The sequence below is a fragment of the Xiphophorus maculatus genome, chromosome 12, assembly GCF_002775205.1.
Source record: "Xiphophorus maculatus strain JP 163 A chromosome 12, X_maculatus-5.0-male, whole genome shotgun sequence".
Taxonomy (NCBI): domain Eukaryota; kingdom Metazoa; phylum Chordata; class Actinopteri; order Cyprinodontiformes; family Poeciliidae; genus Xiphophorus; species Xiphophorus maculatus.
Genome location: NC_036454.1, coordinates 1,985,499 through 2,106,953, shown reverse-complemented (window position 1 = coordinate 2,106,953; position 121,455 = coordinate 1,985,499). Strand labels below are relative to the sequence as shown.

The window sequence follows — 121,455 nt, the reverse complement described above, 5'->3', positions numbered from 1 at the left end:
GGATGTGAGTGTGAATGCTGAGGTTGCATTTTGCCAGTATAAAATGGCAAAATCATTTTATTTAATGACTTAAATAAAACCAGCTTGTGAAAATTTGAATCAGGAAAATGCTTAGAAATAAACAGTAGCATGAAACGGTGTTTAAATGTGAGTACAGCAGTTACTGCAGTCTGTTTTCATGCTGCCATAGAGCTACTGTTGGAATCTACATGCATAAAATCCAGCATAACTACCTTCATTTATTGATCTGGAAATGATTAGAAGTTTAGCATTGCTATTTTAATTTAACTGAGTTGTGTTTATTTGACACTTAGCCGTCATCAGTGAGTCATTAGGACGGACCCTGAGCTTACTGAGATTAGCAAGATTACTTCCAGATAATATATTAGGAAGTAATACTAATATATTCGGTTAAACAGCATTCAAGACAAAGGGGATAGCTAAGTATAGTTTTCTTTACTCACTTGTGTGTATTTATTTGCCTAATTAACCGCTACAGGGTTTGACTTGACTATCAGTAAGTCATTATGGCAAAAAAATGGGATGTTTACTACCGGTTACCTTTGTGCTGACTAACATGGTTCCTGTCCATCAATTTCATTCAACTGGACATGAGGTGGGCTGCAGTCCATGATCCATTTCTTACATTAATCCAGACTCCTTTTTGGTTTGGGAAATGTAATAAATTGTATTCCGCCCTCTGTATGTTCTGGGTAACGACTGTCGGGATTGCATATTACCCACTGGCAACTTGGACCGTCATTATCTATTATTTCCCTCATAATCTCTCTTACTGCAGCTTGTTTGCAATGATAGATACTTTCAATATTGTCAGAGTATTGTACTTGGAATGCTGATTGATCAGTTGCTGACAAAGGCCCTGGAATGATTGGGGGAGGATTGCTCTACATCAGCATGGGGGCGGAGCTGGCGTCATGTCAAACACTGCTGACTAATATACGCTCATATGTGTGTGTGTGTGTGTGTGTGTGTGTGTGTGTGTGTGTGTGTGTGTGTGTGTGTGTGTGTGTGATTTTCTGTGATTTTTTTCCACAACTGTAGGACCACTAGAAAGTGTGGACCCCACAAAACAGTAAGCTACTTTCAGGCCTGTAAAAATCGTCAATCCTTCTTTAATATCAGGCGGCTATTTAATGTGTTGTATACTTCTGCCCCGCCCAGTCACAACTGTAATGAAATTTTAATCTCGCTGGACGCTGAGAAAGCGTTTGACCGGGTGGAATGGAACTATCTATTTAAGACCTTGGTGATGTTTAACTTCGGTCCTAAATTTGTTTCATGGGTGAAGTTGATATATACCTTGCCAATGGCAGCAGTACGCACTAACAGTAATCTATCCAGTTATTTTGAATTGAAACGTGGGACGAGGCAGGGATGCCCACTCTCGCCACTTTTATTCGCAATTGCAATTGAACCACTTGCAGTGGCTTTGCGAAACAGCCCCAAAATTAAAGGTATTAATCGGTTTGGCACTGAACATAAAGTAAAGTTTGGTAACTTTTTATTGTTCTTTAGAAATGAGAAAATTATGCCTTCTCCATAAATTACTTAATGCCCTTCAATTCATCAGATTTAATTTTAGCTACACAAATTTTTATCACCACTTTTATTTTGTTTTCTTCCCACATATATTTTCATGGCAGCAACGTTCCTCCCCAAGATGTTTTATGTATGGCAAGAAGCAGTGACTTGTGGCCCAATCGGCTTGCCATACACCGGTTTATTTCAGGAAAGAGCATCTTGGTGATTTTTATGATTGCATATATATCTTTTGTCATAACTTTCAGGAATGAGCTGTGAAAGGACTTCCTGAATCTGTCAGCTGGCGCTTCCTGTTGCCAGCAGCTTATTCCTGTTCTAACTTCTCTAATCCAGCCCTGGTTCCTCTATTGGCCTCTTTGTGTTTGAATGAACTGAACAAAACCAACTAATTCATCGTGTTTACAAATAAACAAACAAACAGATTAATAAAGTCAGATTATACATTTTAATTCGCTCTAAAGTTTCCCAAACAGTAAATATGAATCTTTTAAAGGACTCAAATTATCAGCAGTGACTGCAGAGTCTCTACAGCTTCAGGCTTCTCTGTAATGTGATTGGAGGAGATTGAACCAATCACATCGCTCTCAGTCAGAAAGGGGCGGAGCCTTTCAAAGAAACAAGAAGTTCCACCAACATCTTCCCAGAAGCCCAGAGCATCACAGAGACGGAGAGCGGCGCTGGAGCTCAGTAGGTAACCGGTGGCCTTCCTCCTCCTCCTCTTCCTCCTGCTGCTGCTCGCTCTGTACTCTGATCATGAGCTTAATACTTTGACTAGGACAGCAGGATGGAGGGAGTGAGCGAGGATGACCTCTGCTGGCTGCAGCTGGATGACTTCAGGATGCTGCTGATTAAAACCATCGACCCGTCCAGAATCACTCCTTACCTCCGCCAGTGCCAGGTACTCTTCCTCCTCCTCCTCTTCCTCCTGACCAGCTCTGGGCTCCTCACGGTCCTCGGTTCTGATTGGACGTTGTTCTGGTTCCTGGCAGGTGATCAGCGCTGAGGATGAGGAGCAGCTCTTCAACGACCCCGCCCTGGTCATCCGCCGGAGGAAAGTCGGTACGTTCTCACAGTCCAGATCCAGTAAGACCAGAACCTGAACCAGAACCTGAGTCAGAACCTTTCACACACAGCTGCAGCTACAGTTATCATAGTGATCAATTAATCTATTGATCTGATTATTAATCAGTCGAATCAGAATCTTGGTGGATTCTGCAGATTCTTTTATTTGTGATTATTTAATGGAGGAGTTTTGAACAGATTTACAGAAACGGTTTTTTTTTTTATCTTAAACGATGGAAAATGTAGATTTGTTTCGTTCAGGTTTAATTCCTGCTCTGTTCTTTGTATAACTAATAATCGATTACTAATTTAGTTGACTATTTGCCAGTAATCGATTAATCATGGTTCATCGTTTGGACTTTTAAAGATTTAGTTCAGACATTAACTGGGTGAAAAGATGTTTCACCTTATTGATCAGTGATTATATGTTTCATCATAAAATCTAATCTGCTTTTCAGTCATTAAGTAAAAATCTGTTAAATTTAATGAAATGTTTGTTTTGCTCATATTTCTGATTGGCTGTCAGTTAAATTTAGAACATGAAGTGGAAACATGTCTGTCAAGAAAAAGACAGAAAGAACCGGAGAACCTGCAGCAGAACCCCTGAAACCAGACAGCATGAGGCAGATTATGCTGAGCAGCAGGAATAATCTGTGGGATTATTCATGGAGGGGAACAGTTTGGGTTTTACGATGGTCCTGTGAGTTCAGTCATAGTGAAGCATCACATCAGGTGATCATGAATGTGGAAGTTGTTGGAATATAATTTACCGATCTGATGTAGCGCAGCTTCCTGCTTCCTGCTTCACTTCTTTTCTTTGCCTCTTGTATCAAACAGAAACTCATCCAGAGTTTCAGGATCCGGTTTGTTTCTTCTTCTTGTGCGTTACAGTGACAGAGAGCTGGCCTGAAGAAACGGGACTTTTCTCATTCAGACAAACTACCAGACTCTGGTTCAGCCACTGCAGTTACTTAATGCATGTTGCTAATTTATTCATATTAAATTGTATTCTGGAACTTGGTTCATCTTAACTAATGAAGTTTCATTAATTAATGTTGCGGTGGATATTTGTGACCCTGGAAATAATCTGTTCAGGAACATTACAAATTAGAGACGCACCAACATGAAAATGTGGGCCGATATCGAACCGATATTTACCGATATTATATTTATTATTTTGCTAAACTTTTGCCACAATGTAAAAAGGACGACATGTACAGTTAAACATCCCATAATCCTTTGCTGCTTCACTTTAACTGTCATATGACCTAAAAACTAAAACTACAGAACCAAACTAAAACTACAGAACAGAACTAAAACTACAGAACCAAACTAAAACTACAGAACCGAACTAAAACTACAGAACTGAACTAAAACTACAGAACTGAACTAAAACTACAGAACTGAACTAAAACTACAGAACCGAACTAAAACTACAGGACGGAACTAAAACTACAGAACCGAACTAAAACTACAGAACTGAACTAAAACTACACAACCGAACTAAAACTACAGAACTGAACTAAAACTACAGGACTGAACTAAAACTACAGAACCGAACTAAAACTACAGAACTGAACTAAAACTACACAACCAAACTAAAACTACAGGACGGAACTAAAACTACAGGACTGAACTAAAACTACAGAACCGAACTAAAACTACAGAACTGAACTAAAACTACACAACCGAACTAAAACTACAGAACTGAACTAAAACTACAGAACTGAACTAAAACTACAGAACCGAACTAAAACTACAGAACCGAACTGAAACTACAGAACCGAACTAAAACTACAGAACTGAACTAAAACTACAGAACTAAACTAAAACTACAGAACTGAACTAAAACTACAGAACTGAACTAAAACTACAGAACCGAACTAAAACTACAGAACTGAACTAAAACTACAGAACTGTACTAAAACTACAGAACTGAACTAAAACTACAGAACTGAACTAAAACTACCTTCTCCAGCAGGAAGCTGATGTCGTTTAAACTGCTGTGTTCAGATGAAAATCATTTTTAGATTGAAAGATGAATTCATAGAAAACTGTTAATAGAAAACATTCGACTGTAAACATCTATAAACTCTGGATCTGTGATTCAGGCAGAAATTTATATTTTATACTTTGATTCATCAAAATGTTTTAATTTGTAAATTTGGGTCTGACTGGTCTGACTGGTGTGTTCCCAGTAGCTCTGACTGGTCTGACTGGTGTGTGCAGGAGCGCTGCTGGACATGCTGCAGCGGACCGGGATGAAGGGGTACACGGCGTTCCTGGAGAGCCTGGAGCTGGACTACCCGCAGCTGTACAGCCGGATCACGGGGAAGGAGCCCAACAAGACCTTCAGCATCCTGATCGGTCGGTCCGGTTCCTGAGCCGGCCCGTTCGGACCCGCCCGCTCTGACGCCTTCTGTTCTGTTGGTCCAGACACGGCGGGAGAATCGGGCCTGACCCAGTTCCTGATGTCGGAGCTGAGCCGCCTGCAGAGGGTGCTGCAGGACGAGCGGAGGCGGCGCCAGGAGGCCTGCTCCGTGGCCCAGGAACAGGTTGGCATGGCGACCGCTGGCCCGCGGCCAGGTGAGTGCGTGTGTGGCTGAACCAGGTGTGTGCGGTGCAGGAGGCGTGGTCCCGGCAGCAGAAGCTGAAGGAGCGGGAGCTGAAGAAGCTGACTGAGCGCGTGCAGAAGCTGCGTGAGGAGCGCGAGCAGCTGACCGAGGAGCTGAAGAAGCTCCGCCTCCACAACTACAACCTGATGGCCGACGTCACCAGCCTGACGCAGGACAAGAGCAACGCCCTGCTGGCCAACAGGGACCTGCAGATAGAGGTCGGCTGACCCCCGACCCTCTGACCCTGGAGCCCTGGCGCCCGCTGACCTCTGACCTCTGTGTGCAGGTGGAGCGTCTGAAGCACACGGTGCTGCGGGCGGAGAGCGAGACGCGGCTGCTGAAACGGAGGACCGTGAGGCCGCTGCAGCAGGTACCGACCCGCCGCTGCAGCAGGTACCGACCCGCCGCTGCAGTACGGGAAACCAGGAGGGCCAAAACTCACAGCTTCATCAGCCGGACCGGTTCGGTTCTGGGAAAAGTCTGGTTCTGATGGAAGGAAACTTTCATTTTTCCTCCCAGCAATCAGAGAAACTCTGGATGTTTAAATCCTGAATGTTTTCAGAAAACCCAAAGAGATCTGTTTGACCCGGATCCGTTTGTTTGACCCGGATCCGTTTGTTTGACCCGGATCCGTCTGTCTGACCCGGATCCGTCTGTCTGACCCGGTTCGGTCGTCTCTGCATCTCCAGACGATTCTTGCCGTTTTCTGCTTCCACACCAAACAGGAAGTTGGGTCATGTGACTCACTTCCTGTTTGCGCTAAAATCATTTCTAATTTTCCACCAAATGTTCTCAGTTACATTTTTATGGTGAAATAAGGAAGTTCAGTCTGCAGTACGCTAACCATACGATCCACCTCTGAACCTGTTACTTTGACTGGACCAGCCGCAGCTGGACTCCGTCCTTCACCATAGAAGAAGACAATGAAGAACGAGGCTGAACTGAGCATCACCTGTCCTCAGGTGATGCTCAGTTCCTGCGGCTCCTGGGTCAGAATGAGGCAGTTTAGAAATATTTCACTCATAAATATTAAAATGTTCATAATTCCCCGGCGGGTTGTGAACTCCTCCAGTTTCAGCTCTTCTTCTGCCTCCAACTCGTTTCCTCCTGACTTCGCTCCGTCCAGCGTCCCATGATGCTGCCGCCACCGTGTTGGGCCACAGTGTGATGCGTTCAGGGTCAGAGTTCACAGACAGCAGAAAACATGTGATCAGGTGTCCTCCATGATGGTTTGATGACATCACTGTGTTTCTGTTTTCATTTTGCTGATTTTCCCCTCAAGCTGCAGCTCAGATTAACATGCGAGTCGATCTTCCAGAGCAGAATCCTGACTCCGCCCTCTGACGCCTTTCTTCAACTCAACGACCAGGAGGAGCAGCAGGAGGCGCCGCCTCCGGGGAAGCAGCAGGAGGAGCTGCAGGAGGAGAAGAAGCCGGACAGGAGGGAGGAGCTGAAGGATGGCCAGCGGCTCGGCCGCGCGTCTCCGCAGATGAACCTCCTGACCACCGTGTTCAGGCTGAGGAGGGAGCTGCACAAGGCCGAGGAGCAGAGGGCAAAGGTGAGAGGAGGAGGACCGGACCGAAGCGGACTGGACTGGACTGGATTGCACTGGACTGGACTGGACTGGACCGGGCCGGAGCGGACTGGACTGGACTGGACTGGACTGGACTGGACTGGACCGGGCCGGAGCGGACTGGACTGGAGTGGACTGGACTGGACTGGACTGGACCGGGCCGGAGCGGAGCGGACTGGACTGGACTGGACTGGACCGGGCCGGAGCGGACTGGACTGGACTGGATTGCACTGGACTGGACTGGACTGGACCGGGCCGGAGCGGACTGGACTGGAGTGGACTGGACTGGACTGGACCGGGCCGGAGCGGAGCGGACTGGACTGGACTGGACTGGACTGGACCGGGCCGGAGCGGACTGGACTGGACTGGATTGCACTGGACTGGACTGGACTGGACCGGGCCGGAGCGGACTGGACTGGACTGGACTGGACTGGACCGGGCCGGAGCGGACTGGACTGGAGTGGACTGGACTGGACTGGACTGGACCGGGCCGGAGCGGACTGGACTGGACTGGACTGGACTGGACTGGACCGGGCCGGGCCGGAGCGGACTGGACTGGAGTGGACTGGACTGGACTGGACTGGACCGGGCTGGAGCGGACTGGATTGCACTGGACTGGACTGGACCGGACCGGGCTGCACCAGGCCAGGTTGTTTCTGCAGGCAGCGATGTGTTCAGGGACATGAGCTGCTGCAGGAAGGGTCAGCTTTGATGCATTCAGGTTCATCGTTACTTTAACTTTCATGCGTTTCATTTAATTTCCTTCATATTAAATCTGTTCAGTTTAGGACTGAAGCGATTATTTAAATCATTATTGACTAATTATCAATCGATTAATCGCTAACTGATACAGATTCTTTTTATATATTAAATTTTGTATTTAAGATAATAATTAGTTTAAAAAGCTGTTTAGCTTCAGCTTCTGTAAAGACGGAGAAACGTCTCCTGTCCTGATGCGATTAGTAAAGTAAAGACTTGCTGTGGATCAGAAGCTGGGAAACGTCTGATGCATTCAGGGAAGCTTTGGTGATGCGTTCAGGTGCATTTGTCTCCAGGATTAATCCTAAAATGTTTCATGTTCATGAACAACGAGGTGTTGTTCATGGTGCATTCATGGACACATGCAAGTTCAGTTTTTTCCAGCTGTGATGCATTCAGGGCCCAGACAGAAGCGTGTGTTTGTTTCAGAGTGTGGAGGAGAAGGAGGAGCTGAGCCTCCGCTGCGCTCAGCTGAAAGGAGACGCCAAGATGTACCGGCAGCAGAGCAAGCAGACGGTCCGGCAGCTGGAGGAGGTGATCCGAGAGAGGGACAAGGTGAGGAGGAGGAGGAGGAGGGGAGGACGAAGAGCAGGTCGGTGATGTCACTGACTGTGGGTGGTGTCCAGGCTCTGGTGGCGCAGGCGCAGCAGCAGGAGGAGGCGCGGCTCCACCTGCAGGAGAAGGACCGGTACAGGGAGCGCGTCCGGCAGCTGGCCGAGAAAACAGACAAGCTGGAGCTGCTCCTGCTGAGGTCACAGGGGGAGGAGCTCCAGCTGAGGACACGCCTCCGCAAGATGACCTTCAACTCCCAGCAGGTGGGTGGGGGCAGGTTGATGATGTAATGGTGATGTAACGATGACGTAATGACGGCGCTTCCTTCAACAGTTTGAGAGGAACTTGAGCAGCGAAGAAGACGGGGCGAGCGAGAGCGCCGCTAAAGGTCAGAAACTTTTAACGATGTTTCGTTTTGTCTGAAGACAGAAATATGATGTCACACCTCCAGGTTCAGATGGTCACATGATCACGTTGAGACGCCATCATGGCCGTCAAACATCGATGATTTTTGACGGTCATCGATGATCGTTCATTCCTGCGTCGGCTGGCAGGGCCGGCCCAAGGCATAAGCAAACTAAGCAGCCGCTTAGGCCCCCAGGGCCACTAGGGGGCCCCTCAGTGGAGCTGATTTTTAAATTTTTTTATTTAGTAATAATTTCTGTCTTTATAATATTAAAAACACACAATTTCACTATAAAGTGTTTTGTTTTTACAATAATATATATTTGATAATCTATGTAGAAATCATTATTTTATTGATAAAAAGAAAAACATAAATTGCTCTTGGGGCCCCTGGTGGCCGCGGTAGGTACCGCACGCTGTGCAGAGCATCCAAAGGTCAGAAGGTCAGAAGTTAAGTTAACAAAACTATGTCTCAGAAAAGGACTGAACCTCCAGGGAGGGAGAAAAGAAAGAGGAAGAATAGAAAAAGCCAAGATAAAGGTTTGTTTTAATGAGCCTTGCTAATGTAATGTAAAGTAAAAGGTTAGTAAAGCTGCTAACTTGATAGCGACCCGGACCGGACCGGACCGGTCCAGTTCAACAGCCAAACATTTATGCTGGAGTCTTTGTGTGAAACTGAGTTTAACTTTAAATGAGTTGATTCTCACGGTGGCTCTGGATATTTCTGAGCTATTTTGGCTTCAAACCGTGTTAATAAAGTTTAATAAGAATAATTCAAACTTGTCAATGTTTGACATTGTTAGCTAAATGTTTGTCCTTCAGGCTACAAGCTGCTACATGATGAGCTGCTCTATGTTGTTTGCTGCTGAGCAAAATCATTTAGTGGCTAAAAACATTATTTTTACATCAACTTCTAAGTTATGAGAAACTTCTGTTAAAATCATTTGCAGGCTCAGAATCAGACCGGTACCGGTACCGGTCCACTTTCTCAGGGGAGAAAAACTCACCTGGTATAAATTACATTTTAGATATTGGAGTAACGCTTAAAATAAATTAATTTAATCAAAGAACGTCATGAATATGTGTAGAGCTGCACCGATTGCAGTTTTCTGGCCGATCCCTGGTTACCGATCTTTAAAAGCCTGACCTGCTGATTTTGGCTGATATGAATTTATTTTGTCTGAAATGTTGCTAAATGTAGCAAGAAAGTCTCTGAGTTGGTAACAGTGAATATTATTGACTGTAAACGTTCAGACCTGGTGGGTCGGTCAGTCAAACGTCTCACTGCAGAGCAGAAGAGGACAGAGATGATTTATAAACCTTTGCTGATGAAGTTAAGATCAGCTTCACATGTAAGTATCAGCTGATCACGATGCCCCAAAATGAAGGAAATTGTCTCCCAGAAATCAACTGGTGGATAAATCAGTTGGTCAATAAATGAATCTTATTAAACATGTTTATAATGTAAACAGCTAGAGATGCAATAAGTTTATAGCAGCTGTGTGAATGACCTAATGATCGGACTGCTGACTGCAGCCGGTCCACTTTGTTAGCAGAACCAGAGGGACCCAAAACCACATTTGGCTCGGGGCCCCATGGAGGATTGGACCGGCCCTGGTTCTGGTTTCTCCTGGTTCAAGTCGAGCAAACTGACCAGCAGCATCATCATCATCTCACCTGGTCAGATGATAAACTGTGTTATTTAGAACCAGCTGGCCTGCAGACCGACCAGCGAGGAATTACAGTTTATGATTTTCCACAAAATACCAATAAAAATGTTGGTTAAAAACTTTTGGGTGAAAATTGAAGAGTTGTTGTCAAGGAGGAGCAGAAAGGGGGCGCTGTCCCTTTAAGGCTACCCTTTATGCTAGAGCGGCGGGGGGGTTAAAGGAGGATGATGTGAAAGGCAGCCCGGTCCATTCCGCTGTTCTGACTGTCCGGTTCTGGTTCTGGTGGTCCAGGCAGCAGCGAGGAGGTTCCCAGCGGGACGTCGGGGGAGAACGAGGAACCGGCCGCTCCGCCGCAGGAACACGGCCCTCCAGCAGGGGGCCCCAGGGAGTCGGACCACAGGCCCAACAATGTTGCATCATGGGTAACGTTGCTGTAACACCAGAACCGGATCGCGGTGGAAACGGACCGGGTCTCAGCCGAACTCTTGCCTCCTCTGTGCAGGACGAGCAGCCGGACGGCGGATTCTTCACGCTAAGTCGGCCCAACTTCAGGTGAGCGGCGCCTTGTTCTCCACGCTCACCCGACCCGCAGAACCTGACGCCTGGTTTTCGGTTTCCATGACAACAGGAAGCGAGCCCTGAGGTCAAAGTTCCCCAGCGGAGAGTCGGTGGCCTGTAACGTGGGGGACAGCACCGGCAGCGAGTCGGACTGAGGTCGGTCCACTGGTTCTGACCCAGCAGCAGACTCAGTTCTGATGAGGATCCGGTTCGGTTCTGACGACGTTTCACCAAAACAAACTTCTGTTTCCTGATCTGATCTTTTACAACTTCTGAAACATTTTCTGTTTCTCTTCAGATAAATAAATGTTTTATTTCTGAGAAACTGAACCGGTTTATTTAAATATTGGACCCGACCTCCAGACCAGAACCTTCAGGTTCTCACCTGGTTTGCAGTTCGTTTAGCTTCTGTCTTAATAAAACTAAATCAGTTAGAAAAACAAGCAGCTGTTTTGCAGATAAACGTAAATTGATCTTTAAGGCAGCCATCTTTGTTTTTTGTGCTAATTGTGACATTTTGTGTAAATTTGTCCTGACTGTCTCAGTGCTGCCCTCTGGGCTGAACGGTGGTACTGCAGGTGGGTTTCTGTTGGTTCCAGCGGTCCAGCTGGGTTCATGTCTACATCACTCAGGCCCGGTTCAGGTGTAAAACCGTCTCACTCAAACACGCCCCCTGGTGGCGGGTCAGGAGGTAGAATAGCGAGTATTGATCGATAGGAATAACAATAAACTTTATTTAAAAAGAGACAATGTGAAGCTCAAACAGATTAAAGCAGCTAATTCTCTCCTGCAGTCTGACGTTCCCTGAGTTACTCATGTGGTTCATCAGCAGGTTTCCTCATAAAAGTCTCCAATAACGCAGAAAAACTCTAAATATGGCAACAAAGTCCATAAGTCCAGTCATCCTCACGTGGCCACGCCCCTCTGTGTCTATTGACTCCGCCCACTTTGGTGGAATTGGTCTAAATGTGTCAGGGGGCGGGGCTAAGCAGGCAGGTTAGTTACACTTTGAAGACTCAGATGTGAAGGTCTGAACCTACAGAACCAGAACCAACCACTGCAACATCAAATGGTTTATTACATCAACTCGACGCCATGGCAACCAAACCAGCTGCCGGTGTGAGGGTTCAGAGGATCGTCGTCCACCTGCTGGATGGAAACGGTAACTACAGGAGCTCAGCAGCCAATCAGCTGCTGCGGCTCAGCGCTGCCTCATCTGGGTCTGTCTCAGAGCGAAGACCTGCTGGGCCCAGTAGGAGGTCCAGTTCTGCTGCTCGCTCAGCTGGTTCCGTCTGTCAGCTTCAGAACGCGACACCTCCAAGTGGATCAGCTGCTCAAACCCCTGGCACACACGCACACACACACCCCGTCAGTCAGTGCTTACTGTGTGTGTGTGTGTGTGTGTGTGTGTGTGTGTGTGTGTGTGTGTGTGTGTGTGTGTGTGGCCACCTTTAACGCAGCGTCTCTGCGCTCAATGACCGCTTCATGTTTCTGGCTGCTCTTCGCTGTACTGATGGGTGCTGTTGTCATGGTAACAGGAGATTTTGCTGACTCACTCGTCATTGGGAACAGGTGAGTGATACCTGGCCATGTCCTTAAACACACACATGAGCCCAGAGTTTACCGGGGAACGCCGTTCTGTCTGAATTATCAGGAGCGTCGCTTTACCAGCTTTTGATCGGCTCCTGAACATCTTCTGCCTCCGGGGATTCAGCTTCAGGCGGCTTCAATGGATCCGTTTCTGCAAGAACAGATCCATCAAAAACCCGACAAAACCAATAAAACCCTCTGTCAGCACACAGGACAACATGTGAGTGGACTGGTTCCAGGTGAGTGGACTGGTTCCAGGTGAACAGACTGGTTCCAGGTGAACAGACTGGTTCCAGGTGAATGGACTGGTTCCAGGTGAACAGACTGGTTCCAGGTGAATGGACTGGTTCCAGGTGAACAGACTGGTTCCAGGTGAACAGACTGGTTCCAGGTGAATGGACTGGTTCCAGGTGAACGGACTGGTTCCAGGTGAGTGGACTGGTTCCAGGTGAGTGGGGGTTACCTGCGACCGGCAGCACCTCGTCCAGCAGGTGCAGCAGCTTCTCCGTCAGAGATGCCAGCAACGTCACAAACTGCTCGGCTCTCTCTCTCACACACTCCTGCATCACACACACAGTGAGCGTTGGGCTGCAGGTGTGGCAGCCTCCCTGGCTCCGCCCCCTCCTACCTGCAGCTCCAGGTGTGACCTGAGGATGGCGTCGTGCAGCTGCTGCTGCCGGCGCTCCTCCCTGCTCTCCAGCGTCTGCAGCTCGTCCTCCTTGAGGGACACCCGCAGCCGGCCCAGGTTGGACATCTGAGGACGGAGAGCAGCTTCAGGGTCCGTCCAGGTGGACCAGAGACTCTGACCGTCTCACCTTCTGCTCCTTGCCGGCCGCCAGCTCCTCCTCCAGCCTCTTCCTGAACACGCCCACCTCCTCTGTAAGCCACGCCCCCTGCTGGCCTACATGGTGGCTGATCAGGACCTCAGGCAGGGAGTCCAGCAGCTCCCTGAACACGGACAGCTGCTTCACCACCTCTGGGACAGGAGGACAGGAGGACAGGTGAGACGTGAACAGGTAGGGTCCAACAGTGAGCAAACATCGTACCATCTTTGCTCGAAATCAGGAACTTCTTGGCCTGCTCCTGGTATCCCACCAGCCTCTTCTGTATGCCCTCAACCCATATGTCGGCCGACTCGGGCACCAGGCTGAAGGTGGAGACGCGCTTGGTGCTGTAGAAAACCTGAAGGGGAGAACACACAGGTCACGGGCCAGATCGGACCGAGCAGCAGGTTCTGAGGTTCTGACCGTTACCCTGGCAGCTTCCAGCACGGTGTCGTTGGACCACCACAAGATGGTGTTCAGCGCCATGGCGAAGGACCTGGGAGAAGAGGAGCAACACGGAGACAATGAATCGGAGCCGGGTTTAACTCTACCGGTCCGTTCTGGACGAGTTGGGTCTGAAAAATGACTGCAGGCGGCGCTGTTGAGCTCTGGACAGTTAAAAATGTGGCTGAAGCTTTTCCAGAAACGTTACCTGGAGCTACAACCACAGCAGCTGAATCCGACCCAAATCCGACTGGTTGACCCTAAAAACATCCCATCAGTTATCAGTGGTCATCAGCGTCCTCCGTCTGCTGACCGTCTGCTGACCGTCTGCTGACCGTCTGCCGACTATTTACTGACCGTCTGCTGACCGTCTGCTGACCGTCTGCCGACTATTTACTGACCGTCTGCTGACCGTCTACTGACCGTCTGCTGACCGTCTGCTGACCGTCTGCCGACTATTTACTGACCGTCTGCTGACCGTCTGCACAACCAGGCAGCCATCTTTACTGCTGTAGAGCTCTTAGCTCTCTGAGGTTAGCGTGACGGTTAATGACTGAATTCTGGGAGGAGCCTGAACTCAACAGGATTTTTTCTTCTCTTATTCAGTGAAACTGGGATGAAAACGTTCCAGAACCTCTGACCCGGTGGGACGGGATGGGAAATATTCAGACTTACTGTGAGCTCAGCTCCGGTTCCGGTTTGGTTCCAAAAATCTGATACTTCCTCTTGGTCCTCATGTCGGTGATGGCTTCTGATTTGTTGGGCCTGGAGCTCCTCCTCAGACTGAGACACACACAGCAGAACCAAACAGAACCTGAAGACCAGAACCGCCTGGGTGGCTGGTTCTGTTTACACAGTAATATTATAAAACCAAATGGGTCGGTAATTATAGTGACTTCAGTTTTCTGAATCTGGAAGAAACAAATCTTTCTGCTTTACAATTTATAAAAATTATAATTTCAGTTTAAAGAATGAATGATCAGCTCCGTTCTAAAAGTCTTTTAGTCTGAGAGCTTCGTCATTAGAGAGCAAATATAAAGTTCTTATTGTGGAAAAATATTTGCTAAATCCAGAAAACAGGAGAAAATGTTGTGAAGCAAAGACGTCGGTCCTGAAGACAATCCATAGACCGACGGCCTGACGGTTCACACATTCAAACTAAATATGATCCAGTTTTTCTTCTTCACAGTAATTTTATGTGGCTTTACTCACAAATATTAAATCTATACAAGTTGAGATAAAAAGAATTTTTACTATCAATTGTTTGGTTTTAATTAAAAACCATGAACTCTTCTGGCATTTCCATATAATTATACATATTTCATAAGAATTGCTTTCTGTGCTGCAGGACTTTTTGTTTTTCTGAAAAGGTTGATATTAAAACATGTTGGGATGTTTAGGAAATATTTATCCTGGAATGAAATATTCATAAACTGTAAATAAATATTTTGACTAATTGCTGTAAAAAATTTAAAAATAATTTATTTATATATGTATTTATTTTGTCTGCTTGTATGTTTGTGTTTATTTATCAATTATTATGATTTAAAACAGAATAAATAGTGACGGACGGGCCGGTCTCTGGTTCCATCAGAACCCGGGGTTCTGCTGGGGGCCCGTTGGGTCGGTGGGTGCCTACCTCTGTTTGCGGGTCGAGTTGGTGCTCCTCTGGTGCACGACGGAGCTCTGCTCTGCACACAGAAACCGTTTTACTGCCCATGAAACTCCTGAGCTGCTCAGCGTCTCACCAGAGACCTGATCCTAGACGCTCCAGCAGGGGGCGCCGTTTGCTGCTCACCTTCTACCGTTTTTGATTTCTGTTCCTGGACGAAGCAGAACCTGCCGGGTTCAGGAGGAGAAGAACCATGACGTGTGTGAAGCTGCGCAGGCGGAGCTGCAGCTGCTCTACAAACCTGACGGTTGTTTCCTCACGCAGCTCCGTGGCGGACCGGCAGCGCCGCAGGCCGGCGCCTCGGACCTTGGTTCTGGACAGAGCAAAACTGTCCCGCAGCACCGAGTCCTGAACACACACACACACACACACACACACACTTGACCAAGCGCTCTGCCCTAAAGGACGGATCTAATTCAGGCAGACTGCCAGGTTTTCCTGTTCACACTCCTGCAGCAGCAAGACTTTGACTAGACCACTCAGAAAGATTTCATAAAGTCAGTCTGAGGTTTGGGTCAGTCAGAATTCATGGTTCCGTTAATCACTGTAAAGAGTCCCAGAGCATCACACCCCCACCACCGTGCTTGACAGCTGTTGGTTTTATTCCAGATGAAACTTGTCATGAAGTGTTGATGGACCAGAGACAGAGACAGAGGCGGCCGCCGAATCTGAAGATTTCATGAACGAATATGGAAAACAGACGTACAAAAATCAAAGAGAGCCACGGAAAAAAACAAAAATCAAAAAAACCTGCAAGGGCGACACGAGGAAGAGACGGGAGGATCCGGGCAATAATGACTGAAAAAGAGAAGCTTAAACACTGAGGAGGCTGAATGATGAACAAAAGACCTGGGCTGATGAGCTAACGGCTAGCAGGTGAGAGGAGAGGCAGCAACTTCCTGTTACTGTTATAAGATAAACAGGAAGTGCTCCTCTTCACCAGGGCTGCCCAATCCAAGGCACGTTTTGTATTTTTCTTTTTATTTATATTACTAAAACTATTTCATTGTTTTATTTTTATCTATTATAAATAAACTAACAAACAGAAGCATAAACTGAGCCTAACATTTTAATAAAATAAGCAAAGCAGTCAGATTTCTGCAGATTCTGTAAATGATTGTAGATTTAAAACATAAAAAGGTTTTGTTCATTAAAAACAACAAACCATATCCTCTGTTTTATCATCTTTTTCCAGATTTTTGTGTATTTTCAGTTATCTGGATTTGGTTCCGTTTATTAAATGCTTGTGCCTCGTCTGCATTTCAGTGAAAGTTTCTGAGTTTTTGTTCTCCTTTACTATTAAAATAAATTGAATTCAAAGCAAAAACCTGGATGAATACTTTGTGCTGCTTTTTCCATTTTACGATTTAAAATTATGAATTTTTTCAAAGGCCTGGTTTCAGAATAAACTGGATTCTAACACCGGATCCGTTTCCACCAGCTGAACCGACGAACCAGATTTAGGACATTCAGAGATCCCACAAAAACTCAAGGGCCACAAATCTGTTCTTTTAATTCTAGATCATTTTCTTTCCCACAGAAGAATAAAACTATAAATCCTCTTCTTTCTATATTCTCTGTTTTTTGTTGCTTAAATTCAAAGACAGAGAGATAATATAGGCAGTCTAGAAAAATTACAACATATTTTCTAAATTAGATATTTATCTAAACATATAGATAATATAAGACAATATGTGACATTTGTGTCTCTTTTTGCCTCTTCAGCTGAAGTTACCTTCTTATAACCCAAGTAGCTGCAGCGCGACTTTATCTCCTCCTTCACCGACCAGAACGACCTGCAGATCTGATCCGGCGACGCCTGGAGAGAGACGGGAGGCAGAATCAACCAGAACCAGCAGCAGGTCTCCCCCATGTTTGAGCCGTAAAGGCAGGTGCTCAGGGCGCCAGGAGTCTCAGGGCGCCAGGAGTCTCAGGGCGCCGTAGTAAAGACCAAGAAAAAATGGATATTTTAACATTTTTTTAACTAATAGGTAATAAAATAATTCCCTAACAACCAAAATTCTGCACTAATTTAGCTGACAGCAGAAAATGCACAGCTTGAGGAGCCGCGCTCTGCTGATGAGTCCAAAAACATCAGGAAACATCAGGAAACATCAGAAAACATCAGAAAACATCAGGAAACATTAGAAAACATCAGGAAACATCAGGAAGCATCAGGGCCAAACTGTCTGGTTCCAAAAGACAAACCACAGAGAAGAGGTGGAGCAAGAAAACTAATGTGATGAAACTGCATGTTGGTTTGGCTGCAGACTGCAGGTAGCAGCTAAGCTAACTAGCCAAACACAGAGCTAATCCTGCTGCATCACGCAGGCCTGAACCTCAGGACTCTGGTCAATGTGTCACGTTTTGTTAGCATTAGCTTCTAACTGTTCCAAAATATTAAAAATATGAAAAAAATTAAATATTCTGAATTTTAAAAAATCACTTGAGCTGAAAAGAACCAGAAAACTAGAAGCTTTTCTTTTCAAACAGAAAATGTTTAAAATCCTTTTAATTTATGATGAATAACCAAAACAAACAGAAACAAAATTGGACTATTTTATTTGCTTGTCTTTTTTTTTCTTGGCCTATTCTTTACTTTTAACTCGACTATTTTGGCCCATGAGACAAAAAGTTTGGACACCCAAAAGTTAAAGCTTTTAAACTGAAATACTGTGAATATCATAGAAACTCCAAGGTTATGATCCAATCTGTTTCCTTTATATCTACAAAAACAGGCCAACAGTGGATCACAGCAGCAGCCAAACACTGTGGGCCCCGGGGCAGGGGCGGAGCTTCATGGGGGTCTGGGAGGGCCCCGGGCCCCCAGGGGTCAGCCGTACCTGGAGGTTGGTCGTCATCTCCCTCAGCTCCTGCAGCCGGCCGCTGAGCCCAGACTGCTGCAGGTTGCTGCTGGCCGCCTGCAGGACGTAAAGACGGTTAGAGGTGGACGGACGGACACCAGGTGACAGGGACAGACGGGGGACAGAGGACAGAGGTCAGGGGACAGAGGACAGCCACCTCGGCCTTGATCTGGATCTGTGTCCTGCTGATGATCTTCTGGACCTCCTCAGTGAACATCACCTCCGCCTGCAGGGAGGAGAACTTGTCGTCCAGCGGAGCCAGCACCTTGCGGAGCTGCAGAGGGACGGAGACGGTTGGACGTGTGAGGACCGGCTGCAGGGGACACGGACTCCCTCAGGACATGGACTCACCTGCAGCAGACTCTTGGACTCAAACACCTCCAGATCAGAGAAGATGGAGTCCTCAGTGGAACTGAGCCGCTTGATTTCCTCCTTCATCTTCTTCTGAAACACCTTCACCTCCTGGGGAGCGTAGTCTCCTCCTTCTTTGAACGTCCTGCAGGAGGAAGAGGAGGAGGATGAAGGTCTGTGCTCCTCCTGCTGCCTGAGCTGAAGCTGAAGCTGAAGCTACCTGAAGGACTTCTGCAGCTCTGCCGCTTTCTTCCTGGCCTCCTCCAGGAGGCCGCGGATCATCCGCTTGAAGTTGGTCTGGCACCGCAGGGTGTCCTCGGCGTGCCGGTCCAGTTGCTCCTGCAGGGCGGCGCCAAAGACCTCCAGACTGACACACACAGGGCAGATCAGAGCCTCCAGCTGCAGGCCGGCGGCGGACGGCGGGTCAGGGCTTACCGTTTCCTGAACGGCACCAGGAGGACGATCTGGTGGTCTCTCTGTATGGAGGTCTGCAGCTCCTGGAGCGTCGTCTTATGGGAGGTCAAAAGGTCAAACAGCTCCAGGTTCTTCTTATGGATGGAGACCTGGAGATCGTGGAGCTCTCTCCTGCAGGAGGTCAGGATGTTCGAGACGTCCTCAGAGAAAGTGTCTACAAGCTGCCGGTGGAGCTGCAGCTCAACTACACACACACACACACACACACACACACACACACACACACACACACACACACACACACAGTTGAAGTCAACGTATGTAGCATCTAGGGTTGCCACCCGTCCCGTATTGAACCGATGCTTAACTGTCCTAAAGAAACGCCTATCAAACACATCAACACTAAACAATAATGACCAAAATAAAACACAGGAAATATTAAGGTCAGCTAAATTCTGATGGCGGGAGCTAAAGGACCCCAAAACGCTACGGACCGCGCTGAACGTCACGGTTGCCTAGAGACGGACACTACGCAGCCCGGCGAGCTGCTATCAACCCGATTCTTTTTAAAACGTCCTCGACCCGATTCTCTGTCCTTAGAACAGACTGCTGCAGGTTGCTGCAGGTTGCTGCAGGTTGCTGCCGGTTGCTACAGGTTGCTGCAGGTTGCTGCAGGTTGCTGCAGGTTGCTGCCGGTTGCTGCAGGTTGCTGCAGGTTGCTACAGGTTGCTGCAGGTTGCTGCAGGTTGCTGCAGGTTGCTACAGGTTGCTGCAGGTTGCTGCAGGTTGCTGCAGCGCTAGACTCTAACTGCTTTTAAAAACACAGACGTGAGGAAAGAGGCTCAATAATGTCAGGGAGGATAAATAAAGGCCTTTAGAAAATGTCGGTGGCGCCGTGTGCTGCTGTATGACTGGATCAGGAGGGGAACCGCAGACCCGTCAGAACCTACAGAACCTACAGAACCTACAGAACCTACAGAACCAGACATCAGCGTCTCTTCATCCTCAATCATCTCCTGAGGTTGACATGGTAACAACATTTAACTAGGATTCGATTTCTTATTGTGCTTTTAGTCGACTGTTATGGTTTGATTATTTGCTTATTGAATAATAATATCAGCCAAAATAAACGGCCTTTTAAAGAACAAATCATACTAATAGAAACAATAAACGAAATATTTTCTCCTCTAAAAAGGTTCATTAGATCTTTCTGTATGTTTTATTTAGAAATATTGATATATTTTATGAATTCATTGTTCAGTGGTCATTTAATGTTCACTGTTATTTTATTAATGTTGTTTATCAGTTTGGATAATCTGACTTCCTACCAGTAAAAAAAAATCATGCTAACCAAAAATGCTCCAGCCACAGAGCTGCAGCCCAGGGGCGGATCTAGACGGGGGCCGAGGGGGAACCACCGAAATTACACTAAATAAATGTCTTGTGTTAATACTCAGGCGTGAATTATTCTAACCTTCATAATTTTACTTTAACATTGAATTAAACATTATACTGCTGAACTTTTATCTGCTGGATCTGCAGCCTGGATCTCTGGCTGATTATTATCTGAAATGATGAAATATTTTCTCTGTTTTTGTCTCATTCTTTAACTGTTGCCATAAACAAACAGAATATCCTAGAAATTGTTCTAGAACCAGCCTCCAAATCTAACAGCTTATTTCTATAGATATTCTGATGATAATCTTTAATATACCAGGAAGTTCCCATAACTTTGACACTTTTGGAGGTCAGAGGTCACATTATTAGATCAGGTGTTCTGATCAGTTACTCAGTACTTCAGTAGTTTACCAAATACTTTTTACACTTAATTCAACTTGTTTAAGGTGAGCTACTCTGATTGGAGGACAATTTTGGAATAACACACAGTTAAGGTTAATTATAGTTAATTATAGTTAATTAGGGTCAATTTAAAGTGCAGAAATTTGTTTTTCAGTTAATTTGGACTATTATTACCTTATTGATTATTATGTTAATGTTACTCAGAATGTTGGTGTAAGCCACCCAGTGTGCGCGCGCGTGCGTGCGTGCGTGCATGCGTACGTGCGTGCGTGTGTGTGTGTGTGTGTGTGTGTGTGTGTGTGTGTGTGTGTGTGTGTGTGTGTTACCGAGCCGAGGCTCGTATATTTGGGTCCGGACGTATTCTGGTGTCAGCGAGAGTTCGTGCTCCAATCGAACCACTTCCTTCTTTTCCGTCACCATGGCAACAGCCGAGCCGAGAAGGTCTTTGAAGCTCTGCTCGATGTGGTCCAGAACCAGAATCCGGGTCCTGGACGATCAGACAGACAGGGTGAGACGGCTTGTCCCTGTGAGGACGTGAGTGGACAGACGGACGTCCACCTGGTCAGGGTGTGGCTGAGGAGCTCCACAGGAAACACGCTCAGGTGTGTTTCCTGAATGAAGTCAGGCAGGTCGGGGGCGGGGCATCTGAAGGCGGGGCCGGTGTAGACCACACCCCCTGACGATGTAAAGTTGGTGGTGCTGCTGTTGTACAGTTGGCTCAGCGAGGACGCTGCCTGCACACACACACACACACACACACACACACACACACACAGCTTACAGGTGCGTCAGAGTCGCTGATGTCACTGAGCTGAGCAGCCAATCAGCTTCACCTCGCTCAGGAACCTGAGGGTGCTGAAGGAGTAACCGGCTTCTCTGCTGATCAACTCGCTTCTCGGGTGGAACATCTCTGAGTGGGAGGACGATTCTGGAAAGACGGAGACAAGGTGAGGCAGGAACGGACCAGTCAAAGTCTGAGTCGGCCCAGTCAGACCGACCCTGGTCCAATCCGGTTCTGATGGACGACACCGAGACGTTGGGCAAGTCCGCTAGACTCTGAGGAGGAAAAGGCCATGAGAGCAGGTCAGTGAGAAAAACCGACCTAGATGTCGCCTGTGCGTTTCCGTGGTTACCGGTCTGTGTCGATGGCTGAGTCTGAAGAAGGAGCTGACGGCGTTACTGTAGGCGTACAGCTCCTCCATGAGGACGGCAGGGAGCTGGTCCAGGAGGTCGCACTGCTGGGTCAGAGACGGCCTGCAGCTGGACGGGACAGAGACGGTCAGACACCTGGACGTCCTCACCGGACTGCAGCTGCCGTCCCACCCGTCAAACCCGTCCCACCCGTCAAACCCGTCCCACCTGTCCCGGATGTCCTTCAGCTGCTCCAGAACTTGGTCCAGACACAAGTCCAGAACCTCCTGTCTGCTCTCCTGACGCAGCGCCGCCAACACGGCGTCCACAGGCCCCATCATCCTCTGGGAAACAGCAAAGCATCATGGGAGGATGCCCACCACCCCTCCCCCTCACAGGTCAAGGGTCAGAGGTCAGAGGACTCACCTCCACCAGCAGCTGCTGCGTCTGCTTCACCAGCTGTCCCTGTGCCTCCAGCTCTTCTTCTCTCCTCTTCACTCGGCGGCAGTGCGTCTCCCATAGCAACGCTACGGCGCGCATCACCTCAGACACCCACCTGCTGACCCCGAGGACATGGCGGTCCACGCTGTCACGGCACTCCTGAGGACAGGGGACAGCTAGAGGACAGGTGGACAGACATGGGGACAGACAGAGGGAAGTTTGTGTGACCAACGTCTAAACCAGCCAATCGCTCTTCGTCGTCTCTCTGTTGTTGTCCAATCAGAGGGAGGAGCCGAGAGGACGCGATGTCCTCCACCTGCTGGTCAGACAGCTGCAGCGTCGACAGCGCCTCCTGCAGGAAGACGGCTGTAACTGACAGCAGGAACTTCTGGAAGGTTCTGTTGGAGTTCTGGTTCTGGTCGGTCAGATCTCACCTGGGAGCGCTGCGCCTCGGCCCGGTAACGCTGCCAGGTATCTTCATAAAACCTCTGCAGCTGCTCTCGCATGTCGGCATGGAGACCAGCTGGAGACAGAGGACATGAGGACAGACATGAGGACAGGAGGACGGACATGAGGACAGGAGGACGGACGTGAGGACAGACGTGAGGACAGGAGGACGGACATGAGGACAGGAGGACGGACATGAGGACAGACGTGAGGACAGGAGGACGGACGTGAGGACAGACGTGAGGACGGACCCTGGACGTGTCCCCAACCCACCAATCTGCTGGTTGACGGCCGTCAGCTCGTTGAACCAATTAGAAGCCAGAGCTACGGAGCAGGTGGGCGGGACCAGAGAGCTGGAACATGGAGGGAAGGAAGGTGATTGGTGGAGAGAGCAGGGGGCGGAGCCTGTGCTGAGAGACAGGAAGCAGCTTGGTACCAGATCTTGTAGATGACCTCGGAGCGCTGCTGGACCAGAACCTCTTGGTTCTGTTTCATCTGATCCGAGAACAGGTTCCGCTCCCCTTCCCTGCTGCTGCACACGGTTCTGGAACACAGATGGGCTGAACCAGAACCAAAGGCAGAACCAGGAGTACAACTGGTTCTGACCAAATCTGCTTCAGATCAGAACCAGAATCAGGACAACAATTAGTTCTGACCGCAGCGGGAACAGAACCCAGACCGGTTCTGACCAGTGGATCTTCTTATCATCTGTTAATAAAACCCAGTTAAAGCTCTGCAGCAGCTGGTTCTGATCGTCTCTGGACCCACCGGACTTTCGGACCTCCCCCTACCTCAGCTCCTCCAGCATCTCCTCCACCCGGCCTGTCCTCCAGTGGTCCAGACTCTCCTCCCAGTGCAGACGGAGAACCAACTCCTGCTGGAGGATCTGGTCCTGCAGCAGCAGAACCAGCCGGGCCGAGCTGCGCCGGTTGGCCAGCAGAGACTGGTTCAACATCTGGAGGAGGAAGAGGAGGAGTGTGATGATGAAGTCAGAGGGGACGTGTGGGGACATGCGGACGTTACCATGGCCTTGGCGTGGATCAGTCGGTGGACATCGGGTGGAGACAGGAAGCCGATCTGCTCCAGGCGGAGGAGCTGCTTCTTCAGAATCTTTGTGATCTGCAGACGGATTAGAAGAAGAAGAAGATTTTTTTTTTTTTGATTTTTAACAAAACATTTATTATACAATAATCTAACAATACATTACATAATCAGGTCAAGGATACTAAAAAACACAATAAATAGTTACAATAACAGCTGGTTATATTTTAGTTTCTCCCTGATTAGAAATGGTGGACAACACATAGTTAAAACCCCACAGATCTAAAAACCCTTTAAATCCCCGGTGGCTCTGTGGAAACAAAACTCCAACCTCAACCTTGATGTTAACCTTCCACAGAGCGCCACGTCGGGTCCAGGTCCAGCCTGCATTTTGTCCCGTCCAGTCAAATAAATAGCCATCTTGGCTTCGGCTATTAAAAAATTTAAAAGCCGGGATTTAAAACTAGTGGATCGGCTGTAATGTACACCATTGATAAAAACAGAATTGGTAAAAACCAGGATAAAAGGGCTAAAAATGCTAAAAATGCTCGTTAAAAGATTTAAAAAGCCAGTTAACCGTACACAATCTATAAAAACATGAAAAACACTCTTGGACAAACTACAAAATGGACACTTGTTTAAAACCCCAGGACTGATGACCGATAGAAACGATGGCGCCGTGAAGAACCCGCCACTGTAAATCACCGGTCCGTGTTTTTATCGGAGGTTTGTACCGAGTCCTCCACTGAGGTTTCTGACCTTTGAGTCTGTCGCTCCACACACTGATGTTTCTTTTGTTCAGGATTTTAACACAATATTTGTACAGCATTTTTGGCCCCGTTTTGCACAAGTCCAGTCCTTCGTCCGGACTTTGAAGTAGAGGACCACCGTCCTCTCCGAAATCCGGAATTATAAACAGGTCCGGGAATGGGTCAGTCGGATCGGGCAGGCAGTCTCTTGTGATGTGCAGCTGCAGGAGCCGCCTCTCCCCAGCCGCCATCTGTACCTTCACCCGGTCCAGGAAGCGCTGAGTTAGCCTGGCGGACCGGATCCCCAGCAGTGAGCCGACTCCCTGAATGTTCTTAAAATCCGGTCCAGCCACTCGCACCAACTGACCCAGGGTCACCGTACCGGACCTGATCAGCGCCTCAGCAAGTCCTGGTGTGGCGCCGTCACGGACATCTAGTCTCGCTCCGTACACTAGCGGTTCTTCTAAAAGCCAAAGCAGAGAAATTTGCGTCCTTGATCTGTGCTGTTTAAAAAGAGCACACGATTTAAAAACGCTTTGATAAAACTGAGGTAACCCTTTTAACTTTAAAAGACTAAAATCGGTTAAAAACAGAGCAGCATCCAGCCCCAGACAGTTAACACGCCTGAGGATGCAGCTGGCCACATCTTTCCATACAGGAGATCCTGTCAGGAACTTCTGGAGGAACTGTAATCTAAAAGTAGCTGTTCTACTGGCCAGGTGGACAAGACCCTGGCCCCCCTCCTCTCTCGATAATAACAAAACAGACTGTGGCACCCAGTGTAGACCGTTCCAGAAGAAGTTGACCATCTCTGATTGGACCTTTGCCAGTAGGCCAGATGGTGGGTCTAACACAGCAGGTTTGTGCCACAGTTGCGAAGCAACAAGGTTGTTTAAAACCAACACTCTACCTCGGTAGGACATCTGTGAGTGCAGCCACTTCCATTTTGATACCTTGTTTTGTATTTTTTGTTCAATGTTTTCCCAGTTCTTACACACAGTAGTTTTATTGCCTAAAAACAAACCCAAATACTTAAAACCATCTTTCTTCCAGAAAAGACCCTGAGGGAGAACTGGGACTCCGTCAGGCCACCCGCCGACAGCCAGGGCTTCCCCCAGTTCACCCTCGCAGCGGACAAAGTGGAAAACTTTTCCGTGATCTCAGTTAAAATACTGACATCTCGCTGATCTTTAATAAAAACAACAACATCGTCAGCAAAGGCAGATAAAACCACATTGTTTTTAAAACCAGGTAAAACCAGACCATAAACACTCGAGCGTATTTTCTGGAGGAGGGGTTCCAGGGAGAGTGCGTAGAGCATCCCCGAGAGCGCGCAGCCCTGTCGAACGCCTCTACACACCCTAAAAGGAGCACACATGCTGCCGTTGATCTTCAGCACACTCTCAATATCACTGTACAGAACCTGCATCTTGGCAATAAGACCCTCGCTGAACCCGAACCTCCTCATGGTTTCCCAGAGGAAGCCATGTTCAACGCGGTCGAATGCCTTTTCTTGATTTAGTGAAATCAAGCCAGTCTGCAGACCCAATGAACCAGAGACCTCCAAAACGTCCCGAATGAGGTAGATGTTATCTACCATGGACCTGCTGGGGACGCAATATGTCTGATCCCAGTGGATGACCTGCTCCATAGCTTTCCCCAGCCTCGTGGCCAGAGCCTTGGAGAAGATCTTGTAGTCGGTGCAGAGGAGGGATACGGGGCGCCAGTTCTTCATGTCCTGCAGATTTCCCTTCTTGGGCAGCAAAGTGATAACTGCCCTACGGCAGGACAAAGGGAGTGAACCAGTAAGCAGACTCTCATTGTGGACATCAAGCAGGTCTTGGGCCAGAAGATCCCAGTAGGCCTTGTAAAACTCCACCGTGAGCCCGTCAATGCCTGGGGACTTCTGGCCCTGCATGCTGAGGAGGGCTGTGTGGAGTTCTTGAAGCCCCAGGGGGCGCTCCAGGTCAGTGTTGGTCTCCTCGGAGACCTGAGGCAGTTCACTGCAGAACTCCTCGAACAGTTCCTCGTTCTCTTTGTATTCGCTGTGGAACAGAGAACGGTAAAACTCCACAGCCCTCCTCCTGATCTGCCCTGGTTCACTCAGTTGCTGCCCCGTGTCCGACAGCAGAGAGTGGATCTGCTTCCTCTGCCCGTGTTTCCTCTCCAAGCTGAAGAAAAAGCCAGAGGGAGCATCCATCTCCGTGATGTTCTGGATCCGGGACCTGACCAATGCGCCTTGGACTTTATTCTCCAGCAGGTTTGCTAAAACTAGCCTTTTAGATTTGAGAGCTTCAATGTACTCTCGATTTCCTGTGGATTCACTAAGTCGTTCTAACTCCACGATGTTCATCTCCAGATCCCTGATAGATCCGGTAATGTCACGGGTGACATTAAGGGTGTGCTGCTGACTCAGCAGTTTTATCTGAACTTTGCCATGGTCCCACCACTGTCTCAGACAAGTAAAATTGGACTTTCTCTGTCTAAAACCAGTCCAAAAATAACCTAAAATCTCCTTAAAACCCTGATCATAAGTTAAAGCTGAGTTAAAATGCCAGTAAGCGCTTCTAGGTAAAATGTTTCTGATAAAAACACCTAAAAGCAACGAGTGATCGGTAAAAGCCACCGGTAAAATCTGGCATGTTTTAAACACATTAAAATGATGTTTAAAACAATAAAAACGATCAAGTCGAGCTAAAGAGATTCGGTTTTCCTTAATGTGGGACCATGTGTGCTGCCTGGAGCCTGTTCATCCTCCTCCATACGTCCACCAGGCCGTGAGACGAGACCAGCTGCCGCAGAGCATGCTGGGCTGCTGGATGTGGCTCTGCATGATTACGACCTAAAAACTCGTTTTCTGTACAATTAAAATCCCCGCCTATAAAAACATAATCCTCAGACCCACAATCACCCAACCTTTCCCCAATTTGTTCAAAAAAACGCTTTTTCTCTGCATTGGTGGTCGGAGCATAAATATTAATAAAAACCAGACTAAAATGATCAAACTTTGTTTTGACTAAAAGACACCTCCCCTGAACGACATGTTCCACTTCTATTGAGTTTGGGGTGAAAGCTTTGGAGAACAGGAAGCCCACCCTGCACTCTGGGAGGCACCGTGGCTTAAAACGACCCCCCCCCCCCTCCACTCTCTGCCCCAGTCTGTTTCAATGAAATCATCACTGTGAGTTTCCTGTAAATAAATAACATCGATTCTCTTTTGGTTCAGTGTTTGATAAATTAAAGCACGTTTCTCAGCCTCCCTCGCCCCGTTAAGATTCAAAGATGCTATTTTAAAAGAATCCATGTTGAGTAAGAAGCTAAAACCAACACACCAAAAAACTATAAAAATAATAATAATAAAATGTTACTGCATCATTTTGATCAGAGTTGTTTCCTGACTCTGGACATTATTTTCTTCAACCTAAAACTTCCTGATCTGATAACCTGATGCTTCTTTGTTCCTAATGTGATGCCTTGCTGAGAAATAAAAACATCTTTCGATTTTTATTCCTCTAAAACCTTTAGTTTGTTCTAAAAAGGTTCTAAAAGATTCTGCAGGATACTTTGGTTCTTTAAGACCAGATTGTGACACAGACGCTTCACTGGTATCAGAGAACCAGCTCTCAGCGTCGCTGCCGTCTGATACCTCCTTCCTCTCAGTAACCAGCTTGCTGACCTGCTTGCTGACCTGCACAGCAGCCACCACATTTTTTCTCTTACTGCGCCTCTTTATCGGGGCAGGAGCTTCCAGCTCCATCTCCTCCTCTGCCTCACCTGTCTCTCTCTCCACTCCAGCTCCAAAAACCGACTCCACACTGTTCTTTCTTTCTTTCTGTCCACCTACCTCCACGTCTCCTTTCCCTCCCAGATCTCCACACACTAACTGCTCCTCACTGCCCTTCACCTCCTCCTGCTCTCCCTGCACACCGTCTCTCTCTCCCTCTACACTTTCACCATCACCACCATTCACCCCATCACCACACACCACCGTGCACCCCTCCGTTCCCACACACACACTCATCCCACTGTCCACCACTGACACCTCAACAATACCGTCTGCTGGTTCTTCTGCAGCAGGTTCCTCCGCTGCCCTATCCTCACCAGGTGAGGCTCCTCCTGCTCAGCAGCAGCCCGCTGCAGCCGGGTCGGCCCTGTTAGGACACATTTTTATGATGTGGCCCTCCTGACCACAACCAAAACACCTCATATTAGAAGACGTTGCAAACAGAACATAATCATCAATCCTCACATGAAACCGTAAATTGAGCTCCTCATCTTTACGGTTTAAAATCATAAACAGTTGTCTCCTATGAGACACAACGTGTTTCAGCAAAGGTGATTTGCACCCCGTCAGAACTTTTTTAAGTGGTGACACCACCTTACCGTGCCTTGACAGTTTTATCAAAAACTCATCGCTGATAAACGGTGGCACGTTAGACAAAGTTACTTTTGTCGCCGGGAGTGTTAGCGGCGACACCTGCCAAAACAAATCCCCTATGGAAACGCCCTCCTCCACCAACTGTTGAGCCTGTTCAACTTTCTCTACAAACACCACCGCTCCATTCATCCGTGCTGCCGACCTAATATTCCCGTGCCCAATCACCTCACCCACAGTCAAACAAACTTCCTCCACGCTGCACGGAGAACCAGCACCCACCTTGATGCCGTTCTTCCGTGTCAGCGTGGAGAAAGACCCACCACCAACACCCACCATGGCGTCCTCAGACGCCGGCCTGACGGCCACAACTGAACCCACAAAACCCCTTAAAACGTGACGAAAACTAAACACGAAATTACAGATAAACAAGTAACACAAACACCCAGTGAAAAACAGTAAGAAAAAACAAAGATAGAAAAGATTCAATCTCTCGCTCTTCTTCCGCTCTTCCGCAAACACCCTCCTCTCACACGAAGAAGAAGAAGAAGAAGAATCTTCCATCAGCACCAAACCACCACCTGATGGTCTGACTGAATGTCCAGTCAGCAACATCCTGTCTGGTTTCAGGCCAACATTCCTGTTGGTGGAGGTGGAGGCGCTCCACCCAGAAGGTTCCAGCTGCAGCTGCACAAACTACAAAACACGACCCATAGACCGGGCCGAGGACATGGACCGGGTCGAGGACATGGACCGGGCCGAGGACATGGACAGGGGGACGTAGAGCGGTTGGTGTCAGATTGGTACCATGGTGGTTCAGAGGATGTTTTTATTTGTTTCATTTATTAATTATAAATTCATTATTCTATTTTCTGCTTGTTTATCTGTTTTATTGAATCTCCATTGATTAATTGTCACCATGTTTTATCTTTTTAATGTTTCCTCCCCTGCACAAGCAGCGGCTGCAGCCGGGTATCGTTGGCTCCCCCTTGTGGAGGAGACCTCACCTGCAGGTCACACAGGAACTGATCACCTGAAACCATGAACTCTGACCTCCAGGCTCCTGCCGTCGTCACAGGTCTTCAGCTTCTGCTGCATCTCTGAAACCCGGCTCTTCTTCTGCCTCATCTCCCCATCCGCCTCCTCCCAGAGGCTGCGCAGGCCCTGACACACACACACACACACACACGCACACACACACACACACACACACACGCACACGCACACACACACACACATTACCAATAATGATCCAAGCTTTTCCTGATCCAAACATCTGAACCTGCTGAGATTAATCAGCTTCTCTACACAAGAAGTCAGATGATGGACAATGGACCAGTGGTGGACCAGTGGTGGACCAGTGATGGACCAGTGGATCAGTGATGGACCAGTGGTGGACCAGTGGACCAGTGATGGACCAGTGATGGACCAGTGATGGACCAGTGGTGGACCAGTGGACCAGTGGTGGACCAGTGGACCAGTGGTGGACCAGTGATGGACCAGTGATGGACCAGTGGTGGACCAGTGGACCCAGTCTGGTCCCAGTCTAATGCCTCTGACGTGTCATTTGGCTGTTTGACCAGCAGGGGACACCAGGTTCCTGTGAGACAGGCTGCAGTGGGACATGTCCTGGAGGACAGGAGTCCTTCAGTGTGGCTCAGTGTTCACACCTGCAGACTGACTGGCTGCTGTCCAATCCTGTCCTTCAGGATGTCCAATCTGAGGTCCACCTCCTCCAGAGAGGACACCAGCTGCTCACAGATGGACCTCACCTCCAGTTCACACACCTGGCAGAGAGACGCCATCAGTTCCCCCATCATTTATGCCATCCAGCCACCTGGTTGTCATGGTGATGACGCAGCTACCTGGGACAGGTGGTGCAGCTCCGCCTCCTGCTGCCTCAGAGCTTCATCATGCTTCTTCATCCTCCTCTTCATCAGTTTGTCAATGATCCCGAAGCTGGACCCGTCGATGACTGAGGATCAGAACCGTGATCAGAAACTAATCAAACTCCAGAAGTCCTGCTGATAATATTCATTTTTCAGTTTTTAATCTAAAACTGTGAACAGAAATGAGTCAAAAATACTGAAAGCTGAAAGAATCGATCAGAAATCTGACCCTCCGTTTGGTTTCTCTTTCTTCCTCACGTCCTTTAATCTCTGAACAATAACTAGAAAACTTCTGAAGAAATTTAAAGGGGCCTGTCAAAGTGTGCCCGTCGGTTGGACCCAGCATTCTGATGCTAAAAATTAGCATCAATGCTAAAGTAAGCTATACTGTGGTCAATAGCGTGTGGAGAGTCTCACACGTTGACTAACATGGATTTACTCCACTCAGTATGCAAATGTTGTTGCATAAGCTAAAATTAGCCAAAATGCTAATGTTAGCCTAAACGTTGTCAGCAGCATGTGGGGCATCACTAGCTTGTTGTCTTAGCTTGACTTGCTCCATTCAGTGGGCTAAACAAAAGCAATAAATACAAAAGTAGCTAAAATGCTTATTTTAGGGAAAATGCTAATGCTAATGCTAATGCACTGTCCTGCTCCACAAGGCAGTGCATTGGTGGGATGTAGTGCCCTGCTAATGTTAGCTCAGATGCTACTTTTAGTGCGTGGGTTGTCGCTAGCGTGTTGATGCTACCAGAGAATGTCTTCTATCACAAGCCTGGAGTCTTTGTTCATTTGGCAGTTTAATATGTAGAAAGTAGGTAAGTAATGATGAGGCTTTTACTTTGAAATTTTCAGTAAACTTCATGCTAGAAAGCCACAATAATCTCATGTGCAACAGTGGCTGCGCTGGATTATTGCAGCCCAGAAACCAGAAGCAAGTCAGAAATCCTCTCCGTCTCTCACTGCACTTTTCTTCACTTACTCTCTGAGTTTCGTCAGTTGGACATTTTGCTGATTTTCTCTAATTACGTCGCCATTTTTATTCCAATAATACCCCGGATGCCGAGATGGAGCAGCATTAATGGTGACGGAAGACAAATGAAGAAATGAAGAGGAAGATCAGATCCTCCCTGCGGCGCTATGACGGCCCAAAGATGAAAGCAAAGCAGATTTATGTCATTCATAAATATCAAACCATCAACTGCTGGTACCGACCCAGACGGTCAGGAAGCCGGATGACGTCAGCGGAGCCATCGACAACATCAGACCTCTGCTGCCACCTGCTGGTGGAAGAAAGCAGGTGAGTTACACCTGGACACGTTTGTCTTGAGTGGGTGGGGGGGGTGGGGGGGGGGGTGGGGGGGGCGTGTGTGTGTGTGTGTGTGTGTGTGTGCGTGTGTGTGTGTGTGTGTGCGTGTGTGTGTGTGTGTGTGTGTGTGTGTGTGTGTGTGTGTGTGCGTGTGTGTGTGTGTGTGTGTGTGTGTGTGTGTGTGTGTGTGTGTGTCCACCTGCTGCTCTCAGGTGTCTTGCTGTACACCGGGGACAGACTGCCGGTCCTCTGGACCCTCCGTCCTGCCAGCAGGGATCTGGACAGCTGCGCCTGGACCAGGACACAGCGGGTGACTTCAGCAGCTCAGGTGGGACAGAAATGTCCTCCTGGAGCACAACTGAGACATCGGAGGGATCCGAACGGACCGGTTCTGGCCCAGACTCGGTTCGACCCACCTGTGCGTCGAACAGCTGCCGGTAAACCTTCCCGCCGGGAATCGCTCGGTTCCCACTCATCCTGCCGCCGGGTCCGGAGCCTCCAGCCGGGTCAGGGTCCCCGGACAGTCGGAGGAAGAAGATCCGGGGAAAAGAGGCTGCTGGGCGTCGGTGTCGGTTCGTTTCTCTGGTTCTTGAATCTGTTTCTCTGTCCGTCGGTCCGGTTCTGTTTAACGGCTCTTTGTGGTTTACTGTCACTATGGCAACGCGGGACGTTCACGGACCCATGAAGGAGTCGTTTATTTTGGCTTCAAATATAATTATCGGCTATTTTAAACCTTCAAACGTCAACCTGAATATTTCATGCTCAGATCTGCAGCAACAGGCTGAGACCGTCATATACAAATAAATCACTGAAATCGATCATTTTTTACAGTGGTGTCCAAACAATACCAAACTGAAACTATTCAAGGAGGCCACAATATTATTATTAAAAATAATTTTTACTTTGAGTATTAATTGCAGACACGATCCTACTTTTTGATTTTACCAGCTTGTTAAACAATAAACTGAACAATATTGTTTATGAAATAAGCAAAGCAGCCATATTTCTGAAGCCAGGTGGAAATCAGATTTAAAACAAACAGTCTCTTGCAGGTTTGTCAGACAAAATAAAAAATCATCTTTATCTGGATTTTTTGTGTCTTTTTAGCAACAAGAACAGGAATTTTCTCACACTTGCTTTGATCTGCTAGGTTTATGAATCGTGCATTTAGGAAAAGCCACTGGATGTTTTTGTTGTTAGATTAAAAGGAAAAACATGAACGAAGACTTTGTGTTGCATCTTAAGGTTTTAATGATCTTTTTGAATCAGATTGTTTTTAAATGAGGATTTGCATCAACTAGAAAACCAAATTTATTCTGGTCTTAAACCCAGATGAAGGGCCGCCCAAATTGTTCTGAGGGCCGCAAATGGCCCCCAAGCCACGCTTTGGACACCCTGCTGTCATGTTCTGCGTTTTTCTGTGTATTTATTTATTGTTTTCTGTGTCCTGGAGTCTCTTCGTTGTCCTGTCCTGTCCATGCGTGTGGCCTGTTGCTGCCTGTGCTGAGTCTTCCGCTCAACTGTGCTGCCAGGTTTTTTGGACTTTGTTGGACTGGGTTGTTTCTGGACATTATTCATTAAAATCATTCATTTATCGCATTCCTGGGTCTACAACGTTTGCCTCACCACCACCTACACCGCACTTCATGACACCTGCTTTATTGCAAATAAACAATAAATATATGAATGTGATTTATATCACATATATAAATCACACTTTTTATGACACTAGATCCAATTGAAGCACTGCTGAATGTTTCAGTGTTGACATTTTGTTAATTATTTATGTATATTTATTTATTGATGCATAAACATATTACTGTTTTCTTATAGCTGGATTAAAATAAGACATGAGGGCTGAATGGTTCGGCTTAATGTACAACTTTAATTATTGAAACATTTAAAACAGAATATTTCTGACTGATAAAATATGTGTTTTTTGCTTAATTATTTAATTTTATATTTTATTTCTCCTGCTCAGGGATCTTTTGTCAACATCAGATTAAATGTCTGATGTTCAGAATCAGTTCCTCTTTCAGACAGCAGGGGGCGACAGCAAGATTGAACTTATGACCAACGTTCCTGCATTTCACATGTATTTAGATTTTTTTATGAAATAAATACTGCCATAAATGTAGCATTTAAAACTATATAAATACTGTGGACTCGTGGCTCTGCTGGAGGTTTTCCTGTTTGACCCGGAAACATTTCAGAACCAACAAAAGTTCTGGCTTCAGATTTTTTTATTGATTTTATTGATAATTGAGAAAATTAAAACCTGTACTTTTCTTATTTGATCTGATGATCAGCGAGTTGGTTCAGTTTGGTTTAGGAAATATCATTCAATATCATTCAATATCATTCAATATCATTCAATATCATTCAATATTATTCAATATCATTCAAGCTGCTTTTTCTCTGGGAAAAATGAAATTAAATCAGAAATCGAGCCGTTTTTCATCGACATCAACTCTGATGATCTGAGTTATCACGACATTTAATTTAATGTTGGGATAAATGAAACATTTTTGAATTTGGGTTAAAATAACAAAGCTTGTATATAAACAAGAGGTCTCACTCTCACTCAATTCAAATGACAGAATGGGTCAACTGTTTTATTACAGGTAAATGTTTTCTGACTGGAAAATTCTTTGTTTTTTTCCGAATGTATAAAATTTAAAGGTGCTGGTTGTTATGAAATGTTATGAAATGTTATGAAATGAGCCTGGTGATGTTTCAGAACATGAAATATAATTTAAGAGATGAATGTAAGTTTGTTGCAGCAAAGGCTAAAATAAGCGTTGAATCAGACGCTGCCTGTTCGCAGCATTCAGCTGTGGAATAATGTCAGACATTAAATTATAGAATTCATCATTTGTTCTTAAAATGATTATTCACAATATATTTTCAATACTTACACAACTGAATGTTTAGGACAAAGGTTTCAAAAAATATTTTTCTTGTTATTTTATCTTTTTTAACATCACAGGTCATTTGTTAAAGGCTCAAATTTAGAGTTAGACATATCAGCATAAAGCTTATTGATCAGTTATTGATTGTTCCTGGGCCATCACACACACACAGGTTTGTATTTATATCTGTATCGGGGTTTTATTTTGGCAGTGCTGATGCATCCTCTCTGAATTAATAACTCAGTAATTCAGATTCTTCAGTTGTTTCTCCACAAATTTATTGTTTTTTCTGTTATGCTGCTCGTTGGTGGTTACCATAGCAACCGCTAACTGTTGCCGTCTGTGACTGAGGCATCAGCCGTTTTCTTTTCAAGTATTTTAACAAATATTTTAGACAAATTTGATAAAATACAATGTTTCACAAGTAATTCTGTTTTTAATTATTAATGTCCATTTCTCCATTTTAGCTGTTTAACTGCTGCCAGTTTATTCTGTTTGATTTAAAGCCTGGAGGCAGACGCTGGCTGAAGTTAACCACCAACCTGATTTCCTGTTTGTCAGAATAAATACAGGGAACCTGAAGGCGTCGTGGCGAGGCGTTCAATGAACGCGGCGCAGCGGATCAGTCTGCCAACATCAGCAGTTTAAACTTTATACAGATTTTAGTTAAACAAGAAATGAGGATCAATTGAAATGTAAAAATATTTTGATGAAAAATTTACTACTGAGACTCTAATACCAGGCTGGTAGTTAAGAAATAAATGTGGAAAATGTGATTTATAAATATGTAAAAATATTTGGTTTCCGTCTTTAATTTGAGCTGATAATGTTTTCTGTCTTCGTGTCGTTATAATAAACCTTCATTTCAGAATGACAAGTTTTATTCTCTTAAAGGCTGAAAGTGAAAAAAGTCCTGATTTAGTCCAAAAATTAAACATTTTCAGATTTTTTTTAAATCATAAATTTAAACTGAAATCTTGGACAAAAAACTGAAAATGTTAAAAACAGAGAAACTTTAATATTTTAAATAATTTTGGTTCAATAATTTTATCTTATTTTTCTGTCTCCATCAACCCGACCTGATGAGGAAACCAGCAGGTGAGCTTAGTGTGGCGTTGCCATGGCGATACCTGAAGCTGACCAGGAAGTCAGAGAGAGAAAATCCACAACCTGGAGTTTATTGATCTAAACATCAACAGCAAAAGGCAGGAGGAGACAACTGGACCAGAACCAGAACCAGAACCGGACCAGGTTCTGTTTGCTCCTTTAGTTCTCAGGAAGGACAAACAGAAACAGAATAAATATGAAAGAAGAGCAGAAAAGATTTTCTTATATTTAACAATCCTAATTATTCATTGTTCTAATTTCTCCTCTGATCAAAATAAAACATGAAACTCAAGCTGCAGTTGACCTCTGACCTTTTAGCTTCATTTTTAAAGCAAACCTGCAGCTTGGACTTAATTTGATCAGAAACCAGAAATAAAAGTTCAAGATTCAAGATTTCAGCTTCAGAGTTCAACGTTACGAAAATAATCTGAGTTATGACGAGAAAAACGTTTCTGGTGGTTCTGCTTCGCTCGACGCATCATCATCATCATCATCATCATCATCATCATCGCCGGAGAGCAGACAGGAAACAGAAAAACAAGAAGTTGTTCCCATTTCATGCACGACTTTCGTCCTTTTACAAACAAACAGTTTTAAAACTTATTTCAAAATCCCCTGGAAGCGAAGCTGTAAGAGGCGGTTACCACGGTAACGCCACAGGTTCAGCTTCTGTACCTGGTTTTCCTCCAGAACAGAAACAAACATCAGAAAAGGGAAAAATATCTCGACTTCCTGCGAGTCCAAACAAACGTTTCGTCCTGAAGTGATTCCAGAGGTTTTGGTGCTTTTCTTCTTTTCTCCCTGATTTCTCTCCAGAACCAGAACCAGACCAGGTCGGGTTTCATTCCGGACCGCTGGGTGGCGCTGGAGAGCCCAGCCGCGCTGAAACCAAACAGGAAGTGGGACGGGATGAGCTCTGACGCGTTCACAGTGTTCAGGAAAGTTCTGGACGAGCCGTCCAACGGCCGACATCATGGCTTCTGCTGACTGATGAGGCAGGGGTCAAGGGTCACGGGTCAGAACCAGGGTTTGGAGGTCGGGAACACATGGACCCGCAGGGTGGTCAGCCATTTATTGCTGGATAAGTTTTGTTTTAGGTCTGGGAGATAATCGATCGGGCCGTTTGGGCTCCATGGCGACGCAGCTGAAACGATTCCTCCAACCACAGAACCGCCATTATTAAAATTCCTCGGGGTAAATTATCTGCCTCCAAGTTTCGTTATGTTTCGTTATTTAGCGCTCTCACTTCCTCTGAGTTGTTGCTAAGTGCTAATGCTAGCAGCATAACGTCCCATTTATAAGTTTGTTCTGGGATTTCATTGGTTTATGATAATATCCGGGGTTTTATCGTTTCGTGGAGGACCAATAAGCATCCTGGAATTAACTGGAGTCCGGTAGCCGTTAGCCTGGTGGCGGTGAAGAGCGCGGCAGGTGCATTCATACAGGTGAGAGGAAACACTGAACACTGCCGTCGCTAACACAGAAGCTATAAATGAGTTCATCCATTAAACTCACTGAAGATGAACCTAAAAACTGAACTATGGTCTTTGTGAGGCTGCTGGTTTATTACTAAATTAAATATAATTTCATATTTTAGGATACTTTTGTCCAGGTTAACTTAAAAATTGAGTTATTATTGTTACGGTTTAATTATCTAAACTACAGAAAAGTATCAGTAGTGATGCGTAAATATGACAAATTGGGCCGATATCTGATATTAATACTGTTGTTATGGTAGAATTTACCAAAGCTTATCAAATTTTTATTGGATTAACCGATTAATGGTAAGAATAATCGATAGAATACTGGATGGCTAATAATCGCCAGCCGCAGCGCAGATGATGTCACAACGCCCAGGGCGGCCATCTTGCTTGACCAGTGTGTTGATTTGGGCCTTGAGCCCAAATATCAGAGATATTGATTATTGGGTTTTAATTGGTTCCCATATGATCCCAGCAGAGGAGACCGGTTCTGATCGACAGGAAGTGGGCCTGAGCGAGGCCATAATGGGTCAGAGGTCACGGTGAGCTGTAGCCGGGGCAGGCCAGCGTGACACTGTGTTGGGGTCGGAGGTCAGAGGTCACCGGCGCTGCGGGCTGAAGACGGGGAAGGCCAGCGTGACGTTGAGCGAGTCGTTGTGCTGGACCAGCGATGTGTGCTGGTAGTGCAGAACCAGCTCCTTCAGCGACCCGTACAGGTTGTACGGCTCGGCGAACCCGAAGCCGGTGCCGGTCTTGTTGATGACGCAGTGCTTGACCTCGCCGTCCACCCTGAGGGGGGAGAAAGAGGGACAGGTGAGGGAGGGACCCCGAAGCCCACAGGTGGGTGAGCGGGTGGGGGCGGGGCTTACACCACGGAGCAGGCGTAGCAGCCCGGCTTGCTGCTGTCCCGGACCAGGAAGGTTCCGTCCCGCTTGCCGCGCAGCAGGCCCTCGGCCTGCAGCCGGTTCATGTTCCCCAGACGCCACAGCCGCTCGTCGTGGTGAGGAAGGTCCTCCTCATCCTCCACCGTGCTGTACTCACTGCGGACAGCGACATCAATATTTCTGTTGCTACGGGCAACAACCAATCTGGCTAACAGCTGCTCAGCTTCTGAACTCCTAGAGGAACTGTTTGACCTTTGACCTTCAGTTTCAATGTGGTTTTTAAAGACATTTCTGTCAACTTTCAGCAATTTCTGAAGGTTGACAGAAATGTCTTTAAGGCTAAAACCTTGTAGTTAACGTCCCACCAGGTGGTCCATCTGTTTTAGTCTAACTCTTGGTCTGATTCTTCTTCTCTGGCCTAAAAAGAGTCAAAGTGTCCCCAATGGTCGGGTCGGGTCAGAACTCACTCCTCGGTGGTCTCGTTCTTCAGGTCCAGCCACTCGTTCAGCTTCCTCTGCCGGACTCCTTTCTGGGTCAGCCACCTGGAACAAACACACGGCTGTTAGAGCCCACTTCCTGCCCACCGCCAGCGCTTCCTGTCTGGGGGCGGGGCTTACATCAGGTACTGGTCCCGGGTCTTGCGAAGCTGGATCAGGTCCGGTTTGATGCTGTTCATCTTCTTGTCGATCTCCCGGTTGTCGGCCGCCTGCTTCTTCAGGTCCACCTCCAGGTGGCGCTTGCTGTCCACGATTTCGCTGATCCGAGACTTCAGCTTGTCGTAGTTCTCCATGATCCTTCAGAGAGAACCCAACTGGGTCAGAACCAACCGGGCCAAAACCCAACCGGGTCAGAACCAACCGGGTCAGAACCCAACCGAGCCAAAACCCAACCGGGTCAGAACCCAACCGAGCCAAAATCCAACTGGGTCAGAACCAACCGGGTCAGAACCAACCGGGTCAGAACCAACCAAGCCAGAACCCAACCGGGTCTGAACCCAACTGGGCCTGAACCAACCGGGTCAGAACCAACCTGGCCAAAACCCAACCAGGTGGGAACCCAAGTGAGCCAAAACCCAACCGGGTCAGAACCAACCGGGTCAGAACCACAGATGTTATTATCTGTACCCGATACTGAAAGAAATTCTACATGGGTTATTGGTGACAGTGGCCCTGATCCATAGGGACTGATCTATTCATTCTAGTTCTATGCTTTATGCTCTGAGTGCATGACAAAATAAAAGCCCCAAATCTTCACAATTATGTTTTTTCTTCTTTTTCATGTTAAAACAACATAAATCATATTTGTGCACTTATACTAAACATCCTCAAAGCTTGAAATGAATCTAAATATCATAAAACATGAAATGTATTTTATTTTGAAAACCCAACACCATCAGTTCCTTCCTGTCCAGCTGACGTGGAGGGAAACGCTGCAGCTGATCATCATACTGGGCTTTACTGGCTGTTTACACGCTTTTATTTTGGTACAATAAGTTTCACGTTAGAAACGTAAGACTAACTTGACTCTGGTGTTGGGATGAAGATGGTATGGAGATGAAAACATTCACCGTAAAAAGACCGGCCACCGCAAAGAGACCGGTCACCGCAAAGAGACCGGCCAGCGCAAAGAGACCGGCCAGCGCAAAGAGACCGGCCAGCGCAAAGAGACCGGCCAGCGCAAAGAGACCGGCCAGCGCAAAGAGACCGGCGGACAGAAAACAATGGACTACCTATAAGATACAATGGCAGGAATATTTTTCAGGTTCTGAGCTGCAGGTTTAGAACCGAATCGTTCAAACTGAATTCATCAGCAGGTCTGTTCTTCCAGCTGATTCTGTAGCCATGGCAACCCAGCCTCCAGTCTGTGTGTGCTGCAGATGGTTGCCGTGGTAACAGCCCACCTCTGGATCTCCTTGTCGTTGCCCTCGCGGCGGAACTTGTCGATGTACTCCTTGCTGAAGCGCTCCTGCGTCTGGCACTGCTCCTCGAAGATCTTGATGGTCTCGTTGAAGGCCTCGATGGCGGTGCGCTTCATCTGGATCTCCTGCGGGGGCAGAGGGGTTAAACGCCGCCCTCAGCGCCGCCTGCGCGGCGTCTCGCCGGCCGTACCTGCGACGTTCTGGTGTACTCCTCGTACAGCCGGTCGTACTCGCGGTTCTTCTCCTGGTACTGCAGGTGGTACTCATGCAGCTTCTTGCCTACGGCCTCCACGCTGTCCTCCTTCACCACCTGGTCCTGAGGGGCGACACGGCCGGCCGATCAGAGGGGCCGCGGCGCCGTGGGCCGCAGGGCGGGCGGAGACACCTACCTGCTGGTGCTTGGACACCGGGTAGAGCAGCTTGACGTCCAGCTTGGGGTTGTACTGGGCCAGAGACTCGTGGCGGTAGTGGTTGATGAGCTCCACCACCGAGCTAAAGGTCAGCGGGTCAGAGAAGCCGTACTTCCCCTCCCGATGGAAGATCTTGATCAGCTTGTTGTTGCCTCCCTTCCTGCAGGCAGAACCAGAATGTTTACTGTCCCAGCAGCAGCTGATCGGGTTTCCGGTGACGAAATCAGCTCAGAAAAACTCCAGAAAGTAAACGACAACCAGGATTTATTAAACGTTGCTTCAAACTGGGAGGAAATGAGTTCAGCTCAGTTATAATAAACTTCTGGGAAATTATTCTGACTCTTTGGTTCTGAAGATGCTTTTGAAAGAATCTTTAAAAAAAGGAAGTTGATTAGAATCTAAAATGAAGTTTTTTCATATTTCAGCACATTTTGTGCTGATGGGAAGAAAAACAAGAAAACGTTCTCGGGTTTTCATGAGTCGTTTTTGGCAGATAAACTGAACGGGTTTATCTGAAACCACCTCAGTGCTGCCCTCTTTGGGTGGAACAGTGGCTACTGCAGCTTCATTTTCCAATTGGTTGTTTATTTGCATAAAGTCTATTTTCAAAAAGTCACTATATTTGTTATTAATCTTTTTTCTTTAGTAGCTTTTTTTAAAAAGAAAAAAAACTATACTCAATTTTTTTTGCCAGTTGCTTTATAAAACAATTAAAGTTAAAAAATTGTTGTAAATTGCTTTTATTTATTTATTTAGAAAAATTCAACCATCTACTAAGCACCCCCTATACTTGGCCCCGCCCATCAGATTGTCCTGGCTCCGCCCCCTTCAGTGTGGGGGCGGGGCTAAATTACATACAGTTCTAAAATAACTCCTGATCTGTTTCCATCAGAAAATAACCTGAAACTGGACTGGTTGGCTAGCAGCCCATAAAATAACGTCTGACTGAAGTTGGTGTCAGTCAGACGTTGGGGTAACAGTCGGTATTATGGGTATGGGGGGGGGGGGGGGGTAATAAGGGATAATGGGAGTAACGGGGGGTAATAGGGGTAACGGGGCATTACCTGAGGGTCAGGGTGTAATCTCCGTGCATCTTGGTGGAGGCGTCCCGCACCAGGAAGGTGCCGTCGGCTGTGTCTCTCAGCTTCTCGTTCACCTCCTCCCTGCACACGGACAGACAGTCAGTCAGTCACTCTGGCGTCTCTGCAGACCCCCTCCCTCTCAGAGGACAGGTGTGTCTCACCTGGAGATGTCCCCCCAGTACCACTCGGCGTCCTGCAGGGAGATGCTGTTGTTGAAGCTGCTGGAGGGAGCAGCAATGGAGGCCTTCACCGGTTTGGGAGGCAGAGCTGCAGCAGAAGGAGAAGAAAAATGATGAGAATGATGGAAGAAGCTAACAGCGCGTCGCAGCGTCTGCTGTTAATCTCAGACCTGCTGGGAGTTCCACCGCCTGCAGCTCAAAACATTATCAGGTTTGTTCGTGGAAATCAGAAAAGGCAGCTTTTGCTTTCTGTTCAGTTTTCTGCTGACGAGCGATCAGAGATAAAACCTCAGATCATGTGGCAGGAAGTTGAACATGCAGATAAAACTCGTCTTCAGGATTTTTTACTCAGCACTTTGTGCCAAGAACTTTAGAACAACTCATTCTGAAACAGAAATATTCCATTTGCTCTAAAAACAACCAGCGGAAACTCACCATCTGATGTTCCGACCCGCTGGATCACTAAAAACTGCTTTACTTTGACTGGTCCACACAGAACAGAACGGGAATCAAATGTTTTATTCAACCAGGTTGTTGGTTACAGACAGGAAGTGAAGCTCAGATCTCTACAGAAGTTATTCTGAGTAGTAACCATGGTAACCAGCTGATAAATCGTCTCCTCTGGACATTAAGAAGATCTGAGCTCTGATTGGTGGAGAAAGCCAGAGACATTTCCTCCTTCCTGAAGCCTTAGTAACCATGGTAACATCCAGTTCTCACGCCAATTCTGAGCAAACTGTAAAATGTTGCAAAGTCGCATTTCTACCTAGTCTGGAGCAAATCAACCAGGAAACAGAGCGTGATGTCATCAGCAGAGCGTGATGTCGTTAGATGTTGACATGAGGCCAGTTTTCTGAAGTCGGTTTGATGCCGAGTGGACAGCTAACTGGATGCTAACTGGACAGCTAGCTGGACGCTAACTGGATGCTAACTGGATGCTAACTGGACAGCTAGCTGGATGCTAATTGGATGCTAGCTGGACGCTAGTCGTCCTGCTCTGTTCATCAACAAACCGTCGCTTTGAGATGTAAAACATAAAAATATTCCGGCTTCAGTTACTGTAACATTTCTGCTTAATGGTGATAAATTCACCAACATTAAAAATAATCTGACATTTTCCACCAGAATCAGATTTCGTGGTCAAGTTTGAGGAAGTGAGACAGGAAGTGAGAGAGGAAGTGGCCGTCTTAAGGCTTTTTTATGGAGTAACAGTGAAAAGTTTGATTCTTTCTTTAAGCTGTAAAAACCAGATGAAATGTTTATTTGGGGAATCCTGATCAAACGATGACATCAGCCAAACGAGCCGGTAACCATGACGACAGCAGATCGGATGCTGCGTCACCGGGTCTGGAGCCAGCAGAACCCATCAGAGCGCCCTCCGCAGGCCCTACCTGGTCTCTGCATGTTAATGTAGCACAGGATCTGGTCTCGGCCCAGCAGCGGTTCCGACCGGGTTCTGCCCCGCTGCTCCCGCTCCATGATGGCTCTCGGGTGAAACGATTCAGCTCTAACACCCGGATGTCATCCCCTCCAGGTTCTGGTTCTGGTTCTGGTTCCGGCAGCAGGGTGAGCGGCTGAGCTGCAGGTCAGAACCAGACAGCATCTCTCCGTTCATCGGCGCTGAAGCTTCCCCTCCGTCCGCCTGCCTCCATCTCTGCCTCTGTTCAAAGATCGGCACAGCAGCTTGGAGATGTGTGACATCACCGCCGGCCTCGGCCAATCACACGCAGGCAGGGATATCACCACGGCAACGCCCCCCCTTCTCCTCCGCAGCATCATCTGTCACCGCGGGGATGGATGATGTCATCGATTCAGCTGCTGGTCTGACCGACTCAACGGGGGACGAGCAGAACCCTCACACACACACACAGTATCACACACACACACAGTATCTCACACACACACAGTATCTCACACACACACACACAGTATCTCACACACACACACAGTATCTCACACACACACACACAGTATCTCACACACACACACAGTATCTCACACACACACACAGTATCTCACACACACACACAGTAACACACACACAGTATCTCACACACACACACAGTATCTCACACACACACACACAGTATCTCACACACACACACAGTATCTCACACACACACACAGTATCTCACACACACACCCACACACACGCAGTGACACACACACAGTATCACACACACACACACAGTATCACACACACACACCCACACACACGCAGTAACACACACACACAGTATCACACACACAGTAACACACACACACGCAGTATCACACACACACAGTAACACACACACACAGTAACACACACACACACGCACGCAGTAACACACACACACACCCACGCAGTGACACACACACAGTAACACACACACACAGTAACACACACACACGCAGTAACACACACACACACCCACACACACGCAGTAACACACACACACAGTATCACACACACACAGTAACACACACACACACGCACGCAGTAACACACACACACACCCCCACACACACGCAGTAACACACACACACAGTATCACACGCACACAGTAACACACACACACACGCAGTATCACACACACACACACCCCAACACACACACACAGTAACACACTGAGGTTCCAGAACCTGAAGCGGTCCGGCTGATCTGGACCGAACCAGAAGCAGAGAGACCAATAGGTGGCGCTGCAACAGGAAGTGAACTCCACCCTGACCCTGCCGCTTCCTGTCCCCAGATGAGGAACTGAACTGTGGCGGTAGGAAGCCATCAGAGCGCCCCCTACAGGCCCTACCTACCGACTGCATTGATTATTCGGTAATGCTCCAGTTAACAATTATTTACTAAATTAGTTGATAATAATTGATTCATTACAATTAATAATTTGAGCCCTAATTTATTACATTAAATCTGATTTCCATGTAATCAGAATTAATTATTGTTCTCTGGATTAAACTGGATTATTTTAGATATTATCTGGAGGATTAAATATTAATACAGCAGAAAACAGATGATCATCAGTTTAATGGATGTTTGTGTAACGGCGCCGTGCTGCCAAGCTTCAGAACCAGAACCTTCCCGAGAGTCCAGTCCCTGAGTCCCCTAACCTGAAGCAGCTCCAGACTTCAGCCTTTAACAAAGTTTAAACCAAACATCCAGAGAAGAAGAAGTTCAGCGGCCATGTTTGTGTCTGAGCTGCAGTACCGCTGGCTGCAGCCAGGGGGCGACGCCTCACAGATTACCTGCTTAACTTTGTTTATGAAATTAGAAAGAGAAAAAGATGCTGAATAAAGATTATAGTGATTAGTGTGAGCCGGACCAGAACCAGAACCAGGATCAGGCAGAGTTACCTGGTGCTGCTTGGGTCATGTTGAGTTCGCTGGTGATCAGAACCTCCAGAACCTGAACGAGAGGATCCAGAGAGGAGTCGGACCTGGACAGAACAACAGAGACCCGGTGAGACCCGGCGGTACCGTTAGGACCTGCTGGAAGGTTCTGGGTTCTGGTACCGACCCAGCGGGCTGCCTGAACAAAAGCGGGCTGAAGTTCTCGGCCAGAACCCGCGGGCTCAGCTGGTTCCTGGAGCCGTGCAGACAGAGCCGGGCCAGGTGCCGGACCACGCTGAGCAGGGTCAGCCCGAACTGGGCCGGGCAGGCCGGCGAGCTCGCCACGCCCCGCAGAACCTGGGCGCACTCCTCCGGGTCCCGGACCTCTGCGGACAGAACCAGGGACATTAAAACGGGTCGGAACGTTTCACCAGCGCCTGACTGACAGGAGCGCCAGCTGGCCCGGTTCTGGTTCTGCTGACCTTGGACGGCATGGCTCATGTCGGCCTGCAGCGAGGCGGGCAGGACCGGACCAGGCAGGTCCTGCAGGAACCGGACCACCCCGTCACACAGCGACGGCACGTCCAGCTGCTCCGGCTCTGAAAACAAACGCACCTCAGTCAGACGGAACCGAGCAGACCGCAGACGGGCCGCAGGACGGGCTCTGGTTCCTCACCGGTGTCGGCCAGCTGCCGGGTGTCCAGAACCCCTCCACTCATGCTGTGGTACAGAACCGGGCTGTCAGAACCTGCAGAGACACACAACATCAATTTGATGACCGGATGCTGAAAGGTCCAGTAGAGACTGGGTTCTGTTGGTTCTGAACAGTTCCACAGAGAGACCTTGTCCAGCGGAGCAGCAGAACCGGGTCAGGTTGGACACGGAGCGGCTTGGGCCTACCTTTGGTCTCTATGAGCTCCATCAGTCTGCTGAGGAGCGGCGGCGCTGTGTCTGGAGGTCCGAACTGGTCCGGCAGGTCCGGCAGAACCAAACCTGAGCAACAAACACAAAGAGTCAAACATGGAGGTTCTGGAACCCAATTGAGAGGTGCCGTCTGGTCCAAAAGGTTCTAACAGAGAACTTCTGGACAAACAGAGCCAGGTTCTGGTTCTGACGGCTCGGTTCTGGACCCAGATCTCTGACTTTCAGGCAGCAGATGCTAGTAAAGATGAGCTAATAGAACCGAAGCTGCTCTGCTGATGATGAGCCGTTAGGATTCTGATCAGTACTGTGTTGGTTTTTAGCTAATGCTAATGCCTTAGCATAGCTAACGCTAATGCCTTAGCGTTAGCTATGCTAGCTGTTCAGTTAGCGATGTCCAGCACTGTTGGGATGTCCTGAAAGTGAAAAGTTTCTGACAAGTGAAACAGAAACGAACTGAATAACGAGGTTGTGGGGATGAAACCATTTTGCTGCTGAACCGAGCAGGAAGGAACCAAACGGATCCTGAATGAGCTGCTGGTGCTGGGAGATATGAGGCCACGGAGGCTGGTGAGCCCAGACCCAGCCCGGTTCTGATGGAGGAAGCTGCTGCAGGCCCAGCTGACGAAGCTCTCCTCGTCTCCATGGAAACAAAATGCAGCTGCTGGTCATTGAAAGGCAGAAAGCTAAAAACCTGCAACAGGTTTGTTTCTGAGAGGAAACCAGAGGAAGAAGACTCTGTGAAAACAGGCAGGTAATGACAGTAAACACACACACACACACACCCTCACACACACACAACACACACACACACCCTCACACACACACACACACCCTCACCCTCACACAACACACACACACACACACACAACCTCACACAACACACACACACACACCCTCACACACACACACACACACACACACACACACACACAACACACACACACCCTCACACCCTCACACAACACACACACACACACACACCCTCACACACACACCCTCACACAACACACACACACACACACACCCTCACACAACACACACACACCCTCACACACACACACACACACACACACACACACACACACCCTCACACAACACACACACACCCTCACACAACACACACACACACACACACACCCTCACACAACACACACACACCCTCACACACACACACACACACCCTCACACAACACACACACACCCTCACACACACACACACACACACACACCCTCACACACACACACACACCCTCACACAACACACACACACACCCTCACACACACACCCTCACACAACACACACACACCCTCACACACACACACACACACACACACCCTCACACAACACACACACACCCTCACACAACACACACACACACACACACTTCCTGTGCTGCGCTGATGGCAGCAGAACGCAGTCGAGTTGTGTTTAGTCAGCAACAGCAGCTGGGACGGTCCGGGTCGCTGCAGAAGGTCCGATTGGACCGGGCCTCACAGAGAACCAGAACCTGGGAACTGGACTCACCCTCCGACTCCGAGTCGGTCCTCATGGAGGCGGCGGACGGCGGTCTGGGTGGGCGGGGCTTCGGAGTGGGCGGGGACATCCTCTTCCTGCCGACGAACTCCACGTACGTTCCTGGGAAGTCGCCTTTCTCCTGCCAGAACCAGAACCAGACAGGGGCTGACTGAGCGGTTCCGACCCGAAACCCATTTTGCTGCTAATTTATGGAACAAACAGATATGAGCTCAGCAACAGAGACACTGATGGATTTCATCATAAATTTCCCATCAGGTGGTTTTAGGAGCAGAAATGAAGCTGGTGAGAAGAAGCAGCTGGATGTGTTTAAACCTGACAATAATCAATAAATCAATTAATCACATAATCAATGAAAACAAGCTCAATCATTTCCATTCGGATTAATTATCGTTTTTCTCTTTTGAGAAAACAGGACGATAAAAGTCTGGAGTTTTGGTCCTGGAGTTTTACAAACTTCATAATTCATTTCATTTGTTTATTTTTGATGATTTTAAATGTCTTAATGTTCCAGAGTTAAATGTTCATTAGAATTAAAAAGTATTTTCTTCCATTATATTACTGGAAAACCACAAGATTTCAATTCATCACCCAGTGAAGTTTATTATCGTGTGTCAGATTTACTGGCGTACCGGAAACGATCAAACACAAAGGTTCCCGCTGGAACTGTTGAACAGAAAAAGAAAAATCTGATTAACTATTAAAATGCGTTAAAGTCCCAGTCTGACTAAAAACTAATAAAAAATGTGTAATTTTCTAGATTTTATGACTGACAGATTTCTGTCTTTTCACCAGAATAAATAAAGTTATGCAGAAATCTGTGGGGTATGAATAGTTATGAGCTGCATTAATGTTAGTAATTTATCGTCACGGCAACGTGAGAGTCCAGTAAATCCCAAAGGACTGATTGGACCAATAACTTGTTAGCTTTACTGACGTCGTCTCAGACTGAACACCGATGACATCACCTCAAAGGTTAAAGGTCACAGACGGAGAACCCGGCCCTCCCCGGCCCTGGCAGAGATGTGGCGGGTCAGAACCGGTACCTGCGTGGTCTCATTGAAGCCCGGCAGCCAGCCGATCTCAGACGGCCGCTCCTCGTCTCCGCTGCCGCAGCCCAGCGCCAGCAGCGCCCCCCTGCTGACCAGCAGCATGTCCCCCACGCGCAGGTCGATGTCCTCATCCCGCTCCTTCTTGTAGTCGTACAGCGCTCGGTACTGGAAGCCCTCGGAGCTCATCCCGGCGCCGGTCCAATATGGCTTCACAGCTCGTAGCAAAAATCAACTCTGGATAGAAAACGGTAGAAAAATACGTTCTTGCGACGTCCTGAGAGCTTCTAGAGGCAAGAAGAGAGTAAAGATGGCGTCTCCAGCTGCGCGCGCGTCTCTCCGCTCTCCATGTCATCCCTCCTGCTGCACCCACCGCCGCGCCGTCACACACGCAGCTTCCTGCTGCATCAGCTGGAGGCCGGCCGCGGTCACACGACACATCTGAGGGGGACACGGCTCCACCTGGAGGGCTGGAGGACAAACTGCACGTTACAGGCTGCTGCAGGTTAAAGGTTAAAGGTTACAGACTGCTGCAGGTCACAGGTTAAAGGTTACAGGATACAGGTAGCTGCAAGTTAAAGGTTACAGGTTATAGGTCAAAGGTTACAGGCTGCGTCAGTCATCCAATCAGAGCCCTCTCAGATTCAGCAGGCTAATCACTTCCTGTTTGTGTTTTTTGCTGCTGCAGCCTCTGCGTTTCCTCAGGACGTCGTTTAGTTGCTCAACTCTTTGAACGCATCAATTATGATTCATGACGACCTGCTGAGGTTCCTCCAGAACCTCTAAATGCATCTCTGACGCAAAACACCTGAAGAAGACGACAGGAAGACGACGACAGGAAGACGATGACAGGAAGACCTGCCCCCGTCTGACTGGAGCCGGGATGTTAAAGTTTCAGCTGTTTTCAGCCTGAAACGGTTCAGCAGATTCTCAACAGTGAAAAAATATCAATATAAACATGTAAACTCACAACTTTCTCAAATTTTATACATGGAAAGAAATAAAAGTTATTTTTCTGTTATTAAAAGCCAGATTGTGGCAGATATCAGGAAACTGAGTGGGTTTCATATTTTCCAGTTATTTTATTAATAATTCACGGCCGTCATTGGTTGAGTCATCACAGCGTCGCTGATAGAAAACATGTAGAAATATGTGAATCACTGAGTTTAGAGGAAGTTATTTTATTTAGGGGAAACATCTGTGGGGTTTGAATTTACTCCTACAGTTAAAAACATCGACTCGACTGTTGGATCAAAACATTTTCATGAAACTTTTATTCCTTTAATCAGGCAAACCCCGTTGAGATCTAGATCTCATTTTCAAGAGGGACCTGAAACAAACTTCACTCCCCATCGGGGAATCGAACCCCGGTCTCCCGCGTGACAGGCGGGGATACTCACCACTGTACTAACGAGAAGATTACTGATCAAATTTTAAATATTTAGATGTTTTTTGAAGCTTTCCAGCTGAAAAAAAACGTTTAGGTTCTAAAATACCAAATTCAGAAAAATAAAACTTTTTATGACTCAAATAAAATCACCCAGAAAATTATTTCTTTCTTTTTAAATCTAAAAATAAATGTTCATTTTAATCGCTTACTTTTAAAATAAAACATGAATATTTTATATTAAAATTATTATAGTAATTACAGGTTTTTCCAGATGTATTCGTGTTTTCAGGCGGCAGGAGGAAACAGGCTGACCTCTGACCTCTGACTTGTATATTTTCAGGAACTAGAATGTTTTATTTAAGCCATTTAAACATTTTATTAATTATTATCATGTAATAAATTTCGAAAATAAAATGAACAGCAGGAAAAAAAACACTGAAATTTATGTGAATATTTCTAGTTTATGATTTATTTGGTTTGTAGATTTTAACAGCTGCATCCTGAACATTTCTGAGTTAATACAATATTTATTTATATAACTTTGCTGTACTGATGTAACTGCCATAAAATATGTTATCACTGCTTACAGTATGTTGAAGTAATCTTTCATTTTTGTCATTTTTCCTTTAAGCCTTTGAAAGTAAACAGAGCAATCCGTCTCTCTTCACCTTATTGGAGAAAAAAATGAATTTTAATCAACTCTCAACCAAAATCAGGTTTTTATATTTCAGCTGATTTTGATCAACTTGATTCAAAATGCCATGTTTGTGTGTTTAAATAGATAAAGATAATTAAATCTTTTTAATTAGCAAGTAGTTTTAATTACTGGCAACTCAAATATTTTGTCATTAATATTTATATGGTAATGAATAGATGAACATGTAACTTATCTGTTGCAAATAACTTTGCACAAAAAAAATGCACATTTTAGGGATGGGAAATATACTTACACAGAATAAAAATACAATAAATGATCTCATTTTGTCTCCAACAACAATTACAATAATAATAATAATAATAAACACTGTTTCAAAAATACATTAACATTTGTTTTGATGGTGTGTAAAAAGACATTTTGAAAAATATTTAAGCATATTTCTAAAACGATCTTCCGATGAGCTTATGTGTATTTTAGGTTATTAAATATGCGACTTAACGGACCAAAACATACATTTATAGGGGAGTTCAGAAAAATGCGTAAGATTAATTGTTTATAAAGCAACAAATATCTAACTCAAAATATTTCTAACTGATAAAATATTTAGTTTGTAACGAATCTGCGGTGATGAACAGAAAATGAACCCACCGTCTCTAAAGGCACATTTCGGCTTTTTAAAGTCCTTCACCTAATAAGTTGAAGTTTCTGTTTTTCTGCAGGCCGCCGTGATGTTAACTGTTTTTAAAAGCTAAAGCTGCTCTATGATGCAGCAGAACCAGGACAGAACCAGGAACCCGACCAGAACCGCTCCAGGAAACAGGAAACCAGCAGCTAACCGTGCTAGTTGAGGGAAAACAGCTCTCACCTTGTTGGTTCTTTAACTTTTTCACCAACCGAACCGTCCAGCAGACCGAACTCCGAACACCATGATGGATACCGCCTCCACAGGTTCTCCAGAACCGAAAGAATCCGTTAATTTAGCGAAAACCCTCAGGATGGAGACGCTGGCAGACCGTGTCCGTTCAGCTTGTCGACAGCAGACTGGCATCAAGTTCGTCGCTACGCACACTCACTTCCGGAATAGACTGTCAAAATAAAAGCAGCCAAATAGACCACGTCGTCAAATCCTTTAAAAATATTTGTTTCTGGTACGAAACTTGCCGTGTAGCAGATGAAAAGTATAATTATATCACAGATTTTTCATGAAACTTTATTTTTGCTCTTAGACATTTGAGCAGAACCAAACGAGTCCGCCGAGACCTTCAGAATAAAAGCTGTCAGAGGATGTCAAGAAACTTAGCATCACGATCAAACTGGGTTTTAAGTTGAAATATTACCAGTCATAATTACACACACACACACACACACACACACACACACATATATATATATATTCTACTGTTAATCCAGCATGCGCTGCGATGAGACGTTACAAAGACCAGAATTTAGCTGGTCACGGGGGCTGGGCACTGACGTCACATCCGCTAACCTAGATATTAAAGCAGCGTGCAGAGCTGTCAGACAAAGGCGGAGTGGGGGGTTGCTGTGTTCACTGAGCCTAGGCTTTCCACAGCCGCTGCGTGGGCGTGATTTGTGTCAGGAAAACTGGGAGACTCCTGCATCACGTGACTGCTGCTGCGGATTTTCCAGAACAAACTGTCTGCACATCATGCGGGGCTGTGCGTGCAGCTTCCGCCACCGCAGAGGCTGTTTATGGAAAAACAAGCTGCGGAGTCAAAAATGCAACCGTTAAGAACAGTTTATTAATAAATGCAGAAGAAATCATAAGATTCAAACCACATGTCAACTCAACTCATTAATAGTAAACAGATTCTCTAAAAACATTTAAATATTTATACAGGAGGAAACAAAGACCGCCTGAAGTTTCTGAGATGAAACTGCTTATTTATTTAAATAAAACTGATCAGAGTTCAGGGATTTATTCAGCAGAAACATCGATTCATCCAGGTAAAATTCATGGATCCATAAAAATCTCCACCTTCCCCCCAGTCAGTGCCGGTCCGGTTCACACTCCTTCATCTCTGGTTCTGCTTCAAACTCCAGCACAACTCACTGAACCCGACCATGTAAAGGCAATAACCAATAACCAACAGCAATAATCTGGGTTATTGATCCGGTCATGGAGAGAAAAAACGGGGCTTTCTTCATTTTAGCCACATCATTCATTCATCTATAAATGTCACAGTGAGTCACTTCCTCTTCTAAATATGTAGCCTGGTAACTAAACATGTAGCACATTTAGCTTGCTAACTAATAATCAGTTAGCAAGCTAAATATACTTCTACATGTTTAGCTAACAAGTTAACCATTTATGCTGCAGGCTAAATGTTTATCTTGCTACTTAAATATGTATTATGAAGGCGTGGCATCACAAATGAATGAATGAAGAAAATGAGTCCCTATTTTTCCTTGCATGCCAGGCTAAACAAGGCTAATCAAGCCAAATTATCCCCGCTAGTTGTTTCCTGTGGTTCTGTCCAGCCGGACCCGGCCTACATGCTGAAGATGTTCCCCAGCCGGTGGACGGCCAGGTGGATCCGACCCGCCAGCCGCAGCTCGTCCTTCAGGTGGCGCCCCACCTGCTCACAGTGCAGGACGTCACAGAACACCCAGATCTCCGCCCGCTCCCGCTGGATGTTGGCGTTGCAGGTCGGCAACCCGGCGCGGCGGACGGAGCGGCTCAGGCGGCGCCACGCCTGGAGGGACAGACAGACAGACGGAGGAAGACGAGGCTCATCATCATCATCATCAGTTTCAGAAAATGTTTCCTGGTGACGATCACTGCAGGGAAACACGGACGGGTCGGATCAAGACTGGTTTTTATTTTATTACCTAAAACCATCGCCCAGGAAGCAGACCTCAGTGATCACCTGACGCAGCAAAGGTCAAAGGTGATGTAACCGTAAACAGAGACGGAAAACGCTGAGTGGACGGAAATCTGATCAAAATGATGAACTCAGCGGAAAAAACTGATACAGATCCAGAATCCCAGCAGAAACGAACCGGCCAGAGTTCTGGTTCTGGTCTGCTGGGTCAGAGTTCTGGTTCTGATCTGCTGGGTCAGAGTTCTGGTTCTGGTTCTGGGCTGCTGGGTCAGAGTTCTGGTTCTGATCTGCTGGGTCTCATTTATGATCAGGCAGAGTGGAGGACACCAAAGCAGAAGGGGTTCAAAATAAAATCTCTCTTTTCTTTTTATTCCAAATTCAGATTCAAATTTCCAGATTAATTTTTTTCGTAACAAAATTACTATTAAAAACGTATCTTAAAAAAATTGACTTATTTTAATAATTCTTTGTGTGAGTTGACCTGAAATTAACAGAAGCTGTAAAAATCATTTATCAAACCAGATGTTGGTTCATGTCGCCTAAACGAACCCAAGGAGTGAGATGGTGAAAAACATCCAGATTTTACAAAAATTAAATCTTCAAAAAGAGAAAAGTGGACAGATTAACGGCCCAGCCGCAGTGGGAGGAGCCTAACCGTCCCTGATGTCAGCTGTCCCACCTGGACAGGAAGAATCCAGGTGATCAGAACATCTGGAGGGTTTGTGTGTTTCCCTCTAACTGAACAAACAGGAAGTAGGTCCAGTGGAAGCTCCGCCCCCTGCAGCCACTCACCTCGTCCAGGTTGCTGCAGTTCTGCTGGGTGATGACCCACTTGGCGCGCTGGCGCAGGTGGAGCCGGTGGAGGGACACCAGGCGACGGAGACGTGAGGACAGAGACATGCGGCTCTGCAGCTGGACTCCGCTCTGCCTGGAGACGCTCCAGGACCTCCGGACCGCCGGGACCTCTCTTTCCGTCCCTGAACCGGTTCCGGGTGCCACGAGTTGGACACGGCAGGGAGCGTCCTGCGTCCTGTCCGTAGTCCCAGGCTGGTTCTCTGTGGGGACGCCCCCTGCCGGGCTGATGTGGGGCGGCGGTTTGGCCGGTCTGATGGCCCGGCAGTGGGCGGCACCGCAGGGGAACCAGGGTCTGAAAGCGGGCGGCGGCCGGAGGGCCAGCGGCTCCAGCAGCCTCTGGGTCTGCTGCAGCAGGGTGGAGAGGCGGAGCGCCGAGCCGGGCCGGTAGTGCAGAACCACACGGTCCATCCAGAGGGACCGGGTCACAGGACGGACTGGACGGTGGTCCTCTTCCTCCTCTTCCTCATGACGGCTCAGACAGAGCCAGGCTGAGGAAACACACCGCCGCTTTTAGTTCACACATAAAACACTAAGCTAGAGGCGGGCATTGTCACATCGTTTATCACAATAAATTTAGTAGTATATTAAAATTTTGATTTAATGATGTTCGAAACACCCAAACTGACCGTTTGTTACTTTAATCATTTACTGTTTACTCAGTAAAAATATCAATAAATGTTTATTCATTTGAAAATGTGATTAAACTTTGAGCAGCTTAATGACACTGATCGAACTTCTCTGTGTCATAAAGAAGCGTATTACAAATAGTTATTCAATCAATTCAAAATATTTTATTGATCCCAAAGGAAATTTAAATGTGTTTTTCCAGAGCAGTACCTGTGGGAGTGTGAGCACCGTGTCAAACAACTACCCAGAAATAGTAGTTTTTTCATCACTTTTATCATTATCAAATTATTACCGTCAAACATCGTGATAAAACTTTAAGTCCATTTGATTTACTATGAACTCGACTTTTAAAAAAAGAAGATTTACAAAATATTTTAGCTTCTATTTTATTCTTATTCTGGAGGGTCAGTTTGCTGCTGATGCAGAAATAAAAGCTAAAGGCTAAACGGGCAGCATAGCATCACACTTGTGTTAAAAGTCCTCCACCTTGTGGCCGAGGTGGGTAATGTCAGGGTATATATCGACAGTCAATATTTCAAAAATAAAGCTGCATGAGAAAGGTCTTGTAGCACAGATAATCTAAAACGTAGGTGTTCACGAAAAAAACTGGGATATTTTTGTGAATATAGTGGATTAAAAAAGGAAGAAAAAACAACAATAAACTAGAACTAAACACACAGCAGATGATCCTTTCTAGTCTCTGTGGTTACAGCGGCTAAAGTACCAGGAGCTAACTTTAATGGATTCCCATAACTCAATATTTCTAATGTTGGAGTAGAACTGATTTTCAGCTGGAAACATTAATAATAAATGTAAACAGTTGTAAAAACAGCAACTCTGAAAGCTAATGTTTATAGCTTGTTTAGCCGTTAGCTTGCTAACAGATTATTATTGGCTCAGGAACAACTTTCATACGAGCTAAAAACAGTAAACATGAAGCTAAGCTGCTACAGAAACAGAGCAGACATCTTTTATTTTCATACACACCAGATCAACTTGGACTCTAGACACGAACAACCGACGCCTTCATGAAAGTTGACGTTGCTTCATGGGAAATCTCGCGAGTTTTCCGTATTCCAGCAGCTTCACCGGAAATCTGCTTATCTCAACGGGGCCGCCATGTTGGGAAAGGCAAAAGAGGTAGGTAAATAACCTACGAAAACAGGTTCAGGGGTCCCCAAAGTCGGTCTTCGAGGGCCGGCATCCTGCACGTTTTAGTTCTTTCCCTGGTGGTAAAAAAAACAACCTTTTCAGCAGGTCAGTGATCTTCTTAGGCCTCTAACGAGCCATCATTTGATCCAGGTGTGTTAAACCAGGGAGAGACTAAAACACAGGCATTTTATTAGTTTAACTTTCAATAAAATTCTTTTAAATATGCTTACTCTTTTCCAAGTATGCTATTTTTAGTAGGTGTAGTATTTGTAACTTATTTTATAAAATCTCTTACTATTCGTTTTATTTAAAATAAAAAACCCATTAATGTTACCTTTGTTTCACTTTGCTGCTGGTACACCTGTTGTCTCCACTGACAGACCATCTGGACTCTGTAATCCAGTTTGGCTCTAAAAACATGGCAGCAGTTTGTGGAAGCGGCTCAGATATAGCAGCCATGTCCGCTCTGGTTGGTGTTCAGTTAACATTAAAGTTCCAACAATCAGCTACGCCTCTTACCAGTGCCAGTGAAAATGCTCCCAACACAACCAGTTACTAATTCTAGACCAGCGGTCCCCAACCTTTTGGTCGCGCGCAGCACTCCGATGCTGTTTTGTTACTCATTCTGCTGCATGTTGGCTGAATTTTGACGCGCAAGACATTTAGGATTTTCAAAATAAAAGATCTGGAAGTAGTTCATTATTTCTTGCGCGGCCCGGTACCAATTGGTCCGCGGAACGGTGGTTGGGGACCACTGTTGTAGACTGTAGGACAGCGCCGCCCTGGTGGCAGCAGGTTGGTTCTGATTTGTTCTCGTTCTGGTTGAAGCGTTGCCGTTTGGATATTTATTCCCTCTGGTTCTGGATGCTGTGCAGCTGGAAGGATACAGCAAGTCTTCAGTCAGAGGAATCACTGCATCACTGACTGCTACTGGAGGTTTTTCCTTAGTTCAATGCTGAGAACAGTTGAGCTCCATGAAGCAGAATCTGTAGTTTGTAGCAACCGCAGGGCAGCGGGAGCAGAAGAGACGGAGGCTGCAGTAGTTTGTCAATAGGACATTTTATTTCATACGTCTGTTGTCTTACAGTAATATAGTTGCTGAGATGACCACCGGCTGCAGCCTGGACACCTAAAACTGACAGCTGGACTACTTGAAGCAAACTTTTTTGTTCCTATATCTTTAAATCTTAAAATGTTGCAAAAGAAAAAAAGCACATTTGCCATCAGATGTGTGGTGACGTCATGTCGGGTTATAGAGAGGTGTAAAAAAGAAGAAGAAAAGAAACCTGCGATGTTGTAAAAGGATCTGAATATGGCACATTTGGTCCACGACGGTCGTTTTATTATCTTGTTTTGCTCAGACATGTAAGAAAGGAAAAGGAAAAACTAAAATAGATGATAGTTTAGGTGTTTTTCTCCCCAGAAGCACAGCATTAATGACAGCATAACGACAACACGGCTGCAGAGGAGGTCGCTTCTCTGTGAGCTTAAAATTTATCAGCCAATCAGGATCTTCCTGGTACAGAAACATCATCATCATCATCAGAAATATTAATAACTTCTTTCCATCCAAAATGAGAAGGGGTGGGGGTGAGAAAGGGGTGTGTGTGTGGGGGCGGGGCTGTTCGTGGATGACGGACAGGAAGGGGCGGGACATTCACAGGAAGTAGTCAGGAGTGCGTCTGGTCACGTGAGGCTCACCGCGGCGAGGGGCGGGGTCAAACTGCAGGCTGAGGACGAAAACATTCAGTTACGATCAGCTGACAGGAAGTCAGGTGAAACAAAACTAAAACATTCAGTTCATTAAAATATGCAAAAAATAAAGTTAAAAACCCTGAAAATTTATTAGAATAAAAATAAAATAATCATAAAAATTTCTGTCTCAGAGGTGAAATGACTGAATATTAGGCCTGCAGTTGATTATTTTAGTAATTGATTATTGGGATATGATCAATTTTTTGGATAAAAATAATTGGCACATTAAATAATCTTATTTTATACATTAGAAATTCATTAGAATGCAGATAAATAATAGTTTCAGTGATGAATAAGTGAACTTCCTGCAGCTCTTCACTCGGTCGACTCACAAAGAGTATTTGAGGGTGTCGTCCAGTTCCATGATGGCCGCCTGGTTGCCACAGCGATAGCAGTAGTTGGGAGCACTGAAGATGGTCACCACGTTCTTGTCGTGGCCCCAGTTGTAGCCCTGATGGACGGAGACAGAGCAGAGTCAGACCCTGAACGCATCGTTCTCAGCTCTAACGCTCAGATCTCTGATGTTCTGGACGTTTCACTTCCACTCCATGATTTAATCCGACCAAACAAAACGTAACGTCGTTCACAGAACATCTGCTTAACAATATTAAGTAGTGTGGTTGCCATGGTGGCCCATTACCTCCATGACCAGCTGATGGGCGCGGGACACCAGCGTGAGGCCGTTGGCGTGGTTGAACGTCTCTGAGATGTCCTGACCGAAGGTGTAGCCGGCGCCGCGGGGGGAGATGCCCCACCCGCCACGGTCGTCCGGGTCGGACCACAGCAGGTCGCACATGGGGCCCTGAGGGACACCAACAGTTACAGGGGGCAGACAGGAGGCAGGGGGGGGCAAACAGGGGGCACGCGTACCTCATGTGGGACCTCCTGCAGGCGGTCCAGGGCTCGTATGTGGTCCAGAGTGTCAATGGACGGAGACAGGCCTCCATGGAGACAGAAGATCTGGAACAGTCAGGAACACATTAGCTTTAGGCTAACACCACAGCGCCCCCTGCTGGTGCCCCTGCCCCCCATCACCGGCGCCCTCACCTGGCCGTCCACCAGCGCGGTGAGCGGCAGGTAGTCGAACAGGTCTGTGAAGTACTTCCAGACGTTGGCGTTGCCGTATTTCCTCAGGCACTCGTCGTAGAAGCCGTAGACCTGAGTGATCTGCCGCGACTCGTGGTTCCCCCGCAGGATGGTGATCCGCTCCGGGAAGCGCACCTGGAGGACGAGGCCAGCCGGAGGTCAAACACTGAAAAACCCGACTCTGTTCCTGCTCAATGAACGCATCAGAGCCTCAGGCTGTGATTGTGATCCAGGAAGCAGTCTGGACAACGAATCAACAATTCTGAGGTCACCAGCAGCTGCTCTTCCTGTCTGACATCACTTCCTATGGACTCTGAACAGTTTACAGCAGTGGTCCCCAACCTTTTTAGTACCGCGGACCGGTTAAGACTTCGCAAATTTGCTGCGGACCGGGGTGGGGGGTGGGGTAGGGAGGAGACCGAAACCGATGCTGTTTGTGGGCTCAATGTTGCCGCCCAAGACGTAACCAACAGAATCCGGTTAAAGGATTTTCAAAATAAAAGATCCTCCAGACTCAATACATAACACGGAAATATTTAATTATTTCTCGCGTGGCCCGGTACCAATTGGTCCATGGACCGGGGGTTGGAGACCACTGTTTTACAGGAACAGCACGACCTCCGCTCAGCAGGGGGTGTTACCTTTAACGTGACCAGCAGGGTGACCGTCTCCACAGAATAGTATCCTCTGTCCACATAGTCGCCCATGAACAGGTAGTTTGTGTCGGGAGACTTCCCTCCGATCTTAAACAGCTCCATCAGGTCGTGGAACTGACCGTGAACGTCGCCGCACACCGTCACCGGGCATCGCACCTGGAGAGGGAGCGGGGGCGGAGCGTTAGACACAACCTGGGAAACATGGCCGCCTCCCACCATCAGACACAACAACCTGGGAAACATGGCCGCCTCCCACTTCTACAGAAACCAGGACAATCGGCGGCTTTACGGATCAACAGTGAAAAAGACGCTGGAGATTCAGATGTTTAATATTAAAACTACATAAATCAGCTGATTCTTCTTCATCTTGTTCAATTTTCCAGCTGTTCAAACTTCCAGAACAGAACCAGATAAGACCCAAACCCAACAAGGTTTTAAATGCAGTAAAATATTATTCATTTAATTCAGTTTTCAATAGATCTGCAGTGAATCATTCAGATTTAAAATCTGATACATTCTGCAGATTTTTCATTTAACCAATTAGGCCTTTTTAGACAATATTAGAAATATATTAAAAGATGAGAATGAACTAATAATTTAATTTCCTTTGTCAATAAGAAAACATATTGCCTAATGTGAATTTAGATTACTAAATTATTTCAATAATCAATTTATCATTCAGATTATTTCCTAGTTTTAAACCAAGTTCAGATCATTTCTGCACTCAAACTAAAGTCTGATATGTTTTTCATAAACATTAAAAATTATTCATGTTTAATTTTAGAGACAGTATCAGATGTAGTTCTACGTCCTTCCTGCAGGGGGAGTAATTCCCAGACACACCACCCTTATTCCTGCCTGAATCCAGAGCAGTCGGGTTCTACCAGAACATTTAATGGACCGCTGTCCCGTCTCCAAGGAAACGGACGGAACACGTTAAAAATGTCGATTTCAGTCAGAAAAACTAAAATGTTTCTCAGAAACAGAAAAGTGACATCAGAGAAATAAAATATGTTTGATAGGTTCTGGTTCTGTTCAATCCAGTCAGGATCAACAGAATCCAGAGCATCATATAGCCTGGGAAAACTTAGTGGAAGGACAACATGTGGTAGAACATTAAAGCAACAGGGAGACCGGAGGCTCCAGAACCTGATCTGGTACCATCTGGTACCGCAGTCGGTCCAGAACCAGAACCAACATAAGCTGTTCATCTGGACTGAGACAGAAACTCCAGGATGTTTACTGGCAGAAATTAATCTATAAATGATTTAAATATTTTATCCGAATCAATAAACGGAAATAAAAAAATTATTTAGAATAAATCTGGAATTTTAATCAGTTCAACTTTGACCCCCAACAGGAAGTGATGTCACTGCTGCACTGCTTTACAGGTGGAACCACATCCTGTTGTTCTCTGGGAACAGGACCAGCTGGGTGAGGACCGGGTTAGTGGACCCGGTTCGGAACCAGAACCTCACCAACCCGTCCTCCAGCATTTCTTCCTCTGTGGTGGAGTCTGTTTGCTGAGTTCTGATTGGTCACCACCGTTTGGATCAATAGATTAGTAATTCATGTTTCAGAGGCTGGACCCATGGTGGTTCTGTCCCGACCTGTGTGGGTCACTGTGACCAGAACCGGTTCAGAGAAATTAACTCACTTCCTGGACGTTAGACTCCTTGGTCAGAATCTCCTTCGCCTGAAAGAAAAACACAATCAGCAGATCAATAATCAATATCAGGATATGGACCAATCACAACTTCATCACATCCTTCAGCTCCAGGGTCAGAACCGACCAGTTTCCATGGAAACCACCAATGGAGGACATAAAGCTGGTCCAGTAGAGCCTGAATAATCCGATTTTTATAGGAACAGCGGCAGAGGAAAGGTTAAAGGTCACGACCTGAGAGGCTGCTGGGGTCAGGAAACCTCCATGAAGCTTTGTTTGCAAATGATGATGAAATATTAAATATTATTATGACCGCCACAACTAACCAGCATAAACAGACTGATATTATTGACTCATAATTAATAATAATGATTTATTTTCTAACCTATGTATTAAACGCTGCATCATGAGAATGACAGTCGGCTTTCCTGAGCCTCAGACCAAAACAAACATGGCTGACAAAGCGTCTGATTGGCCGATCAGTCAGTCAGGTTGTACTGGAGCTGGTCAAACATCCCATAATAAACGCAGGGCTGCTGCAGACTGAGATCCATTAGATTCATTTTCCTTCATTCTCTGTTTGACTAATTTAGGGGAATAAAAGGAATTATTTACAGTTTAGCTGATGAACGTTTTATTCTCCCTCCAGAGCTGTTCCGGGTCGGATCGGATCAGAGCCGAGGTTCTGTTCCGGGACGGGTCAGAACAGAACCACCTTCCCTCTCTGAGAATCTTTATTTATTTTAAAAAAAAAAAAGATTTTTAATTTGCTTCAAGTTTTTATGGGAAATAAACCCTCAGTCGTCAGACTGAGCAGCTGTTGCCTTGGCAACCAAGACTGGATGTTTTTAACTGAATATGAGGAAACGTGTCGGCTGGTTTACCAACACTGATATGACTTTAATAAAACAGGAACATATTTTACCTCATCTTCACTTTCAGAACCATTTGATGTTTTATAAACTACTCAGAGGTTCTGGTTCATAAACAGTTCTGAAAAAGCATGTGATCCATAGATCAGTTATTAACTATAGAACTATAGTAAAACTGGTTCTGATACCTGCTGGTGTTTAGAGGAGAAACATGGTTTTCTCTGCAGGTTTGATGTTTTCAGACTGTTATTATTTACATATGAATGTGTAAATAATAACTCCTCAACTGACCTTTAGGCCTGGAAACCCAACAGGAACGAGCCGAGACCATCAGAGATGATCAGAGATTATTATAGTTGATCATATTTCTGGTTATTAAAATAATAAGACTGGATGGGAGTGGTTCTGCAGAGCGGCTCAGTGTCAGTCCAACATGGCCGCCGCCTCCTGGTTCATGTTCAGTCTGATAACAGATCTGTTTCACGTAGGTCTGTATTAAACGGAACTGGAAGCTGCTCCAGCATCAGAGATGGATCAGATACGAATTTCTTTGTTCTTTAATGTTTTCAATAAACTTTTAACAAAAACAGAAATATATTTTTTCTCATCTGTTTCTTTTCCATAGATGGAGGAGCAGTTATTATCTCCAGATAAAACATGGTTCTGTTATTCTAAACTTCTCACTTCACTCATGAGTTTGTTGTCAACATTAAATCATTTTTAGGAATAGCAAAATCTGCTGGACCCCTAAACATGACTTTTAAAAGTTCAAACTCCAAATCTACTATAATATGTATTAATAATAGGGCTGCATCAACTGCAGTTTTCTGGCCGATAGCAGATTACTGATCTTTTAAAAAACCTAACTTACCAATTATGATTTTGGCTGATACCATATTTTTTGTCTGAAATGTTGCTCAATATATCAAGAAAGTTGATGAATTGGCAACAATGGGGAGACTATTGTCAGCTGTAAGTGTGCAGACGTGACCTGGTCGGTCGGTTTGTCAGTCAAACTTCTCTCACGGGAGAAAAGAAAAGCACAGCGCTTGATTTTTAGACCATTGCTGAGGTTGATAACACCAGTGGATAAGATCAACTTCACACCGATCCGCCAAAATTAAGGAAATCAGTACCAATAAATTGGCTGGCTGATAAATCGATGCACTCCTGGAAAGACTGGAAACAGTCTTTGCTCTGCAGCAGAAGCTAACATCTACAGCCTGACAGCGGCTCGTCGCGGTTCAGCCAATCAGCACCAAGGAAACGACTGACGCCAGCCAATAGCACGTCAAGAGTTGCATTTGGACTCTTTAGCTTCACCAGCTGCAGTTTCTCTCTAGTGTTTTAAAAATTAATGTGAATAAATTTGATTTCCCAGAGAAATCCATGAATAGAGGAGAGTTTGCCGTTTCCTTGGAAACCAAAAACAGCAAAGCATTTCCTGTTTGTGGAAAATGCAAACGATTCATAGTAGGCCCCAGCGGCTCGGTCTAATTCCTTATTCGAAATCATTTATTCGATTTATGTTCCTGCCAATAAAGATGCAGAGAACGCAACACCAACTAGTTCTACCATTAATGAAACTTTAATTAACCAGTACAGATAACTGATCAGGGGAAACTTGATTTTAAAAACAGTTGTAGTCAAAGCAGCAATTCACACAATGAATTATGACTGATTTAACTATTCAAGTTGAGTTGGAGTACAATAAGTATTACATACAGAAGTAATTTTAATAATTAGTGAAAAAGCCTAATAACTACAATAAGCCTCTAGATAAAATCTGCAGCTCTTCATTATTCAGGTTTCCCCTTTAATAGACCAGATCCCATCATTTGATCAATCCCATGAAGTTCAACTGAAACTATGACATCATGGTGGAAATATGATGAAATATTGCTTAAAGTTGTTGTAAAACTACCGAGTTTAGCTTTATACCGTAAATCTTTTAAATATGAAGTAGTAAATGTTTTATTTTCCCTGGAATAAAACTCCAGATTTTATATCTGGCCTGTTCCTCCTTCAACCAGCGCAGCTGACCGTTTCCTGATGTCCATCATTCATGGATTGACAGCCAGAAACATCCTGCCACTTTTCAGAAATCGGTATGTTGGGGTTTATTGCAGGGATTCATAAAGACGATGATTCAGAGCTGAGCGGCTCCAAATTTATTTCTGTTGCAGCAACCGTGTGGAGCCGTCTAAAGTCTGGGAGGCCGGACAGCTTTATGCAATAAAACCTCTGATCGATCCGGGGAGGGTGCGGTGGAGAGCAGTGCGGCGTCACATTAACCGATCCGCTGGTCACTTAGCTTCTAAAACCAATACATACTGGAAATAAGGGCGTTTCAGCAGATAAGGAAAGGGAAAATCTAGTTGGTTTAATTAACGGACGGTAAAATGGGCTGCGTCTATTTGATGGGTAACCAAGGTGCGCATTTTCGGCCCGTCAGTTTTTAATTTGTGGTTTCATAAATATCTTCACAAATACACTTTTACCTAGAAAACCTGAAAGACTGGCTGTGATTTACCTTCAACACGGCACACAAACACCGTCGAGCTCCGTGTGGCGGCTCCAAAACTGGGCCAAAAACCCTCAACGTTACTGCCTTTCCAGGAATTAGACCGAGCCGCTGGGGCCTACTATGAAATGGAGGTCAGTGGAATCAGACGGGAGTACCTACCTTCTCACAAAGCGTCCGGACTTGGTTCTCTGTCAGCTGCTTGCACTCGTTGAGTTGCTCAATCCACTGGTCTAACTCTTTAGTAAAAGTTTTATCCTCCATGACGGCAGCTGTGGTAAAAACTGAACCAATTTGCGTTTCAGCCCCTGGCTTCAGCTCCGCGTATTGTTATACCAAACCCAGTCCCGCCAAACAGCGAACAAATTCAACAACTACACCGAAAAATATCGACACCTTCAGATCACTTCTGTCATTATAAACCAGGTGTGTTAACTTCCCGACATCAAAAACTGTTTCTGAGAGCTGCGGGAGCGAAACGCATCGAAAGTCCCCGATGCGGCAGAACGGAGCGGCGTCGCAGAGGCTAAAAGAGCTAGCTGCAATAACATCCGGGTACTTTAGCATTGCGCAGATTCGACTCAGCAGCGACGCCAAGTGGAGAGGGCGTGAACTGCAAAGGAGCGCTAGGTGGTGCCAACGTAGAGCTGCATTATGGAGTGGAAAACGATTGTTTTCGAGGTATCTTTTCAAGCAAAAATATGTTTTTACTTTTGAATATATCACTATGATAATAATAACAATCAGAAATTTATTTGCATAGCTCTTTAAAATAGCTTTTAGATTAACCAAAGTGTTCACAATTGTTTTTTAAATAGTACCATTTAACTGGTTTGGAGACAGCTTAGTAAAAACTAGCTTATGGCAAAATAAAGTGAATTACAATCATCCAGACGTGAAATAAAAGACTGAACAGCCTGTTCAATGATTTAAGAAAGGGTTTTGGCCAGAAATAGTAAACGAAGGTTGTCTACTTGTTTGTTTGTCAAATGAAAAATTTCAGCCAAAAAACACAAGATTTATCACTGGAAAGGTGCAACTGAAAGACATACCAAGGACATATACTGTACTGTAAAAAAACAAACAAAAAAAACACTAAACGTCCAGTGATTATAGCTACTGTTAACTCTACATTCACCTGAATTAACTAACTCAGAATGATGCAGCAGTCTCAGCAGATAGAAAATAGTATTAGAACAACCAAGTTTGTGTACAAATAAGAAGAGAGAAACATTATTTTTATCCTCGCTCTATTTCTGAAGTTAAGTGGGAATCCGTTGTGAATTTCCACGTCGCCGCATGGTGGCAGTATGAAACCGCCAGGGTGTCTCACTGACCACACTAAGCTTGAAGAAGAAGAATTAGCTTCCAGTCCGCTGCGTGCTTACCGCAGCTAGCTGCTGATGGAATAATTTATTATTCTTTACGTGACTTTAATGAGTTGAGAGCTTAGGTCAAACCGGTCCTGTTGTCGGTGTAGCTTTAACTCCAACTATGGCTCATCTGACTGAAAACCCCGCTGATAAAGAAAGGTAAGTTCAGCTCACTTAAAGCTAACGGAGCTAGCTCCTCAACCAGCTGAAACCTCCTAGAAACCTCAATGGATTTAATAAAACAACAGAATATGGTCGCCTTTATTAGATAATTGCTCCCAATTCTGCAAACAGGTTGATATAAACGTCTCTCTGTAATTCGGCACACATTATTTCTGATTTTAGCTGACAGATGATACAAACTCTGGTGGTTTTCCATAAAGTTTGACTTGGCTCTGAGCTCCTTAGCATGACGTGTATTATCTCTTCTTCGTTTTATTGTGTTTCAGGACTAAAACCACAGATCCTTCCAATGTTACTCTGAATTTCAAACTTATCTTCTTCTAAATGTGAGATAATTGTTAAAAGTTGAATGAAGTATTTCCCTTTTCCTTCAGGAAGTCTGTTTGAACCTCCAGGTTTTTCTCTCTGAATTCACTGTAGCGTTTAGAGGCTTTAAGGTTTTGATTTAACTATATAAAGTTTCTCTCGTGTTTCCATCCAACAGGATCTGCTGTGGAAAACTTCACTGAATTAAAATGTATTAAACAACTAAACAGAAATGCTTTATTTAGTTCTGGTAAAAAGTGATAAAATATCTTATATTTAATGTTTTACTGATGATTTGGGCTGTTTGTATATATTTTTATATATTTATACAGTGGGGTGCCTCAGGGTTTTATAATTGGACCTGCTTTATTTCGCTTCAGTCAGACGACCTGATTTAGTCGCGATGCGATCAATATGTTAAAATTAAAGGTCATGATTAAATAATTAAGCAGGGCTCTTTAAAAAAATAGTTACATTAAAACAGATGAAGGAAGTGAGTTCCAGTCGTTTGTCCAGCATTCCTGTTGCTTGGGCAAAGAGTAAAACAACTTTTTAAAGTCTTGTATTGAAGCTTGGCTAAATAAAAGTTGATTATTTGGTATCTTAGATGCAATATTTCTAAAAAAGCCAAAACTTGGTTGATTAATTTGTGTATTTGGAACAAATCAGAGCTGCTGTGTGTCGGACTGACTGTAGTTTGATTAAATGTTTTCATGAAGCCTGAACCACAACATGGGCAACACTGCAAGTCACACAAATCAACCGAGTTAATGATTTTAGGATTAATTTAAGGTTTTATAATGTAAATATCTTTTAATCTTACTGTTGAAGCTGCTGATGTCAGACCTGATCTGATCTGCTGTGTTTCAGGTTCATCTGCGTCTATCCCATCTACATCAACAGCAAGAAGACGCTGGCTGAGGGACGCAGGATCCCCACAGAGAAGGTTTGTCTTTCTGTCTTTATGTCGGGGCAGCTGAGGCGCCGACCCGGTATCGACCCAGCTGCTCCTGTTTTGTCTCCAGGCGGTGGAGAACCCGTCCTGCGCAGAGATCCGTGACGTTTTGACAGCTGCAGGGATGAACGTCTACGTGGAGGTAGAACCCGACCGCATCCCTCACAGATGCTCCCGGGTCCAAACACGGCGCCTGATCCGTCCTGGTTCTGTTCTGGTTCCGTTTGTCTTCCAGAACAAGATGCATCCCAGGGAGTGGAACCGGGACGTCCAGTTCAGAGGTCGGGTCAGAGTCCAGCTGAAGCAGACGGACGGCAGTCTGTGTCAGGACAAGTTCAGATCCCGTAAGTTTCCAGCAGGTGGCGCTTCTCCTGGTTTTTCCTCTCCTGCAGCTCAGAAGCTAAAACTCTGAAAGGTTTTCAAAACGTCCAGAACCCGACAGGAGAACTTCTTCCATCCATCAGAGAACGCTTCTGGTCCCTAATCTCTCCTTCGGCCTCTGGTTCTGTCCAGCAGCTGGACCCTCCTCTTCCTCAGCTTTCTCCTCTTCTTCAGCCTCCTCCTCTTCTTCAGCCTCCTCCTCTTCCTCAGCTTCCTCCTCTTCCTCAGCCTCCTCCTCTCCCTCAGCCTCCTCCTCTTCCTCAGCTTCCTCCTCTTCTTCAGCCTCCTCCTCTTCTTCAGCCTCCTCCTCTTCTTCAGCCTCCTCCTCTTCCTCAGCTTCCTCCTCTTCCTCAGCTTCCTCCTCTTCCTCAGCCTCCTCCTCTTCCTCAGCCTCCTCCTCTCCCTCAGCCTCCTCCTCTTCCTCAGCCTCCTCCTCTTCCTCAGCCAATGCGGTTTTAAATCGTCTTGGTGAGAAGCGACCGCCGTGTCTCAGGCAGATGTTCCTCTAACATCTGGAGAACATCCCAAACCCAGACCGTGATCAGAACCCGGCTGCTGGTTCTGATCAGAACCCGGCTGCTGCGCTAACGCTAAAGCACTAATCAGAAACATTAGCTGTGCTAAAGCTATTGCTAAAGCGCTAACTAAAAGTTGGTTCTGCTAAGGTAAGGCAATTCAAGGTGCAGTTAATGATGCTAAGTTAATTAGCATCATGACTTTTATTTTCTGATCCGTCCTGGTTTCTGTCCTCATTCTGGTTTTTACTCTCCAGCCTTTAGATGCAGGACTGGATGTAAAGTTTTCAGTAATGATTTTCTGCAGCAGAACCAGAACCAGAACAGGACCGACCCGGGAACGGTTCGGTTCAAACGTAACCAGAGGATGTCCGGTTCTTCTCTCCAGGGAAGGACGTGATGTTCTACGTCGCTGAGATGATCCCCAAGCTAAAGACTCGAACCCAGAAGAGCGGAGGAAGTGACAGCAGCGCCCAGCAGGGCGAGGGCGGCAAGAAGAGCAAGAAGAAGAAGAAATGACCTCAAACTTTCTTCTTCTTGAGGTTGAATCTGAGTTGGACGTCGGACTGAACTAAATCCTGAAGCTCCAGCTGCTTGTTTTCATTTTCCTGGACGTTTAAAATCTTCTGCAGAATTTATCTGTTAAATATTCATAGTTCCATCTTTAACTATACGCTGGATGTTTATCATGCAGCAGATTTCAGTTCTTTAGTAGAAGCAGAATAAAACGTTTTTGTTATGAATCTTTAAACAAACGTTTCATTTCATCTCCTGGTTTCAGCCAAACATCTTTTTAATTTTTGTTTGTTTGAGCTTCACTGTTTCCTCGTTTGCTACAGAAAGACGACCTGAACCTTTAACTGACCGTCAGCCGAAGTTCAGATGTTTTTCATTTCTATGAAAATTTCTGTTCATTTTTACAAACAGGAAATTTAAAGTTTTCTGTTGTTTAAATCTCAAAAATAACAAAAAACTTTAAATTTCAGTAAAACAGTTTGAAACTGCCGAACAAAAACTGACCTAAAATAATAATTTAAAAAAATGCAAACATTAAAGACTTTGACTAGGCCGTTCTGTTGTAAATTTGCTGGTGGACTATTATGGGATGTTAACGGAGAACAAGAATCAGTTCATGTTTGCTGTAGCTTTATAATAACGACCACTGAATTGAACGCTGCTTTAACTCTGACAAACATACTTGACCTCTGACCTCTCACTGCTAAGCTAGCTGCAATATTACGGGAACGCTTCTTGTTGGAAATATCAAAATAAAAGTACTTCCTTTTCCAGTTATTCAGACGTTAAACATGATTTTTTTGTACTTTCTCCACATTTCATCTATTTATTTTGACCTTTTTCAATATTATTAAAATTTCTCACTGTGATCAGAAACTCAGTCCAGATTCAGAGCCATAAATAATAACAGCTGGTGTTACAGAGCCGTAACGTTAACTTCAACATGAACAGATTTTAATATAGTTTTTCTTACAGCAAAAATGTTTTTGTATTTTATGAGGTAAATAAACATCTAATCAATTTTCAGTACAATATAATTCAGTGTTTAGAAGATTTATGGCTGCAGAATTAAACATGAAATCATAAAAAAATAACTATTGGTGAATATTTAAAGATGAATATTAAATATTAATGTTGTAATTGAGAACTGGAGACAGAAAATGGTTTAATTTCAGCTGTTACAGATGAAGACAGAAACTTTAGTCAGATTAAAAACTGACGTGACGAAATGAATCAAAGCTTTTTATTAAAACGGTGAAACTTTCAGCTCCTCCAGAGTTTAAACGACAGGCGTCATCATGTGTTAACATTAAATATAAAATATTAATGCTGACAGTAACTGAACCCCGCAGCAGTTTGATGATATTTCTGGTCATTTATTGACCTCCAGGCTGAATGCTGGACCTTCTCTCTGCTCGTTGGTGCTGAAGCTGCCGGACGCTGATGGGAGATTCTGCTGGTTCTTCACATCAACAACAAATTCTCTGCAATCCTTTATGAACTCATTCCTCTCCTGCTCTGCCAGCACATTGAGCTGCTGTGCAGCTTCAGCCATGACCGTGAACTCGTCCGCCCCCTGCTGGTTCTTCACTGTAGTCTGCTGCCAGGTTCTCATCACCATGTACTCTCTCCCCAGCAGCTCGGCGAGTTTCTCCGGGTATCCCTCCGCCGAGCCGCTGAAGCCCCGCAGCGGCTTGTTCAGCCAGGTTCCCCCATCAGCCATGGTGATGTACTTTGGGTCGAACCAGAACCTCTTGTTCTTCATGTTCAGAGCCATGAGGGTCAAAGGAAACGTCCGGAAGTTCCTGGCAGATTCAGCGATGACTGAAGCTGTGAAATACCAGACTGAGAACAACTCCGGGTTGAAGTCCAAGCAGACGGGTTGATTCCGGAAAATATTCGTCACGATATTAACAAAATTCTTCCTCTCAGAAACCTGGATGTGGTTCTTAATGTTTTTATAGTTTTCTTTTCCCTCTTGGTTTTGCTGCTGAATCAGTTTCTGCACAGGTTTGCGTGAACCGTCTTCATCCTCACTGAACCGCTTTCCTATTGGGTAAACATACAGACTGTCTGGTTGGACCAAGAACAGCCAATCACTGATCAGCAGGTAGGAGTCATCGTTCTCTCCCACCCTTGCAAAATGGCGGATGATGTTTCTGATGTCACTTCCTGTTTCAATCACGTAGCATCTCTGGAGAACATTTTCTTTACCGTTGTTGTCTAACCAGACAACTTTTCCCGGCTCGTCTTTCCTCCCTATGATGAACCTGTCCAGGTCTGGATCCTGAACTCTCCTTAGTGGTTGTGCCGCACCTCTGCCACCAGGGAACTCTGGGTAAAATAATCCCCACGTCAAACCTTCGAGGATCCTGAAGGTTTCTCTGACTTTGTCGACTTGTTTTTGTTGAACATCTTCTGAACCTGTTAGATATGAAACGACATTCTCATAGATGTTATCAATGAAGCTTCTTTTTGCTGTTGGCCATTGTTCTCTGAAGTTCGGCTCATCGTCTCCGTCGCCCAGCAGCGCCGTCTGATTGGTGGGAACTTCCTGCCCGGTGCGGCGGCGGTCGTCCCTCCTCCTGATCTCTCCGGTCCGGCCGACGGTCAGAACCAGCTTCTTGGTGTGATCTCCAGATCTCCACCGCGCTCCATCCTGACTCAGGACGTCTCCCGTCTCCGCCACCTGGACGGCGGTCTTCCACAGGTGCAGCTCCGTCTCCAGGCCGGCTTCGTGCAGCGTCTGCAGCAGAGCTGGTGGGAAGCGGCGGTCCGATCCCACGCCGCAGGCCACCACTGCAGTGGTTTGGATCTTCTGGCCGATCCTGGAGGACCTTTAATGATCCTGGCCACGTCTCGGTAGCTGTACCCTGATATCCTCATCTCTCCTGAAGGCTCTCTGGCTCCGTGACCCACCAGAACCAGGCTGCTGCGTTCCGACAGAGGCGCCGCCTGACCTTTGACCTGCCGGACTCTGTGCTGGGGACGGACGGCGTGAAGCGAACTGACCGCTGGATGTTTGTGGTAGAGAGAAGCTGCAGCTGTTCTCACCACCTCATCGTCTGCTAACATGACGATCTGCTGCTGGTCAAACTCTACCAGGGGACCATCTGGGCTCGGGGCGGTTCTGGAGGTTCTGGAAACCGGGTCGGCTTCATGCGCTGCTTGATCCATCTGAGGGTTCTGCTGGTCGGGTTCTGACTCACAGACTGTCTGGTTGCAGAGGAGCTTTCTGCTGACCGGGAGACGCTGCTGCGGTTCCGACCCGTTTTCCTGCCCGGTGTTTCCGTCTGATGGGTCGGTGCTGCGGGTCGGAACCAGAACTTCCTGTGTGCAGCTGGGAGAGATCTCTGCAGCGCTTTGCAGCCGGTCCGCCATCGTCTGCTGGTCAGAACCAACCAAGAAGGCGTCCAGAACCTGGAAACCAAACAAGCTTTGGTCAGAACACAGGGAGGTTCTGATGCGGTTCTGGACGGGATAAACCCAGAGTGGGGCCAAAGCAATGCAAGTTCAGCGGCTGCATAGGACCCCCAGGCCACCAGGGGGCCCATGAGCACCAAGCTAGCATGATTAAAATATAAATATTTAAAATAACGTTAAATTATACAAACAAAATTTTACTAAACATGGAAAAAAAAATTCAATATTCATTTTTGTCACATAAATAATAATTAATATCGTCCTGCTGCCTCTTCTGGGGAAATATAAGGTCAAACTTTTCAACTTGTTTACTGTAAATATAATGTTTATCAGCTGAAGTTACTTTAAAAGGTTAAAATAATATGACACTTAAATACACGACAAAACACAAAATGTTACTTCTGATCTGATTTCTACTTCAAATATCTTGAAACCTGAAATAAAACAAAAATAACTCATAACTTTTCATTCAGATATATAGAGCTTTTTGAAGTCAGTCATTTCTTAATGTTGATGTAAAACCCTCAGCTGGTTGATTATTTCATCTATAAGATGGAAAAATGTTTTATTATAAGTGAAAAAATCCACCAGTGGAACTGAAACTTTTTCATCCATATTAATGAATTATTTACTGGAAATAAAATCCTGTTTCTTGTTGAAAAGTTACTTTTAAATTTGTGTCGTTTTATTTCACTAGAAGCTGAAGCATCTGGTGCCGACCTGCTGGTTTGGGCCCCAGAAAGGCTTGGACCGGCCCTGAGTGAGCCTCCGTGGTTCTTCTTCCTCGTCCTGCCGATGAATCAGTTTCTGGTGTTTTATTTTCTGTCTGGGTTAAAGAGGAAGATGAAGCCGATTCCAGCCGAACTGCAGCTGTTTGTTCCTGCTGGAAACGATGAAGACGCCTGGAGTCGATTTAACTCTGGAGTTCCTCAAGGCTCAGTTCCAGGTTCTGCTCTTCCCACTGGATCAGGATGTGAAACATTAAAGTTCTTGGCTTCGCCGACGACTCAGATATTTATTAGAGTTTGGGCCTGAACCTCTCAGGTTTATGAAACTTGAACTGAATTTCATGCAGAAAATCATTTTTAGATCATTTTCTTCAGTTAAATCAAGACAAAAGTGCAAACAGCTTCATCTTCCTAAACGTGACACTCAGAATAAAACTTTAATAAACTTTAGCTTTAATAACTTAAAACTACATAATTTTTAAAGTTTAATCAGTAATACTTTTATAACAAATTTATGTCAGATCATGATTTCTTGGTTAATGTTTAGTTGTCATAAAGACATTTTGAATAATGTCAACCTTGTATTAAAAGTCAAGATTTACTGAATGACACTTTATGACAACAGTCATAAATATTCATAAAGACTTATTCATGTTTACGACGGTGTTATTCACAACCCCTCAAATAAAGTGTTACTGAAATTTCTGTATTTTGAGTGAAAATGACAATAATTCATAGTAAAAATGTTTCTACATCAGTTTGTTTTGATAAAAAACTTAGAAAACTTCAACATGTCTGTCTTTGATTAAAATGTGTTTGATTTTCATTCAGTGGGAAGAAAATCCAGAAATTTTACTCAAGTTAAAGTAAAAATATTTCATAATGAAATTACTAAAATAAAAGTAAATAGAACAACGTAGTAAAAAAATGTTTTTCAGTAAGTGTAATTAATTACTGCTCTACTATATGTTGACTCTAATTTAACTTAAGATAAAATCACATTTTAATCTCATATTTTTACATATAAAACACATTTATTATAAAGTTATGGATGAATAAAATCTTCACCTTTTCATTGTGGAGCAGCTGATCAGGAATCAGTCTGGAAGGAGAGATGGATTTAGTTTGTATCTTTAAATGATAACAAAAATTAAAAATGACATAATTTAAGTTTTTACAGAAAGACATTATGAAATAAATAAATTTAAATCAGGTTTAAAAACATTTCCAGTTTTCTGGAATCTGAAATGAATTAATTAGGAGACTACAGTGTTTGATCGGCTCTCAGCTGATAATAAACGTGAGTTATTAATAATATCTATTAATAATAAATGCTGTAATAAAACCCAGATTCTGACCTGCTTCTCTCCAGATGTTCATCTTTTCCTCTGAGGAAACTTCCAGCTGTGACATCAGGACTCAGTTTCTCCTGAACGCCTCTCCCCTCTGCAGCAGTAAGACACAGATCACTCAACAAAACCCTGATCAATAATCAATAACTGATCATTTAAACCCTCCTCTAGCGTTCTGCAGGTCGTACCGGTGGAGAGGATGAGGAGGCCGAAGACGACCAGGAGGCTCAGCGACGCCGGCCTGCGAGGCGCCATGATGCTGCAGCGGCAAAACGACGGAAACAGTCAGACAGCAAACCGAACCTCAGCCTGGAGGGAGTCAGCCTGGAGGGAGTCAGCCTGGAGGGACCTCAGCTGATGAAGACGATGAAGCCGAGTTTGGTTTTTATCAGGTCAGCTCCTCCCACAGAGGAGGAGACTTCATGATGCAGCCGCTGAACTTTGACCCTATATGGCCTGGTGTATGTAAATATCTGACCTTTGAAATGGGACTTTAAAAAAATCCACAATAAATTCAAACTTTTCATTTTCATTTAGTTTTTAAACATAAATGCAGTGAAATATAAAAATTAGGTTTCTGAGCAGCAGAAATACGAGCTGCTAACAGAGTTCAGCGGTTCAGATCTGCAGAACCAGATTTCACAACCAGAACCAGAACCAGGAACTTCCTGCAGTCGTTCTGCTGCTCTCACCGTGACAGCAGAGGAAAAACAGGACAGTCAGAGTCTCTACTCTTCATGAAGTCTCTGGTGTGTAACTGAAGCCGGTCCGGTGTGTGACAGAGGCCGGTCCGGTGTGTGACAGAGGCCGGTCCGGTGTGTGACAGAGGCCGGTCCGGTGTGTGACAGAGGCCGGTCCAGCAGGGGCGATTCTAGGATCTGACCTTTTGGGGGGCTGAGCCCCCAGCAGGGCTAAGACCCATGAGAAGATATTCGTTGGTGCGGTTTTCTAAATCTAACTGCTTATTTACACACATTCACAAACAAAATTAAGAGACATGTTGTCAATAATTCACAGAACAAAAGAACAATGTTAATTTTAATCAAACATAAACTTTTAAAGAGTAAAATCAGAGAAGCTTTTAATTTTTCCCAGAGGTGAATAAACTCAGTTTGAAACAGAATCAGATTACATCATCCCTGCATGCATTTCCAGTCATTTGAAGAACATTTTACTAAATTCATAGGATTAATAAACATAAAACCAGTTTATTATCAAGGTTGAAGGTCAAAAATCTATTTGAAAATAATACTTAGAAATTGCATCACCATTATTTTTACGTTATGCGGCTGTTGGACTTTTTCTTTAAACAAGAATGTTTGTCCATCTATGGAAAAGTGGACATGATGAGTCGGGTTTAATATTTCAGTTCACAGTTCATGAAGTGAGTCTGTCATAGTTTCAGTACCAAACACATTTCTGTTCACAGAACCAGCCTGACCCAAACATCCTGCACTGTTTTTGTACCGTTTTTGTTTCTAAGGTCAGTGAATCGGGTCTGGACATTTTAAAAAGACGCGGGTTGATAGCAGCTCACCGCAGCTGCGCAAAGAGGAAAGATGGCGGCAGCGTAAGCCACCCTGTGCTCTCAGTACTAGCAATCTTATTTTGCAATTTTCCTGAGTATACCAGCGCTCAGTTGAGTACTTTTCTACGTTGTAAGCTTACTTTACTCTCGGGAAGATGCCTAAAACAGCCCAAAAAAGAACTAGTGACCACAGCAAGTTGGAAAAAACCTGAAAAGACCTGGTGTTGATGAAAAAGACCACGACTATGTCGGTCCGGCTCTCCAACCGGAGAATGGCGAGGAGGATTTCCCGCCGCTCCCGGTGGATCCAAGTAAACCTCCTGCTGCCCAGAAGCCTTTTCCAAATATGCTACGAACAAACAACTCAAATCCTGATGATGTTTTTGCTCTGCTTGCTAACCTGACCAACACGAGAAGTGATGCTTATAAACAAAGCTGGGAAGGATGCTAGAAGAAATCAAAGATGTTAAAATGAAAATTAACTCAGTGGAAAAACGAGTGGAGCTCAATGAGAAAGATCCAACGTCCTGATTAACCCGAGTTTCTGAGATTCTATGGGCGTCGATGGAACCTCAGACTTCATGGAGTCACTGAGACCGAGGAGGAGGATGTGTGGGTGGAGGTGTTGCTGGTGGAGGTGTTGTGGGAGGAGGTGTTGCTGGTGGAGGTGTTGCGGGTGGAGGATGTGTGGGTGGAGGTGTTGCTGGTGGAGGTGTTGCGGGTGGAGGATGTGTGGGTGGAGGTGTTGTGGGTGGAGGTGTTGCGGGTGGAGGATGTGCGAGAGGAGGTGTTGCGGGTGGAGGTGTTGTGGGAGGAGGTGTTGTGGGAGGAGGTGTTGCGGGTGGAGGTGTTGCGGGTGGAGGATGTGTGGGTGGAGGATGTGTGGGTGGAGGATGTGTGGGTGGAAGATGTGCGAGAGGAGGTGTTGTGGGAGGAGGTGTTGCAGGAGGAGGTGTTGTGGGAGGAGGTGTTGCGGGTGGAGGTGTTGTGGGTGGAGGTGTTGTGGGTGGAAGATGTGCGAGAGGAGGTGTTGTGGGAGGAGGTGTTGCAGGAGGAGGTGTTGTGGGAGGAGGTGTTGCGGGTGGAGGTGTTGTGGGTGGAGGATGTGCGAGAGGAGGTGTTGTGGGAGGAGGTGTTGTGGGAGGAGGTGTTGCGGGTGGAGGTGTTGTGGGTGGAGGATGTGCGAGAGGAGGTGTTGTAGGAGGAGGTGTTGCAGGAGGAGGTGTTGTGGGAGGAGGTGTTGCGGGTGGAGGTGTTGTGGGTGGAGGTGTTGTGGGTGGAAGATGTGCGAGAGGAGGTGTTGTGGGAGGAGGTGTTGTGGGAGGAGGTGTTGCGGGTGGAGGTGTTGTGGGTGGAGGATGTGCGAGAGGAGGTGTTGTGGGAGGAGGTGTTGTGGGTGGAGGATGTGCGGGTGGAGGATGTGTGGGTGGAGGTGTTGTGGGTGGAGGTGTTGTGGGTGGAGGTGTTGTGGGTGGAGGATGTGCGGGTGGAGGTGTTGTGGGAGGAGGTGTTGTGGGTGGAGGATGTGCGGGTGGAGGTGTTGTGGGTGGAGGTGTTGTGGGTGGAGGATGTGCGGGTGGAGGATGTGCGAGAGGAGGTGTTGTCAGTAAATCTACTCTAAAAAAAAATTATGGGGCTTCTCATGCTTCCTCATGCTTCGGAAGCAAAACGCCCGAACCGTAAATCTCCCCGTTACTTGGTCTCTGTTTGACACTAACGACAAAAAACACACATTAAAGCAATAAACTTAAAAATGAATACAAAATAACGTAAGAACATTGTCCGTTAGAAAGAATAAGAATGTTTAGATATTTAAATAGTACAATTGTATTAGTAAAATGTCCGAGAATATTGCCTATTAGCATAAGCTAAAGCTAATGTTAGCCATGAAGTTTAAAGAACTTTAAAGTAAGACTCACCTTCATATCCATGAATGTATGACGATACGTACATCTTAAAACCTTTTCCAGTTTGCTTGATGGGGCTTTAGATCCCGCCTTACAAATACGATGTACATCGTTAATTGTTAGCTTTGGCAAGCCCTGCAAACACCGACTGTAAAATGACATCTCTAATAGACCGGACAAAAATGAGCTGACACCGCGGCTGCGCAGTGTCCGTCTCTAGGCAACGGTGACGTTCAGCGTCGGTCCGTAAAGTTCTGGGGTCCTTTAGCTCCCGCCACAAGAATTTAGCTGACCTTAATATTTCCTGTGTTTTATTTTGGTCATTATTGTTAAAAATAATGTGTTGATATGTGTATTATAGGCGTTTCTTTAGGACAGTTATGTATCGGTTCAATACGGGACGAACATTTAACGACCAAATATGGGAATACTCCGTATTTTACGGCATAGGTGGCAATTGTATTCAGGGCTGCTGAGATACAAATTTAGGGGTGCCTTCGCTAGCATTATGCTAGCCTTAGCATAATAAGGTGCTAAGACACCTTATTATTATTATTATTATTATTATTATTAATATTCCTCCAGAATAAGAGCAGCAGAAATACGAGCTGCTAACAGAGTTCAGCAGAACGGCTGATTTCACAACCAGAACCAGAACCAGGAACTTCCTGCAGTCGTTCTGCTGCTCTCACCGTGACAGCAGAGGAAAAACATGACTGTCAGAGTCTCTACTCTTCATGAAGCAACACTTCCTCCTGCTGCTGGTTGTTCCTCATAAACTGCTTCAGTCTGTGAGCCAGAGACCGATCTGTGACAGAGTCCGGTCCAGTGTGCAACAGGGGCAGGTCCGGTGTGTGACTGCAGGTCACAGATGCAGCTGTTGCTCAACTTGATGTTTCTGGAGGAAACGTTCAGACGGTTAGTTCCACCTCAATGTGAGTCAGGATGACTGGACTTTAAATGCAAAATGTGTTTTCTGACATTTTCTAATAATCTTTTAGAAACTAACTTAAACCTGAATATGAGACAATACCAGTGTTGTATAGTAACGAAGTAAAAATACTTCACTACTTTACTTAAGTATTTTTTGGAGTACTTCATACTTTCCTCGAGTATGAAAATTTTTGATGACTTTCACTTTTACTTCACTATATTTCCGAACTTAATTGCGTACTTTTACTCCGATACATTTTCAATGTGTGGTTTAGTTACTCGTTACAAAAAAGCGAGAGAAAGAAACAAAGTGTTTTGATCCCACCTACTGATTAGCAAGTAGCAAGCAGGCTACCGAACAAAGTCGGTAGCCTACTTGCCTGGGCTTGTTCATCACCTCCAATAGGATACACCTGTTTCGCTTCTCCCATTAAACACAAAGCAAGTCTCGCAATCAGGAACAGCCACATGGAGGAGGAGACGGAGACCACAACGACTGCAACTACGTCGGACACGGCTCCAGGGGAACCACCAGCTGGTGATAGGGTGACCAGACGTCCTCTTTTCCCCGGACATGTCCTACTTTTCAGACCTAAAAAGATGTCCGGGGGGAATTTAAAAATTGTCCGGGATTTTGGTCAATTGCCTCAAAACACATTACATAGCTTACAGTGCATTGTAGGGCACTGCGCACGGCGCTGCGTGTCACGTGATCCCTGAGCCGCGTCAGTGGGCAGCACTCCCCCCCCCCCGCTCCAAAGTTTTCTGGGTTTTTTTTTCTTTAGCATAATGACCAGTTGTGTGTGTGATACACCATAAAGTGGGAGAATTTAATTATCACTTGGTGATAGTCCAGAAAATCTGTTTAAGAAAATATACGCCACCACACAGAAATTAATAGTATTGCAACTAATTACATATATGGGTTTTAAAAGAAAAAGAAAAAAAAAAAAAAAAGGGTAACGAAGGTTCGGGCAACGTCTCACCAGGAGACCGGAGTTGAGGAGCCCCGCCCCTCGCTCTTCAGACAGAGTTTGGGGAAGAAGACGGCGGTTGTCCTTTCTTTCTCTCACTGACTGTTCGTCATTACAGGTTAGTAGTGTGAAGCTGGTGAGGGCTGCCCCCCCTTTAAAAATGTGGAGTAACAATGTATATTTGGATATGATTTGTAATTTGATTGATAGATGTGCTGAAACATTGAAAATAAATAAAGAAAAAAAGGATTTGTTAGGATCGCAGTTAGCTACATTTTAGCTACAACGGTCGCATAACGGCCGTTCTGAAGATCGCTACGTGTATCTTTTTTAGCTCCGTTCCACTCCCCGATTAAACATTGGTACCCTGAGATACATTGTGTTGTTTTATCTGTTAAAAAGGAGTTATTATTATTATTATTATGATTATTGTTATTATTATTGTAACCGGGTGGTTTTTATTGGAAGACGTAGTTTACATCTAGTGGTTGTAAATTCCCACCGTGGTTTGGGCCTTTGAATACATCTCGGCCCCGTTCCCCACCGTCACTTCCGTTCACAGCCTTGTCGGGCTCATTAAGCGTCTATAGGCACCGGGTGTGCACGCCAATCTGTGTGTGTTTGTTTGGTCCGTTGGTTGAGTTGGCTCTCAGGGCAGATGAGCGCTGGCGCCGTGCTCATCGGGTTGCTGTGAGTGTTCGGATCGTGGATATTTAATACTGGTAGGATAAATGGATTTTTATGTCACTACTCTACCTGTCTATTATTGTCAGCGGATGCGTCATTGTTTTCTTTTGGTATTGCAGATTGCTGCTGTTGCCTATTGTGCTCCCACAAACTATTCAGAACCACAAACCGTGTAGAACCAGAACAGCATAGCTCCTTATTTTTATTAGCGTACTGGGCACAACCCTAGGACGGGGTTGGGGCAATGCGGGATTTGTTTTCTTTTTTTTCCTAACATTATTTTGTGTTATTTTGTGTTTCTACTAATCTGGTTTGCATTCGTTTGGTTCCAATTGCTTCTAGTCTTGCCCTGGGTTTTTGAGCCTATTGCGTTTTAAATTAGAATAATAAAGTCTATTTTTAATATTGTAAAAGAATGTATAAATAAAACATATTTGGTATACTATTTCTGTTTCCTCATTCTCAGCCAGACCTACCTGGGTAACATTAATTGGGAAACTCTAGACCACTTGATATTTCAGTAGTTTACCAGTTGGCTCTAGGGCCACGTCCTCAGTCACAATCCGGGTTCTTTCCCCCGTGTTACATTATTATTATAGACTTTACTTTTTCTCCCTTGTTATGTAATCAATTAAACTGTAGTTTATTCAGTCGGACAGTAGTTATTGAAAACACATTAGAGCGAGCTTAAGGTTTTGTCCATTATTACATCTCCCTCTTGCAGTATTCAACATAATTAATCCTCTTATTTGAGAAATGGTTTTTTTAATGTATATCGCTGCACTCTGGATTGATTGGTGAGAGTTGATACCTTTTTACACAGGTGAAGGCTGTGTGTGGTTTTTTGTAGCAGAAGAAAGGACACAGGAATGTGATTGTTCTAGGAAATGTTAATAATTTCATAATTTCAATAATTTGTAATAAAGACAGAGTTTGGGGAAGAAGACGGCGGTTGTCCTTTCTTTCTCTCACTGACTGTTCGTCATTACAGGCTCTCCAAGATCAAGGGAAAGCAGAAAGTCTTCAGAAGAAGAAAAAAAAACGGAAAAACAAAACAAAACATAATTTGTTACATTTGTCACTAGAAGTAGAGACGAGTAACATGTGCACCACCTATTGACTGATTCACTGATTTGTGAAGTAGAGTAATCGTAACAGCTCTTTTTCTTCATGTTGGCCGCATTTTCTGTACTATTTATTTTTCTCATTTTCAGCACTGACCTTACTTGAAGGGAAAACTTAAGGCTTACAAAAACTTTGTATTTTCTGTCCTGGAGGGTTTACTAAGAAGCTGGTTCAGTTGTAAAGCAGGTTAAGTTAACCTTTTGCTATAGGTAAAGCACCTAATTTTCTTAACTAAATGATGCCTGCAGGTATATCTATTAGCAGGTTTAATTTTGCCTGCACTTGGTTGGGTACATTATTTTAAGTGTATTTGACAAGTTTACCAAAATATAAAAAATGTCATTCAAACTGCATTTGCTTTGTTTTACTTTTTACTTGTACTTTTCATTACATTACTTGAGTACATCCATTTTTACAGTAATTTCCATACTTAAGTACAAGAAGTTTCAGATACTTTAAGACTTTAACTCAAGTAACATTTCAGTCAGTGACTTCGACTTTTACCAAAGTCGTATTTTGGAGAGGTACTTGTACTTTTACTTGACTCTGAGATTTCAGTACTTTATACAACACTGGACAATACAGACAACAATCGCTGCACTGTTTTGCTGAGTCAGCGCTGATCATTACAGCTGAGATCAGGAACTCCTTCAGGATCAAGTCCATCTACCTTCAGCTCTGTAGACAAACCAGCTGTTTGTTTGGCTCTTTCTGCACAGATGTGCATGTGCTCCGTATGCATGGATGGGTTCTCTCTGGGAACTCTGACCTCTGACCCCCACAGCACAGAAACCTTCCTGTTAGGCTAACATTACCACTGGGTCTGAGAGTGTTCTGTCCTGGAAGGGATCTGACCAGAACGGACCCCACCTCTTCTCCAATGATGGATGGATGGATGGAAGACAGGAATAAATTTAAAATGGAGTCATGTTCACTTCCTCCATCAGCAGCGAACTTCTGATGCTCTGCTGGTTCTGGAGGAGAAGATCAACGAAAATGGGTTTCTGAGGACTGAACCCACCGGACTGGGATCACAACATTGGCTAACAGCTAACTAACATCAGCTAACATCTAGATAATACCAACTAACACCTGGCTAACAGCTAGCTAACACCTGGCTAACAGCTAGCTAACATCTGGCTAACAGCTAGCTAACATCTGGCTAACAGCTAGCTAACATCAGCTAGCAGCTAGCTAACATCAGTTAACAGCTAGCCAACCGCTAGCTTCAGTGGTTAAACCGCTGAAGCTAGCGGTTTTACCTGGGCGGTTCCTGCAGTGGCCCTGCTCTCACCTGGTGATCTGATCCGGAGCTCCAATCGTCTTGTTGCTCTGAAATGTTGCCATGAATGAGAATAACGACTTTCTGTTCATTTGGTGTTAAAGAGACGAAATCAGGAGGAGACGAGTCCAGACCCGCCGGTTTTACTGCTGATTCTGATGCTGGTGAGTTTGGACCAGTTTGATCTTAGAAACCCAAACCTTCACTGGGTTTAAACTTTAGTTTTAGTTGAATTTATTTGACAGGGAGTATAAATACAGGAGCTTTAACCTAAACATAAAAATATACTTTGTACCAGACTTTAACTCTTAGAGCTGATTTTCATCTTCAGACGCAAAACAACTTATAGAACGTTGTTCATTAAAAGGATGAATGTAATTCACTCTATTTACAGCTATTATAACGTTTATAAAAGTAAATTTGGGAAAAGGTAGTGTCATGGAAAAAATACTATTTCCAATCACTGTTCAGGTAAAATCACTCAATCAGGTTTATTCATATATTGATCAGAATACAGAGACAATCAGTAATGAAGCAGGTCTGGATGAAAAGCTGAGAAACACATGAGTTTTATACCAAAGATAATAACTAATAAACAAGAGGAGACAGTCTGGTTCTGATGCAGCTGCAGAAAACAACTTCCAACCTTCTACATGGAACCAAATTGTTCTTTTGGTGAGAGTTCACAATCATTCATATAACATGACTAGCAGATGTGACCTTAATGTAATTTTTCCATCACAGGCAGTAAAAGCATAAAAGCATATAACCTTATACTAATCCCAAACATCTGATCAAATTCAATTAAGGTGAATTAAATGTTGCTGTAACTCATGAATTCTTCAAACAAACATGCAGGGAAGTTCAAGAAACTGATTGATGTTCATCATGTTTCATTGTGGTTCCCTGATGATGTCGTGTCCCAGCCTCTCTTCTCATTGGCTGTCAGCTGCATGTGTTTGCAGCTGGGTTGGTTTTTACCTGGACTGGGTCTAGAGCAGGGGTGGGCACTCCTGGTCCTCGAGGGCCGGTGTCCTGCAACTTTTAGATGCATCTCTACTTCAACACACCTGAGTCAAATAATGAGGTCGTTAGCAGGACTCTGGAGAACTTGACTGCACTTAGGAGGTGATTCAGCTGTTGGATTCAGGTGTGTTGGACCAGGGAGACATCTAAGAGTTGCAGGACACCGGCCCTCGAGGACCAGGATTGCCCACCCCTGGTCTAGAGGTTCTAATGTGACAGAGGTCGGGTCGGGCCGGTTACGGTGCCGCCTGACTGGAAATCAGGTAATGATGGAGTCGTATGTGGAGCTTCTGTCATGGTTTGAGGTTTTCTGTATGTTTATTTTGAGTCTCCATGTTGTCCCGTCTCCCCTTGATTGTTCCCAGGTGTGTCTCGTTCCCTGATCACCTCCTGTGTATTTAATGTCACCTGAGTCTCAGCGTCTCTGTCGGGTCCTTGTTGTTTGTATGTGTCAATTCATAGTTGTCCATTCGTGTAGCCAGTTGCTACCTGTGTTGAGTCCTGGTCTTCCGCTCAGCAGTAGTGATGGGTAAATGAGGAGTCATGTGTCGTTTCGACCCAAAGCAAAACTGTGTCGATGCTGCGTCACTGAATACTGACACCTGCTGGACATTAAAAATCTCTACAGGCATCGCAGTTCACAGACTGATTTGATGACCTAGTCTATACAATAAGATTTAAGTCATTTTATTTTATTGTATATTATATATTGTATTATTTCATATCTTCAGTTAAATTCAAAATATATTTGATATTCTTCCATACAGTCAATAAATAATGTGAACATGAACCAAGTGATGAAAATGAAAGTGAACATGTTTGGAATGAGGATGATGGTGGACTTTTTATTTGTTTTGTTTTTTTTCACAAATTTTCATTAAAAAAAAAAAAAAACGTTTTTCCAACATTTTGAAATTTAGTCTGTTCTTCTCCTGCTGTAGAAAAAATGAAGTAAACAATACATTTATATGAAATAATTCATAAAAAGCAACAGAGTAATTTGTAGAATGGCTGCATACCTGAGTTTATCCAGGTGTATCTTCATTCTGATGCCTATAAAGCCTCAGCATTGAGGAGGTGAATTCATTTAAATAAAACAGATTTTAGTGACACTGTATATTGTTCACATAAATAAATTTTTTAAAATATTTATTTTGTACTCAGATCTTTATGGATGTGTTTTGCTGGAAATGTCTTTTTTGTATTTATTTATAGCGGGATTGTCTTTATTTCCCTTTTTTCTGCAGATTTTTATGTATGGAGGGAAATTTAAGAATAAAATTATGAAATATATGATTTAATAGGAGAAACATATGCAAAACTTAACCTGCAGAACATAATAGGAAAGTAAACTAAGAGTCAATTTCAGCTGAATTTGGATTCAGCTGAAATTCAGCTGATAGATCACAGGTGTCAAACTCCAGGCCTTAAGGGCCGCAGTCCTGCAGTTTTTAGATGTGCCACAGCTTCAAAACACTGGAATGAAATGGCTTAATTACCTCCTCCTTGTGTAGATCAGTTCTCCCAGCCTTGCTAATGACCTAATTATTCTATTCAGGTGGTGCAGCAGAGGCACATCTAAAAGTTGGAGGACAGCGGCCCTTGAGGACTGGAGTTCGACACCCCTGCGATAGATCGAGTAGAAACGGAAAAGAACCGGATGAAACAACGAAGTGATAATCAATAACTTATTTTCTGACGTAAGATTAAAATGGTCCCAAACTACGAAACCTTTTGTTTGCCTTGAGGCTCCATAGTTGACGCTGTACCGTAAAAGATCAAGAATTATTTTGGCAAATGCATCCAAATGGATCCAAATGGATCCAAATGGATCCAAATGGATCCCGCTGACAGGTTTGCTTCCTTATAATCACAGTTTGGCGTCAGCGTCATTTAGAAACAGTTCTTGTATCGGCCGGGTTTTGGTCTCTGGGCCTGATGAACGCTCCAGCGCATCGTGTTGCCGGACCAGCACCACTCAGCAGCGCTGTCCGGCCTTTTGGACTGTTTCTGTGGACTGTTATCATTAAACATCTTCTTTTCTCTTCATCCTGCCGCTTCGTCTACCTCACCACCTCATCCATTAATTCGTCAACTTCCGCTGCTCCATGTAACAACATAATGTAGAAGTTAAACCATGATTTTTGTTACTGTTATTTTTAATTATTATATAATTATTTATTATTTTTAATTTCATATCATACACACTGGAAAACTAAATGTTCTTTGTAATCACACATTTGTGTTTAGAGTAGATAGTAAATTACTGATAATAACTGAAACTATAGTTTATAGTGAAAAGCAGCTAAAATCTCATGAATTGCATTTTATGATTCTGCCAGCGTCTCTCCGTCCTTCATTAGAGGAGTTATTAACTCAGCTGGTTCTTCAAATCGACCCAGAAGGAACCAGAACTCTGGCGGAGGAAGCAGATCAGAACAAAAGTTCTGTTTATGTTCCAGTCAACATATTATGATAATTAATATATTATTATTAATAAAATATTCTAATAACAAATCATAATATTGAAATTCCCCTCACCTCCTCGACACCCAGTTTAATATTTGATCATTTTCATTCATTCATTCATTCATTCCTGTTTTCTACATTTTGTTGAGCTTCAGTTTTCTCCATAAATACATTTGATTCATATTTCCATCAGCATTATTTTCTGATGAAGTGATCAGAGGTTTTCAGTTTCTTCATATTGAAACATATGAAGAAACTGAAAAATATTCAAGTTCTGATCAGTAATAAATGATCAGAGTCTCTGATTAATTGTATAAATATTGACTTGAATTCATGTAAATATTTCAAAAACCCAGAAAAATCGAAACCATTTAACTCATTAAATCTTTTGTTCACCAACCTGTGAAGAAATAATCTGAGTTTCTTGGTTCGTCTGTAATCTCAGGATTTTGCTCCAACCTGCTAGAAAGTTAAGATTTTAAAATGTATTTGATTTAAACAAACATCAAGGAATAAATGCACATAAAGAAATCCTGGTGAATTATTTCTCCAGTGTGAAAAATATAACTTGGTGTTGAGAGTTTTAAAAAAGAACTGTTCTAAATCTGTTAAAAATATGAAGAAATTAAAAAATAAAGGATTTTATTTCCTTGAATAAAACTGGTTGTAATGAAATCTGTAAAACTTCAGCAGCTGGAACATTTTATTCATCACATCCAGGAGGCTTCATGTACCTGCAGGGTCCTGAACAGCTCCCCAGTCCTCCCAGTCCTCCCAGTCCTCCCAGTCCGCCGGCCTCTCGACGCAGACTCGTCATCTCATCCTTCACCTCTGCAGCAGGAAAAGAGTTTATTCAGAAAAAGCATCAAACATTTTGGCTGAAATCAAACAGACTGAAACATGTTTCAGAAAATAAGTGCAACGTTACACAGAAATGAATCTGAATATTTGAACCCAGTAATATTTTAAACATGATGAAAGGATTCATGAGGAAATAATTGGTGGATAATTTAAATGTTATGATTTTATCAGATTAAACTGAACCAGACGTTCAGACATTTATTGATTCATTGTGAAGAGGAAGAGGAGCTGCTCTTCCTCGTCTGTGGAGCTGCTGCTGAATCTAATAAAGTTTATGATCATTTATTCATCTCACCTGCAGGAAGGAAACTTTCAGGAGCAGGAACAGAGGAAACTCAGCTGGAGTTCAGGAAAGTCGACTGAAACCAGGAGATAAAATCCTGGATTAAAGGTCCGGCTGAAAACGGCTGATTTGGATATCAGTTTATTAAAATTAGCTCTGGTTGGTTATCAGACAAACGGGCTTTGTTTGAGCCGTAACAGCTGGTTGGAGGCAGGAAGTCAAACTTTTACAGCTCAGTTATTTTCCAAATTAAAGTTTAAAACTCACTCTGTAATCTGGATTATTGTATTAGCTTTGAAACATTCTCATAGGACGGAGATTATTTCAGTGTCAGTTTGCTGTTGTACAGGAACTGGAACCTAAACCCCCGGAACCCCAAGGAGGAAATAAGAGCTCTCTTTCTGGAAAGTTTGATGGAAGGATGACATTGTTTGGTCAGTGTTAGGATGGCCCTTAGCGGGAGGCTGAAATAGGAGTCTGGAGGCAGGGGTAGTGCAACCAACCAGGTGTTTTAATCTCCAACATTTAACAAAGATGACATTCCTGCTTACATGGTCATGAGGTGTCGCAGCACCCGCACCTATTACTCCTATCATGGGCCAACATGCAGGCTTTGTAATCCTGGGCGGCACCAATTAACACACTTCTCAAAAGACAGGGTAGAACAAACCACATATACACCAAACAACCAATCTTCAACACATAAATAACAAACATTCTTCATGGTTACATACTCATTTGCTATCTAAAACTACCCTCATATAAATATTAATTTATTCATCACTTCTAAAATGCCTCAGGCTTTGTTCCCCCTCTTCCATCTGCACTTGGTCTCTTCCAGAATCTTTATCAGGTGTTCAGGCCCCCGGGGACTCTTTTCGCCTGAACACCCTACAGAGGAACAGACAGAGGTAAGCCATAATCTACAAACATTTGTAACACATTTCATAATTACCATACCTACTTCATTTATATTATTCCCCCCCCAGGACACCCTCAACACCCACTGAGATGCCCTGCATAAAACACCCAATAAAATACTTCAATCTATTCGTACCCGTCTCATTATCATTTACACATAATTAAAGTGTTATCCTGACCAGTAATGAAGACCTTCATTACAGTCAGACTGTTAGCCTGGCTCCTTTAGCTCATTTCAGTTTATTTAGTTTTGTTTATTCACATCTTTCTAATTTCCATGGTAACATGATTCCTGAATGGTTTTTGATTTTTGATCCTGTTTCCAGTTCTAAATAAAAAATGTATTTAATCTGTTCTGCCTGTTTAAATAAAGGTTAAGTCTTTTGTATTTTTATTATTAGTTTTCCGATAATCCACACATTTATTCACCACATTAAAACTCTCAGATTTCCACACAGAATGAAAACCTGCTGAGTCACCATCCAGAAAATAATCTGATATTTGAACAGAAACCTGAAAATGTTTTTGTCTCACATGGAGTCAGAATAACTGCGTCTCGTTTCAGGTCAGTTGGGATTTTTACGCTTTTGTTAGCTTGATGAAAGCTTGTGGGCAGAACACTAGACAGCTGCATATCATGAGAGGCAGAACTTTAACTAGGACAGATAGGCAAAGTGCTTCAGCGGCCATCCTGCAGGCTGATACACACACACACACACACACACACACACACACCTTCACACACACACACACACACATGCGGTTGCAGACTCAGATCGGTCGGATCAGAAGCTGCCGGTTGGTTCTGTAGATGTTGAGGTCGACCATCAGCCTCTGACTCTTCTTACTGGGGAAACTGGACCAGATCAGAACTTTGGTCCAGTTTCCTCTTCAGAAACGTTTTGATCTGATGTTGAGGTTTCATGATGAAACTCAGAGTTTCTCCATGTAACTGATCGTGATGCTCTTAGCCAACATTCATTCTCAATGAAATAATTCAGCCTGGATTCTGGTCTAACATTACATCAATATTTTTATCATCAGGTTTGCTCTCATAATTAAGGAAGTTATGATCAGTGATTGCAAAGTTCTTCCTCGTTAATGAATTAAAAAGATTATTTATTGCTGGTTTTTCATTCATTGAACTTCTGATCATTTTCTATAACTTATTTTTGCATCGATCTGTTGAATCTAATCATTCTCTGATCAGCTGTGATCAATGGTCCAGAACGGAGCAGCGCCTGGATGAGTTTCTCTGATCTGAGACTTTCATCCTCTGGTCCTGGAAATGTTCTGCAGCTGGTAGAAGGCCCACTTTGGAACCGGCTTTATGTGGCTCTGAAGGTTCATCACTACACCCAGAGTTCATCTCTAGGTTTTGACTGAAAACATGTTGGGAAAAGTTTTGGTTTCAGCAGTAAGTCAGCATCAGACTCTTCTGATGTGTAAACAAAGATAAGTCATAATCCGTTGTCCTCCATGTTTCCTCAGATTACTGAGGAGCCGAGGGAATGGTGGGATAGTTCAAACATGAAGCGACCAGGAACCCGTTATCTTCCAGAACTGAAACCTACCTGGAGTTCCCAGAAGATGTCCAGACATGGCCAAGGTAAGGAAGGCTGAAACCCGATAACCTCTGAACACAAGAGCTGAAACATCCAGACTGGCCTGAAGCAGATCTGAAGACAGATTTCTCAAAGGTTTTATGGGCCGATGAGATGAGAGTGAACCTTGCTGGACCTGTGGATGGATCAGCGATGGGTACAGAGCTCCACTTCACATCAGATGCCTGCATGGTGGAGGCGGGGTTATGGTACGGGCTGCTGTTATTAAAGATGACTAGTTGGACCTTTTCGGGTTGAAGATCAACTCAAAATCAACTCCCAAACCTACAGTCAGTTTTTAGAGGACTGTTTGTTCAAGCAGTGGTTCAGGAAAAAGACTCCTTGATTCTTATGCAGGATGATGATCCATAACATGCATCAAAGTAATCAGCTATGTGGCCGACCAGTAAAGGCCTTAAACATGAAAGAATAATGAAGTTCCCTTTCACCAGACCTAAACCCCACTGAGACCCTGTGGTCCTTCTGAAACTGGAGATTTACGGTGATGGAAACCAGAAAATGTCTCTGAACTGGGAGGCTGTGGTTGCTGCTGCACCAAACGCTGATCGGCAACAGATCGTCAACAGATCGGCAACAGATCGTCAACAGATCGGCAACAGATCAGCAACTGATCGGCAACAGATCGTCAACAGATCATCAACAGATCGGCAACAGATCGTCAACAGATCAGCAACTGATCGGCAACAGATCGGCAACAGATCGGCAACAGATCAGCAACTGATCGGCAACAGATCAGCAACAGATCGTCAACAGATCAGCAACTGATCGGCAACAGATCAGCAACAGATCGGCAACTGATCGGCAACAGATCGGCAACTGATCGGCAACAGATCGGCAACAGATCGTCAACAGATCGTCAACAGATCGGCAACAGATCAGCAACTGATCGGCAACAGATCGGCAACAGATCAGCAACTGATCGGCAACAGATCAGCAACAGATCGTCAACAGATCAGCAACTGATCGGCAACAGATCAGCAACAGATCGGCAACTGATCGGCAACAGATCGGCAACTGATCGGCAACAGATCGGCAACAGATCGTCAACAGATCGTCAACAGATCGGCAACAGATCAGCAACAGATCGGCAACAGATCAGCAACAGATCGGCAACTGATCGGCAACAGATCGGCAACAGATCGGCAACTGATCGGCAACAGATCGGCAACAGATCGTCAACAGATCGGCAACAGATCAGCAACTGATCGGCAACAGATCGGCAACAGATCAGCAACTGATCGGCAACAGATCGGCAACAGACAGGATCTATGAATGGAAGGTTTATCACTGAGAAGACGGGAGGCGACACTGATTTATTAAATGTCTGAAATGTTTATTCAGCAGTTTTGAGTTCTATGTTTATTATTCTCACTATAACGGATGACAAAGTGAGATGGGAAGATTTTCAGTTTTAATTCAGTTGGATAATAATTCTGCACAATAATAGTTAATCAGACACAGATATTATCCTAAAACAACCAAAATCTCATTTTTACAGGTGTGAGATTTTATTACAGAGAGAACTGTAGTTGTTCAGTTTTATTAGATTCAGGACCTTTGATCTTTCTGTAGCATGTTTAAAGCTCCGCCCCCCGTGGGAGGATCCAGTCTGATATAAACTAGACTCAACACGCAGCGGGTCAGTCGCTTCTTCACCAGCATCATCATCATTGGTTCCAGTCAGACTCTCATCTGGACTCTCCAGTTTCCAGGTCAGTTAAAGTTAAAGCAGCTCTGAAGGTTTTTACATGACAACATTCATCAGGTCGTCACTTTCCTCTTCTTCTTCTGCAGCATGATGGCAGGATGGAGGCAGACATGGAGACTCCTGGTCATCTTCAGCCTCCTCATCCTCACCAACCAGTCTGGTATGAAAAGTTTATAGTCAGAATGACCTCTGACTTCTTGCTATCTGCAGCAGAGAGCTGATGGAGCCTCTGACCTGTGTTCATGTTTCAGAGATGAGAGGAGAAGCTGAACCTCAGAGGAACGTCGCAGGAAGAGCTGCACATCTCCTCACCAAGGTAGGAGGAGCTAACGCTGGCTAACATCATTCAGTCAGGTAGGCGGAGCTAACGCTAGCTATAGTCATTCAGTCAGGTAGGAGGAGCTAATGCTAGCTATAGTCATTCAGTCAGGTAGGAGGAGCTAATGCTTGCTATAGTCATTCAGTAAGGTAGGAGGAGCTAACGCTGGCTAACATCATTCAGTCAGGTAGGAGGAGCTAATGCTAGCTATAGTCATTCAGTCAGGTAGGCGGAGCTAATGCTACACTGTTATCCTTTGCTGTATTTTCTACAGCTAAATACCACAAAATGCCCAGTAAAACTACCATAAGACATCTTTACAAGTAGTTACTGTAGTTTGCATTGCATTATGGGTATAGTACATAGTATTACAGTAACTTACTGTATGTTTTGAATTTGCAGTAATTTACTGTTTACACATTACAGTAGTGGTACTGTACTTATAATATACAGTAAGAATTATATTTGATTCCCAACGGTCATCATACACTGTTAGCCTTTGCTGTATTTTTTACAGTTAAATACCACAAAATGCCCAGTAAAACTACCATAAATAGGGTGACCATATTTTCAGTTGGGAAAACCAGGACACGTTGTATCGAGGGGGGAGGGGGGGGGTCTGAAAGCGGGGAAACTCTTTTGTAAATAGTAGGTAAACATACATTTGCGCTTTCGTATGTTGTTGGCTACTGACAGCCACGCTATCTATCTTCTGATTAAGAACAGGGCTGCCCGCACTGACGCGGCTCAGGGATTACGTCACACGCAGGGCCGTGCGCAGTGCCCTAGTGCCTGTAAATATAATGGTCCAATGAAGGTAATTTAAAAAACAGGACATTTCCTCACTTTCTAAAAAAAACCCGGGACGCCCGGGACAGGACGTGAAATACGGACATGTCCCGGGAAATACGGACGTTTGGTCACCATACCATAAGACATCTTTACAAGTAGTTACTGTAGTTTGCATTGCATTATGGGTAAAGTACATAGTATTACAGTAACTTACTGTATGTTTTGAAGTTGCAGTAATTTACTGTTTACACATTACAGTAGTGGTACTGTACTTATAATATACAGTAAGAATTATATTTGATTTCCAACCGTCATCATAGCTGCTTCATCGTGGTTCCCTGTTTCTGTATTTTTACTCCTTTAGTAGTTAACATATTTTTAAGGCAGAAAGAGAGCATGTACTTTTGTTTTTTTCACATCCTAGCTAACATTAATATGCAGTTTATCTAGCTACGTCATCAAGCGTGGCTTCGCTTCCAACTGTTTTCTGATGACGTTTGTTTTAAACTCCGAAGCTTTTCTCTCCAAGTGCAGCTCTGTCTCCGTGCTGTGGGCTCACACTGCTTCAGCTCTTCAAGACAGGTAAGAAACCACTTCTTAGAAAACTGTTTGAAGCCAAAACCTAGTCTGGAAATGTACATTTTAGATGGAGTTAACGTAGCTTATAGCATCATGCTATCATGCTATAACTTAGCATTATAGCATGAGCTGGTTTGTGCTGGTTAGCCTGGTAAAATAACGTTACCTTTACGTTACTAACTCTGGTGTTTTATATAACTGGCATATTGCAACGTTATAAGTTACGTGTCTGTAAATGAGGTGAAAGAAAGGAAAATATGATGGTGTTATTTTTTGAGCTGGTTCGGAGTTAACATTAGCTAAGGTGCTAATTTTACCGCTGAAGGTTTTAGCTTGACTTTTGCCGCTTAATCTTCCTTGGGCGGCTTTGGGTTGAGATGAGCTCAGTGCTGAGTGTCTGTTAGCATTGTTGCTACATCCTTTGTATTTATATAACCTTAACTGATAATTGATCCCCCCCCCCATTTGTTTAAACCATGATCTTGCAAATGTTAAAAGTGCAGATTAGCTACGTAGGTCAGCAAGGATGAATTTCTAACATTGTTCTTTTTTTTCTTTTCTTCAGATGACCTTTTTTTTTAACTCCCAAGCTTTTTCCCTCCAAGTGGCTGTGCAGTTCTGTCCTGCTGACTGCTAACATAGCTTCATCTCTTCAAAAGACAAGACAACAGGTAAAAAGCTCTTCAAACATATTTGAAGCCACAAAATAGTCTGGAAATGTAGAGGAGCAGCTAACCTAATCTATAACTTTGAGCTTGCTACAGCTGGTTAGCCTGCTAAAGTACCATTACATCTCCAACATAGTGTATAAGAGTCTGTAAATGAGGACAAAGGTGAAAAACATTAAAGTAGTTTCTGTTATTTTTTGAGTTGGTTCAGCCACAGTGGCAGGTGGACAAAAAAGTTAATTTCCAACCCTGGTTACATATAAGGACTGTTCACATGTTTAAACCATGCTCCTGTAAATTTAAAGTTAAGTCAGTACTAACAGGTGCAACTATGTACAGGTGTAAATTCTGCAGCATTTGTACTTCAGAATTTACAGAATTTTGTAGTCATGTGAAGAAACATCAACACACAGCTAATTATCGGTTTGCATGTGGAATAGAGCAATGTCCTGCTTCCTTCAGAACATTTTCTGCATTCAGGTCCCACATGTGTGGCACTAGGAAAGTGAGGCATGAAACTAGCCCCCCCACATTTTGTTTTTGGTGATGATCACAGCCTAGCGTTAGAATTTATTAGAGTTAACAATGTTTATTAGAGTTAATGTTTATTAGATTTAACAATGTTTTGGTTTCGCCATCGGAGGGCGCTCAGTACCACATACAACAGCGGGTGACGCTCTGGCAGGCTGTAGGAGTCCGCCATTGCAGAGAGGACAGCTTGTTGCAGCGGATGTTGTGAGCGCTACTGTAACCGCTGTATTTTCTTTTTTACAGGTAAGCTGAGTATTAGAATGTATAGCTCGTAACGCCAGTAGCCTCCGATGGGTACGGAATGACACAACAAAGGCGCTTCAGTATAGCTGCATTACTGAGCTAGATATAAAGCAGGAGTTAGCACCAGGCTAAAGTAGCGAGGCTAACGGCTCACGCTTGGCTCGCGCTTATGTGGGCTCGGTGGGTCGGCTTAATAGGGCCGCAACATGTGTTTTAAACTTATGTATGGTTTGAGTTCAGTTGAGTTAATGAAAGTATGTTGGATGTAGATGTACAGTGATGTCAGTGATGTCAGTAGAGAGCATGTGTATTTGTTGTAGTACCACATACAACAGCGGGTGACGCTCTGGCAGGCTGTAGGAGTCCGCCATTGCAGAGAGGACAGCTTGTTGCAGCGGATGTTGTGAGCGCTACTGTAACCGCTGTATTTTCTTTTTTACAGTTTAAACTGAATAAATATGCTGCACGAGGAGTGACTCGGCCCATCATTTCCTGCTGTGTAACATATTTTGGCGAGCCAGCCAGGAGGTGGCGCTAGTGAATCAACACCATCACCAACCACCTTCCTTCACAAGAGACGAACCAGAAAGAAAAAAAGATGGAAGCAGCACAGCTTCTGCGCGATCGAGTGAGTGCAACCTTGTGGCAGTTGGAAAGAGAGCATCTCGTGGACGTCTGCAGGCGACTGAAGTGTTCCGGCCTGGACAGCGGAGAGCCTCAAAGTAAAACCAAAAGGACACTCATCAGATTGGCAGAGGACATGTTTGATGAGATAGAGAAAAGTGAAGAAGGGGATCAAGTGGAACAGTTTTATAAAGAAACAACCACGTATATCCAGAGACTAAGTAAAGTAATGTGTCAGTCCGAAGAGGAATCCTCATTTAAAAAGTCTGTGTCACAGATAGACCTTGAGGACACTATTCCATGCACCCCTTCAGTCCAGGCAACAGATTATCCACTCAAAACCCGACCAGAGCCAAAACAAGCTCTGCAGGAGGTAACATTGAGGAGGGAGTTTAAAATCTCTGGGCAGATTGGAGAGAGTGGGCAGAAGGATAAGCTGTCCTACCTCAGTTTAGTACGCCAGATCGAAAATGGGATTGAAAAAGGACACTCCGAGGTTGAAGTAGTTGAAGCAGTAATTAGGGCCATCAGCCCAGGAATGCCCCTAAGAGACATGTTGGAGATAAAACGTGGGTTAACCCTTAGCAAACTGCTCACCATACTAAAGGGACACTACCGGGTCGATAGCCCCACTGAACTTTACCATCAGCTTCTCAACATCTCCCAAGAACCCAAAGAAACTGCCCTAAATTTTGTATTTCGTGCTATCGAGCTCAAAGAAAAACTTCTCTGGAAAGCAGCAAATGAGGAGACCGATGAACTGTACAGCAGAACCACAATTCAGCGTAAGTTTCTCCGCTCCATTGAAACTGGGCTACTCAGTGACTCCATTAAGTATCAGTTGCTGCCTTTCCTAAGTAATATGACCATAACAGATGAAGAACTGATTGAGAAAGTTAACGAAGCTTCAAAACTAGAAAATGAAAGATTGGAGAAACGAAGAAGGTCCACTGCAGTCAAGATTCCCAAGGTACAAGAGCTCCAAACAGCGTGCCAGACAGCCCTGACATCTGTTCAAAGCCACCCGAAACCCAAAGAATCCCCCATTACAGTGGCTGTGAAAACAGTTAAAAATAAAGAGACTAAAACAGACCCACAGCAGATCATAGAAGAACTTCGCAAAGAAATGAAAGAGATGTTTGTGGCTGCTATGGAAACCAGTTCCCACACCATGGCACCAAAACAAAGACAAAAAGGCTGTAAGAAGTGCAGAGAAGAGGGAAAAGGAGACAACTGTATGCACTGTTTCAAATGTGGGCGGGAGGGCCACTACTCTCGTGGATGCCGAGCACCGAGACCGTTGATGGGAAACGAGGAAGGGCTACTGAGGTGGGACCAGCAGTAGTCCAGGATCCACGGTCCCATAATGAGCAGTCAAGCCCACCACCATCCTCCAATGAAATACCAGTTGCTGCCTTATCAGCTGTAACTGAAGTTCATTATCTACCCCCTCAACGCAAGTCAAGGTTAGTAAGCCTGGTGGGAAACCGCTGTACTGTTAACTGTTTTATGGACAACCATCCAGTCAAAGTATTGTGGGATTCAGGGGCACAGTCCAGCATTGTAAATGAAAACTGGCGGCAGAACCACCTTCCCCACACAGTTGTCAGACCGGTGTCAGAACTGTTAGATAATGAGACACTCACAGTGTTTGCTGCAAATGACACAACCATCCCCTACACTGGCTGGATAGAAGTCAGCTTCAGACTAAACAGTGATTGCTTCCCAACCAGTGAGTTGCAAGTGCCAATATTGGTAGCCAGTGACCCAGCCGTGGCCAGTGATCCCATCATTGGCTACAATGTTATTGAGGCGGTTGTCAACAGAAGAGAAGTAAAGACCAAAGGTGGAAGAAAACAACTTGCACACTATGTAAGTAAAGCATTTGAAATAACTGTACAAACTGCACATAATGTTGTCAGACTGGTGCAGAACAGCAAAAAAGACTCAGAGGCAGGTGTGGTAAGGACGGGAGTAAAGAGAGTGCCTTTGAGAGCAAACCAAGTTACCACAGTCTATGCACGGGCACATGTTAGTCCACATGCTCTGGGTCAAGACATGTTTTTTTTAGCTGACATGGTTGACTCACCACCAGAGGGCGTCATGTTCAGTGACGTACTGGTGCAAATTCCAGACAGAAAAGTGCCATATGTGCCCATCCCAGTGACTAACACCACAGACCACACCATTTATTTAATGAGTCGTAAAGTGATCGGACGTCTTGAACCAATAAAGACTGTATATGCAGCAGACATCCAGACAAAAGTAAATGAGTGGACACAAGAGGAAAAACAGAGTTCAAAGTTAAAGTCACACATCCCGAATAACACACAGTCAGACAACATTCAACCGAGACCAAAGTCATGGGATCCACCAGTGGATCTTCAACACTTGACAGAAAGTCAACAAACAGCTGCGAAGATGATGTTGCGGGAAGAATGTGAGGCATTTGCATACGACCGTGATGATGTGGGCTGTATCCCTTCCCTGAAAATGCATATAACCCTTCATGACACAAGTCCTGTAAAGAAAACCTACATGTCGGTCCCAAAACCTCTCCACAATGAAGTAAAAGAGTATCTGCAGGATCTACTTAACAAAGGCTGGATCACACCATCAAGGTCTCCCTACTCATCACCGGTGGTGTGTGTCCGTAAGAAGGATGGTACTCTTCGGCTTTGTTGTGACTTCAGAGAGCTCAACCGCAAGTCAGTTCCGGACCGTCATCCAATACCAAGAATTCAGGACATGCTGGATGCACTGGGCGGGAGCTCCTGGTTTTCAGTGTTAGACCAAGGCAAGGCGTACCACCAGGGTTTTTTGGATGATGAGAGCCGCCCCTTAACCGCCTTCATCACACCCTGGGGGCTCTACCAATGGGTGCGCATTCCCTTTGGCCTGAGCTCCGCACCCGCTGAGTTCCAGAGGAGCATAGAACATTGCATGGCAGGTCTCAGAGACACTATTTGCCTTCCGTACCTGGACGACAACCTGGTGCACAGCAGCAATTTTGAAGAACACCTAGAGCACATCCGCCTTGTCCTCCAGCGTTACAGGGAGCATGGTGTTAAGCTGACTCCAAAGAAATGTGACCTGTTCAGGAGAAGTGTCAAGTTTTTGGGCAAGCTAGTTACAGGCCAGGGTTACACAATGGACCCAGCAGAGCTGGCCCCGGTGATGGCCTTAAAGGAAAAAACACCTGCAACTGTCGGAGAGGTACGTCAAATGCTTGGTTTTCTCTCTTATTATAGGCCTTTCATCGCCAACTTCTCCCGCATAGCCCATCCACTCTATAGCCTGCTTAGTCCTCCATCCTCTGAGAACTCTGTTTCAGTCCCAGGTGACAAGACTAGGAAGGGGGTGAAGAAAAGTAGAGGCCACTTACCTTCACGGTCACCCATTCAATGGACTAGCGCCCACCAAGAGACATTGAGCCAGCTCATAGATGCACTTACCAGACCTCCTGTCCTTGGGTACCCCGACTTTACAGAGCCCTTTGTGTTACATTGTGATGCATCTCAAGTTGGGTTAGGTGCAGTCTTATACCAGCGACAGCAAGGCAAGATGAGAGTTATAGCATATGGTTCCCGCACCTTGAGTCCAGCAGAGAAAAAGTACCACCTGCACTCTGGCAAATTAGAGTTTTTGGCAATGAAGTGGGCCATATGTGAACGTTTCCGAGATTATCTGTACCATGCACCATCATTTGTGGTGTACACAGATAATAACCCGCTAACATATGTGCTCACTACGGCAAAGCTCAATGCCACAGGTCACAGATGGGTCGCAGAGCTGGCCAGCTATAACTTCACCATCCGCTACCGTCCAGGCAAAACCAACACCGACGCTGATGGCCTGTCGCGAATGCCGTTGGACATTGACAGTTACATGAAGAGCTGTACAGCTGAAGTGGGACAGGAAGCCATAAGCGCATCTATGGAGTCTGTGGTGGTGGAGCAGAGTTACCCGTGTCAAGGCATTGGTGTTATCCAGGTTAGTGCTCTGAAGCTGATCAAAGATTCTAACACCAATCAGCCTCTTACACCAGACAAGATCCGCACCGCCCAGGAAGCAGATGAGGTCTTGTCAAGAGTGCTCTGGTACAAGTCACAGGGTAGGAGACCAAGTAGGATCGAGGTGAAGTCTGAGGTTCCTGCAGTAACTACATTACTCAGGCAGTGGTTGAAGCTCCACGTCGACCAACATGGTATCCTGCACCGCAAAACAGCTCACCGAGAGCAGCTATTGGTCCCTAAAGCCTATCATCCCCTGGTTTTCAAAGAGCTCCATAAAGACATGGGCCATTTAGGGGTGGAAAGAACACTTGCCCTGATCAGAGACAGGTTTTACTGGCCGCAGATGGCAAAAGACATTGAACACTTTGTTACGAAAGAATGCGAGTGTCTCAAGAAGAAGAAGCCGAGTAAGCAGAACTGTGCTCCTCTGACCTCGATCCAGTCAACTTACCCGTTCCAACTGGTATCCATAGACTTCCTCCACCTGGAAAAGTGCAAGCATGGCTATGAATATATACTAGTTGTCATGGATCACTTCACGAGGTTCGCCCAAGCTTACCCGACAAAGAACAAAGCAGCTAAAACTGTCGCTGACAAGCTGTTCAATGACTTTGCACTCAAGTTTGGCTTCCCGACCAGACTTCACCATGACATGGGTAAAGAATTTGACAACAAGCTCATGGCACGGTTGAAAGAACTCTCAGGTATCCAGGGTTCTCATACGACACCCTACCATCCACAGGGTAATGGACAGGTGGAGAGATTCAACCGTACCCTGTTGTCCATGTTACGAACCCTGGAGGACAAGGAGAAGGAGGATTGGAAAGAGTCATTGGCTAAGGTTGTCCATGCGTACAACTGTACGAAGGGCGAGGCAACAGGCTACGCCCCATATTACCTCATCTTCGGACGTTCCCCCCGCCTGCCTATCGATCTGCTCTTCAATCTGAGAAAAGATGAAACTCATGTGGACTATGATGACTATGTTAGCTGCTGGAAGAAGAGAATGCAGGAGGCTTACACAGTAGCTTCCAAGACGGCTACCAAGGAAGCTGCTCGAGGGAAAGCATACTATGATAGGAGAGTGAAAGGGAGAGATCTTCAGCCTGGTGACAGAGTCCTCCTCCGAAACCTCACTCCCAGAGGTGGACCTGCGAAGATCCAATCTTATTGGGAGAACCAGATCTACAAAGTGATGGAGAGAAAGGCAGATGATAGCCCGGTGTATCGAATCTGCCCTGAAACTGGTCGAGGGAGAGACAAGGTGGTGCACAGGAACCTCCTACTGCCCTGCGACTTCCTACCACTTGAAAAGCCATCAACACAGACTGTTCAGCCCCGAAAAGATGCTTCGACTGTTACAAAGAAAAAGCTGAGACGTCCACGTGTAGAGCAACATCTAGGAAATAGTGACACATCAGATGATGACCACAGCGGCACGTACCAGTGGTACTTCCGAGATGTTCCAGGAAGACGGCGGCAGACTCCACTCAACCCTTTGGCGGAGCCGTTCCAGCCTGAAACAAGTCTTCACGTTCAAGAAGAGGATGTGCCACTACAGAGCGAAGAGGATGTGCCACTACAGAGCGAAGAGGACGTGCCACTACAGAGCGAAGAGGATGTGCCACTACAGAGCGAAGAGGATGTGCCACTACAGAGCGAAGAGGACGGCCCTGACATTGACCTTGGGAGGTCAGAGAGCGGTGAGGCAGTGATTGACATTTCAGCTGCCAACAAAGGTGAGACTGACTCTGTGAGACAGCGACCCCATAGACAAAGTCAAAAACCGCTTGTACTGAGTTATGACACTTTAGGTCAGCCGACTTTGGTTCAGAGGGACTGCAAGGTGACTAAGACTCAGGTTATTGAGAGTAATGCCTTCTGGAGACCATGGGCTGTGGGTCTGTGTCAAGTTTATAGTTGAGTGTACTGTGCAACCAGAAATGTCAGGAGACATTTAATTTTGTGGGGGAGAGTGTGGCACTAGGAAAGTGAGGCATGAAACTAGCCCCCCCACATTTTGTTTTTGGTGATGATCACAGCCTAGCGTTAGAATTTATTAGAGTTAACAATGTTTATTAGAGTTAATGTTTATTAGATTTAACAATGTTTTGGTTTCGCCATCGGAGGGCGCTCAGTACCACATACAACAGCGGGTGACGCTCTGGCAGGCTGTAGGAGTCCGCCATTGCAGAGAGGACAGCTTGTTGCAGCGGATGTTGTGAGCGCTACTGTAACCGCTGTATTTTCTTTTTTACAGGTAAGCTGAGTATTAGAATGTATAGCTCGTAACGCCAGTAGCCTCCGATGGGTACGGAATGACACAACAAAGGCGCTTCAGTATAGCTGCATTACTGAGCTAGATATAAAGCAGGAGTTAGCACCAGGCTAAAGTAGCGAGGCTAACGGCTCACGCTTGGCTCGCGCTTATGTGGGCTCGGTGGGTCGGCTTAATAGGGCCGCAACATGTGTTTTAAACTTATGTATGGTTTGAGTTCAGTTGAGTCAATGAAAGTATGTTGGATGTAGATGTACAGTGATGTCAGTAGAGAGCATGTGTATTTGTTGTAGTACCACATACAACAGCGGGTGACGCTCTGGCAGGCTGTAGGAGTCCGCCATTGCAGAGAGGACAGCTTGTTGCAGCGGATGTTGTGAGCGCTACTGTAACCGCTGTATTTTCTTTTTTACAGTTTAAACTGAATAAATATGCTGCACGAGGAGTGACTCGGCCCATCATTTCCTGCTGTGTAACATATGCACAGGAGTCACCGCCATTGCAGAAGTCAGACTGAACACTTGTGGAATGTAATGCTTTAAAAAATGCATTTAGCCCCACAAACTGTCATTCACATCCGCTGTTTCAGAGTGGTAGCAGGATGTAGGGGTAAAGTCTAGTCTAGTCTCTGGGATGAGGTTCTCAAAAACCTGTTGTAATCTGGGTGAACTGGCCCTTTAAATATAAATTACTACCAGTAATTCATATTTAAGAGAGTATTCCTTTTATGTTTTAAAGGTATCTTCCACCAAGATGTCTGTTGAAATGGAAATGACCTTCCCCACTACACCAAGGGTAATCATGCTTGGTAAGAGGAATATTTTCTATCACTATAATTTTTTCGTAGCAATGTATGTAATTGTTATGGTAGTCTGTACTTTTACTCACTAGCGTTAGCCTGACAAGGGTTTGTCTATTTTAGGAAATAGCTCGATGTCTGCAACCCGGTGGATGGTCAGTATGGAGGAGAAGGTATTTTTCCAGCCTGAGCAACTGCATGACTTTGCCAGCATCCTTGCTGTCGTTTTTGGGTCATATTCTGTCTTCAATCTGGAGTATCAGGAGTCGGCATCCACCACGCTGGAGATGATACAACGGTAAGTACTCTACACCAAGCCATTTATGAATTAAATTTAATGACAGTTTGACTGATGATGAAGAACCATAGCTGATTGCTGTATTGTACGTCTTCATTAAAAAATACAATTAATCTATTTTATTTCTGTTAAAAGATTCTTTGTGAGGATCAATCCAGATGTTGGTACCAAATGCACAGCCAAAGTCGATACAAGCCGCAAGACGGGAAGTCTTGTCAAGAGGAAAGTAGTCAGTGTCAACTCCCAGATCACCACCTTCTTCCAACAACTTGCTGAATTTGAATGGAGGACTTCCAACTAGGTAAGTATTTTACCAAATGTAAATGTTTATTATTTTGTTGTCTTTTCCTCCTATCTTGCATGCTCTGACTTTACTTTAGCCTTTTTAATATGATTTTAATGATTATTTATAAATGCCATGTGATTCCTACACAATAGCCCTTTAGAGTAGCCTGCATCTTTTCTGTGTCCGTGGTAAAAAGTGGATGTCGCTGCATCTCTTAATAAATCACAGAAATGTATAAGTGTGTAGTCGTTTAAGTGTGGTGTATTTTTATACTATGCAGTTTTCAGTTTATTAGGCACACCTTTGCAGTAATCCGTCAGCACCAACAAAATGACTAAAAAGATTGTTGTACTTCATCGTCCCCTTGGGGACATTTGTAGGACGCAATCTTTTGAATTACTGAAGACTGACTGACTGCTTTTGCCATAAACAATCCAAAAACCTGAAGTGAAGCCAGTCCTGCTCATTCTTTATGCAGCTTCTATTATCACTTCAGTCCAATTGATTTTTTTTAAACAAATTATCAACTTAATGCTGCTTTATGACAAAGATTTTATGCATGTGAACATTGTCACTTCAGCTTAATTTGTCAACTTCCTGTCGATTTGAAAACGTAGGTAACTTCCTGACCATCTCATGACCTCCCACATTGTCTGTCTTATTCTTTACAGTTCAGCTTCCACAAGATGGATCCCACTGATTTTGTTTGACGAATGGAATAAAAGTTCTTCTGATGTAGGAAATGTGTTCTATGGTTTTGTTGTTTTACAGCACATTATATTGTATTGTGACATTGTTTTTTATGACATTGCGAATATGTAAATGGATTTTATTTCTACAAATCTGCTGAAAATAAACACCTGTTATTATAACGTTGCAATATGCCTGATATATAAAACACCAGAGTTAGTAACGTAAAGGTAACGTTATTTTACCAGGCTAACCAGCAGTGTCCAGCACAAACCAGCTCATGCTATAATGCTAAGTTATAGCATGATGCTATAAGCTACGTTAACTCCATCTAAAATGTACATTTCCAGACTAGGTTTTGGCTTCAAACAGTTTTCTAAGAAGTGTTTTTTTACCTGTCTTGAAGAGCTGAAGCAGTGTGAGCCCACAGCACGGAGACAGAGCTGCACTTGGAGAGAAAAGCTTCGGAGTTTAAAACAAACGTCATCAGAAAACAGTCGGAAGCGAAGCCACTCTTGATGACGTAGCTAGATAAACTGCATATTAATGTTAGCTAGGATGTGAAAAAAACAAAAGTACATGCTCTCTTTCTGCCTTAAAAATATGTTAACCACTAAAGGAGTAAAAATACAGAAACAGGGAACCACGATGAAGCAGCTATGATGACGGTTGGAAATCAAATATAATTCTTACTGTATATTATCAGTACAGTACCACTACTGCAATGTGTAAACAGTAAATTACTGCAACTTCAAAACATACAGTAAGTTACTGTAATACTATGTACTTTACCCATAATGCAATGCAAACTACAGTAACTACTTGTAAAGATGTCTTATGGTATGGTGACCAAACGTCCGTATTTCCCGGGACATGTCCGTATTTCACGTCCTGTCCCGGGCGTCCCGGGTTTTTTTTAGAAAGTGAGGAAATGTCCTGTTTTTTAAATTACCTTCATTGGAACATTATATTTACAGGCACTAGGGCACTGCGCACGGCCCTGCGTGTGACGTAATCCCTGAGCCGCGTCAGTGCGGGCAGCCCTGTTCTTAATCAGAAGATAGATAGCGTGGCTGTCAGTAGCCAACAACATACGAAAGCGCAAATGTATGTTTACCTACTATTTACAAAAGAGTTTCCCCGCTTTCAGACCCCCCCCCCTCCCCCCTCGCTACAAGGTGTCCTGGTTTTCCCAACTGAAAATATGGTCACCCTATTTATGGTAGTTTTACTGGGCATTTTGTGGTATTTAACTGTAATAAATACAGCAAAGGCTAACAGTGATTATATTGTATTGTGACATTGTTTTTTATGACATTGCGAATATGTAAATGGATTTTATTTCTACAAATCTGCTGAAAATAAATACCTGTTATTCACAGTACTTGGACTAAAATTTCTTTTATGAAATTTTTCGGTTTATGGTAAAGTATTCTTATCTTAAAGAAATGTAAACTTTAATTTACAGTAAAACTCTGACATTATGTTGTGAAACAAGTTTACAGTAGACCAGCTTTACTATAAAATACAATTACTGTATTATACTAGAAACTACATTTACAGTAATGCAGTTATAACTGTAAAGCACACTCAGTAAAAATGAACTGTGAAATATCATAACAGTAAAGGTACTGTAGAATGGTAAAATTACAATAAAAGGTCTAACAGTGTAGCTATAGTCATTCAGTCAGGTGACCTCTGACCTTCTCTTCTGTAACAGCTGCTAAGATAGTTGCCACATTACAAAGCACCTGAATGTGTGTGCGTGTGTGTGGATGTGTGTGTAAATGTGTGTGTGTGGATGTGTGTGTAAATGTGTGTGTGTGGATGTGTGTATAAATGTGTGTGTGAATGTTTGGAGTCCTCTGGACTTGATGAAAAACTCCTCAGGCCGTTTACCAAGGACACTTCCTGCAATCCAGTATTCAAAATAAAAGCACTTTATTTACTTTTTCTATTTGCCTCATTCATTATTATGTCAGTTTTTACTATTTAGAAAAGAAAACAAACATTTTACATGTAGAGAATAATATTAATAAAACTTAATCTCAGAGTTTAAATTATAGAAACATGACGTGTAAACATGTTCTGTTTTTATCAGCTGTTCTTATTGTCTTATTGTTTTATATTAATCATGTTTCTGTATTTGTGTACAACATTTATAAAATATTAATAAAGTTTATTTACTGACTGTAAACCTGCTGTTACTGTCAAATTCCTGTAGGTGGCAGCAAATAAAGTTTCTGGTTTATTAAAAGAAATTTTTCTTTAACTTAAACAAAATAGACTTAAAAAGAACTTTAAAACAATATAACTTTATTTATTTTAATATATTAATGTAAATCCATAATGTTTTATCTTTTCCTGCACAACGACACGGTAAAAAATAAAAACCTGTTCAGTTTGTTCATGCAGCAAAATTCACAACAAATGAAGTTTTTACAAAAATAAATTTATTATAACCTGGTGAAAAACTTTACATGCACTTATTTTAAATAATCAGTAAAAATATGATTAAATTAAGATAAAAATAATCATTTTTATTTAAATGTTTTTGTGTATTTACCTGATGGTTTATCCCGTCCAGAACCGCAGCAGAACCTCCCTGTGTTCTGACCAAAGCTTGTTTGGTTTCCAGGTTCTGGACGCCTTCTTGGTTGGTTCTGACCAGCAGACGATGGCGGACCGGCTGCAAAGCGCTGCAGAGATCTCTCCCAGCTGCACACAGGAAGTTCTGGTTCCGACCCGCAGCACCGACCCATCAGACGGAAACACCGGGCAGGAAAACGGGTCGGAACCGCAGCAGCGTCTCCCGGTCAGCAGAAAGCTCCTCTGCAACCAGACAGTCTGTGAGTCAGAACCCGACCAGCAGAACCCTCAGATGGATCAAGCAGCGCATGAAGCCGACCCGGTTTCCAGAACCTCCAGAACCGCCCCGAGCCCAGATGGTCCCCTGGTAGAGTTTGACCAGCAGCAGATCGTCATGTTAGCAGACGATGAGGTGGTGAGAACAGCTGCAGCTTCTCTCTACCACAAACATCCAGCGGTCAGTTCGCTTCACGCCGTCCGTCCCCAGCACAGAGTCCGGCAGGTCAAAGGTCAGGCGGCGCCTCTGTCGGAACGCAGCAGCCTGGTTCTGGTGGGTCACGGAGCCAGAGAGCCTTCAGGAGAGATGAGGATATCAGGGTACAGCTACCGAGACGTGGCCAGGATCATTAAAGGTCCTCCAGGATCGGCCAGAAGATCCAAACCACTGCAGTGGTGGCCTGCGGCGTGGGATCGGACCGCCGCTTCCCACCAGCTCTGCTGCAGACGCTGCACGAAGCCGGCCTGGAGACGGAGCTGCACCTGTGGAAGACCGCCGTCCAGGTGGCGGAGACGGGAGACGTCCTGAGTCAGGATGGAGCGCGGTGGAGATCTGGAGATCACACCAAGAAGCTGGTTCTGACCGTCGGCCGGACCGGAGAGATCAGGAGGAGGGACGACCGCCGCCGCACCGGGAAGGAAGTTCCCACCAATCAGACGGCGCTGCTGGGCGACGGAGGAAACAAAAAGGGAAACGACAATAAGCATCTCGACAAAGAGGAACCAAAAGCTTCATTGATCCAGAAGTTTATAAGGAAATTCCTTCAGGTCTTGATAAAGCAACTAAATTCAAGGAAACTTTCAGGATCCTTGAAAGTTTGACGTGGGGATTCTTTCATCCAGGTCCACCAGAAATAAAACCACAAGAACTCTGTGAAAAAGATTCAGACCCATCAGTTTTTATCATTGGAGAACAAAAAACAAAGAAAGAAAATTCAAGACAGTTATTGAGTTTGAAGAAAGAGATAATAACAAAAAAAACAAAATTCTGAAAAAATGTTTTGCAATCCAAACAGGAAGTGACATCAGAAACATCATCCATCACTTTGCAAAGAATGAAAAGAATCAAGTCACACATCTGATGATCAATAACTGGATTTATGAAGTCGACCCTGAAAGTCTTTATGTGTTTCCTGTTGGAAAGAAGCTGGACAAGAAAAAGAAATCTGACTCTGTTGATAACATTAAACAAAATATCAATAAGCAAATGAACAAGGAAAGTTACCGAGATATAAGACCTGCTGTGGAAGGAAAAAGTGAAAAAGAAGAACACTTGAACGGATGTGTTCAGTATTTCAAAAACATTTTCCTCGGAGAGATGGCGTATATCCCGTCTCCAGAGAGGGAAGCTTGGTGCACCACGTATTTCACAGCTTCAGTCATCAGTGAATCGGCCAGAAACTTCCGGACGTTTCCTTTGACCCTCATGGCTCTGAGCATGGAGGACAAGAGGTTCTGGTTCGACCCAAACTACATCACCATGGCTGATGGGGGAACCTGGCTGAACAAACCGCTTGTAAGAGCCAGTTAATGGGGAATTCATATAGAATAATAATTTAGATTAAAAATGTATAAATATGCTTAATTTAATTTTAAGAAATTCATTTTGAGTATATTTTCTAAAATGTATAACTTAGTTAATATAAAGGGATACTTTTATTGTGAAAAGTAATTTTGGCTTCCACTACGTAATGCATAACATTAACATTGCCCGTATGCATGTGTGAGGGCAGATTGCAGTTGGATACGGTGGAAGCAACACAATTTTTTGACCGATCTGTACCGAGCCTTTCATTTTTTCTATAAGTGTATTTTTGGAGTTCTTTAAGTAAACATCATAAAAGAAGACTTGGTTTCAGTCGAGTGATTCAAATATTTGTTGCTAGACAAACTGCAAAGGTGGTACAACGAACTTTTGGGACGCAGAGTGCCACTACATAAAGTCAAAAAATTTGCTAATGGAGCCTCATTTCTTCTTGCCTGGACAACGCGGCTGAAGAGAAAAGAAGCTCGCGCCTCGCTGAGAAAAAAAAAAAAAAAAAAAAAAAAAAAAAAAGGACTTGAAACGGGTAACCCTTTGAATGATTCTCCTAGAAAAGGTAACGAAAAGGCTTCTTTAAATTTGAATATTGTAAAGAAAAAGACGTCATACGGATGATTGAAGGAGCTCTGACGAAAATTGAAGTTAAAGCCTGTCAGTAAAATTCCACTGGATGCAGTTAATTGTCCGAGACACGTGTGCACGTAGGTAACGGATTCGGTCAATGTGGAGCTTTTGTGAAATATGAACAGTCTGTTTGCACTCAGTTAGAGAAGAAAGGCAACTTTGAAGTAAGTGCTTTAAACTTTGTGCCTGCTTACTGCACATTAACTCCGCGATTATAAGATGGCTGACGGAGCTGCTGACACGCGTGGCGAGGATAAATTGGAACAGGGGAGAGAGCGCAAGCTAACTGAGAAGGGCGCTGAGGAGAGATTACAACGGTTCATAGGATTAAGAAGACGAACGTTAGCCACTCTAACCAGACAAATTAAAGAGATAGAGACATTGAAGTGTGATGCTCAAAATGTGGAAAGTGTTCAGCTTACGATGGAGAGTGATTTTGCACAGTCTCTAAACGAGTTTAATAGGTTCAATTTTGAAGTTTGCAGTCTGTTGTCTGAAGATGAAAAATTTCACGACCAAAACAATTGGTACGAACCTAAAATGGATCAGATAACAGGCTTCATGAAAGAAACTAAGAGATGGCTGACAGGAGTGCATGATTCCACAGAGAGGGAAAACTTGCCCTTAGATGATCGTACTGAACAAGTGACAGAAGAAGAAGATACTGTTTTGCCTAGTGACAGTGTTTCACAGATAGGGGCCAGTAACGTTGCTAAAGCACACTCTCATGTAAGCAACATTTCCAACACCTCACGTGTATCGTCCACACGTGCCCGTCAGGAAGCAGAGCATGCCGCTCTAATGAAACGTCAAGAAGCGTTGAAAAAGAAACGGGAGCTTGAATTCCAAGAAATGAGAATTAGAGCTGAAAAGGAAGAGTTAGAACTGGAGACAGCATTAGCTGAAAGCCAAGCAAGAATACAAGTGCTTAAAGAGTATGAAACATTGGAAGATGACAGAGGTAGTTACGTGTCAGCGCAAAAATCAATAAGTGGAAACATAAAGAAGGAAAGAGTTAGCATGTCGCTACCGCAACATGCTAAAATGAATGTTCAAGCACCAAGACAAGTGCAGCGCACACAAATACCACAACTACCACCGCCAGTTTCAAACCAAACTTCTAGAACACAAACAGGGAATGACATTGTGTCAGTCATGCAGAAGCAGAACACAATAACTGAATTGCTAGTAAAGCAACAACAGCTTTCGCAGCTACCTACAAAGGACATTTCTGTGTTCAAAGGTGATGCACTGCAGTTCAAGTCCTTCATGAGAGCATTTGAACATGCCATAGAGCAGAAAACAGACAATGACCAAGATAAACTATACTTCTTGGAACAGTTCACAGATGGTGAGCCCCAAGAGCTCGTTCGTAGTTGCGCTCATATGACACCATGCAAGGGCTACAAAGAAGCCAAGCGACTTCTGCATAAGCATTATGGAGATGAGCTTCGGATCGCCAGTGCGTACGTGGAGAAAGCTCTCAAATGGCCACAAGTGAAAGCAGAGGATGGGAAAGCGTTAAATGCTTACGCAATGTTCCTGATAGGATGTCGTAACTCTATGGAAGATATTGAGTTCTTGGAAGAGATGGATAATCCTACCAATCTGCGCGCGTTGATATCCAAACTGCCTTACAAAATGAAAGAACGTTGGCGAACAGAAGCTTTCAACCTCAAAGAACAACGTGGTCACAGGGCCAGATTTACTGATTTGGTGAACTTCATAGACCGCCAAGCTAAAATAGCAATCGATCCTCTCTTTGGTGACATATCTGATAGTCGCTCACCCATAGCTGCTAAGATGAACCAAAAAGGAAAGCAGGCCGTGAAAAAGGAGTTTCGTGGAAGCAGTTTTGCAACCAATGTTGTTCCTGAATCCAAAGAGCCTCAAGAAAGAACTGCCAAGGTCAAGCCTGCTAGCAATGGAAAAGCGATGAACGCCTTTGATAAACCCTGTCTATATTGTCAGCAGTCACACGCTCTTGCTTCATGCAGTAAGATCAAAGGCCAGTCTCATCAAGAACGAGTGGAATTCCTGAAATCAAAGGGTCTATGTTTTAGTTGCTTGATTCCTGGCCATCTCAGTAAATCCTGTAAACGAAAAATAGAGTGCAAAGAATGTGGATTTAAGCACCCTGATATTCTGCACAAAGAAAAAGATGGCAGTTCCGCCTCACCAAGAAAGAATGATGGAGCTACTGCTGAAGAGTTGCTAGCTGCTGAGGTTCCCATCACACAGGAGTCTTGCGCCCTCACAGGGGCCGGAGAAGCTGATTGTGTGCTGTGGATAGTACCGGTGAAAGTCAAGTCGAAGAATAGTGAACAGTATGTGGAAACGTACGCCTTTCTAGACCCGGGAAGCACGGCAACATTCTGCACGGAAGACCTGCAAAAGAAATTGAATGTGAAAGGGAAACCAACCAAAATACGTCTCAGCACCATGGGTCAAGATGCACCAGAAAACCAGAAGCTCATGGACAGTCTGGTTCTATCAGAGCTCAAAGTGTGTGGGCTGGAGGACAGTATGTACGTCGAGTTGCTCAAGGTGTTTACTCACAGCAGCATACCTGTTCATGCTGGAAACATACCCAAGCAGTCTGATATCCAACAGTGGCCGTACCTAAGTGAAGTGAATTTGCCAGAGTTAAAGGCTGATGTAGGCCTACTTATTGGAGCAAACTGTTCAAAAGCGATGAAGCCCTGGCGCATCATTAATGGCCAGGATGGAGGTCCTTACGCCATCAAGACGACCATAGGCTGGGTTGTGAGTGGACCTGTAAGGAGAAATGAAGCGGAGAATGAAACACCTCACTCATTCGTGAACAGAATCTCATTGGTGGAGATAGAGAACCTGTTGATCCAACAGTACAACACTGACTTCCCAGAACGCAATTATGAGGACAAGGAAGAGCTGTCTCATGAAGACAAAGTTTTTCTGCGGTCTGTGGAAAAGACAACAGTTTTTAAGAATGGGCATTACTGTGTCGGATTGCCACTCCGTAATGAGAAGCTCCAGATGCCTAACAATCGTAGTGTGGCAGAGCAACGCATTGCGTCTTTGGAAAGGAAGTTCAGGAAGAGTCCTGAGTTCTTTGAAGATTATAAGAACTTCATGAAAGCAATCATTACCAAGGGCTACGCAGTCCGGGTTCCTACAAACCAGCTGACCCGAGAGGACAACAGGGTGTTCTATATACCGCACCATGGAGTCTATCACCCAAAGAAGAAGAAGCTTCGGGTGGTATTTGACTGCACATCCTCCTACCAGGATCGGTGTCTGAATAATGAGTTGCTCCAGGGGCCCAATCTGACCAATACGTTGGTTGGTGTCCTCCTCAGATTCCGGGAGGAGCCTGTAGCAGTAATGGCAGACATTGAGTCAATGTTCTATCAAGTTAATGTGCCAGAACGTGATGCAGACTTACTCCGCTTTCTTTGGTGGCCCAACGGCAGATTAGACGAGCCCATGGAGGAATTCCGAATGACAGTGCATCTTTTTGGAGCTACTTCTTCTCCAAGTGTGGCCTCATATGCACTGAGAAGAACTGCAGAGGATCACAGGGACACTGTATCTCCAGACGCAGTTCAAACAGTCCTGCGCCATTTCTACGTAGACGACTGCCTGAAAAGTGTAGCCACAGAAAACGATGCAGTGAGACTGGTCAAGGAACTTCAAGCTTTGTGTAGCAATGGAGGGTTCACCTTAACAAAGTGGATGAGCAACAGCAGGAAAGTGCTAACATCAATACCTGCAGAGCACAGAGCCACTGAAGTCAGAGACCTGGATTTACGACACGACACTCTACCAGTGGAAAGAACACTTGGTGTGCAGTGGGACACAGAATCGGATACTTTCCTATACAAGATAGAGCTGCAAGACAAGCCAGTGACCAGAAGAGGTATCTTGTCAATCGTCAACTCCATCTACGATCCTCTTGGCTTTCTGGCGCCGGTTATTTTGCCTGCTAAACTTTTGTTGAAAGATCTCTGTAAGGAACATCTTGACTGGGATGAAAACCTTGATGGAAAGCATGCTGAAGGGTGGAGCAGATGGCTTGAAGATGTCACCTACCTCTCCAACTTCCATGTGAGTAGATGTTTGAAACCCATCAACTTTGGATGCACTACCTCAGCGCAGTTGCATCATTTTTCGGATGCCTCAGAATACGCCTACGGCACTGTGTCTTATCTACTGCTTGAGAATGAACATGGCGAGAAACACTGTGCTTTCCTTATGGGAAAAGCAAGAGTGTCACCACTGAAGAAAGTCACAATCCCTAGGCTTGAGTTGACCGCGGCGGTTGTCGCAGTAAAGGTCGACAAGATGTTGCATGAAGAATTGCAAATACTACTGCAACAATCTGTTTTCTGGACAGATAGCACTACGGTGCTTAGATACATTGACAGTGACATGGCACGTTTCAAAACGTTTGTTGCTAACAGAGTTTCAATGATCCGAGAAGCAACCAAGCCCTCACAATGGATGTATGTCAGAACAAATGAGAATCCTGCAGATCAAGCCAGCAGAGGCCTGAAGGCAAAGAGCTTGGTCGAAGGAGGAATGTGGATAAGTGGACCAGACTTTCTGCTGAATGAAAAGGATTGGCCAGAACAGCCTGTGCGAAAGAAGGAAAGCCTAGAAGATGACCCGGAGGTCAAGAATACAGTTGCTGTTCACACGGTCAAAGTTGAAGAAGGTATGGCACCAATGAACCAGCTACTTATCTATCACTCTGATTGGAACAAACTGAAACGATCAGTGGCTTGGATTGTAAAGGTAAAAGATGCTCTGAGGGAGCATAAAGAAGAACGCAAAGAGGCATTAAGAACAATCAGTCAGACCGAACTTGACCCTGAAAAACAAAGAAAAAAGTTAGAACAACATATGAAGAAATTTCAAACTGAAAAGACAATACTCACCTTGGATGATCTGGACGCTGCTGAAACAGAAATAATACAGTTCAGTCAAAGACAACACTTTGAGGAAGAAATCAAGGTCCTGAGAAATGAAAGCCAGCTCAGTCGCAACAGTGTGCTGTATAAACTTGACCCGATTCTTCAAGATGACACCTTAAGAGTAGGTGGAAGACTTAACAAGTCTGCTCTGCCAGAAAGTGCCAAACACCCAGTGATTCTTTCTAAACATTGCAAAGTTGCCACTTTGATCTTGAGGGACGTACATCAAAGAACAGGCCACTGTGGACGCAATTATGTGTTGGCACAAATAAGACAGAAATATTGGATTCCACAAGCCAATTCTGCAATCAGGAAGATCATCGGTCAATGCATGGTGTGCCGTCGGATGACTGGCAAGGTTGGTGAGCAAAAGATGGCAAGCTTACCTGAAGATCGCCTCCTTCCAGACCAACCTCCTTTCACGAACACTGGCGTTGATTACTTCGGCCCGTTTGAGGTTAAACGGGGCCGGGGTACTGTCAAGAGATACGGGGTAATGTTCACGTGTCTCACTCTCCGAGCTGTGCACATTGAAATTGCTGACAGCCTTGATACGGACTCCTGCATAAACGCCATCCGCCGTTTTGTATGTAGGAGAGGTCAAGTTACCACCATGAGGTCAGACAATGGCACAAATTTTGTGGCGGCTGAACGAGAGCTAAGGGAAGCCATCCAACAGTTGGATAATGAAAGAATAGAGAGAGTTCTACAACCAAAGGGGATAAAGTGGATATTCAACAGCCCAGCTGCCTCTCATCAAGGTGGGGTTTGGGAAAGGCAAATTCGTACTGCACGAAGAATTCTCAATTCCCTACTGAAAGGTCAGTCAGTGAACGACGACGGTCTACATACAGTAATGTGTGAAGTCGAGAGTATAATCAATGGTAGGCCGCTCACAAGTGTTTCAGATGATGCCAATGACCTTGAGCCTTTAACCCCGAACCATTTGCTACTTCTGAAGGCTCAACCAACCCTGCCTCCAGGCGTCTTCAGCGAAGATGACATCTACACCAGAAGAAGGTGGAAGCAAGTCCAATATCTCGCAGACTTATTCTGGGCTCGTTGGACACGCGAGTATCTTCCACTTCTTCAGGAGCGACAGAAATGGCTGAAGCCTAGAAGAAACTTCATGGCAGGCGATGTAGTGCTTTTGGTGGACAGTTCCTCCCCCCGCAACTCTTGGGTCATGGGAAGAGTAGTTGAAACACTGCCAGACTCAAGTGGAGCAGTGAGAAGAGTGAAGTTGAAGACCAATACCAGCACGCTGGAGCGACCTGTGAACAAGCTATGCCTGCTTCAGGAAGCTACGCCAGAGGACTAATGAAGAAGACAAGTTTATATGTGGACATTTTATTTAAGAATTTTGGCTCTTGGTGTTTTAAGTTTATAATTGCTTCGTTTTCCAGCCTAACCAATTAGGGGCCGGGTAATGTAAGAGCCAGTTAATGGGGAATTCATATAGAATAATAATTTAGATTAAAAATGTATAAATATGCTTAATTTAATTTTAAGAAATTCATTTTGAGTATATTTTCTAAAATGTATAACTTAGTTAATATAAAGGGATACTTTTATTGTGAAAAGTAATTTTGGCTTCCACTACGTAATGCATAACATTAACATTGCCCGTATGCATGTGTGAGGGCAGATTGCAGTTGGATACGGTGGAAGCAACACAATTTTTTGACCGATCTGTACCGAGCCTTTCATTTTTTCTGTAAGTGTATTTTTGGAGTTCTTTAAGTAAACATCATAAAAGAAGACTTGGTTTCAGTCGAGTGATTCAAATATTTGTTGCTAGACAAACTGCAAAGGTGGTACAACGAACTTTTGGGACGCAGAGTGCCACTACACCGCTGAGAGGATTCAGAGGCGCAGCAGGAGGAAACATGGAGAAGCTCGCTGAACTCCTGGTTAGAGAGTACAGAACCATCAGTGAGTGGCAGGAGAGATATTTTAAGGATCAGTTCAAAGAGATGGCTAAGATTTCAGAAAAGTTCAAAGTATTAAAGTCAGAGGAAAAGGTAAACTTCACAAACGATTGCCAAACATTCTTCAATGCTGTGAAGAACCAGCAGAATCTCCCATCAGCGTCCGGCAGCTTCAGCACCGATGAGCAGAGAGAAGGTCCAGCATTCAGCCTGGAGGTCGAGAAATGACCAGAAATATCATCAAACTGCTGCGGGGTTCAGTTACTGCCATAAATCATGTCAGCATTACTATTTATTATTAATGTTAACACATGATGATGTCTGTCATTTAATCTGGATCAGCTGAAAGCTTCACTGTTTTAATAAAAAGTTTGATTCATTTCTTCGTGTCAGTTCTTAAATGTTCACAAGTCATTTTCCTCCAAGTCTTTAACTCTGCATGGCTGCAGGTCACAGTTCAACCTGGACGGGTTGTCCTGATGATGATGATGATGATGATGATGATGATGATGATGATGATGATGATGATGATGATGATGATGATGATGGATGTTAGAAATATCATCGTTTCCTCTGCAGGTCCACTAAGGTTCAGCTTCATGTCAGAGCAAAGCTGCAGGTCAGCCTGACTGAAGGCTCAACAGGAGCCTCACCTGGGGTCACGACCCTGTGACCTTTTACTGACCTTCTAATCAGCAAAAGGTCAATAAAAGGTCAGGGAGTTTCTGACCCTCCACCTTTCAGAGCTGATCTGATGTTTCTGAGAATCAAAAGATTTTCTATGATTTGTGAAACAAAAGTATCTGAAGTGTAAAAACAGGAAATGGAGATAAAAATAAATCTAAGGAACTGAGGTCAGAGTTCAAACTCTAAAATAAAATGTTAAATGAGGCATTCTGCCGAACCAAACAAACATCAGGTAGATAAAAACCTTCAGCATCAACTGGGAAAGAAAATCCAGAAATAATTTCATCTGAAAGCAGAATCTGGAGGTTTGGCTCTTCAGAGACCAACGAGACGGAAACACTGGAGGAAACATGGCTGCCAGAGAAACTCCACCAAATGTCTGAGATGAGACCAAAACCAAACGGTGGATCCATGATGCTCTGGGACGTGAGAGCCGCTGGGTTCACACAATTACAGTTTACAATCCTGCATCACAACTTCAGTGGTAGTTTCAGAGAATCCTGTTGATGCAAACCGCGTTCCTCTGACGCTGCAACATCTTCTGATGTTTCATTTAATGTTAATTAAATTTAATGTTTTCTGATGTTTACTGGAGAGAGGAACTGAGTGTTTACAGGAAGAATCTGCAGGTAATACAAGCTGCTCCGTATGATTCTTTAGAAATGCTCTCAGTGTTTGCAGAAAGAATCCTGAAGAAAACCAGAAACTCGTTTTACGCAATAAACTGAAATTATAATGAAAACTTCTAAAAAATAACTGAGTTTAATCGTGTTCACCACTGCTGATGATATGGGTGTGTGTGTGTGTGTGTGTGCGTGTGTGTGTGTGTGTGTGTGTGTGTGTGTGTGTGTGTGTGTGTGTGAGTGTTTTGGGGCCCACGGCCCCTGATGGGTCCCATAAGGGGAAACGCTGTTTTGGGTCGGTGGTTCTGTTTGGGACTAAAAGGTGAATTGAGTTTTGGTTCAGAAATGAGTGGAAATCAGTGGAAAGTTCCCACAGACAGAAACAACACTGGGCCTGTTTATGTTGCAATAATTCATAAATGTTTGTGATCAGTTTGAAGCACCTCGCTCTTTTCTGCAGCTTTTCTTATTTTTTAATAACTGATGTCTTTATGTTTTTCTCTCTAATCATATTTCTTACATTTTAAGATCATTTTTATCTGTTTTAATATATGAATGTTTTCATACACTTTTTGTATGAACACTAAAAAATGTGAAAGTAGTTTAGCTTGAAAATCATCTTCCTGACAAAACTCAGTTTTCTGTTTTCTTTAGGCACAAAATGGCTTCATCATTATTTTAGGAAGGTGACTTCTTATCTACTATTATTTATTTCTTTGCATTGCCTTTGAGAGTTGATATTTTTTACAGTGTGTTTTCTCACATGACAATAAAGTTTTTCAGATTCTGAACTAAAGTATCAAAGATAAAAAACTGTTTTAGTTTTAACTCAGAAATGTATCAAGTTTAGCAACAAGAGAAAAATTGTCTAAACTTTTGTTTAAGTTCTGATAGATAATTAATCTAAAATATTTATTTGTTATAATTTAATTCTGTAATTTAACCCAAATAATTATTTCAAATTATGCATAAAAATCAGTCGTCTAATGGCTGAACAAACTCATATTAGTGAATTATAATAATTACTCATTTTAAGTGAGAATAATTTAGTTGATTCAACCTGCATGAAGAAAATATTTGATTAAACATCAAACTGGATTCTGCAGAAACATTTCAGTTGAACAGAGTTTCAGGAATTTGAATTAATCGATAATTAAAGTGAGATTTACCTTAAAATGAATATTTTCCTTAATAAACCAGCAGATGATGTAACAAACATTCATCTCTACAGTCATTCAGCAGGAACAATTTATGATCCACATGAATATTTATTCATTTAACTGAACATTTCATCACCAGGAAAGTCCTGATATGATTATGAACGAGGCAGAAACGATTTCTTCATGTTGAAGATTTCTGGAAAAGATTTCTAAAGCAGAATAAATATAATAAACATGCTGTGATTAAAGCTGAGCTCAAATAAACAACCTGAGGGAAACTTTTCAATCTGGGAGAATATTTCTGGAAATAATGATGAAGAAATCCATAAAATGTACATTTTTAAGAATAACTCAATAATTAAAAGGAGGATTATTAATTTTAGAGGTGATAACTGTTCAGCATTCACTGGAACAAGATACTTTACTGATGCCAAAGGGAAAATAAATGTAATTTTAACTCGTTAATTCAAATTATTTAGAGAATTACATTTTCATAATTCATTTTGATTTATAAGACATAAGAAATCACACAGATTATAAAACAGAGAACTGATGGATGAACAGAACTTGTGATTGTTTTAAGGAATTAATGATGATTTTAATTCTGAAACATTTCAGAAAAGTTTTGCTCTTTGTCATATTTTAACTCTGATATTTTCACCAGCAGGTGGCGCCTCAGAGTCACACATAACACTAAAGAAATGCAACCAGAGCTGATCAATAATCTATAAATCAATAATAAATCTAGTGATCACTGACCATCAGACTCTGAACTGACGGGTTTTCCCTGCGGTCCCTGAACGCAGCAGCAATGTTTACCCGCTGTTACTAGGCAACAGCGGCGTCAGTCCAACCGGAGGACTTAAAGCAGGGAAACGCGGTTCCGATGACAACAGCAGTGATGGACCCGAACCGGGCCCCGGTGGCGTTCGGCCGCCGCGCCGTCCCGCAGCTGTTCGAGCAGCTGCAGGTCCAAGACCCCGCCCACAAGGTGCGCGCTCTGACGTCACTCTGCGACCTGGTCCACGAGCCGGAGCGGCTGTACCAGACCGTGACTGGAGGTGAGCGGGCCGAACCGGAACCGGGGAGGCAGCAGAATGGTGCGTTTACGGTCCGGCCTGTTTGTCCTTCGCTGCAGGTTTCCTGAAGCAGCTGCAGGTTCTGCTGCAGGACGAGGATGCTGCAGTCAGGAGCAAAACCTGCGAGCTGCTGCAACTGGTCATGAACCACAGCATCGGCAGGTAGGGGTCAGAGGTCAGAGGTCCCGGAGGACCAGCCGCACGCCTGGAGAGGAAACATGAAAAAGTTATGAGCAAAATCTGGTTTTTAAAAAGAAATTGGAACAAAATAACAAGAAACCAAACATAAAACTTCTTTAATAACTTATTTAATAAAGTTTGGGAAGTTTTCTGTTCCTGGGATAAAATGATCAACATGAAACTGTCAAAATGTTTTGATTTATCTGTAAATATTCATGTTTGTTCTTCGTCCAGTGAAATAATTCACTGGGTTATGAAAACTGTTTCAACATTTTGACAAGGAGAAAACAAAAGTTTACATTTAAAAACTTTGAACAAAAACATTTAGAGAGGAACTTTCTTTTTTTAAATTTCATGTATTTCCAAATATCTTAGGAATTATTTTTTAAATATTGAAAAAATAACATCTCAAAAAAGTCTGAAAAAATATTAAAACAAACAAAAATAGCAAGATTTTTATTTTTTCACATTTTTTGCAGTTTATTTTTTCATTTTTTTAAAATTACTTGAATCTTAAATAAAAGCAAATTGACACAAAATTATTTTAATTTCTGCACAAACAGTTTCTCTCAAAACAACTTTAGTTTCATTTACAGTAAAAAATTGATTTCTCAATGATGATGAGGATTATTTTATTATCATATCAGCTCATATTAATATGTTTGTGGTACGAAATTCGAACTCAGATCAAGAAGCCTAAAAAACAAATAAATAAACAAACAAATAAATAAATAAACAAACAAACAAATAAATAAATACTTTGAAATGAAGCAGAAACGTTTTAGAGGTTAGTTGTTGCTGTAAGTGGGTTGGCCAGCAGGGGGCGCCTCCATCCTCCGTTTGTTCCTCAGGTCGGCTCTGCTGGCCTCCTCCCTCCTCACTCCGCTCTCCGACCTGATGGACGACCCGTCGGCCTCCTGCAGGACCAACGCCCACCGGGTGCTGAGCAGCCTGGCTCAGCAGCCTGCAGGTAAACCAACGCTGCATCACCAAGACGGCAGCATCAACGCTGCAGCACCAACGCTGCTAACCCTAGCCCTCACTGAGAGCATCTGTCCTCCTGTCCGTCCTCCTGTCTGTCCCCTGCAGGCGCTGAGGCTCTGCTCTCTCTGGTCCACAAGCTGATGCTGAAGTTGTGTCAGTTGGAGGAGGTGCGGCAGGAGAAGCAGGAGGAGGAGCAGGAGCTGCTCCTCTCCACCCTGACCTCCTGCTCCAGGCTGGACCCTCTGCCGGCTCTGGCCTCCGACGGCGTCCGCGTCCTGGGCCAGACGCTCACACACACCTCCCCAAGCATCCGCAGGGAGGCGGCGGCCGCCCTGATGGCGCTCAGGTCCGGCTGGAGAACGGGTCCAACAGGCGGGGGGGTTAATGTGTGTTAGTGTGTTATTGTGTGTTAACGTGTGTGTGTGTTAACGTGTGTGTGTCGTCTCATCCAGTGTTCCTGCTGACGGGAAGCAGCAGGTCTGCGATCAGGGAATCCTCTCCAATCTTCTGGTTCTGCTGCATGACAGGAACCTGGACGTTCAGACCAACGCCGCCGGAGTCATCATGAACACCGTCATCATCCGCCCAGGTCCACTTCCTGTTGGGTTCACATCCACTTCCTGTTCAGTTCAGGTCCACTTCCTGTTTGTT

General features: G+C 44.6%; 9 protein-coding genes and 1 long non-coding RNA gene across 20 annotated transcripts in view; 5 read left to right on the top strand and 5 right to left on the bottom strand.

Annotated features, from left to right (window-relative positions):
• The first annotated feature begins 2,192 nt into the window (after window positions 1–2,192).
• On the top strand, window positions 2,193–11,112 carry card9 (caspase recruitment domain family member 9). Of its 4 annotated transcripts, none has more exons than XM_023343846.1 (14): window positions 2,193–2,254; window positions 2,339–2,461; window positions 2,553–2,622; window positions 4,855–4,992; window positions 5,062–5,180; window positions 5,252–5,458; window positions 5,527–5,610; window positions 6,559–6,798; window positions 8,002–8,127; window positions 8,199–8,387; window positions 8,458–8,512; window positions 10,491–10,621; window positions 10,702–10,751; window positions 10,828–11,112. In XM_023343846.1, exons 2-14 carry the CDS (start codon window positions 2,348–2,350, stop codon window positions 10,910–10,912), a joined length of 1,608 nt encoding a protein of 535 aa, XP_023199614.1. In that variant the 5' UTR covers window positions 2,193–2,254; window positions 2,339–2,347; the 3' UTR covers window positions 10,913–11,112. The 4 variants fall into 4 exon arrangements, with proteins under 4 accessions (XP_023199614.1, XP_023199617.1, XP_023199615.1 ...); XM_023343849.1 differs by having other exon boundaries at window positions 6,610–6,798; window positions 10,828–11,111; XM_023343847.1 differs by having other exon boundaries at window positions 2,219–2,254; window positions 2,344–2,461.
• Window positions 11,113–11,815: 703 nt separating this feature from the next.
• Window positions 11,816–32,755, bottom strand: ccdc180 (coiled-coil domain containing 180). Of its 6 annotated transcripts, none has more exons than XM_023343841.1 (37): window positions 32,515–32,755; window positions 32,298–32,389; window positions 32,005–32,072; window positions 30,766–30,875; window positions 30,571–30,687; window positions 29,954–30,064; window positions 23,759–23,854; window positions 23,527–23,690; window positions 23,172–23,279; window positions 23,009–23,088; window positions 22,723–22,811; window positions 22,521–22,640; window positions 22,274–22,447; window positions 22,076–22,191; window positions 21,850–21,976; window positions 21,715–21,772; window positions 21,550–21,644; window positions 21,275–21,450; window positions 21,043–21,203; window positions 18,938–19,160; window positions 18,723–18,869; window positions 18,503–18,647; window positions 18,309–18,425; window positions 18,131–18,208; window positions 17,023–17,106; window positions 15,529–15,635; window positions 15,414–15,454; window positions 15,255–15,306; window positions 14,291–14,398; window positions 13,601–13,667; window positions 13,394–13,529; window positions 13,163–13,323; window positions 12,976–13,101; window positions 12,811–12,907; window positions 12,426–12,498; window positions 12,207–12,351; window positions 11,816–12,099 (listed from the first exon to the last, which is right to left on the bottom strand). In XM_023343841.1, the coding sequence occupies exons 1-37, from the start codon at window positions 32,572–32,574 to the stop codon at window positions 11,959–11,961; spliced, it is 4,170 nt and encodes a 1,389-aa protein (XP_023199609.1). In that variant the 5' UTR covers window positions 32,575–32,755; the 3' UTR covers window positions 11,816–11,958. The 6 variants fall into 6 exon arrangements, 5 of the variants coding, with proteins under 5 accessions (XP_023199609.1, XP_023199610.1, XP_023199611.1 ...); XM_023343842.1 differs by having other exon boundaries at window positions 32,005–32,069; XM_023343843.1 differs by lacking the exons at window positions 32,005–32,072; window positions 32,298–32,389; window positions 32,515–32,755 and adding an exon at window positions 31,772–31,967.
• Window positions 32,756–36,167: 3,412 nt separating this feature from the next.
• Window positions 36,168–52,002, bottom strand: LOC102235425 (phosphatidylinositol 3-kinase regulatory subunit alpha-like). 3 transcript variants are annotated; one of them, XM_005809720.2, is made up of 17 exons: window positions 51,813–52,002; window positions 48,897–49,369; window positions 47,842–47,971; window positions 46,293–46,385; window positions 46,069–46,140; window positions 45,875–45,991; window positions 45,580–45,778; window positions 45,417–45,499; window positions 42,054–42,159; window positions 41,875–41,973; window positions 40,790–40,970; window positions 40,591–40,716; window positions 40,383–40,525; window positions 39,100–39,276; window positions 38,950–39,024; window positions 38,468–38,638; window positions 36,168–38,387 (listed from the first exon to the last, which is right to left on the bottom strand). In XM_005809720.2, exons 2-17 carry the CDS (start codon window positions 49,086–49,088, stop codon window positions 38,198–38,200), a joined length of 2,154 nt encoding a protein of 717 aa, XP_005809777.1. In that variant the 5' UTR covers window positions 49,089–49,369; window positions 51,813–52,002; the 3' UTR covers window positions 36,168–38,197. The 3 variants fall into 3 exon arrangements, with proteins under 3 accessions (XP_005809777.1, XP_023199104.1, XP_005809778.1); XM_023343336.1 differs by lacking the exons at window positions 48,897–49,369; window positions 51,813–52,002 and adding an exon at window positions 48,483–48,502; XM_005809721.2 differs by lacking the exons at window positions 45,417–45,499; window positions 45,580–45,778; window positions 45,875–45,991; ... (3 more) ...; window positions 48,897–49,369; window positions 51,813–52,002 and adding an exon at window positions 43,463–44,002.
• A 686-nt stretch (window positions 52,003–52,688) lies between these two features.
• Window positions 52,689–56,366, bottom strand: LOC102237812 (uncharacterized protein FLJ26957 homolog). Its single transcript, XM_014472775.2, has 3 exons — window positions 56,263–56,366; window positions 54,586–55,136; window positions 52,689–53,664 (listed from the first exon to the last, which is right to left on the bottom strand). The coding sequence occupies exons 2-3, from the start codon at window positions 55,054–55,056 to the stop codon at window positions 53,461–53,463; spliced, it is 675 nt and encodes a 224-aa protein (XP_014328261.1). The 5' UTR covers window positions 55,057–55,136; window positions 56,263–56,366; the 3' UTR covers window positions 52,689–53,460.
• A 1,101-nt stretch (window positions 56,367–57,467) lies between these two features.
• ppp2cb (protein phosphatase 2 catalytic subunit beta) lies at window positions 57,468–65,534 on the bottom strand. Its single transcript, XM_023343504.1, has 8 exons — window positions 65,149–65,534; window positions 61,582–61,620; window positions 59,910–60,080; window positions 59,230–59,403; window positions 59,053–59,142; window positions 58,823–58,984; window positions 58,515–58,633; window positions 57,468–58,157 (listed from the first exon to the last, which is right to left on the bottom strand). Exons 1-8 carry the CDS (start codon window positions 65,248–65,250, stop codon window positions 58,085–58,087), a joined length of 930 nt encoding a protein of 309 aa, XP_023199272.1. The 5' UTR covers window positions 65,251–65,534; the 3' UTR covers window positions 57,468–58,084.
• Window positions 65,535–66,317: 783 nt separating this feature from the next.
• On the top strand, window positions 66,318–69,992 carry srp19 (signal recognition particle 19). Its single transcript, XM_005809718.3, has 5 exons — window positions 66,318–66,518; window positions 67,719–67,794; window positions 67,874–67,945; window positions 68,039–68,147; window positions 69,088–69,992. The coding sequence occupies exons 1-5, from the start codon at window positions 66,481–66,483 to the stop codon at window positions 69,216–69,218; spliced, it is 426 nt and encodes a 141-aa protein (XP_005809775.1). The 5' UTR covers window positions 66,318–66,480; the 3' UTR covers window positions 69,219–69,992.
• A 6,833-nt stretch (window positions 69,993–76,825) lies between these two features.
• Window positions 76,826–78,177, bottom strand: LOC111610331 (uncharacterized serine-rich protein C215.13-like). Its single transcript, XM_023344028.1, has 2 exons — window positions 78,166–78,177; window positions 76,826–77,863 (listed from the first exon to the last, which is right to left on the bottom strand). The coding sequence occupies exons 1-2, from the start codon at window positions 78,175–78,177 to the stop codon at window positions 76,826–76,828; spliced, it is 1,050 nt and encodes a 349-aa protein (XP_023199796.1).
• A 12,079-nt stretch (window positions 78,178–90,256) lies between these two features.
• Window positions 90,257–107,890, top strand: LOC111610269. The gene is made up of 5 exons (XM_023343207.1): window positions 90,257–90,323; window positions 91,912–92,051; window positions 92,134–92,207; window positions 92,299–92,363; window positions 106,809–107,890. Exons 3-5 carry the CDS (start codon window positions 92,135–92,137, stop codon window positions 107,562–107,564), a joined length of 894 nt encoding a protein of 297 aa, XP_023198975.1. The 5' UTR covers window positions 90,257–90,323; window positions 91,912–92,051; window position 92,134; the 3' UTR covers window positions 107,565–107,890.
• On the top strand, window positions 102,865–104,210 carry LOC111610270. Its single transcript, XR_002753559.1, has 4 exons — window positions 102,865–102,905; window positions 103,020–103,194; window positions 103,330–103,495; window positions 104,152–104,210. It is a non-coding gene; the product is annotated as an uncharacterized LOC111610270 (long non-coding RNA).
• An 11,326-nt stretch (window positions 107,891–119,216) lies between the features above and the next one.
• Window positions 119,217–121,455, top strand: part of rsph14 (radial spoke head 14 homolog) — a 3,126-nt gene continuing 887 nt past the window's right edge. Inside the window, exons 1-5 of the mRNA XM_005816153.2 lie at window positions 119,217–119,622; window positions 119,700–119,802; window positions 120,672–120,790; window positions 120,910–121,150; window positions 121,257–121,393. Coding sequence (XP_005816210.2) covers window positions 119,448–119,622; window positions 119,700–119,802; window positions 120,672–120,790; window positions 120,910–121,150; window positions 121,257–121,393 — 775 coding nt within the window. The 5' untranslated portion in view covers window positions 119,217–119,447. The remainder of the gene's footprint in view (window positions 119,623–119,699; window positions 119,803–120,671; window positions 120,791–120,909; window positions 121,151–121,256; window positions 121,394–121,455) is intronic.

Coding starts and splice junctions, on each gene's coding strand:
- LOC111610269 (XM_023343207.1), top strand. CDS start 92,135: ATGATGGCAGGATGGAGGCAGACATGGAGACTCCTGGTCATCTTCAGC. Junction 92,208..92,298: donor CATCCTCACCAACCAGTCTG/GTATGAAAAGTT, acceptor TTCATGTTTCAG/AGATGAGAGGAGAAGCTGAA. Junction 92,364..106,808: donor CTGCACATCTCCTCACCAAG/GTAGGAGGAGCT, acceptor TTTGGTTTCCAG/GTTCTGGACGCCTTCTTGGT.
- ppp2cb (XM_023343504.1), bottom strand. CDS start 65,250: ATGGAGGATAAAACTTTTACTAAAGAGTTAGACCAGTGGATTGAGCAA. Junction 58,634..58,822: donor CCCATCAGCTGGTCATGGAG/GTAATGGGCCAC, acceptor TCCGTCCATCAG/GGCTACAACTGGGGCCACGA. Junction 58,158..58,514: donor GACACCCTCAAATACTCTTT/GTGAGTCGACCG, acceptor TTTCGTCCTCAG/CCTGCAGTTTGACCCCGCCC.
- srp19 (XM_005809718.3), top strand. CDS start 66,481: ATGGCTCATCTGACTGAAAACCCCGCTGATAAAGAAAG. Junction 67,946..68,038: donor GGATGAACGTCTACGTGGAG/GTAGAACCCGAC, acceptor TTTGTCTTCCAG/AACAAGATGCATCCCAGGGA. Junction 68,148..69,087: donor TCAGGACAAGTTCAGATCCC/GTAAGTTTCCAG, acceptor TCTTCTCTCCAG/GGAAGGACGTGATGTTCTAC.
- LOC102235425 (XM_005809720.2), bottom strand. CDS start 49,088: ATGAGCTCCGAGGGCTTCCAGTACCGAGCGCTGTACGACTACAAGAAG. Junction 47,972..48,896: donor GCTTCAATGAGACCACGCAG/GTACCGGTTCTG, acceptor TGGTTCTGGCAG/GAGAAAGGCGACTTCCCAGG. Junction 41,974..42,053: donor TACTGGGGGGACATCTCCAG/GTGAGACACACC, acceptor GTCCGTGTGCAG/GGAGGAGGTGAACGAGAAGC.
- ccdc180 (XM_023343841.1), bottom strand. CDS start 32,574: ATGAGTGGGAACCGAGCGATTCCCGGCGGGAAGGTTTACCGGCAGCTG. Junction 21,451..21,549: donor CCCTCAGGTTCCTGAGCGAG/GTGAAGCTGATT, acceptor GTGTGTGTGCAG/GCAGCGTCCTCGCTGAGCCA. Junction 18,209..18,308: donor AGATCCAGATCAAGGCCGAG/GTGGCTGTCCTC, acceptor TACGTCCTGCAG/GCGGCCAGCAGCAACCTGCA.
- LOC102237812 (XM_014472775.2), bottom strand. CDS start 55,056: ATGGACCGTGTGGTTCTGCACTACCGGCCCGGCTCGGCGCTCCGCCTC. Junction 53,665..54,585: donor ACTGCAGCAACCTGGACGAG/GTGAGTGGCTGC, acceptor CTGTCCCTCCAG/GCGTGGCGCCGCCTGAGCCG.
- card9 (XM_023343846.1), top strand. CDS start 2,348: ATGGAGGGAGTGAGCGAGGATGACCTCTGCTGGCTGCAGCTGGATGAC. Junction 2,623..4,854: donor CATCCGCCGGAGGAAAGTCG/GTACGTTCTCAC, acceptor TGGTGTGTGCAG/GAGCGCTGCTGGACATGCTG. Junction 8,388..8,457: donor TGACCTTCAACTCCCAGCAG/GTGGGTGGGGGC, acceptor TTCCTTCAACAG/TTTGAGAGGAACTTGAGCAG.